The sequence below is a fragment of the Carassius carassius genome, chromosome 37 (genome assembly GCF_963082965.1).
Source record: "Carassius carassius chromosome 37, fCarCar2.1, whole genome shotgun sequence".
NCBI classification, from domain to species: Eukaryota; Metazoa; Chordata; class Actinopteri; order Cypriniformes; family Cyprinidae; genus Carassius; species Carassius carassius.
The window spans coordinates 8,897,383-9,041,561 of NC_081791.1; the positions used below are offsets into that span (position 1 = coordinate 8,897,383).

The following is a 144,179-nucleotide window of genomic DNA, read 5'->3' on the forward strand; positions in this document are numbered from 1 at the left end:
AGTGTTTAGAGATGCACAGAGGTACGTTAGCCTAATTCACACAAGCTCTCTCTCTCTTTCTAATAACTTCATTAATAACTGCATTAGAATGCTTTCAACGGCTCAAGCCTCCAATACCAGTTTTAAAATGACGTTTAGGAACTAGCAAAAGAGGCATTGGATGAGATGCGGAAGAAATAATCCTACTCACAATAGTGATTTAAGTACAAAAACCAGACGAATCCCTTTAAATATATCATCTGATCGATGTCTTAAGGCAGGGATCCCCAAATCTGGCCCTGTTTGATCAGGATTGGAGCTAAACTCAGCAGCGCACTGGCCCTCCAGGACAAGATTTGAGGAACCCTGTCTTAAGGTGTAGTAACCACAGTAAAAGCGGAATAATTGACTCCGGGCCGTTGAATCAGCGTAGCGCTATTTTGCCAAATCTGAGCTGTACACAGATGGCGTATGCTCTTCTGTATCAGCCGCAGTGAAGAATACGTTTTTTACGTGTATTTACGATTTGTGAACATGTCTACTAGTACTTACGCAAACGTTGATCACTCTACAAACAATTCAAAACTAATAATGCTTTAAGAAACAGAAAATATTAATTAATTGTTTACCTGGGTCTTCAGTCTATGATTAGCTCACCTCCTATCTCTTATCACCTCTTATAGACCGCAGGAACCAGTTGAGTCCTCTGCACAATCTGACTTTGCTGCAGCCTGGAACTGAACTTCTGGTTTTGTCTGGTCAGAGGAGAACTGGCCCCCCAACTGAGCCTGGTTTCTCCCTTTTTTTCTCCATTCTGTCACTGATGGAGTTTCGGTTCCTTGCCGCCGTCTCCTCTGGCTTGCTTTGTTTGGGACGCTTCATTTACAGCGATATCGTTGACTTGATTGCAAATGATATCACATGAGCAAGAGTACTGTTGATCTGAATATCAGCGTGGCCATGATTCGGCTGCAGACAGAATGTTGTTATTCAGATTAACAGCATTTTTGTGAGTGTAATCTTTTTAACTTCTTCTCATCTGTCAACTATGTTACTGTTTCTTCTTTACATTTTTGAAACATTTTTTCAAAACACTTTGTAAAGCCAACATTCTGTCTAGACAGATTTTCAATTTATTTTAAATTAAGTATTTAATAAAACTTCCTTTTTTTTGCAAATTCAATGTTTAACTGACAAATGATTAATTGTTATGTCTTCTGGTAGGTTTGGATCTTGCTAGATGCCCCAAATTTCGATGAGCCACATTGTAAACAATCAATCAAAATGTTGTGATGCTGCTTAGCAACAGTTTGCAGCCTTATTTTGATGCGCTTAATTATTAACTTGATTGTACATTGTACACTGATTTTAACAAACTACAGATTTTTGCTAGTGGTTTAAAACCACTGTAATTTGCAACCTCTTTTTTTCTTCATTTTGCAACGAACTGAATCCCAGCGTAGCAGTCGGACAACTAAATGTGTTTTAAGCCCTGTTTGCAAAGATGTTTTCAGGTTCTGCACTTTTGGCCACAAGCTCGGGACTTGGAGCGTCCCCGGAGTGTCATTGCATTTCAATGCCAGCCATTCAAAATGCCAACACCATGACACCATTATAGTATGAAAATCAAGAGCCCCAGTATATTCAACCCACAAACTTTACTCTTTTGTGAAACCCTGTTTCCCAGGCAACGCCTGGCCCTGACACCAACCCAGACCATATGAGAGAACATGGCAGAATACATCTTTAATTAGTCGACTGATATGGGCTACGATTGGCAGCTAGTCTGAACACATTCTGTTCTTCCATTAAATAGACAAGGAGCTCTGTGGTGCATCTGTCTGACCACCAGATCTGTGACGATCCTGTTTACCTGTCTGAGGCTAGGCATTGTCCGGAACCTTGCCTGCTGACAGCTTGCTTCGGAGAAACCGTTTGTTGTACAAGGGGGGCATTGGTCTACAGTCGTTTAATTACACCAGCACTGTCCATCACTGTTTGGACACAAAACCACCATCTGTAGGTCGTTCCATATGTGTCTAAACCCGGACTTTCAATCCGATCGGCAGGAACCAAAAACTTGTCTGTGCAGTAATGAAAGAACTAATGGCACACTGGAAACACAGCCTCTCTGCCAGGGGTCAGTGAACACTGCGATTGCTGTTTGAGTCTTGAGGCCATCAGTGTTGATGCTAAGCACATGAGAAAACGAAAAAGAGCAAACCATCTCTTCAGATATACAAGCCATGGGAAAAGGCATTTGATAGCTTGGTACAATAATATTGCGACATATATACATTTTTCTAGACATTGATTTTCATGTGCTGCTTGAAATGAGGTGCTACGGTGGTCTGTCAAGACATATTTAAACAGCCACAAAATGATAATTATTGAGTGAATTTCTTTAAAAATGTCAAAATTTGAGCAGGTTACTTCTCAGCTTTAGTCATTTTGTAAGAAATTCAAACAAATATTGTTTTAATGGTTCTTTGATGTGTCATGACAGATCGATGTAGTGTATCCTTTCAAGATTAGGTGTCATGATTGGTCAGATCGCCTGTCAATCAAGCTCCCTTCGAAAGATCAATTCGATACTATTACAGTTTTTCTCAGTCACTTTGGTGCATTTCTCAAATCAGAAATGAAATTCTCAAAACTACTAGTACAACCTCCACATCATCTAGTCATTTATACACATCATAAAACCAGTTTCTCATTCTTTTGAACAAGTTGTGATTGCTTTTGTACATTCATGCAATTGATTACACACATTTATCTGCGGTTTCCTACATTATCAGTTGCTAATATCATGTTGCTCAAAATGTATTATACAGTTTTCTGTGCAATAGTCTTACACCTCAAAACATCTAGTCTTTAGTTCATCGTATAAGTCATTAAATGCAAAATGGTTAATTTAGTTGTCACAACCTGCCAAGCACACTTTTTATTTTTATTTTTACACATTATTATTAGACTTTTTGTCAATCTGGCATGAATTGCGCAAGTGAATATTGACTAATGAAGAGAATGTAGATGATAAACCAATGATAAACCATTTCTCTGAAATAGCTCAAAGGTTCATCTCATGAATCTTCAGTTGCATAATACATAAGCATATGGCATACTGTTCAATACAGTAGTTCACATCAGAACATCCCTCCAGAGTACACTGTTATATTGACAACATGACTAAGCGATTTGACTGTCTTATCTGTAAACTATGACACAAGGACTTGTCATTCTGATGGCACTGACATGTTCATTGACACAGATATTTATTTTTGAGAGTTGAACTAAGGATTTTGAGCAAGAGATTGGCTTTTGCAGGTAATCCATTGTGTTTTGCTCTTTGTACTAGTTGTTTTGAGAAATGCACTTACTGTTTTGCAAATCTCAAGAGTGATTCGAGAAATGTACGAAAGCAACTGAGAAAAACTGTCATTTGACTTGAATTTTATATTTAAAAAAAAAAAATAAACTTAGTTGCAGTTAGTCTAGGCAAACTTTGATTTTCTAAATTACCATTTTTACTTACCTTACATTTCAATTTATTATTTAAAAAAAGAAATAAATAAAGGTCAAAACTTAGTTGCAGTTAGTCTTGGCAAACTTTGATTTTCTAAATTACCATTTTATTACTTACCTTACATTTCAATTTATTTTTAATCTTTCTTACATTTCAGGTCAAATTTTACTTCATTCTTAGCATTGTGTTTGTTACCTCAACTGAAGATAACTGACTGTAATTCAAAATGCATTCACAATTCAGTTAGACCTTAATCAGGTTAGATACAATATAGAGTTTAATCACCGGAACAACTGGTATGTTTATCAACAGTACAGTCAATAACTGCATGCGTTTCTATCCCTCACTGCCTCATTTTTATTCTTGTCAAAAATATGGAGCTACCCTGACCAAAGTCAACCCTGCTACTGTGCGGTATGTGGTTGCTAGGGTGCACAGAGTGGTTGCTAGGTGGTTACCTTCAGGCTCAAGTCACTAGGATATTCTGATCTGTTCAGTGCAAGTCTATTGAAGCCCACATTTTATGTAGTCACCTACAAAATAGTCATTAAGTCATGTGATGCTATGTTATTTACAGTATATTTAGAGCTGATTTCAGGCTATTGTTAAAGTATAAAGCAATAATTGTGATGTTTGCTGAACTCTACAGCAAAAGATTTCATAAACTTGGTTTTGCTCAAATTATAAAAGATGAGTAACATTTGACAAAATGCTTCAAACTTTCATGCTGATCTGTAAACCATCAATAACAGCAGTCTTGTGAAGATAACAGAAGCTGTGGCTGCACCAATGAGCTGCTGCTTTGTTATCGCTGCGCGTTTGCATGTTAACTCTACAGAGACTCTCTCCCACACCTCTTTAAACTTTACAAACCCTCTTTGCCAAACACCTTTCATCTCTTCTGGTGACTGCACATATTTTGAAGGCAATCATTGTTAATTATGACAGTAGCTGAATACAGCTCATTTAAGTAGACGTGTTCTCTGGCAATTGGTGCAATAGCATCTCTAGGGCACCGTTCTGTGGATCGTCAGAACAGGAGGGAAACGCAGGAAGTTTTCTTTGTCGAATGGGCCACTGAAGAGCTCTCTGATGCGCTGATGTTCTTCACTACACGCTCGACTCAGATACTCCCTCCTCCACTGCTTCACGACAAGCGAGTGTTGCCCTGAGGCATGACGGCAGCACTTAACAGGCTTTTTCTTCATTTTCTAAAGACCAGATATGGCACTTATTCTAGTGCAACTGCAAGAATGGGGGAGTCCAAGTGCACAAGAGTGTGTTGTGACCCATGAAGAAAGTCTTGTTGTGGACCAGTTGTAAAGCTTTAAGTGGAGTCAGCACTTCTCATTGTTTTAAACTTTTTAAAGAGTTTATCGGATGCAAAATTCACTTTTACATGTTGTTTGAACAAATGTGTGTTGGCAGTGTGAAAACAGTTTTTTGTTTTGTTTTTTTGAAAACCCGATAAATCCAAAACCCTTTCTCAGATCATGCTGATTACAGATTCTTGGCAGAATGACAAAGTTCTGCACAGGTCCCTCACAAGATTTGACAAGACAGTGGCGTCAATCATTAGTTTTATCACAGACCTGCCCTGAGTGAGCCGTCTGCCATTGTTTCACTGCCAGAGCAGTTGTAGACAAGAATGTCTCCTAAGCGATTGAGGTGTTCTGTTGTTGGATGTGATAATGAACATAGCAGTCGTCATTTACTCCTGACTTCTGAGCCACTGAAGACGTCGTGGATTATGTTTGTTTTGAAAGGAATGCACTCCCCGATCTACCTAAATGCATCTATGTGCATGCCAGTCATTCATGGTTTAGCTTTATATACAGAAGTTTTTTGAGCCTTTGCAAATAACCTGTCCTAATAATGTGCTAGTTAGCAAGTTTCATGATGAATGTTGCTGAAGTTAAGAGTCTCTCACAGAGTGGCTGGAAGAGAGGGGCGGGGTCAGCAGAGCTCATTAACATTTAAAGGAACATACAAGAAAACGGCTGGCTATAGACAGCTGTTTTTGACGGGGTAAAAAGGGTGTTGTTTTACACTACCATTAGGAAATTTTAACCAATGTAAGTTATAGACTAAATAATCATATCAACTTGTGGTAAATGGGCATCCGAAGACCATCTTAAAGGGACTTGTTTTGCTGTATTGTTTCAATTCAACGTGATGCATATATGTAACATTAAAAAAAATGAAAATTGATATAGTTTTTTTTTTTCAAATGAATGATAAAAAATAAATGTGTATTGTGAGCAGAGATTTAATTGAAAAAAAAAAATACAATTGGCTGTTACAAGAATGCTAAAGGGGACATGGATTTTTTCATTTATTATTTGTTCCTTGAGGTTTACTTATAATGTTAATAAAGCTTTTCACATAAAATAACAACAACAACAACAACAAATAACAAATATATATGAGAAAAAAATGATTAATTTCACCCATCATTGCAGGGGCATGTCCTTTACGGCAGCTCAGTAATCAACCACTGTTATGGGCTACTGTCATTGCATAGAAAGCATTATCAATGCCCCCTCACTACTGCATGTGTGTTTTCACATTATGATTAAAAAAAGAAAATCATAATCCAGACAAAGCATTATGGAATAATTTGCTTGCGGTTTGTGATGCAGCTGCAGTCAGATAGATCTAGTACCGATTCATATTTCAACAAATGTTTCTTTGTTGCCTCTCCTTGACACCGTGTCTCATTTAGAAAACAAAATGCTCTGATCAATCCTCAGACATGAAACGAGGTGCCATTAAAAATAAACTATCCACTTGTTCCCTATGCTGGGAAACTTCTGATATCTGTACAAAGACGCAAACAAGCTTTTAATCCAAACGCATCAAAGCGATCATTCTTTCAATCCACTTGTCCTTTTACTGTGTCCGGAAGTGAACGCACATACTGTATATTGTATCCAGTGCAGACAAGATGGCGGTAGTGATTGTAATTTCTATTTGTTTTTGACACATCGCGATTCAGTGTGATTAAGTTAGACGTTAAGCGACTGAACGGCAGTGGGGACGGCCTATGGTGAGAAGACTATTCGCTGATGTCTTGCTCTGGAGGCTTGTTTATGCAAATGTTTGTGCTCTGGTGATGTCATCTTACACCTCAGATCCAAAACAAGCAGTTTTTGGAGCTTGATTAAATAAATGTTGTGTTTATAATGAGCAGGATGTAGGATGCATACAAACACCTCTTATACACCAAAATATGAAGGCAAATTTGATTTATCATGACCCCTTTAAAGGTACAATTTGTAAGATATTTGCAGTAAAATATCCAAAAACCACTAGGCTAGTGTTATATATTTTGTCCAGCTGATTACTACAATATCTCTAATGTTTTCAACAACTTGTAAATTATGAGAAAATTCCCATTCTGAACAGTGACACGGGGCAGTGCAGTCGCCTGTCAATGACGTTAGTTACCCTTTGTTCCCGCCTTTACTGACGTAGAAACCACATGACAACAGTGTCCTGGACAAATGCGGAAGTAGCTTCGCGACAAACTTCAACTAGAAAGAGATGCCGATCTCGCTTGTGTTTTACTCGACAGGTGAGTTGTTTTGATTCGTATCTTCACAGAAAACGTATGCTATTATAACGATCAACAAGATTAGTATTATGGGGCATACAAGCCAAACGCGGGGCATCGCGTCTCTAGACCTGCGCGAGGACGCGTCTGATCCATAGTCTGATTGCATCTTTGCATTGACTTTGTATGTAATCTACTTGCGCAAATTGTTGAACTCGCGTTAAATCCATGATTTATCTTTCCGTCTTATTGATGGCCCTCAGCGGTTGGGTAGAAGACAACAAATCCCATCATTCCATGCTCCTTCTTAGCGTCATCAAACCACGCGATTGTTATTGTTTTGATAGTGCACCCTCTAGTGGCAGGTCCTACAACCTGTACCTTTATTTGAAGCATACAAGAAAATGTAAACACAAAAGAACCTTATTCTGCTGATATTTCTTTTGTTCTACAAAATAAATTCACACAGCATTAGAACAACTTGTAGGTGAGTAAATGGTGACAGAATTTGCATTTTTGAGTGATCTTATAAACATAATAATTTACAGATTATTTTGTCAAGTAGCCTATAATCGTTAGTTATGGTTAGTGTGAAAATACACTGGTTAAGTCATTGTCAGTTTTGTTAGTGGATCGCCAAACTATCCATTTTAGAGGATTGCGGTCTCATGTTAATTTGCTCTGTTTAATATGCTAAATCTGGCCCTAAAGCAGCACTTTGTAACTCTTGGCCTCTAGCGGTAAAAAAATAAAGCATGCATCTCGTGGAAGAAATTTGTTTTTGTAGTGTTTCGGCTCTGCTACTCTGTCTGAATAAAGGTTCTTCATCAATTTTTTTCTCGTTTGTAAACCAAGCTTAAAATGTAGATATTAGTTAGTGTATTTGGGTGAAGACATAGGATGATGGATTCATTTTATTTATTATTAATTTATTTTTGCACGCTCATTAACTGCTTTTATCCAAAGTTTCATAGTGTAGCTTTAAGTAATATTTGATAGTACAGTCGTGGCCAAAAGTTTTGAGAATTACATAAATATTTGTTTTCAAAAAGTTTGCTGCTAAACTGCTTTTAGATCTTTGTTTCAGTTGTTTCTGTGATGTACTGAAATATAATTACAAGCACTTCATACGTTTCAAAGGCTTTTCTCGACAATTAACATTACATTTATGCAAAGAGTCAGTATTTCCAGTGTTGGCCCTTCTTTTTCAGGACCTCTGCAATTCGACTGGGCATGCTCTCAATCAACTTCTGGGCCAAATCCTGACTGATAGCAACCCATTCTTTCATAATCACTTCTTGGAGTTTGTCAGAATTAGTGGGTTTTTGTTTGTCCACACGCCTCTTGAGGATTGACCACAAGTTCTCAATGGTATTAAGATCTGGGGAGTTTCCAGGCCATGGACCCAAATTTCAACATTCTGGTCCCCGAGCCACTTAGTTATCACTTTTGCCTTATGGCACGGTGCTCCATCGTGCTGGAAAATGCATTGTTCTTCACCAAACTGTTGTTGGATTGTTGGAAGAAGTTGCTGTTGGAGGGTGTTTTGGTACCATTCTTTATTCATGGCTGTGTTTTTGGGCAGAATTGTGAGTGAGCCCACTCCCTTGGATGAGAAGCAACCCCGAACATGAATGGTGTCAGGATGCTTTACTGTTGGCATGACACAGGACTGATGGTAGCGCTCACCTTTTCTTCTCCGGACAAGCCTTTTTCCAGATGCCCCAAACAATCGGAAAGGGGCTTCATCAGAGAATATGACTTTGCCCCAGTCCTCAGCAGTCCATTCACTATACTTTCTGCAGAAGATCAATCTGTCCCTGCTGTTCTTTTTTGGAGAGAAGTGGCTTCTTTGCTGCCCTTCTTGACACCAGGCCATCTTCCAAAAGTCTTTGCCTCACTGTGCGTGCAGATGCGCTCACACCTGCCTGCTGCCATTCCTGAGCAAGCTCTGCACTGGTGGCACTCCGATCCCGCAGCTGAATCCTCTTTAGGAGACGATCCTGGCGCTTGCTGGACTTTCTTGGACGCCCTGAAGCCTTCTTTACAAGAATTGAACCTCTTTCCTTGAAGTTCTTGATGATCCTATAAATTGTCGATTTAGGTACAATCTTAGTAGCCACAATATCCTTGCCTGTGAAGCCATTTTTATGCAACGCAATGATGGCAGCACGCGTTTCTTTGCAGGTCACCATGGTTAACAATGGAAGAACAATGATTTCAAGCATCACCCTCCTTTTAACATGTCAAGTCTGCCATTCTAACCTAATCAGCCTGACATAATGATCTCCAGCCTTGTGCTCGTCAACATTCTCACCTGAGTGAACAAGACGATTACTGAAATGATCTCAGCAGGTCCTTTAATGACAGCAATGAAATGCAGAGGAAAGGTTTTTTTGGGATTAAGTTAATTTTCATGGCAAAGAAGGACTATGCAATTCATCTGATCACTCTTCATAACATTCTGGAGTATATGCAAATTGCTATTATAAAAACTTAAGCAGCAACTTTTCCAATTTCCAATATTTATGTAATTCTCAAAACTTTTGGCCACGACTGTATAAGTTGTTATTAAGCTGTTATTTAATTACCCCATGACAAAAGCGGATAGTCCCGTAAAGGTGTTTTCCCTCAGTGTCAACAAACATTTATGCTGCCAGGCGCTCTCGCGCGTTTGCCCCATTTGTTCCGCTCTCTCTCGCACGCGCTTAGATGTAGTGCAAAAGGCGTGTTTTATTGCACTGGCTTCATACTGTCATTTATCTCCAGAGCCACTTGTGTAATCAGTGAATCGCGCGCTCTGTGTGTGTGTGTGTGTGTGTGTGTGTGTGTGTGAGGCCGTTCAACAGCACTAAGGTGAGAAAGCAGAGGGAGGAGTTTAAACTTGCCCGAGGCTTTGGCAGCCGAGTGACTGTCATCCCTCTCTCGGGTTTATATGTGGACTCGTGCGTTGATTTCTCCTGCTCCACAGCAGATCTGTGCGCTCGGAGGTATCGTTCAGGAGCACCGGCTCTCTCTTCTACCGGACCGGACACCCGTCACCATGGCAGACACTTACTAAAGCCATCACGGAGAGATACGCGTTTGTACCGACGATGGCTGTAGACGGTAAGCTCACGGTGTTAAACCAGTTTTTACTTGATTCATAGTACAATCACATGCGAACGATGTCCCGTTTAGTGACATGCATTGCAGTAGACAATACTTATGACTTCTGCTGTGTACTGTACTATACTGGACTGGACGGAAGACTAATATTTTTGTCTAATAATAACTTCTCTACTATAAATGACCCCTTTACACTGTTTACACAATATTTACAGTACTACTTACTAAGTTATTATGCTAATTCTTTACAGTATAAAATATAATGTTAACATCATATACATCCAATTACACTTTTTTTTTTAACTAAGAAAATTTTCTTCCATTTACAAGAATATTTAACTTAGGTTCCATCAAGAATTAAATTCAAATTGGTTAAAAACGTTTTGAATTTGGCTATTTTTTTACACAGTGTAGCTACTATTCTTTAGACTATTTGCTGCCTATATAATAGTGTACTACTGTAAGACCATTATTTTACCATTTAAATTTTTTTGCTGCATCTTGTGTTGCTATGTATATGCTTTGCTGAATGCCATGTGCATGTTTTGGTTAGAAAGTTGGTGATTGGTGAAGTCTCTTTCACACATTGTCACACATATTTTTGCCCATCATGTTGACATTGTGCTCAGCCCGTTGAAGGGAATGTCATCTAGAGTTCATAGTTTTGTAGCTGGACATAAACATATAGTTTACCTGACATCCTACATGATGAATGAAAACATTCATGCTTACACATACACATGCTTACAGTGATCTCAAGGGCTTTTATGTAATCATAAGAAAAATGTGTTTTCCCTTGGCCCCAGGCAATTATATGCAATCATAGTATATCTGCAGCGCTCAGCGTGGTGCTGAAATGGACAGCAAGACCTTGCCTCACTTTATCCTGGCTTCTTCTTATCATGTCCTTTTCCTAATTCTTTCCCATTTCACGTGAGTGGTAGTGTAGATTCAGTAACTTGAATAGTTCATCCGAAAATGATTTTCTTTTCTTAAACTGTGCTCACTCTCAAACCATCCAAGATCTCTACAGTCAGTATCTGGTATGAGCACCATTTGCCCCACAGAGTGCAACACATCTCCTTCTCATAGAGTTGATCAGCTGTTGTTGATTGTGGCCTGTGGGATGTTGGTCCACTCCTCTTCAATGGATGTGTGAAGTTGCTGGATATTGGCAGGAACTGGAACACGCTGTCATATACGCCGGTCCAGAGCATCCCAAACATGCTCAGCTTCCCTGAGACAGTCTCTGACAGTTTGTGCAGACATTCTTTGGTTATGTAAACTGATGGTTGCAGCAGCTGTCTGGATGGCTGGTGTCAGACAATCTTGGAGGTGAAGATGCTGGATGTGGAGGTCCTGGGCTGGTGTTGGTTACACGTGGTCTGCGGTTGTGAGGCCGGTTGGATGTACTGCCAAATTCTCTGAAACGCATTTGGAGACGGCTTATGGTAGAAAAATGAACATTCAATCCAAGGGCACCAGCTCTGGTGGACATTCCTGCAGTCAGCATCCCAACTGCACGCTCCCTCAAAACTTGGGACATCTGTGGCATTGTGCTGTGTGATAAAACTGCACATTTTAGAGTGGCCTTTTATTGTGGCCAGCTTAAGGCACTCCTGTGCAATAATCATGCTGTCTAATCAGTATCTTGATATGAGGTGAATGGATTATCTATATAAGGAGAAGTGCTCACACACAGATTTAGACAGATTTGTGAACAATATTTGAGAGAAATAGGCCTTTTGTGTACATAGAAAAAGATCTTTGAGCTCAGCTCATGAAAAATAAAACAAAAGTGTTGCATTTATAATTTTGTTCAGTGTATTTGTTAAGGACTGTTTTTGCTTATAAGTGATGATTTTGTGAGTATTTCTCTTCTGATTCAGATGATACTGGAGAAAGCCATATTAAGATTTAGGACTCATACTTTAGCTTAAGCAGCAGTTTGGAGTTAAATGCATATTAATAATGGATTTGTTACACAAGACAATAATTGATGGACTGGAGTGATGTGGATTATTGGGATGTTTTTATCAGATGTTCAGACTGTTGCATTTCTCCAAATCTGAAACAAACAAACTCATCTACAGTATATCCTGGATGGCCTGAGGGTATATTTTCAGCAAATTTATTCCTTTAAAATAACAGTTTGTACTCAGAATAGGACGTCCTTTATATAGAATTATGTTGTGTTCCCCTTGAGCAAAATCTTGCATTTGCAAACAAATTGCATAATCATCAAGTCTCCCTCAAGGAATGTTAGATAATTATGTTTATTCAAACATGTTGTTTTATACCCAATTAGGATGGCTTGTTTTAATTAATGTTATATTCTGTGAGCAAATTATTGTCAATGTTTAAGCATGTTTTCTCAGCCATCCTAAGAGAAAGCCTGATATGTGAGTACACAAGAGGTTTATTTCGAGGAACCTCATATTTGCTTTCAAGCCGTTTGATTAAACAACTCAATTACACTTCAGAGAACTGATTGTTTGCTTTAATATCTTCTAATGCACAGATACTGCCGTATCATTTTCTGGCTACAATACAGTTATTGCTTGGCAAGGTTTCATTTTATACGAGCTGTAATAAAAAAAATTCCAGAACAACACTGGTTTCTGATTCACATAAAGCATGTTTTTGTCACTGCTCATATAAAGCTTCATCAGATCTGGGGAGGCACAGATGTTTTGTTGACCCCCTCTCGCCCTGTTTCACACACCCGACAGCTCTGAACCAATCCCAGCATGCAGCACGAAGACTGGGCTATTTTCCTGCTACCTAAGGGACCACCAATGCATTAAGTGTATGGACACATGCATGTCACTCATTCATTTATGCATACAGATGGATTAGAAATGCTAACCACACGCACAATGTCTGATGTCTGAAAAAAAAAATAGAAAGAGAGAGTGAACAAGCAGTAGTGATAAAAAGAGAGTAATTTCTGGCCCGTTTCGCTCAGATTGACATGCAGTGGGTGGAGGGAGTGTATGTTTTGGCTCAATGTGTGTTTGCCTGTTATCAGCAGAAGCGACTCCATGCTTGACCAGTCTGTCAACACCACTGAATGTTTTTTTTTTCCTGTGACTGGTAGACATTTGCTTTTACTCTGTCTGTCATTTGAGAATGTTTCGTTTCAGTCACCTAGCAGATGTTTTTGCTACTTTTTTATTGTAAATAAATCTTGTGTGTCATATTTTCCGCTTCCCCAAAATAAAGAATTAAAAACCAAATAAATTCTCAAAGCAAGGATAAATTTCACATTTACATTTAGTCATGTTGTTCATTTATCCTTTCACCTCAACTCCTGAGAGAAGAACAGCTTTTCCATCATATTAAATAATTATTTTGACTTGGTCCATTGGTTTATAAAACACAAACACTGAATGCACTTATAATGGAAAGTCTATATGAAAGCAGTTGTTAAAAATCTGTCAAAGCAGAAATGTGTAGCTTGTGCTATATTTGTGTTACAATGCATATCTTAATTCTGTCATGTGTGTTATTTTAGCTATACGTTTGTTTAAATCATAATTTTAACAGTGGGATAGGATTATGAGTGTATTAATATAAGTTTATAAATTTTATAAGTAATATTATAAGTAACAGTGGTACTACTTTTATACATTTCATTGAAAGACTGGATACTAGTGATGCACCAAAATGATTTTTTACCGAAATAATACAAATGAAATGAAAATTTGCAGAATAACAAAATTCAACAGAAAGTTGAATTGCATTTGAGTAACTGAACGTCTTTCAGAGCTATGAGAAATAAAAAGTTTACATCACACGATTCTGTTTTAATTATGACTTTTTTTTTTTTAGAAAAAAACATATCTTTTAATATCTTAGAATTCAGACTTAATATTCTGAAATTCTGGGGAAAAAAAATTATTGTGTGAAAAGTTGCAGCTACCTTTTTTCTATTTACAAATTGAAATAGGCTTCCATTCAAAACAGATGCTGACACAGTCAAAACACGCCATTGCAAAGTGCTACTGTACAATAATTAATATTGGCAATATTTTATTGTCATCAATATTCAATACAAAATGTCGAAAAACAATTTCACCTCACTGGTCTTATTCGATCATTTATAACAGTAACATTCAAAACATTTTAAGTTTATCCAATATATATTATTGCCTTGTCCTATAGACTTGTAAGTGAAATACACAATTTTTTTGTTTTAAAAACTCTAAATTATGTCTGTGGTAATGGACAGTATGATGCTGATAATAGAGATTAACTATTATTGAACCCGGAACATTCCTTTAACAATGCTCCCAAATCTGTTTAGGCGCTTTTGTCCTAAAGCCTCTTGATGTTGTTTATACTCAGTGCATTGTAGGTCAGATTAAAAGAATCTCGCCCCAACCACATGACCGGAGTTACATCCCTGTGAACTGATTCTCACACGAGAGAATGCATAAAAGAAGAAAAGGAGGTGAAATGAAAGGAAGCTACTGTTTTCTTTAGCCACATAAGCATGGTGTTTATTAGCTTTCTCTCACATGTTTGTTAAGGAGGGGCTCTTAACAGCTATTTGGTGTCCTGCCAAAAAGTTGGCTCTGGAGAGCTTTTGAAATGTGATCCTGCCTCAAATGGCATTGAATGTATGTGTGTGTGTGTGTAGGCCAGCATCATTGTGTCCTCACAGGCATTGTATCCACCTTAAACCATCCATCTATCCATCCATCCGTCCCTTTATCCCTCATCCTTTTGTATCATATCTCTTAGAAGCAGACAAAGGATTTTGCTCAAATGGTTTCTGCGTGTGTTTGTATTTTTGTAGAATATAGCATGTTTGATCTGTCTGTGTGCATTTTCATTTTGTTTTTGTGCTGCTGTGTGTATGTTTGGGTTTTAATTCTCATTCTGTTGACCTGTTGGTCTTAATATCCTCTTACGGTGTCATCACAGTTCACACAGCATCTGTGCTGACATCAGGGGAAGCGAAAAAAAAAAAAGATTTGCCTACTTTTTTTCTTGCAGTGATCTATTTATATGAGAAAGATTTCAAATGCAAAGACGCCACTCTCCGTGCATCATAGATTTAATGTTTGTTGTATATATTTGCACAGCTAGCGTTGGTGGATATTTTTTTTTTGTCTGACTTTGATCTGGTTAGACAGTTTGCCGTCAGGTGCATTCACACCCATTGTAGACAAAAATAACAAAGGAATGTGTACAGGATTGACAGAATTTCCATCAGAATTTGAAACCAGTATCTTACAGATAAGAATCCTTTAAGAATGAATCTATTAAAAATGTAAATCTTGCTGGATAATTATAATTTGTTCCAAAATCAGACTTTCTATATTTCTATTTTTATAACCAATCCTTCAAACATTTCTTTAGGATTCTCTTCCTTTCTGGGACTTTGAGTCTTCTAGATGGTTGCCAAGAAGTTGATGGAAGTCGTGGCCTAATGGTTAGAGAGTCGGACTGGCAATCGAAAGGTTGTGAGTTCGAGTCCCGGGCTGGCAGGAATTGTGGGTGGGAGGAGTGCATGTACAGTTCTCTCTCCACCTTCAATACCACGACTTAGGTGTCCTTGAGCAAGGCACCGAACCCCCAACTGCTCCCCGGGCGCCGCAGCATAAATGGTTGCCCACTGCTCCGGGTGTGTGTTTACGGTGTGTGCGTGTTCACTGCTCTGTGTGTGTGCACTTTGGATGGGTTAGATGCAGAGCACGAATTCTGAATATGGGTCGCTTCACTCACTTATTGAACTAATGGGGTTCAGTCGACAGAGATGCGACTGTTTTTGGGTAACAGCCGTGACTAGCCAGTTTGTATCCACATCAATGCATCGTACAATGGTGGTTAATCAGCGAGTTACGTTGTTGTATGGGAAATGCACCCCTGGTCGAATGCGTCTTTGATTGCCTCCTGAAGTGGTCGAAAGTGGACAAGCTCAAAACTTTTCAGACCCCCTTTATTCCTGTATTTAGCATCGGTCACTTGTGATTGGATTAGCTTTACAAAGGGGCAGACAATTTCCAGACATTTACCAAAAGTTTCAGAATTTTTCCAAAACATCCTGGAAATTTTCCAAAAATATACTGGAATTATTCGATCCCTTTGCAACTCTAGATTGGATCAGCAAAAATGCATCTTAACACCAGGTGTAAACAGGGCCCAGGATGCCCTTGTTGTTTCTTTAACATTGTTATGTGGTTTCTAGGATGTTCTGGTTTGTTTCTACTAGGGTGTTGATAGATGTTTGCTTTGGTGTTTGCAATGTTTCTAGGGTGGTTGATGGGGTGTTCTGGGGGATTGTTTGAGAGTTGCCTTTTGGGGCTACTGTAGTTGATTGGTAGGGAATTTCAGCCAAGGAGTTAAAAGAGCCTTTCAAGTCTCTATTGCAGTACATTGTGTTCCTTCCTTCTTTGTAAATGTTTTTTTACCTTATTATCTCCTGCCTTTTTAATACTGTATGTCTGATTACTTGGAAAAGTAACCCCACACCCCAACAATGTTGGTAGCACAAACGTTTCAGTTCGAATTTAATATTTCAAGTTAGAAGTTTGCTCCAATGCCTAACTCTAAAAATAATCCTTAAAAGACACCAATTATAAATATGAATGAATTGTGCTGAAACCTCTTGTTTGATTTGTTTAAAAATGATACAGTTATGGCAGAACCTGGAGATCCGGTTTACAGTTTGCTGATGCCTTTCACATTCTAATCAATACGACTGTATAGATCACATGCCTCATCCATATGGTGCCTCATTACGGATCAGCTCTACACTTCTGAGATTCCCTATGAATAATAGAGCGATTGAGGGGGATGGGGAGGAAAAGCAAGGGGGAGGTGTCTAATAAACATTCACTCGTCAATCCCTGTGGACTTTAAACAGATTGATCGAGCGTTGAAACCCGGGAGGGATCAATTTGACTTAAATCAACAAGCATCTTTCTGAAAATGGACAGAGAGTAAGAAGGAGGCAGAGAGATGGCTGAAGAATGGAGAAGAAAGGTCCATTTAATTTGTTGGGAGGACTGATGGCTTGGTCGACCCGTGAGCTACGGATAATTGCTCTTGCGGAGGGCAAAGCTTTACACCCTCAACATCCCGAGCGTTCTCATCTTCGTTCTTCCCCCAGTGTTACCTAATATCTTCAGTAATGTGGTCACCCTTGATTTTTTTTTAAATGGCCGGTCTGTCACCGCCTCTCATCCAGTTGTATTAGCAAGCGCACGGGCTCGTGTCCAATATCTTGCCGTTAATTAGTGCACGAAGAAAAGAAATGCATGGTTGGGAAAGATAAAGGATTAAAGAGGAGGAGGATGTTGAAGAAAGAGACAGAGAGAGAAGTGAAGAAAAGATAATAGAAACTGCTGAGAGGTGAATTGCACTTGGTTTGAATTTGATGGAAATTGATGGTCTGGCGTAGGGTAGTTAGCAGTTGCTTTTGCAAAGCATCTTAAAGCAGTGATTCCCACCGCAGGATGACTTAAACCTATTTAAATTAATGAATTATATAACAATAATAAAATTTTAATAAAATAAAAAATTAATTAATAAGCACATAAAATCAATATGTAATTTGAAATTGTTTAACTTCTATTTTTAGGGGCCAAGCACCAAAGATATCCAATTGTTTTCTTCTTCTTTTTCTGCTATGTGTGTGTCTATAGAAGCACATAGAACCGCTTGCGGGAAAGTTCTGAAATTTGGCACCAAGATGGGGACAGTCTGAATATTAACCATAGTGAATTTGAAGTCTTTCTCTCAAACTCTCTTGCTCCACTAATGGGCCAATATTTCCATGAATAACTTTTGAACCTTAAGATCTAGAAGCAAAATTCTTTCTGAAAATTTTGAAAAATCAAGATGTTTTTGCACTTTTAAATTTAGCACAAAATCTTCTTTTTTCGAACTTGTCCTAGACAGTTTGTCTGAATAAAAAAAAAAATTCCGGATCATTTTCAGACATTGCTGGTAAAAAGTTCTCAAAAGATTTCTGATAGACCAAACTGTTCTCGTAAAGTGTTTTAACAAATTTGACAAAATTTGCACAAAAATAAACATGATGCTGTATTTTCACAATGATTTAGCAGATTCTGACCAAACTTGGTATGTGTTATAACAAGCATGACCTGAGGGAACATGTGTAGTTTCGGAACAGCATCATCTACTGGTCAAAAGATTAAAAAAAAAAGATTAATTGATTATAACTTCTGACCATTTTAGCCAAAAATCATAATATTGATCTCATTAGATTCTGAGTGGCACACCAAACTAAACGATATCCAATTATTCTTATGTCAGGCATTTTGTAGTAAAATGCTGTATCAACAAACGTCTTTAACAGGGGTCTCTAATCCTGCTCCTGGAGAGCCATACTGCAGAGTTCAGCTTCATCCCGAATAAAACAGAACTGAACCAGCTAATCAAAGACTGAGTCCCAATTCGCCTACTTATACTACGACCTAAAAGTATGTACTTTTTTTGTGAGGAAAAAGTACATACTTTTGAGTGTGTAGCAAAAGAGTATGCACGTTCTGGGACATACTTCGATGACGTCATGCAACGTGAATGACAACGTGGTTGCCTAGTTACGCACACCTAAACTGTTAAGGTTTCATTCATTCTTGTATGTCCAATAAAATTTTATTCACTATTTCCATCTTTTTTTCTCATCGTTTTTTTTCACAATAAATTTTACAATGTGTTCTTCTACCAAGTTGAGGAGTGAAGAAGCAGGGCGGCGTCGTCGTAGAACCAAACGCAGGTCATTTGTGAGGCAGCTGGTTCTGACGTTCATGTGCAATGTGTGTATCAAAGCCATCGCAAAGCTCCTCCCTCCCGCACGCAATGGGTTGTGGGCAATATTAGCCCTTAGAGTGTGCATTGATCTGCACTTCGAATTCTAACCGGAAATAGTAGACCATCCGGGTATCTTTGGAATACTCTTTTCAACATACTACGATTTGGGACGTACTAATTCTAGTTTCGCATACTATTTAGGATGGATAGTATGCGAATTGGGACTCAGCGATAGTGTTCAGGGCTACTTAATTACAGACAGGTGTGTTGAAGCAGGGTTGGAGATCTCTAGCCTTTACTGAGTAATTAAAAACAGCTCTTTAGTTCTTAATTTGACTTAATTATATTTATCAAAATTTTTATAGAAGTACATACAGTTCTGTAATAAAGAAAATACACTGTAATCACTGAAATCACAAAATGAATTGTGGTATATTTAATGAAATAACTATGCTTATTCAGTATATCAATGAAAAGTTTATCTAGTTTAGTGTTTATTAAAAAAAAATAAAAATTATATATATATATATATATATATCAAATGTATAATATTTTATGTATTATCATTAGTAACATTAATAATAATAATTATTATTATTATATTCATTTTATTATTTTATTATGAGTAGTAGTATTTTATCCAAAGCTATATGCAGATTTTCATTTCATTGTTTCTTTTTTCTGCAGACCCTTTTGCTTCATATACAGAAAATACTGTATCATGTAGAGACTATTATTAAACCAGTGCCCTATTCTTTAATTGTGAGTTGTTTGTGACTGTTCATAATGTGTGATGGAGGTTTCTGATTGGTCAGTGGCCTCAATGAAGGCACTAGGCAGAGACGATGCTGCTCCTGCCAGCAAAAAGCAATTACACAATTACACTGATTTTAACATCTGTATTATCAGTCTCACCCAGCTTTCCTCCAGCTAATGGATGCATTATGAACACGAGAACATGAGAGAGGGGCTCAGCGGACCACGTCGACGTTCTGTTATCATCTGTGTTTCTGTGCGTGATGAACAGCTCTACACATTTTACCCTGTCTCTCAAAATATCACCCATGGGCCATATTTCTGACTTGAACTCTGTCTCTGTCCCTTTCTCTCACATCAGCTTCCTCTTCTGACCTGCTTTGACCATCTGGTCATCCAGACAAACACAGACCTCAGCACGAAGGGGTGTAGATGTGGAGAAAAAAAAATGTCAATAAAATTAGGTGACTGTTAAGGTTTACCACACAGTTTATTCGATTTATCCTCTGATTTGTCATTACAGTTGGCGATAACACTGTGCAGTTATGATATTCAGATACCATACTTTAATATGTACTGCAGTACCTTCAATACCATGACTTAGGTGCCCTTGAGCAAGGCATCGAACCCCCAACTGCTCCCCGGGCGCCGCAGCATAAATGGCTGCCCACTGCTCCGGGTGTGTGCTCACAGTGTGTGTGTGTGTTCACTGCTCTGTGTGTGTGCATTTCGGATGGGTTAAATGCAGAGCACAAATTCTGAGTATGGGTCACCATACTTGGCTGAATGTCACTTCACTTTCACTTTCACTTTCACTAAAAACCTGGTCTTGTTGCCTCTCGAGGCAACTGATGCTTTCTTGAAAGGCATGTGAGAGAAGTGCACTTAAATGTATTTAATTGGCACTTGTACCGTACTTCAAATCATACAAGTGTTTTAATAAAAAGAAATACTTGCAGATAATATAATATTAAATAAAAATAAGCAGACTTAAATTGAGTTCACTCTTGTTACTTAGTACACTTTTAACAAGTGCACTTTGTAATAACGTCAAATGAAAAGTTAATCTTAAATCATTGTTTTAATAATCTTTATGTCACGCTACAGTGTGAAAATAAGCACACGAAGATGAATGAAGGCAAACAGTCTTTTAATAAGTATACAGAAAGCAGGCACACACACACACACACATATATATATATATATATATATATTCCACAAAAGACATCTACAAAACCAGACAAGGGAACACAGGACAGACTAGAACTTAAATAGGGAGGCAAATGAGGATAATTAGCGAGACACAGGTGAATCAAATGACCAAATAGGTCACACTGGGAACACGTGAGGGATGATAACGCAACAAAACAGTCCAAGGATGTGACACTTTGTTTGTGCATTAATGTACAACACTTATTTTGATGCGTTGACTAACATACTAAAAGCACATGTAAAGTACTGTACGTTATTATAAGTTCATATATTTGAAAATTACAAAACAGCAACTTCATAATCAATCATTAAAAATATATTTAAATACATGACATACAAGTGTCAACAGAAATGACATTAAAGTATATTTTAGTTTACCATTAATATTTGTCACTACATTCAGCAGTTCACCTCAACCAAATTTTAACCAAATAACAAAAAAACAAGTAATCATGAAATTACATAAATGTGTACTTAAGTTCTACTTCAGTGGGTCAACTTTAGGTAATTGCATTTAATATGAATTTAAACCAAATCCAATTGTCTGAAAACATTAGACTACATTATATCTTCACTTCAGTATATTCTTTTGAAGTATATTATGTTTGTAATAAGTGCTCTTATTTTAGAAGTATACTGTAAGTGTACTTCTTTTTTACAAGGGTAGAGCTGATACAGTATAAGCACACTAATGTGTCTTTAAGTATGTATTACATAAATCTAGATCTACAAACATAGATAGACATAGATCTACTGGAGTTTGCTAATGCCTTGAATATGATGTGAAGTGGATCAGACTTTATGTCCTTGAATAAGACGCTTAACTCCAGGTTGTTCCAGAGGGACTCTCCCTTATTAATTATACTGCAAGGTGATTTAGATAGAAGTGTCAGCTAATTTATATATTAATTAGTAGTTAATTAAAAAAGATTGCAATATCAACTGTGGAGCCTTCAACATTATCATTGTTGCTGTTGTTAGGGGTCAGATGTGTCACGCCTGGCTATGCAGTGCTGGGTGTGTCTCTCCCTGGCTTGGCCATGTGTGGGTAATCAAGCCTGAATTGCCTACTGCTGCTGTTCTGTGTCACTTTTAGGTGGAGCTGTTGCGATGGGCCGTGCCGTGCTCATTGGTGGACCGATGAGGGTGTCTTTAAAATCATTGCCTTTCAGTGGATTTGAGTCTCTCTTTCTGCTATTCCGGCCTGACGATGAGAGGCTGGCTGCAGCCGGCGCTTCTTGAACATTCTCCTTTTTGGCTTCCCATTTACTGACTTTTGTAAATCGATCTTTAATAAACCAGCATTATAATTAAATACTAAGTTCAGTGTGGTCTCCCCTATGTCAACTCTACATTGAGTCAAGTGGACTTGACATATGGGGGCTCGTCTGATAAGTTTTGATCCCGAATATTGGTACGTATAGTCTACTTTGATTCCCACTGTCGGCTATGGTAGCGTAGTGCGTTGTGTAGCAACGTCATCGGTGTGATTTTGTGAATGAAATCAGTGGGCGTAGTTTTAGGCATGCCGGTTTTTTTGCCGGATATTTTGTTTCGGGGAGATCTGCGCTGATCTTGTTGGTTTTGAATTTGGATTTGAGGTAAATTGGGTAGCATTATTTAGTAGATTAGAGTATTTAGTGCAGCCACTTTGTTTGTAATGTGTGATTGCTGTTTACGTAGTGGGGCGACTAAAATTTTGGAGCTATCGTTATCCCCGTGTTAGAGCGCTTTCGCGCTGGGATTTAGGTTGTTGTCACTGGAGTCTGGACCAGGGCACCGCCGTAGAGAACCGGCTGAATTGGCTTCGGTCGGGGCAGTACGTCTCTGTCGGTATTGGTGAGGAAATTATCCTGATTCTTGGACTCAGTGTGAAGATAGGGTTGTATAGTGGGGGGTAAATGTTTAGGGGGAGAGCTCCGTGAGTTGCTCTGCTGCTGGACCTGCTTTTTCACTTTGCAAAATTGTTTGTTTGTGGTTGTTTAAGAGGAATTGGAAAACGTACAGGTATATTTAATTAGTTTGGTTAATAGTGTATTGAAAATAGTCTGTACAATGAGTGTGTTGGAGGATTTTTTTGCTGCTCCTTCTGAGAGTTTGTTGGTGGAGCTAACAAAAGAGCAGTTGGTGAATGTTGCAGATTTTTATGGGATTGAACTGACACTGCCAAAAACAGCAAAGAAAGATAAATTGATAGATTTTATTCGTGATCGTTTGAAAGAAAATCAAGTGTTTCCTGACAACCCGCCTGTTTCAAGTCCCTCGGCTAAAAGTAACGAATTAACCTATGAGCAACAAAAAATATTATTGCAGATGCAATTGGATCAAAAGAGATGGGAATTTGAGCAAAAGAAATTGGAAATAGAACAAGATTTAGAACGCAAGAGAATGGAATCTATTGAAAGAGAAAAAGATCGTTTGTTTGAAAGGGAAAAACTGAAGCATTTGGAGTATGAACAGGAGCGGGCTCGTGAACTTGAACGCACCAGGCTTAAGCTGGTGGCTGAAGGTAGAGCCGGTGGAAATTCCACTCAGAAATCAGGTGTAGCAAATATGATAAAGTTTCTTCCAAAATTCAACGAACGAGATCCGGACATATTTTTCTCCTTGTTTGAAAATGTTGCTGCCGACCAGAATTGGAGTGACGAAGATAAGACGTTGCTTTTACAAACGGTATTAGTTTGGCGTGCACAAGAGGCATTTGTGGCACTGTCTTTTGTCGAAAGAAAGAGTTACCAATCAGTAAAATAGGCTGTGTTAAAAAGTTACGAATTGATTCCTGAGGCTTATAGACAACGTTTTCGCAATTGGAGAAAGTCGGAAAAACAAACTCACGCTGATGTGGCCAGAGAGCTTAGTAGTTTTTTTAATTGCTGGCGCACAGTGGAAGGGATTGATTCGTTTAATGATTTGTGCGATTTAGTTATTTTGGAACAGTTTAAGAACATTTTGCCCGAACAGATTGGTACATATTTAAACGAACATAAGGTGAAGACCGCTGCCGAGGCTGCTGTCCTCGCTGATGGATATGTGTTGACGCATAGAAATCATATGCGGGATTTTTCTCCGCGTTATGATAATCGCAAGGAAAATCGCCCCGTCCGCGTAAATGCAGGTTTTCCTGGGAGGTCTTATCCTGCGCCTCGTAATAGAACATGGGAACGTGATGCCGACAGTAAGTGCCTTTACTGTTTTGAATTAGGTCATTGGAAAAAGGAATGTCCAGTCTTGAGTGCCCGTAATAAGAGTAAAGTAAGCAATGTCAAAGATGTTGCCTGTGCCTCGTCGATTCCCGCTGCGCAGTTGAGGAATGTTAAGTTAAATAGAACTCAAACTGATCCTGAACATTCTAACATGTTGTGTGATGAACCTAAAATCAGTGTCTGATTACGCTCCTTTTATCACCGAAGGGTTTGATTCACTGGTGGGAGATGCTCATAGGGTACCAGTTAAAATATTGCGTGACACTGGGGCTTCAGAGAGTTTCATTTGCCAGTCGGTCCTGCCTTTCTCCTCTTTGTCTGATATTGGGAGTTTTGTGTTGATTCGAGGAATTGGGCTTCAACCGTTTCCAGTGCCATTGCATAGAATTCAGTTGCAGTCGGGGTTTGTGAATGGAGAGGTGACTATAGCTGTACGTCCGACTCTACCGGTAGAAAATATTGACCTGATTATCGGAAATAATTTGGCGGGGGGTTGTGTGTGGCCGGAGATGTCATGTCCGTCCCCTGTGGTTAAAACAGTGGCTATGCCATCAGTTGAGCCGGACAAATGTCTTAAAGATTTTCCAGAGGTGTTCACTGCTTGTGCGGTGACGCGAGCAATGGCTCGTGCTCAGACAGTGAAACCATCTGATGTATCTAAGGCTAGTGCAGTTAAAGTGTTTGTACCAGATTTACCAGCACCATTGTCTTCTAGTGAGGTAATTGAGGCGCAAAAGAATGATTGTACTCTTGAGAAGTATTTTGCTTTGGCCTCGGGTGATGATAATGTTGATCATGGTTATCTGATCCAAAATGGTTTGTTGCTGCGCAGGTGGTCGCCTCGGGCGGACAATGATGTGGCAGATCAGGTGTTGCAGGTGGTGATGCCTGTGAAATACCGGGAGTTGGTGTTAAAAGCAGCGCACGGAGAAGCGTCTGGCCATTTTGGGGTGAGGAGAACCTACAATCATGTATTGGGACATTTCTATTGGCCACGGATAAAAAGGGATATAGCGAGTTTCGTAAAAGGTTGCCATGCTTGTCAAATTGCAGGTAAACCAAATGTTTCAATTAAACCTGCGCCGCTACAACCCATTCAGTCCGTAGGCATTCCATTTGAACATCTAGTTATTGATTGTGTGGGCCCTTTGCCACAGTCAAAGTCTGGCAGTGTTTATCTTTTCACAGTGATGTGCCAAGCGACACGTTACCCTGCGGCATATGCTTTAAGGACTATAACCACAAGATCAATTGTGAAGGCTTTGTCTCAGTTTATATCCATTTTTGGTCTACCAAAAGTAATCCAAAGCGATCGTTGATCAAATTTTACGTCCAAGACATTTGCGGCGGCGTTAAAAGAACTGCGAGTAAAACATAATTTAAGTAGCGCATATCACGCCCAGAGCCAGGGGGTTCTGGAACGTTTTCATGCCACATTGAAATAATGACTTAGTTTTTGGGCACAAAGTGCGCACCTTTCTATCGGTGTTGAGTGGTGATTTAGATGGTGGCGTGGAGATACCTGGGAATTTGGCTGATTATGTGCATGGCTTTCGCCGAAGGTTGTTCTTGGCTGGGAAGTTGGCTAATGCAAATCTATGTGAAGCGCAAACTAAAATGAAGCGACGGTACGATCTTAAAGCAGAGGTAAGAATGTTTAGCCCTGGTGATCGAGTGGTTGCGTTGCTGCCAATTCCAGGTTCTGCATTAGAGGCCAAATATACTGGTCCATATACTGTTGTGCGGAAAATATCGGAGAACAACTATGTGGTGTCCACCCCTGAGCGGAGGAGGAAAACACAACGGATTCATGTTAATTTACTCAAACCATATTATTTCTCACCATTGAAGGTGGTGGGTGATAAGACTGCTTATAGACCTGTTGGACTGGCTATTGGGGAGGGCGCACCCAACGCTTCTGAGGTGGCAGCTGGGGATGGGGTGCGAGATCCGGATGATGCGGTCCTGCAGGCTAGGCTAAACAATTCAGACACGTTGGTTAGCTTGGATAGCCTCTTGGGGCATTTGGATGGGGAACAACGTAATCAGTTAAAATCTTTACTTTTTGAGTTTTCATCTATATTTTCCAACACACCAACCTGTACCAATCTTATTGAACATGACATTGACGTGGGGGATGTAAAACCCATTCGACAGAGATTTTACCGTGTTGCTCCGGACAAACGAAAAAGCTTGGATGCCAGTGTGCAATATCTGCTTGATAATGGTTTAGCAAAACCATCATATTCGAGCTGGGCATCACCATGCTTACTTGTAAAAAAAATCTGACAACACTTAGGTTTTGTACAGACTATAGAAAGGTGAATTCGGTAACAAAGGCTGATTCCTTTCCTTTACCACGTATCGAAGATTGTGTGGATCAGGTTGGTAGTGCTCGATATGTAAGTAAATTTGATTTATTAAAGGGCTATTATCAGGTACCGCTTACGCCTAGGGCGCAGGAAATTTCTGCATTTATTACACCTTCGGGGTTGTATTCTTACACCCGTATGAGTTTTGGACTGCGAAACGCCCCCTGCACATTCCAACGTCTCATGAATCGTGTCATTGCGGGGTTGGAAGGGTGTGCAGTTTATATAGACGACGTGGTGTGTTACGCAGACACCTGGGAAATGCATCTGACGCGCATACGTTCGCTCTTTGAGAGGTTGGTGGCAGCAGCGCTCACGGTGAATCTTGCGAAATGCGAGTTTGCCCAGGCCACTGTGGTGTTTTTAGGCAAGGTGGTGGGGCAGGGGCAAGTGCGGCCAATTAGGGCTAAAGTATTGGCCATTGACCAGTTTCCTTCGCCGACTACCAAAAAGGAAGTGATGCGTTTTCTTGGGATTGGGTTTTATCGAAATTTTTGTTTCAATTTTTCCACTGTTGTGGCCCCACTTACCAATTTGTTAAAACAAGCGGTTAAGTTTGTGTGGTCCGATGATTGTAAGCGTGCATTTGAAAATGCAAAGCTTTTGTTGAGTTCTGCGCCTGTCCTGGCTGCACCCAAGTTAGATGATCCTTTTCAACTTCAAGTGGATGCAAGTCAGGTGGGGACTGGCGCAGTGCTCATACAAAAAGATGAGCAAGAAATTGAGCGACCAGTAGGTTATTTTTCACGAAAATTTAATCGTCACCAGCTTAATTATTCGACGATCGAAAAGGAGGCTCCAGCGTTGATCTGGGCGCTTCAGCATTTCGAGGTATATGTGGGGGGTGGTTTACATCCCGTTGTGGTTTATTCAGACCACAATCCGCTCACATTCCTACAGTCTTTACAAAATGCTAATCAGCGTCTCATGCGGTGGGCGCTGTTTTTGCAGCCCTACCGACTGTCTATTAGACACATTCGTGGCGCTGACAATGTGTTAGCAGATGCGCTTTCTCGGGCCCCGGATGAGTCGATGTGATGTTGTCCTTTTTCTACCCTGTCTTTGTCTTGTCTCTGTCCTCCCTTAATTAGCTATCCAAGGTGCCAGGATTTTGCTGGGTGGTAAGATACAGTGGAGATCTGGGGTGAGAGTGGTCAGTGTTGGTTATGGGTTGTAACAGTTGTGATCACATGGATAAATGAGTGAATGTGCACGATTGAATGTGTGTATGGGTATTCCCGTGTGATTGAGTTTAGTTTAATATTTGCTTTGTAGTTATTTGTTACTTTGGATTCATAATTAAACATTCCAACGTGGGCCTCTGTTTTTTGGGGGGGAGTGATGTCACGCCTGGCTATGCAGTGCTGGGTGTGTCTCTCCCTGGCTTGGCCATGTGTGGGTAATCAAGCCTGAATTGCCTACTGCTGCTGTTCTGTGTCACTTTTAGGTGGAGCTGTTGCGATGGGCCGTGCCGTGCTAATTGGTGGACCGATGAGGGTGTCTTTAAAATCATTGCCTTTCAGTGGATTTGAGTCTCTCTTTCTGCTATTCCGGCCTGACGATGAGAGGCTGGCTGCGGCCGGCGCTTCTTGAACATTCTCCTTTTTGGCTTCCCATTTACTGACTTTTGTAAATCGATCTTTAATAAACCAGCATCATAATTAAATTCTAAGTTCAGTGTGGTCTCCCCTATGTCAACTCTACATTGAGCCAAGTGGACTTGACAGATGAGTGTTTTGATGAGGATCTGATAGTTGTTACAAAATAGTTGATAGTTGATAAGACTCTTGCACTTGAATGCTAGGTAAGGGTTGATTATAGTATGTTATATCTAAAAAAATTGGTTTTATATATATTTACCTCTTTGTCGCCATCTCTGTTTGAAACCTGCAATTGCAGTAATTTGTGGAATTATTTTCTTTACGTGGGTTGTGCATTAACATGGTTCTAGCACTGTTGAATCTGATGTTTTGATGTGTGGCTTTAAAGGCCCCAATATACTTCAAATGAAGTTCATTTTAGTTCTTCGTTTCGAGGAGAATGAAGTTTGAAAAGGGTGAGCGACGGAATACTGTTTTCGAACATTCCGACACACTGCCAGGGCTTGATCGGTTCACTCCGAGCAGAATCGATATTTTAACGTTTCTGTTCTGCGTTCCTCTGATATTATTACTGTTCCGAAACCGGTTCGGGTGGAAGAAAAACCGGTTAATAACGTTATTTTTTCAACAACAAAAAAAATATTATTTGCCTATAATTTGCCTAATAATAATAATGATAATACAATAATAATAAAGTAAAGTGTTTTTAGATCTAACGCTTAGTCACAGCCAATACAGCATCATCTTCTATTGATTTTGGCCAAATGTAAGATACTTTAAAAAAAAAAAAAAATCTACCAACATTTTAAAGACATCAAACTATTTTTAAGATATATATATAAATATAAACATACTTTTTTTTAGAGAGAAAAAAAAGATTATTTCATTCAGAAATAGACATTATATATATATATATATATATATATATATATATATATATATATATATATATACGCGTAGCGTATATTAACCATGCAGCAAACCTTTTAAATATTTTGATAATTTACTGAAAATAAATAAATGACTTTTTAAACCGTTTAACTGATTATTAATCGGTCAAAATTAGCTGATACAGTTTGCTGCATTCATGCACTCAGAAACCGGTGACTGTGAACAATCAGCAGAGCTTGTACAAGCTTCTGTCATCGTTAAATCTTTCTCGGACGTTTCGAAATGTCGAAATTGGGTTGCGCATCTATCTGTGCATGATGATGTCCAATGCCATCGGCGAGCGGAGCTTCTCAGAGTTGGGAATAATCAGAAGAGAGCTGCGGTCCTCAGTTGGGCACGAAAGGTTAAGCATGCTGGCGAGTGTCGAATGCACATGCACCAACGCCGAGAAAAAATAGGCCGTTTTGCGCTGCGTCATCAGGCCTAATTTGGTCTTAATGCGGCCCTGAAGGCGATGCATTGCCATTGCGATTTACCTATGATGAGTTCACAGCTGAGCGGACATTTCACTCGTTGGCTTCAGTACATTTGCATATGCCGTACTGCTGGAATTGGTGAACTGGTTGACAGCAAATTTTAAATATTAAATGGAACGATAAAACAACGTTATTAACCGTTTAATGGCCATTTCAATTTTTCGATTCTGTTCGGAACTATAACATTTTATTTAGTTTCTGGTTCTGGTTCTGTTCCTGTCAAAATTTCGTTCGTTTCCGGTTTTCATTTTCGTTCCTTGAACCGGTTCAGAGCCCTGCACACTGCGCTGCTCTTTCTTTTTACTTGACCTACATGTATGTGTATATTTGTATAGTTGTAGTTTATATTTTATTATCTGTATTTAATGTTCCATTCTTAGTGTCCACCAAGGGTCTGAGAGTAACACAATTTCAGTTCTCAGGAAGAATATTATAGACAAAAGAATAACGATTAGCAGCAGATCATAGTCAAGTATCATGTTTGCAATATAAAACAACCTTTCCATTTCCATAATGTCTTTAAGTGTGAATGGATCATAGTTTGAAAACTTTAGCACGATGTGGAAACATATTGGAGTTATATTTATTTTATTAATGTTAATTTATTTTATTAAACTGGATAAATTATTACACCTTTTTATATTTTATGTGGTGTCATAGCAGAAGTATGGTGTAACATTTATTTGAAACCCTTATATCTTTACTCTTCCATTTCATGGCTTTGGAAAACTTGTCTTGGGTGTTTCTCTACGTCACTACAGGTGCGGATATATCTGTGGCAGCTCAGAAAGTTCATTATGGTGAGCTGTTTTGAACTGCTGAAACAAACTCAAAACAAACTTCGTTTCGGCCTGATTTTGTTTGAAATGACGTCATATCAGTTCGTTCTTCGATTTAGTATATCGGGGCCACCGCACTGGTGTGGATACTGTAATTAGGAATCACAGATTCTAGCCTAAGTTTTGGAAGTATGACCAAAATAAGAATGTTCACCAAAAATTGTGATCTGAAGTAATAAGTCTGCCACTTTTGTTCTGACCAACCTGAGGAAAAAAGCATTACAATAAATTGCACTACCAGTGGTGATTTGATCTAACAATCAGCTAGCTCATATCACATAAAAGTGTGCAAATTATTATTATTGTTTTACTTTGTTCTCAAATTGTTAATGTTGACAACATCAGTTTTACATAACTATGTGTATGTAGTGTGTATTAGCGTTACATGTAGATTGTAATTTCTCCCAAAAGCAAATTATTCTTCCTTAGAACTGGTTTTCTTTAAAATACAAGACTTGTGTAATACCACATATAAATAAGAATACATTTCACACAAGTAACAATTAGTGGTTGACTAATTTTGGTTCTTAATGCCAAATTAAATAATTAATAATTCATTTGAATAATTCATTTATTGCCAAGAATTGTCCACCAATAGAAATATATAATTGAAAAATTAAAAAGCTTATTACATTTAAAATGTAATAAGAATAAAAAAAATAAACATTTCCCAAGTGAACATGTGAAAATGGTTATATTTTATGAAAGGTTAGCATTTCTCAAAATCTGAAGTAAATAATTGAGATCACAGCATTTTACATTTATGCACATGGAAATTATACTAAGAACTGGAGAAAGTATTTTAACTAGTGATCAACTAGCCAATGCCAGTGTCAATATCAATATCTGTAGAACATGGTGGCTGATGGAAGATATAATTTCCATATAAAAAGTTCAATTTATTTATAGCAATAAAGACATGCATAACATTCCAGTATTCATTTTAAAATATATTCAATATCACTAAAAGTATTTGAAAATAGAAAGTGAGAACCAACTATATGTTTTAGTTGAGGCCAAACTCAGAATGACCAAATGTTATCCAGTTAATCAGCGGGGGTAAAATATTGCTATTATCACTATCACTATCATTTTATTATTGGCAGAGTTTCAAAATGTCATGAATGTTTATTTCAAAAATAAGGTGGCATCTTTGCTCCTGTGTTTTACTTTCTCTCTTTTGCTCTGAGATTTATTTAAATAAAGTGGACTACCACTCTCATTTAATGTTTCCTTTACTTACACTCCCATGATCACTGTGCATCAGATATGTTTCCTAGAGGTCATGCATTATCTCTGTGACTCGAATCTCTATGCTGTGACAAAATGGTTCTCTCCACTGCTTAAGTGAGTGTGTGTTTGTGTTTGTGAGGTAATAGTGTATCACTGACCTTTTAACATGTCTGTTCTCATAATCCACTCTGAAAGAGTCCAGACCACCTTATCTGCGATTAGAAAAGATTTGATGTGTACTGGCATGTGTGTGAGAGAGAGCGAGTGAGGAAAGTGACAAATATACTCTGGCAGGCTATCTCAGAGTAAGCAGTCCTCTCTAAGTTTTTGAACTCAAGCTGAAGCTTCAAAGTCACCCTCAGGATTTGCCCTTGCTGACTCGAGGCTGTACTGAATTACATAATTCCCCTCTGCACCAAAAATAAAGACTGTTAAAAATTAATCACATTAGAGACATATCAACCAGTGCTCCTTCTGAGATGGCAAACCATGATAGCTTAAACCCTATGAACTATTACATCTTGAATTTCCAGTTAAAATCAGTCTATCATACATCAAACTAATCTTTCATGTGTGAAATATGATATGGAAATATGAACTGTGGGGAACCTCTGTGGCTTCCTTTGGAAATATGGGTGTTCTCTTACGAGAGCTCTCTCGTACTGCGTCTTAGCTAAGACGCTACGGGAAAAGTCTCTTTTCACGAAATACTGAAGCAAAAAATTATCCTTAATTTTGTATTTTTGTAAAGCGCATTTGCAGCAGTACACAGCCATAGGCGAGACGGCTCGTTCGCTCATTGGCTTGTTCTGCGGCAATTGCACAGCCTATCGAGCACGGGCTGATGCAACATCAGACCAATAAGGAGCTCGAAAAGGCTGACTCACCTGATTTTTTATCTCTTCAGCGAAGCTCACGCATCGCTGGATCACGGAGGGAGCAAGCGCCGTCTGAGAAAGCACATCAGCAGGACGAGCCATTCTGAAGCTGCTGGCATCGCCGCCTTCCACTGCCGTTCCTGCTGCGCTATCCGGCGCCTATATCCTTTCAATTCTGTTATATCCAAGCTGTTCTTTATGTGTGTGTGTGTTTTCGCCCTGCGACACACACTCTTAAAAGAGCTCGCGTCTTTTTTAAGATGCCTTCCTGCGGCTCGTCAGAGCCCCACTCAGCGAGGGAGACCGGTACGTCATCTGTGTCTCCTGCCTGGGTGAAGATCATGCAGCGCTCGCGCTCGCTGACGGCGGATGCCCCCACTGCGAGCTGTTGCCATGGTGACTCTGAGGACTCGCCTGGCCTTTTTCTCTGAGCCTGCATTCTCCACTGCGCTGAGGCGCCGTAAAAGCATCGCTTCCAGCGGATTCCGGAACCGTCTTCAGCTCAACCGAGCTCGCCGGTTCGCCCTGCTTCACCGCCCCCCCCTGCATCGCTTCCCGGTGGGCAGTGCCCGCTGTTTGCCGGCGCGTCGTCCGAGGAAGTCGATCTCAGGGCTGCGTCGGAGGAAGAGGACACACGCTCTCTGCTAGCTTCGGGCATTGAGGGCTGGGCGAGCTCCGAGGATCTCGCGCCTTCTGCTCAGAAGCCCAGCAGACGAGCTGACATCGAGAAGGAGCCGGGCGAATGCTCGTGTTGGCCGCGATGAGTCTCGGCCGCGAGTGGTTTGCACCAGCGCCCCCCCTCTCGTTCCCAGCTGGATGGTATTTCCCTTTCGGATGAGCGTACTTCTCAAAGCCCGCCTCATTTCTTCCTGAGCTTCACAAAGAGGTGGCGAAGGATTGGAACGCTCCATATCAGCGCGAACTCGTTCGTCTGTCTCACTAGCATTCTCCACACTGATGATGCTAAAAACAGGAACTACCACTCACTTCCGCCGGTGGAACAGGCGATAGCGACGCACCTTTGTCCGCCCTCTGCTGGACGGCGGCAAAAGCGGTGTTGCCATCTAAAGCCTGCTGTGTGACGCTGTGTCGACACTACTAACGATGGCTGCTTCATCGAAGCGCAGGTGTACGAGTTCCGCTGTGGCTGAGCTCTCACCCAAGCGCGCCGCTGTTTCAGTTCCAGGAATTGTGACTGTCTCAGCGTTTTCTGCAATGCGCAAGCCTGCACAGTTGCCCGCCTGCCTGCACACAAAAGCCGTTATCACAACAGCTTCAGCAACGCAGCTCGAGACCCCCGTTCTCGCTCTACTGGCCGTCGCCCCGCGCCGCGGGGACCGCGGCAGAGGATTACGGTGAGGCCGGGAGCCCCGAAGCCATCCTAGGAAAGCCATCTACGCATGCTGCATGACGCTGCGTCGGCACTACACACGATGGCTGCTTCATCGAAGCGCCGATGTACGAGTTCCGCTGTGGCCGGGCTCTCACCTAAGCGTGCCGCTGTTTCAGTTCCAGAGATTGTGACTGTTTCAGCGTTTTTTGCAATGCGCAAGCCTGTACGGTTGCCCGCTTGCCTGCACACGAAAACCGCTATCACGGCTACCCAGATATTTCCCAAAAAGGTGTAATTTCTGGTGTCCCGGCCACGGCCGATGGTGCTATAAATGTAGTGACGATGCCCACTGCTCAGTGCCCATCTCCTCATATAAGCACAGCCCTTCACACAGGGCTCGCGCCCATAAAAGCGACTCAAGTCGATCACGCGCACTACATAGTAGACGTGCCCACTCCTCAGTGCCCACAATCACTATGTCACACGCGTCATGTGGTTTCTGTAAAAACGAAACCCGTGCACGTTCGTCCGGCCACGGCCGATGGTGCTATAAATGTAGTGACGATGCCCACTCCTCAGTGCCCATCTCCACATGTAAGCACAGCCCTGCACACAGGGCCTGCGCCCATAAAAGCGACTCAAGTCGATCGCGCACACTGCATAGTAAGCGTGCCCACCCCTCAGTGCCCACAATTACTATGTCACACGCGTCATGTGGTTTCTGTAAAAAAAAAAAAATAAATAAAAACCCGTGCACACTCGTCCGGCCACGGCCGATGTTGCTATAAATGCAGTGACGATGCCCACTCCTCAGTGCCCATCTCCACATGTAAGCACAGCCCTGCACACAGGGCTCACGCACATAAGATCGACACAGATCGGTCGAGCGCGCCGCATAGTAAACGTGCCCACTCCCCAGTGCCCACATACACTATGTCACATACGGCGCGTGGCTTCTGTAAAAACGAGGCCCGTGCACGTACGCTCTGCACAGGCAGACAGCGAGTTGAAAGTGGCATATGCTGCCCACAGTCACTCGCAGACATATCGAGTCCCACGGGACCTGCTCAGCCTTCCCCCAGTCGGTTAAGCGCCGGGACGGGGTCGAGGAGGAGCGATCTGCCCGCTGTGATCAGCGCGCTCCCCGCCTCAGATGCGCAGCACACCCGAGCGCCGCCGTTGCCCGGTCAACAGAGCGCGCTTCGCATCCAGCCCTTAGCCATTCGTGCAGATGCATGGTCAGCGCTTCCAGGGGTATCGGATTGGGTGCTAGGCATTATAAAGAGAGGCTACTCGCTACAGTTTTTTTTTTCGACGCCCTCCACGCTTTTCAACGCGCGTCAAAACTACGGTCAAAACAGAAGTAGCACACATACTTCGGGCCGAAATATCAAAACTGTTGAGCAAAGGGGCTGTAGAGCCTGTGTCTCAAGCTCAAAGCGAGGGGGGGGCTGTACAGCAGATACTCTCTGGTGCCCAAGAGAGACGGGGGTCTCAGGCCCATACTGGATCTAAGACAGCTGAACAAGGCATTGATGAAATGCAGTTTCAAAATGCTTACGACCAGGAAACTCCTCGCGCAGATTCGCAGAGGGGACTGGTTCATGTCAATAGATCTGAGTGACGCGTATTTTCAAATACAGATAGCGTCAAACCACAGGCGATATTTGAGATTCGCCTTCGAGGGCCAGGCATACCAGTTTACAGTCCTCCGTGGCTCCTCGTACGTTTACGAGGTGCATGGATGCAGCGCTCGCTCCTCTCAGACTCCGAGGCATACGAGTGCTGAATTATTTGGACGACTGGCTGGTTCTGGCCCGATCACGAGCGTAGCTCGTGGACCACAGGGCCGTTTTACTCGATCACCTCGAGAAGCTCGGCCTCAGTGTCAATTGGGTGAGGAGTTCGCTGAACCCCAGTCAGATGATCCTGTTTCTGGGTATAGTTCTGAACTCGTGTTCCATGACGGCGCGGTTGTCACCACAGCGTACGATGGGCATTCAGCGCGCAGCGAGTTCTTTCCGCTGCGGCGCGACCGTGTCGCTCAAACACTGTCAAAAGATGCTGGGTCTCATGGCCTCAGCATCTCCGGTTCTGTGGCTGGGCCTGCTCTGCATGCTCCCCTGCAGTTCTGGCTGAAGGCTCGGGTGCCTCGCAGATCGTGGGCGTCTGGCCGGCTGCATTTCAAGGTCGATCAGAGCTGTGTTGCGGCTCTAGCACCTTGGACAGCGAACGGCTGGTACCGATCAGGTGTAAGCCTGGGGACTTCCCCGAGTGTGAAAATGGTGTCGACGGACGCCTCCACTTCGGGATGGGGAGCGCTGCTCGAAGGCAGACCGTCCTTTGGCCTATGGTCAGAACGGGAAAAGCTCCATCATATCAACTGCCTGGAAATGCTGGCAGTGGAGAACGCGCTGACGCGCTTTTGTCCCCATATCAAGGATCACCACGTCGTAGTCCGTGCGGACAACATGTCCGTGGTGTCCTACATAAATCGCCAGGGCGGTATCGGGTCCCGAAACCTGTGCAGGCTGACGGAACGCCTCCTGGTTTGGGCTCAGCGCAACGTGCGCTCGCTGAGAGCAGTGCATGTGCCTGGACTGCAGAATCTGGGTCCAGACAGGCTGTCCAGAGGCAATGTTCCTACGGGCGAATGGTCTCTACACCCGCAAACAGTCCGGCTGTTGTGGGAGAGATTTGGCATGGCGGAGGTGGACCTCTTTGCGTCCCACGAAAACGCTCACTGCCCCACGTTCTTTTCCAAGAACGAAAGCGCGCTGTCACGGAGATGGCCGTGCTGCCCGCTTTATGCGTTCCCTCCCGTCTCCCTCCGTCCGCAGGTGATAGAACGGGTGAGAGAAACGAGATGTTCAATACTGCTTGTAGCACCTCTTTGGAAGAACCAACCATGGTTCCCAGATTTGATGCAGTTAGCAGATGTCGCCCCGTGGCCGGTACCGTTGAGGAGGGACCTCCTCTCGCAGGCCAGGGGCCCGATTTGGCACCCTCAACCGGAGTTGTGGTCCCTCCATGTGTGGGCGCTCAACGGTTACCCGCTGATCTCGCAGTGGGAGTGCTAAATACCATCACTCAGGCTAGAGCTCCGTCGACACGACGTCTGTATGCCTCGAAGTGGTCGGTGTTCTCCAGCTGGTGCACAGCTCGAGGTTATTCACCCCTTAGTTGTGAGGTGACGGAGGTCCTCTCCTTCCTACAGGAGCCGTTGGATAAGGGCAGAGCCCCATCCACGCTCAAAGTTTATGTGGCGGCCATCGCGGCGTTTTCTGAAACTGCGTCCGGTCAGTCAATAGGAAGGAACGATTTAGTCATCCGGTTCCTCAGAGGAGCTAGGAGGCTGAATCCTCCCAGACCTCCGTCAGTCCCTATGTGGGACCTCGTGGCGGTTTTGGAGGCCTTGAAGGGTCCCCGTTTTGAGCCTATCCAATCGGTTAGCCTTCAGCATCTGTCGTTCAAGACAGTATTCTTGTTGGCTCTCGCTTCTGTGAAGCGTGTGGGTGATTTGCACGCGCTCGCGGTGAGCCAGTCGTGCTTGGAGTTTGGGCCCAATGACTCAAGGGTCATACTCAAACCTAGGCACGGTTATGTGCCGAAATCCCTCAACACACCGTTTCGGGCTCAGGTTATTGCCCTGTCTGCCCTGCCGGTGTCAGGGGAGGATGGAGACTCGAGTCTTCTTTGCCCTGTCAGGGTTTTAAGAGCTTATATGTCTCGCTCTGCTGCCTTTCGGCAGACGGAGCAGCTGTTTGTCTCGTTCGGTGGACGTTCCAAGGGAATGGCTGTTTCGAGACAGACTCTATCCAGATGGATAGTTGACGCCATAGCGTTAGCTTACGCTTCCAGGGGCCTTCAGTGCCCGTTGGGCGTCAGAGCACACTCCACAAGAGGCGTCGCCTTGTCGTGGGTGTGGTCTACTGGGATCTCCTTGCAGGATATATGTATGGCGGCAGGTTGGGCCTCGCCGTCTACATTTATCAGGTTCTATAACCTGGAGGTCCCCGCCTTGCAAGCAAGGCTGTTGTCGGTATAGTCGAATCAGGGCCCTGAGGGGAATTCTGAGTTCACGGGCGCTATGCGCTGCCGACTGTTATATGGGCAGTATTGCGTAAGACCCGCATTGCCACATTGGTCAGGCCTTGCCTCGGCTGTGTGATGTCATATTGCCGCATCTACGGATGCTGCTAGATATAGGACGGAGGGCTTTTTCCCTTTTCTGTCCTGGACTCTCTGTGAGTCCCTCAGGTGACTGTGCACTGTAATTCCTGGGCGTTGCTTCAGGTTTATTGGTGTGTGATCCCTGCGTGCACGGTGTTTTACATTGCGTTCCCGTAGCGTCTTAGCTAAGACGCAGTACGAGAGAGCTCTCGTAAGAGAACGTACTCGGTTACTAAACGTAACCTCGGTTCTCTCTAGAAGAGCGAACGAGTACTGCGTTCTCTGCCATGCGCACGATTCACTCTGGTTCGCTTCGGCGATGAAATAAATCAGGTGAGTCAGCCTTTTCGAGCTCCTTTTATAGGTTGGGCCACACCCGTTTCGGCGGGAAGTGGCAAGAAGGGCGCGAAGCGCCCTTATTGGTCTGATGTTGCATCAGCCCGCGCTCGATAGGCTGTGCAATTGCCGCAGAACAAGCCAATGAGCGAATGAGCCGTCTCGCCTATGGCTGTGTACTGCTGCAAATGCGCTTTACAAAAATACAAAATTAAGGATAATTTTTTGCTTCAGTATTTCGTTAAAAGAGACTTTTCCCGTAGCGTCTTAGCTAAGACGCAGTACGAGAGAGCTCTTCTAGAGAGAACCGAGGTTACGTTTAGTAACCGAGTACGTTTCTTGCCATTCGGGAGTTGTATGACATAGTGAGATATGTCTATGTACAATATAATTCAATTTGACAAACTGAAACTTACCTTAAAAATTAAAAATTGTGTGAGTATGTTTTAAAAGATTATTTAAAACTTTTTCAATATAATATGTTCCAGAAACTTCTCCAAGCAACACATAGTAGAGGTATTTGGTTCCTGAATTAATCAGTGTTTTTGAACAAATCAATTGAGTTAATGATTCAGTGACTCACTTATAAATACTTGCACTGAAAAAATATAAGGCTAAATCATGTGCACGATTTACTAATTCGTTCCCCTCAATGTAATAAAACGTGCACACAATTACTATAGCATTCCCTCGATTTACTATTTCATTCACTCGATTTATAAATTGTGCGCACCATTTACTAATTGGTTCCCTCGATTTGCTAAATCGTGGACACAAATCGAGTGAACGCAATAGTAAATCGAGGGAACGCTATAGTAATCATGTGCACGTTTTAGTACATTGAGGGAACGAATTAGTAAATCGTGCGCACAATTTTTATTTTCTTTGCATGTCGTGTGCGGGGCTCCGTATGAACGAATCGGTCAACTGAATGATTAAAATGACTCCCTCTTAAAGACTTAAAGACACTTATTTTGTTCCTAAATGAACCAGTGTTTTTGCCTAAATTGATTTATGTAAATGATTCAATGGGGCCTATAATACACCCGGCACAATGCGACTCAAGGCACTGCGCAAGTGTGTTTGCTAGTTTCAGTCCAGCACCGTTTGCATTTTCCTGTCCAGCGCCACGTTGTTTGATTAGCAAATGCATTTGCACCCATTTGTGCGTCCATGAGCGTGCTGGTCTAAAAAAGAGGTTTGTTCAGGCGCATTGCTGATGCATTGCTATTTTAAGGAGCTGAAAATAGACTGCGCCATAGACCATCTCAAACCTGGTCTAAAGTCTAAAGTCAATGGCGCAATATGCTTTTGTTATTTAAAGAGCGCGTTGGTAGAAAATGCGCCTCTGGGTGGGTCCACAGTGCGCGTTGACTTTGCTTATTACACACGCGCATCACACAAACATGTCAAATATTAAAAAACAAAAGGATTACAGTGTACAAGAATATTATTGTGTAGGCTACATAAATATAAAAATGTAATGATGGATAGTCATTGCGTGTATTACAATTAAGCTACCTATTTGCAATTCAGCCTATTACTACTTATAATGATGAATGAAATTGGCTAATTAATTGAACAATCGTGCCAATACACACACATATATATTAACTGACTCATCGCACGGAACTTTGGTGGATTCCTGCTTGTCCCGTAGATGATCTGCTCGCGTGATTTAACTTTGCGCACGAGCAGATCGGTTTCTTCGCTTGAGAAGCATTCAGCTTTTCCGCCAACAAATTCCGCCTGTAAATAGCGATCCGCCCTGGCACGAGCGCATCTCGCTCTTAAAGGGAATGGAAGATGACACTCTGATTGGTTTATTGAACGTTACGGCCATTACTTATTAAGAGAATAGGGACAACCCATTCCAAAATGCGCCCTGGCGCACTGACCGTTTTTCCGTTGTTAAAATAGCAAAAGTGGATTTGGACATGCCCTGAGTGCACCTACGCCGTGCGCTTTACACTTTGCGTTTAGATCATTAAAATAGGGCCCAATGACTCAACAGTAAAGACAGTCATTTATTTTGATTCTGCATTAATCTGTGTGTTTGATTGAATCAGTTGAGTAAAGTATTCAATGAATCATTCATAAAGACAGTTTCTTTCTACTTATATCACCAAAACAGTATGTAATTTCATGTATATGTAGATTTGAACATACAACTTTTTGGGACACAGATTTTAAATATTAATACTATTTAAGACATATAGTGGGGTGTAGCAAGTCACTTGTTTATTCCTGAATGAATCAGTGTGTTTAAAAAAATTGGTTGAGTGAATAATTCAAATGACTTACTAATAACTACACTCCTACTGGCGTAATAATGTAACCTGCAGAAAGAGTCACTGAAAAAACCCCACCACTAATTGGGAAGACTGACAGTCTGAACATATTTCAAAGATTTGGTGTGACTAACCTGGCAAATACAGCAATTATTTCATCCTCAAAAGCTCTTCTTGCATCGTTCCAGGTGGACTGGTGCATCCTGTATCCTTGAAGTTATTTTTTAAATTTTACATTAAAATAAAAAAAGATAAAAATTATCAACTTCAAAAAGACGCATTTGCATTTAAAACATTTAAACTGAATATTTACACAGAAAAAAATACATTTCAGCACTGTCCACTTTATACTCCCTGAGAGGTTTCTGGACCAGCTACACAAAGACACACAATGGAGGACATAAATTGGGTTGTGATGACATGAGATTCATTTCTATGTGCTTTTTTGAGAATGGAAGTCTGTTCTGATTAAAAAGAAAAAGGTCCAAAAGAGCAGAAGCTGTTGCGTCTCATTGAGTAAAGGAGAATAGGAAAGGACCACTAACCTGACATTAATGTTACTTACACTGATAACACATTAATGCTTATTTAGAGGAAATGTTCACCCAAATGGTGTAAATTCTGGCTGGCATTAAACCTGTGGAATACAAATGCAGACACTTAGCAGAATGTTCAAGCTTCTTTTTAATGATGAAAGCATCAAACTGAAGCCATCCAGCTGAACTGAACAATAACAAACATGTATTTTTAACAGTGTAAACTACTAGTCCAGTCTAATTGGCATTTTGTTAATTTTGGTACTTAACACTTAATGGTACTAAATGGTACTTAATGTTTGTTTATGTGTATTTAAGGCTTGCTAGCATAAATGACAGCAGGGCTGTAGAAGTAAAGTAGATTAAAAAGCAAACTTAAAAGGCAAACCTGCATACTTAATGGCACATATTGATAACAGGATCTGGTATTAATAGCTAATAGTCAATGTAAGTATTGACCTGTCTGTACTGTGGAATTATTTTTATTACTTATAGTATTTATTTATAACATTTTCCAGTAGTAGCTTTAATTTAATAGCCTGTCTTGAAAAATGCCAATGGCAGACAGATGGAGAGATTGCTCATTCAGTACATGAGTCTATTTAGAGACTGAATGCATAAAGAGTGGCAGCTTTTATTCTCTTCTCTGTTCTGTCTAAATGGTCAGTGTTGGTTCTTTTGGCTACCCGGAGCCTCCCTGCCCAGACAGCACACAATACAGATGGGTAATTGGCTTAGCTGTCAGGCAGAGAGAGGGGGAGCTGGGGAGAGTCTGATAACATGGTAATTAAAGCAAGAGAATTCAGTGATTGGAGAATAAAGCAACAATCAGACAGAGAGAGAGAGATTACATTTGGGTCCTTTGAGGACTTGAGTGAGTTCATACCTTATGAACACATAACCTTTTACACTCTGTGAGACTGTCTGAGCGAATGAGACAAGAAAGAGATGTTCTCTGAATACCTGTGCGCAGAGGAATTGCTAAGGCATTGATTCCTGGATTTGAACAAACCCCTAAGTCAAAAAAATTAAACTTGCATAATTCGTCCCGCACCATTTGTGTGGAAATGATTGAAATTGTTGATTAGATTGTAGTTAGAGGTACAGCCCACCCAAAAAAAAATCAAAATAATTCTGGGTAACACTTTAGTATAGAGACCAATTCTTACAGTTAACTACTTACTTATTAGCATGCCTATTATTAACACATTGTCTGTTTATTACTATTTACAAATATTCGACATCGCTAATCCTACTGTTACAGTTGGGTGTACTCTAGTGTAGGAATAAAGTGCTCGAGGAGGGTCTTGATCAAATGAGGAGTTTACTGAACATCGAAGGAGATAACAGACAATATACCACACATTAGCATCATTAACTTACAATATCAGGATACAACATCATTACATCACAATAATCACGGACGAGGAAGAACTGAACAGACAGGGTATTTGAGCACACAGGAGGTAATGAGGCAACTGGAGACAGGTGGGGATCAATCAATTAACTAAACAAGAACAGGAAAAAGACCAAATAAGGAAACAGACAGTCCATAAACGTAACACCTACCCAATACCTAAACTTAACAACTACCTTACTAACTATTAATAAGCAGCAAATTAGGAGTTTACTGAGGCAAAGGTCATAGTTGGTGAGAATTGGATATTAAAATAAAGTCAAAATCAAATTCGGTCATCATTTACTCATCCTCATGTTGTTCCAAACCTGTATGGTGTTCCTTCTTCTATGAAACATGAAGAAGATACATTATTTTGAAGAACGTTGGAAACCAAACATTATATTCCAAGATTTCAGAAGTAGAAAAGTAAAAATCTCATAATATAATAATGTAACTTAAATTATTGTAATTTACTTTCCTCCTGCATTTCTATAGTTGTTGAGAAGTTAGAAGTTAGTGATGTTAGAGGCAAAAAATGTATATATATATATATATATATATAGAGAGAGAGAGAGAGAGAGAGAGAGAGAGAGAAGAAGAAGAGAGAAAATAAGAGAGTATTAGGAAGGATTCTTATGTTTCTTAATTTGTACATGTACAATCTAGATAGTATATTTTAGCACACAAAATGTTAGAGTGAACATTATGAATACTAAAAAGATTAGGCTACAGTTTTGATTTGACCACTCTGCAACCACCCAAGTACTCTTAGCAATGCACTAATAACCAATTAGTTCTACTTCTTTTATTTATAAAGCACATTTAAAACAGTCTCCAGACTGACCAGAGTGCTCTACAACATAATGATCAAAGGTAAACACATTCAAACAACATGGACTTGCAAAAGCTAAATTAAACAAGTGTGTTTTCAAAAGAGATTTAAAAACCAAAAAAGAGTGAGCAGCTCTGAGGTGTGCTGGCAGGCTGTTCCACAATCTTAGGCCCATCACCGAAGAAGCTCTATCTCCTCTGCGTTTCAACCTGGTGGAAGGAACTATGAGTTGGTTTTGCAATTAGCAACTATATCGTGGATAAAGAGGAGAAGCTAAAGGAGGAACAGAAAAAGAATGAAAGAGAACTGTGGCTTGTTGTCTGTAATGGATTTGTTTGAGATTAACTGTTTATTTGGGTCGGGACTGACCTCATGTTACAACAATAACTACAGACTGATCGATGAAAAGATGGGGGAATACGTTTCTCCCACTGTATAGAAAAAAAAGGATTTTGCAAGTTTTTGAAGTGTGACTATATGTGTGTGTGTGTGTGTGTGTGTGTATATAAACGGACACTGATTTTTGTAGCTGCACCTCCTGTGAGTATCTCGTCTGATCAGTAAGTGCAGTTCAGTAAACAAACACACACACACACGCACACACACACACACACAGCCGTGACTTGAGCTGGAGACACACTGCGACACCCCACTGTCTGTGTGAGAGTGTGTGTGATCCGTTGCTCTCTGCTGTTCATTACTCTCACTCTCTGTCCTCTCTTCTGTTTGTCCATCATTATTCTCTCCATCTCAGAGGTGAATCTCTCCTCTTCTCATTTGTTTGTTGGTTTGTTTCATCGTTGGTTTGCTCATCCATCCTACCTTTCTTTCTTCTTTCAGCTTCTTTCAGTTTTTGTTTCCTCTTTCCTTCAATTGCTTATTCGCATAGTCCTTTCTTTTGCTTTCCTTCCTTTACTTATCTGGTTCATCTATTTCTTTCTTTCTTCGATCATTTTGTTCCCTTTTTTCCCTTCTTTTATTTGTTTGTTCCTCCTGTCCTTTTACTTGTTCATTTGTTAACCATTATTCATCCATCATCAAAAAACTAAGAGACCTGATGGTCACTCTGAATGACCTGATCAGTTTTAGAAATTAGTTACAATGGCACATCAGATAAATACGTTATCATGAAAGATAAATAACAGAATGAAACAGATTTAAATGATCACATGCATAATATTAACTCTGACAGCTCTAATCCATATAATTCACAAATGGATGAATATGTTACCCTGTAACACTGTTAATTTAAAAAAAAAAAGTGTATGTTATTTGTTACATTATAGTTGCCATTTATGGATTGTTTCATCCACAGACACACATTGCCATAGTCAATACAGTTGAAACAGTAGTGAATGGGGCCGGAGTTGAGTACATTGGACAGCAGAGGTTGGCTCCATTGATTTGTTAGGAGCATCTGATGGGCTTGTATGTTTGAGTGCATATGCAGCTGGATGTTAGTTCACCGAAAACTCTTCTCTCCTATTCCAACAATCTTGAATTGCACAGTAACATGTTTTGTGCTCTGGACAGTAGCTGTTCTTGCCCTTTCTGGTCCCAGCAGTGCCCAGGTTTGGCCGGTTGACTCCTGCAGCTGAATTGGGGTGAAGGTAGGCTGGCTGTAGCCGGCGGGACAGGCCCATGAAGAGGCACAGGGTAGTGGTGGTTCAGTCTGGCACTGCTCCGGCTTACAGAACTGCCATACAGAGTTTCATCGAAGGTACATTTGTTATTCATTACTGTGCTTTTTTCGAATATGAGGGTAGGTCTGCTTTCTCTTAATTACTATTGGTTAAATGGTCTAAAACTATGAATTCTGTATAGTGTTTGTCCCAGAGGAATGTTTTATTTCTCTCAATGCTCAAGAGACCTAATTTAGGTCAGTTATGTTTCATATTCATTTAATTTGTGTCATTTATATCAGATGTTTCTCCTAAAATTCCTTTAGGGAGAAATAAAAATAGATATAAATGAGAGTAAGACAGTTATAAAAAGAACGTGGGTATAGCTCACAATACATGTTTTTTGAAAGAATTTGATGGTTAATGTTTGAATTGAAATCTTTGATTTTGGATTAAAGACTTTTATGGCAGATCTAAGAACAGTGTGTGATATTGTTGGGATCTTGTGCCTGTGTGTCCAACCAAACACTGATGTTTTGAAGCAAATGCATCTGTTATTTAGTTACTGTGTACAGATAATATTAAAGGAAAATTGGCAGAAAACGTACTCACCCTCAGCTGGCCATCCAAGATATAGATGACAGATTTGGAGAAATGTGGCATTACATCACTTGCTCACCAGTGGATGCTCTGCAGTGAATGGGTGCCATCAGAATGAGAGTCCAAACAGCTGATAAAACACATCACAATAATCCACACGTAAATGTCAAAGCATTTTTTTCCAGCTAAAATGAAGTCCTCTATCCAGAATATCGCTTCCTCTACTGAAAAAGTTGTCTTGTCTGAATCAGGAGAGAAATATGCACAGATTAAGGATACTAATGGGATGGATACGATTTATTTAATACAGTGGCTCATGAAGACAGCACATTCACAAAATAGAGATCAGGACATTATGTCATTATAATGAAAAGTGGAAGGACTGCTGGAGCTTATAAGTGAATATTTAGTATTAGATACCTGATATTTAAATATTCTGATTATGCAGAAGATGCTGACTATGTTAATGAAGTCTGTATAAAAAGTTTTCCTTCAAGGTCAAAGTTTCCCTCCAAACTCAGCAGATGTTCATTTGTTTTTGCATTCACAATTAAGTCCTTATCTCTTTTATGGATATCATTTACTATATCACAGCTACAGGGTTTCAGAAGATGAAATCAGTGTGCATGAATAATTCACACACTTAATATTCAGGCAAGAAGCAGTTGCCCACTATGTGTAGCTAGTTAATAGTGAGAACTGGTCCATATATACTAATAGCCAATATTGCAATTAAGACTGATTAGCTACCTTACCTTATCCTTATCCTTACCTTAACAACTAGCTCAATAAATATCTGTTTCTCAGCATGGGAGATTTATTTTCCTTGCTATTAACCAGCTTCCGTAGGAATGCTGTTTTTGGTCAGAAAATCAATGTGGTAGTGAATAATCCTTTCCTGTGTTGTTTGTTTTCCCCATTTAATGATGTTTCTTTCTGTTGACGGAGGCCGTCTCAGGCGGGAGATCTCCTGTTATTCTTAATGCCTCTGCCATGTCAATCTTCCTCCATTCTCGGTTGATTTGCTGGCTGTCGAATTGATCTGATCTCCAGCAGACTGACTGTTTTGCAGTATGCAGAGATTCATAGATCTAAATAGACATCCGTGGCTTTTTTTTTTAGCCATGCAGGTCACTGGATGTGACAAACTGAACAACCCTCAAGTGGACTGTATGTGTCAGGTGATACCTGTGTGTGGTTTGAGTTGAACTTTAATGTCTAAATTCTTCTAGAAAATTCTTCTAGAAAGTTTTAAGCTGTTTTGGCTCATGTCAGTATTTGAGATTCACTGGATCTTCCAAGGTTGAACCATGTTATGTCGACTTTGTATCGGATAAATGAAAACTCTAGTCTTTTATTCCTGGACCGAATTGGATGTGTGCTGAAGATCACAATTTACATAAGCTGATGGACCTGAAATTGTCTCTGCTTGCCTTTGTTGGGTAGAAGAGTTGCCTTTAGAGGTCTTGAAGTAAAAAATAAAAGTGAGAGATGGTACTCTTCACTCAGCCAGCCAGTACTAAAGCTAGTTTGTATGGATGAAGCCTGACAACACATTCTTTGAGAACAACTTTATATTTTTACGGTATTTTTCTCGACATGATTGAACTGCTCTCTAGAGCTGGGTCAAGATGGAATAATTTCATGCTTCATTTCTGGGGTTCAAGATAGTGTCCGCAGGACTTCCCCTTGGCAAATACTCCATAACCATGGATTGAACACCCACTAGCTGGAAGACATGCTGATATGGAAAAGACTTATATATTAAAAAGGTAATCTAAGGACTTTTTTGTAGTAGCTTGTGGTATATTTAATTTCATGTTAAATGTGGTTTAAGTAGCAAAAGTTAAAAAGACACTTTAACGTTTTTGCCAATACTATGTTATGTTGACATACACTGCCATCCAGAAGTTTTTTTACATAGAAATTAGTAGTTTTATTCAAAAAGCATGCATTAAATAAATCAAATGTTGCAGCAATGAAATAAAAGTTTTATAATGTTACAAAAGTTAAAAAAAATGCTGTTGTTTTAAATCGAATAATACAATTTTTTTTTTTACCATATATTATTCAAATAGAACACTGATATTTTAAATTGGAATAATATTTATTGATATTGCTATTTTACTGTATTTTTATTAAATAAATGCAACCTTGCTGATCAAAAGTGACGTCTGACATAAAACATAAAAAAACGTACAGTACAGTAGTATAAATGTGTTATGTAGCCTATTTATAAAATAACAATCAGCACTGAAAAAGAAGCATTTTATTATTTTATTTTTAGTCACCACATAATGCCTAATTCTATAATTCCTATGCTTTTTGTATATTTTTTGTATATTTGATCGTTTTAATGACTTTGCTATTATTCTAAAATGTAAATGAGTACAAATAAAGCATTAATTTATACTGAAATGGTCATGTAAAATTTAAATCGAAAGAGCAGATGTGGCTAAACTTTTACTGGTAGTGTTTATGCAGAAAATATGCATATGTGTATATATAGTTTTTTTCACACATGCATTTTTTTTTTCTGGTACTTCAGGAAGTGCCATTTTCAAGGGTGAAGGAGCATATGGGAAAGTTTAGTAGTGTAGTACTTTCTTTAGGAAGGAATAAGTTTTTCTGAAAGTGCTGCGGTAATCTACCATGGGCTTTGACTCGGTATGACCTTCCCACAAGCCACACCAAACCGCAGGGTAATTGCTTGCTAATGACTGTTAAAAAAAAAAAAAGCAAGGAAATGTCAAATGAAGTTTGGAAACTTTCATGATTAATCTTTTTCTGTGGTGGCAGGAGAAGATCTAAGCCATTCCATCAATCACATCAGGCAGGAGAGTGACTCTTTCTTCAGGGTTGAAAGCATTTGCCATTGGATCTCTCTCTTTGCATTAACATTAGCTGTCCTTGCCCCGTTTCAATCTCTCTTTCTGTCTTTGTCTTCTATTACATGTATCTAAGCAGTTTAGTGCCTTGCATCAGCACTCAAAAAGCTTTGTACATCTCTCCCCCAGAATATTTAATGGAAATATTCAGACTTTTGTCCACTTTTGACCTCTGCTGTCTGTCTCCCACCCTCTCCTGATGGTGGTGTTGAGACCCCCTTTGTCTTCACACTGAGGGAGTTGAACGATTAACTGAAGATCGGTTCTGGCCAAGGTCACATTCTGAAGCCCGATGAGAAGCCTGAGTGAGGGTCAGAATTCATCTTGCTTCCCAAGTTTACACCCTACTGTCTCCACCAGCATGCCATTATCTACACTACCTTATTAAATACAAAGGTCACAGCGTCATGGTATTAAAGCCAACAGCTGCCCAGAAAGTGCCTCTTCTGACATATATCTACTAATTCTGGTCATTGAAAGTGAATGTCCAAGATTGTATTAGTGATGGGGATTTTTCCTTAAAGGGTTAGTTCACCCGAAAAAATGAAATTGAGAAATGAAATGTACTCACCCTTAAAGCATCCTTGGTGTATATGACTTTCTCCTTTCAGACGAATCCAGTGGGAGTTATCCTGGCTATTCCAAGGATAACAACAATCGTTGTAGTCAGCAGGTGTTGCAGTTGAACAGTCCACAAATCATAAAATAAAGCTTGTGCATTCATAATAAAACGTGCCTCACATGGACCCAGGGGGTGAATAAAGCCCATCTGTAGCAAATCCATGTGTGTTTGTAAGAAAATTATCCATTTTTCAAAATTAATAAAAACTTTTCTCTCACTTTCCTTTATCTGTCATACGCGGAAGCTGTTCTGGGGGATGACGCAGCATGTAATATGCACAGCGCGTGTGCCTCTGAGATATGCTAGTCTCACGAGTTTGTTTATAGGAGCAAAAGAAGCAAAGTTTCTTTACTTTATCAAAGGAAAACCAGTCTCCTATTCATTTTTCTAAAAAAAAATCCTTGTTTTGTACATCTAATTCGTGAATGCAATTTTGTTTTTATTCTCTCTCCACATTCGTCGCTAATCACGCAACACTGACGTCTTACGTCAACATCTGGAAGTGCTTTAGTGTATGACATCAGCAGAAGTGAGAGAAAAGTGTTTAAGTTAGAAAATGAATATATTTCTTACAAAATATTTTCTTACACATGGATTCGCTACAGGGGGCCTCTATCTATCCCCCGGAGCCATCTGCGGCACTATTTATGAATGCACAAGCTTTATTTGACGACTTGTGGACTGTTCGACTGCAACACCCGCTGACTACAATGATATAGCTTAGAATAGCCAGGATCATTTTTAATATAACTCTGATTGGATTAGTCTGAAAGAAGAAAGTCATATTCAAGCTAATTTTCATTTTTGGGTGGCGTAACCCTTCAACTTTTACTGCAAATGACATCATTATGCCAGTAGGTGGAGACTACTGTTTCGTTCAACAACACTAATTCATTTGGAGTTAAAACAAGTTAATTTTGCTGAACTATTTCTGTCATAGAAAGATATAGTAAAGAAAAATATATAATATTTAAAAAAAATTATGCTAGTACGTGGTTCTGAATTTGACACTTGTGTCTAAAATTCACCCTATATAATGTTGAATAGTGCACTATTTGAGTCAAGAGCTATTTGTAGCAGTGTCTTAAACCATAGAGTTAAACTGTACTGTATACTGAACAATGAAAATACATACACTATGAACAGTGAAACAAATTAATATCAACATATCAATAGAGGATGGTGTCCATAACATTTTCACTGAATCATTCTTTTAACCAATTAATTCCTTAGAGGGGTCATTGGATGCCAATTTTCAACAAGTTGATATGATTCTTTAGGGTCTTAATGAAAAATCAATAACATACGTTGGTTAAAACTTCTCAATGGTAGTGTAAAAAACACAGTTTTTATCCTGTCTAAATCAGCTCTGTTTTCAGCACTCTCTAGTCCGTGTTGCTTTAAATGCTAATGAGCTCTGCTGACCCCGCCCCTCTCTTCCGTGGGGTGACGAGCAAACTGTAAACTTCAGCCGTGAAACTGGCTAACTACCACATATTAGGAATGGCGATTCGCAAAGATTCATAAAAAACCCTCACACTCACTTCTTCTGTAGATGAAACTGGATCATGAATGATTCGCGTGAACTTAAACGCATTTAGGCAGATTGGGATTGGTGTATTCTTTTTCAAAAACAAAAGTAATGTTAATCATCTGCGTCTTCAGTGGCTCAGATGTTGGGAGTAAATGACGACTGCTATGTTCATTTTTACATCCAACAACAAAATACTTAAGTCACTTAATCGGAGACATTCTTGTCTTCCTCTGCACCATAGTCGACACAATGGTGGACAGATGACAGCTCACTCAGGGCGTGTCTAAGGTAAGACGGCCTTGTCAATCAACTATTGTGGGATGTGCCTATGCAGAACTAGATAATTGCGACAGGAATCTCAGAACAGCCTGATTAGAAAAAGGGGATTTTAAAATAACCACTGGGTGGATTTTTATCAAGGTGTATGTTTACAAACTTCCAACACACAATTATGTTCAAACAACAACAAAAATGAATTTAGCATCCGATGACACTTTTAACATCACTGTGTTGCTTGGAGATGAACAGGGGTTTATTCTGCTGTGGCTTTATTCAGATATGTTCAATAATGGATTAGAAATAGACAAAATAGCTCTAAATATTGTGTCTACACAATCTAAGTTAGTCAATATCAACTTGTTTATTGAACTATTAAATAAAAACAATATTACACTCAAAATTGGGCTCAATGTCAACATGAGAATCACTCTTGCTTGTGTGATATTACTTAAAGGTGCAATAGGAGATCTTGGAAAATGCTAACATTAGCCTAATAGCACTGAAAGCGAATGTCCCACCCTCCCTGCAATCGCTGTCCAAAGCCACGACCCCTGAACGCATTTATGCTCACAAACCAGAATACCAGAGACAACATTACTACAATACGCTACACCAGCGGTTCCCAATTCCAGTCCATGTTCCGAAGTGAAGTAAACCCCTGCTCAGGGAGTAGGGAGCAATGAACACAGTGTAGGGATCATATTGATTGGAACACAGTTCATTCACGTAGCTCGAGTTGGTCATCTGAATCGGGTGTGTTAACTATGCAAGACCTGTAAAATATGTGTGCGAGCACTTGTTTTTGTGAACCGCTGGGCTATGTGTCATTAATCAGCAAGAAAACTATAAAAGTACTACAATACCAGGAAGGAAGACCGGGTTGTTGATGTTTGTCTGTCATTCTAGCTCTGTCTGCACAGCGTGCGTGAATGCACCAATGACATATTATCTCTGCGCGACCAGGGTGCACAGAGCTATGCAGATACATACTTTGACAGGCAGGTAGGAAAGCTATTTAAAATGCTCGGACCGAGTATAACAAAAAATGTTTCAGAAGACAATCACCTATTGCACCTTTAACCTCAACCTAGTGAGCTGTTTTTTTAATACTAAAAATATTGATGTGAAGAAGTAAAAGTAATTCAGGGTTCTGTTAATGATTGTGTTGTGTTTATCAGTAAGACATTGTTAGCTTAGTAACATGCTAACATCAAGCTCTTTTAGGATCAAGGGCTCTTTATTTGTGTGTCACAGAAAGTTGCATACTACAATTGTTGGTCTACTACATAAAAGGGAAATAGGCATATTCAGACGCACACAACTAGTCTTCTTCTGGGATGTCAAATGGAAATTTTTATTATTTTAATCTGACTGAAATGCTGACACATAGTAATTTGGACAGAATGGTAGATCCAGCAGGATATCCATAGAAAATATCATTCTTAGCCACAGCCCCCTGTGGATGAGTGATAGATGATGTTTGGTTTTTAACCACACCCCTTTCTTTGGTGATGGGATGTGTTTCTTACCCATCTCAGCGTGTCAGGAGCTCTAATTTTTGCCTCCCGTGGACTGGATTGGCAGTAATAAGCCTGCGGCTTTCGTTTCCTGTCCGCCCAGGAGACAGAGAACAGTGAGGACAGCAGACACAGGAAACGCATCACTGAACTCTGACAAACTTCTCCATGATCCACTCTTTTCCCAATACTCCATGATTACACTCTGAACTTGACCTGCCCTTTGGGATGGTTTTGATAGGTGAAAACACTTTTGTTTTAGCTGTCAGCATCTCCAGGCCGGTTTTCCCAGAGTTTCCATTTTCCCACAGTCGCTTTTATAATACTTCAGTTAACACAGAGCTAGCGGCGACTGCAGCACAGTTTGAAACACAATGGACTCAAGCTCTTCACGGAATGAGACTCTATGCAAAGAGCTTTGAGACCAGCTTAACCAGACAAACAAAACTTTTTCTAAGCTGTGTAGGGCTACCTCAGTCCTTTGTTAGTTTTTTTTTTTTTCTTTCTTCGTGAATGGCCATTAATGTATTTTTTTCAGACTTTACCCACTTTCTCTTGCTCCCTCTCTCTTTCTCACTGACTTGCACTCATGTTTTTTAATCTTTTACGTGCTGATATGCGCTGGTATCATCTTTTACCCTTCATTAAATATTTTGTACTTGCCAAGTGCTCGCCGTAACACTAATCACATTAGCTATGCTGGAAAAAGGGCTTACATAAGAAAGCCAACTGGGAGAGGTAGATACACAGAAAGAGAGAGATAGCCAGGGTAGGAGAAGGTCAGGGAAAGGAAAAGAAAGACCAGTGACCTTTATAAGCACATGTAGTTTTTTTTATTTGCAGTTGGGTGTTTGGTTAAAGCATTTTAGGATTGTGAACGGTGGAAATGGAAAAGTGAGAGATTACGATTATGGTTGAAATAGCATACTAGCATACTACTTTTGTACTATTTCTGCAGGATGAAGCTTTATTTAAATAGAATAAAAATGACATTAAATGAAGTTTTTTTAAGACCATTAAAGTCAACGTGAAATGATAATTTACCCTATTTATTTTGTAAATACATGTAATAGATCTCATTGTGAAAGACTGATGTACTGTATATGTGTTAATCTTTTTTTAACCTCATAATTTTTCATCAAAATGGATGCATGTCACATCATGAAAAAAAAAAAAAATCGCTACTACTGTTTCATGAAAAAAAAAAAAATCGCTACTTCTGTTTCATGAAAAAAAAAATCGCTACTTCTGTTTCATTGCAACCTCATTTTATTTTGGATTGTCACGTTATTTTGATGACAAGTTAACATTTTCACCTGATTTTCATTACCATAATGCATTTTTACATTTTACATGACATTTAATTGACCTGACCAACCTGAAAATAAAATAAAATTTAATTAAAAATAAATGGGTGTAGGATTGTCTTTAAATTATTGTTTTACTCAGAAATTGCTAGTAAATTCACACATTAAATTAAACACAAAATTTTTAAGTAGAAAGACTGATGTAATAATTTCTCGAAAAATAAAAATGCTCCAAAAATCAGTTTTATTTAGTGAAAGTGACGTGACATTCAGCCAAGTATGGTGACCCCATACTCAGATCTGTGCTCTGCATTTAACCCATCCCAAGTGCACACACATAGAGCAGTGTACACACACACTGTGAACACACACCCAGAGCAGTGCCCTTGCTCAAGGGCACCTAAGTCGTGGTATTGAAGGTGGAGAGAGAACTTCACATGCACTCCCCCCACCCACAATTCCTGCCGGCCCCAGACTAGAACTCACAACCTTTCAATTGCAAGTCCGACTCTCTAACCATTAGGCCACGACTTCCCTATGCTTTGCTTTACATTGCTACTTGCTGCTTGCCAAAATAAGCAATACATGTGACCTATTTCCAGTGAGTTCTATTATTTGATAGTAAGCTTTTTATTCTTAAAATGTAATTATGCAATGCAAAATATCCATTTTTATTTCAAAGATAAACTTTTTCTTAATTAAATGAAATTTAATGAGTTTGCAATGACAGCAGTGAAGCATATGACTGTTTGAAATCTCGCACTGCATAGTGCACACTTTTTTAATATACTGTTTATAAAAATAGTAAGTAGTCTGTACACAGTAGGTTTTGTCTTCTACAGATACTTTGCATTCATGAAAGAGCTTGTGTATGATAATTATGTCGTGGCATCGCACACAGACACTGACATACTGATGTGCCACATTTACATTTTCATGCAAACACACTCGAAGAGCTTCTGCACTGCTCAGCAGGTCCATGACCTGACACATCTTACCTGTCTCCTGTATCTGCTGGGGTTAAAGACTGCCCTCACCGGCCACTTAGAGGAAGAATTGATGTCTATCCTTCTCTTTTTTTTAGACTACAAGCACCAGATTGCTGAGTAGACTTGTTGGGTTGTTGTTTGACTAATTTACTAGTAAAATGTGACAGTTTGTGTTTGTCCCCATACATATTATTTGTCTTTATTGTGATTCTGAATTTCCATATTGATCAAGTTTAAAGATTAATTTTTAGCATCAGTCTACAGTGTCACAATGACCTGTGACTGACATTCTATTGACAGTGTTCAGAATTCATGGAGCTTTGACAGTGATCCTGGGTAATATGTCGTGATGTGGACACTATAATAGTCTTCATCGTCCGTCTTCATCTGTCCTCCACAGCTGCGTCCAGCTTCAGCTTCTGTCGGGCTGCGCTGGAGCACACAGTCTCAGCAGATGAGCTCAACTATCAGCTGCCACGCAAGCCCGGGGGCAACCTGACCTGGCATGAAGGACGCGGTCAGAGGATGACGAGGAGGACCGTCAAACTGCTGCAGCAGCCCGGCACAGAAGGAATACAGGTACACAATCACAGTCACGCTACCCACAGGAGAGAACGCACAAATCAGCTCCCTCTAACATCTTAACGGTTTCCTCTGGAGTTTGAACTGAAATGACAACCACTTAAAAAATTAGTCATATTTCCCGGAGGACTCTTGTTGGCAAAAGTCAGATTATTATTTTCTTATTTGAATAACAGTACATTAAAATAACAGTATTTATAAAACTAAAATGTCAGCTATTCAGAAAATGACTAATATTTGCATGTTAATGTTTGTGATGAAGTGTTAAAAGTTGCTTTGCAAAAACATGTTTGCAATTGGACTGATGTCAATAGACCTTGGCTTTCATATTTTAATATATGTTTAATATTATCCAGGATTTCTTTTTCATCCATCATGAAATATTTATGCCCTTCCTTCCCAGCTCTGAAGGTCGTGTAGAGGTTTACTCGTTACAGGATTGGCTCTGTGATATTTCATGTGTTCAGCAGCACTTGGTAAACTTCTCCTCTGAGCTATTTGTCAGTGCTAGCGCTCGCTAGCTACCTTTGTCCTTCTTTATCACTGCACACTCAAGCCATCATAACAGGCTCATAATCCGCCTGTCGTGATGAGGAAAGAGCACCTCTGATGTCTGGATATTATAGCGTCCCATTATTTGAACCATTACCCAAGAATCAGCCTAAGCTCAAGCTGAAGTCTCTCATATTATGCATGTTTTTTTTGTTTTTTTTTGTAGTAGAAGACAAATGAGAGGCGTACATGAAATTAATTATTCCCTCTTTGTATGCATCAGCCTTGAGGGCCATAATTATTTCATAATAAAATGTTTTCACCCTGAATTTAACTACCAGATTTGATTAGCATGTTCTTTACACTCTAACTGTTTTGTTCTGAATAATTGATTTGAATGGTGTGAATCGAAAAAATATCCTTTTGTAATGTGTCACCTTAAAACAAAGGCTTAGCGGAGTGGCTGACAGCAGCGTGTGATTTATTTATTTTTATATGTTTAACATCTTTGTTCTGCTTGACAGTGAACTGTGAGGAGATTCATATGTAAATGGAGCTGCTCTGGTGTTGTGAGCATCACTTTAAATAGAACAGATTTTATGCCTTTCTCCTGGTTTCAGGATTGGCTCAGATGAGCTCAGTATTGCATGAGGGCTGGATGTGTGTGTGTGTGTGTGTGTGTGTGTGTGTGTGTGTGTGTGTGTGTGTGTGTGTGTGTGTGTGTGTGTGTGAATGGGAGAAGGTCACTGGCGCGTGTTCAAACACACGCTCATAGCCAACTGTTGAAATTCAAGGTTATGGCAAGTCGAATAAAGAGCAAACTTTAAACCATGTTCTTAACGCTTGAATTTCAAATTGTGGTAGTGTTTTATATTCGGTCTTTGGTTAACAAATGCTAGCTTTGTTAAGATTCTATCGCACCTTCGTTTTGCAGTGTGTGATTCCCTATGCCGTTAGCATCCCGTATGCACAATTACAAAACACTGATGGGTTTTCAAATAGTTTTCCTGAACAGTTCTTTACACCATTGGTTAGAAAATCACGTAGCCCCGCCCCCAAACTCACCCCACTGGTTGAGCCATTGTTGCTGGGCGGAATGTTTAAACAAACAGCAGTGTTTTGCTAGCTTCACCAAAGTCCCTTTAAGGCAATAATGTCACTCGGACGGCCATCTTTAAAACGCCTGTCGGGTATGCAAGTGCCACTCCACTCTTTTGCTCAGATGGCGGCGCTTCGTTTGATAGAGCGACCATTTTTCCAAATTCAAAGCTATACGAGTGACAAGTCTTGGGTATTCTAGAGTCTTTGGCTCCACAGAGCCATTGTTTACACATCTAAGGGAAATCACCTTATGGAAGTTTTGCTTATCGTTCTCTTTGCATTTTACATTAGAATAAGAGACAGCATTTTAACATTACACAGCTCACTGCTTAACCCTGATTGACCAATCGCAACATTCAGCAATATGATATTTTCTGATATGATATTGTTGATGATGTTCCCGGTTCATTCATGGCAACGCTTCAGGAATCAGACCTCTCATCCAGGTAACTGAAATCTGTACTATTTTATTATTTTTCATATCACACCACAGGTTATCATTTATTAACCGCAGTATAAATGACCTCAGAAAACATCAGTTTTAAAATCACTGTAATACTGTTGGCTGATAGTGTTTGGATCATTGTAATAGACATTTTTAAGATAAATAACTAATAATTTCAGCTAAAATCAATATTATATGCCCACATATTTATTGATTTATTTTGTCAGGTGCATGTCTGATAAGTGGGAAAACATGATACATGAACATCATTATTTTGTGAAAATGAACTGTAATAATACAATTATACTGATCTTGTATATTAAAGGTGCATTTGGTAGTTCAGGTCTGATTTTTTAAGTTTTAAACATAATATATATAAAATATTCTATTATATATATATATATATATATATATATATATATATATATATATATATATATATATATATAGCAATACAGTATATATATAAAGTCTGTCAACATAATATTTTTCTATAACAAGTGTTTTAATTAGGTCACCTCTCCAATGTATTTTACCATGTTAAAATAATGTGATGCTTCTGTTGAAACACTAGTAGTGTAGTGATGTGTTTTGGTGATGTGAAGAAAGCGAAACACCAATATTATGGTGCTTTACCAGCGGAGACAATGAGAGAATCAGCACTTGTCATGACTGAAGAATCAGAAAGTCTGAAGCCAGAAAGGCAAAAATATTGTGCAAACCTTGCAGTTTGTGTTGTATAGGTAAGTGAATTATTATATAGACTACTCTCTAAAACTGTATCATTGTAGTTTACACAAAACTAAGAAAAAGTCATGCTGATCCACATCGATAGATGGCAGCATCTAATAACATTATGCTAAACGTTATGCTAAAATATATTAACACTAAAAAAATTTCACACGTAATTTTTTATTCACAGGCATGCAGTGTAAATTGTATCAGATCCAAACATAATAGGTAAATTGACTCATAAAATATTTCCCCTACTTCCCATATGCAATTATGGTTGCAATTGAAGACAATTAGTACTCAGTTTTAATGAGTTTTTTGTCAAAATATTACCTCTGTGATGTTCCTCAATGAATATATTCCACAAGCATCCTGGACACTACAGTTCATATCATATGAATGTAGTATTATATCATATCACCTACGGTCATGTGAGACGCAACCTGGTATTATGAAGAATGTTGTGTAATCATATAGCAGAAGTCAAGCGAGCCTCCTGGCAGCCAGTCCTGTTGTTTAATTGGCCATCCCACAAACCCAGTCTCCAATGAAATCACAATACTGTCATAGAAATGACTTGGTGGTCATGAATCCATCATTACCAGATCATATTCTGAGATTAAACTTCCATTACACATGATTGCACTTGGCAGAGATTGTGGGTAAAGTCTAGTTAGTGTGACAAAATGATGTCCTTTGCAAGATGTTATGTTGTGGCTTATTCTAACAAGGCTTATCTCATGGGGCCAGTCCTGGCATGAAAATGAGTTTTGCCGATGGGATTTGTGTTAAAGATAACATTCATTTACTGCATTTGGCTAGAGACTGGGTTGGGAATGATTAGGGATAAACCTTTGTTATTTCAAGGTGAGCAAAAGTGTCAGATTGCTGTTGGCAAGATTGTCAAGGATAGAAATAATTAGGACGTCCATGACCATGACTAATGAACTATGTATGAGAATGGTTTCACAAGCGGTTTATTTAATTACCCACAAGATGTTCTTGTTTTTTCATTTAGCAATTAATTAAGGTGTAAAATATTTTTCAGACGTTATCTTGTCAGAAGAAAAGGAAGTGAGGATTTTGGAAAAAGTAATAAGTATTTACTTTATATATATATAGTACCAAAGTACTTTATAAGTACTGTGTTTTAGGACCAGTATTGCCTCCTATGAACAGTCCAAGCACAAAGTGCTGGAACCCTACTGTGTTTGTGAGGAATTTTTCTTAATAATATTTAATTTTTCTGGGGGTCAGAGACCTTAAGTCATAAAGACACCAAACTTGGTGGGATCACAGACGCTAGGTGGCACTATAATAAGGAAATTAGCATTTTTTTGTTATATCTTCAGAACCCTAAAGGCCTATAATCAAATTTACTTTTTTCCCAATTAATCGATGATTTCACTTTTGTAATTTCTCCACCATTTAGTATTTTTGAAAAATCTGTTTTTCATACTCCTCCTAGGTCGTTGGTCCAATGCGTATGAAACTTCACATATCACCTCCAGACACTCATGACAAAAGAATCACGATCAAAAGTTTTGCTTTGATGAATCAAAAGAATTTTGGTCGTCAAAGCATTAAAATTATGTAAGTTAATTATTAGATTGGGCAACAGTCTTAATGTATCCTCTAACATGACACAGATATTTCAAAAACTTCGCTGCCAGCAGCCAATCAAACTTCAGTGGCTAATAACTTGGGATGCACCGGGCACGATACTGTGCTCCTATACTCGTACTCATAAAAATAACCCGATACCAAAAGCAGAGATTACACAGAGTGTGAACAGAGCTGTATCCAGAAAAAGAAACACTGACAACAGAACAACAGAAAGTAGAATGGAGTTATTATAGATTAAGGATGTCTATGAAGTACTTGTAAGTAATTAATATAATGTTAAACATTCAATATTCACGCCTGTATAGCGGATGTCTGCGAGCTGATAAACAGATCACTCTGAGAGGATTGAGCGCACGGCTGCACAGATGCACGAGCTTTTTGAGTGAGTAGCTCACAGACATCACTGGAAAGTTTGTAGTTCTGTCGGATATTTCAAAAGCAAGCAAGCAAAACAGTGCACAAATTACAAAAGTTATTTGACGGTACGGAGAGAGAGAGAGAGAGAGAGAGAGAGAGAGAGAGAGAGAGAGAGAGAGAGAGAGAGAGAGAGAGAGAGAGAGAGAGAGAAAGAGAGAGAGACAGAGAGAGAGAGAGAGAGAGAGAGAGAAAGAGAGAGAGAAAGAGAGAGTCAGAGAGCGTGCACTTCTGTTGCATGATCTTGATTACTGTTCGCTCCATTAACACATGCATTTGGATTAAAACTATATCATAAATATAAAACATACAAAAATTATAGGGGCATTTATGTTAAAAGTCAAGCATGCAAAATTAAATCAAAAGTGAAACTAGCAGACTGTGAAATGCGCTAGGCCAGGCAGGGGTAGGCAAGTTTGGTCCTAGAGAGCCGCAGTCCTGCAGAGTTCAGTTTCAACCCTAATCAAACACACCCGAACAAGATCATCGTCTTCAGGATTACTAACGCTACAGGCAGGTAAGGTTTTTTTTTCAGGGTTGGAGCTGAACTCTGCAGGACTGCGGGTCTCTAGGACCGAACTTGCCTACCCCTGCGCTAGGCTTTAAGTGTCTCTCTCATTCTGCACCAATACAAACATATATTGTTTATGTTTAGCTTGCTTTAGAATAATGTTTTTTTCTCATACAGGAGGGTCTGCGTACAGTGTGCGTAACACAAATTGCATCACCAAAATACTATGCCAGTACTCGTATATTGTATAACGAGTGGTTCACTGGATTATTTTACAAAAATTTTTTATGATAAGAGTATTGAGCTACTGCAATGGAAATTAAAATGAACAGTGAAAATAACCAAAGCTTATACAGTACAACACATTTTAACAGGTATAATTAAATGTGGAAATAACTGAAGGAAATATCTGTTGGCTAAATTAAGCCAACTAACATTCTTCTTCTTCTTCTTCTTCTTCTTATTATTATTATTATTATTATTTATATTATTATTATTATTTTGTCTCTGTGTCCAATATTTGTAAAAAATGACAAATGCTGTGAAAATATAGGTATCGGTATTGGTATCAGCCAGTACCAAAAATTAAAGTATCGTCATCAAGGGAAGTCGTGGCCTAATGGTTAGAGAGTCGGACTCCCAATCGAAAGGTTGTGAGTTCGAGTCTCGGACCGGCAAGAATTGTGGGTGGGGGGAGTGCATGTGAAGTTCTCTCTCCACCTTCAATACGACTTAGGTGCCCTTGAGCAAGGCATCGAACCCCCAACTGCCCCCTGGGCGCCGCAGCATAAATGGCTGCCCACTGCTCCGGGTGTGTGTTCACAGTGTGTGTGTGTGTTCACTGCTCTGTGTGTGTGCAGTTGGGATGGGTTAAATGCAGAGCACAAATTCTGAGTATGGGTCACCATACTTGGCTGAATGTCACGTCACTCACTCACTCAAACTTGTTCTGAAAAAGTGGTATTGGTGCTAATAATAACTTCATATCTTAATGACAAACTTGATCTAGGCTGTTTATCTGTTTATCTGATTTGCACAATACTTGGCATGTATCATCCCCATATCTGTTGGGGAGATCCAAAAATATAAGTTAATTTGTCTGCCGATGCCCATTTGCACAAATTGATCTACATGGTGAATGTAATGTCCCAATTTCACAGAACTTCATACAAATGGACAACAAGAGTAAACAAGACAAGTATCATTAACTTCCACATATAACTAATCTTAACAATGTCTGCAACTTTGAGTTACGAGCACTTCCTGTGTTTATTTGCCTCTTTATGATGAATCGCTTGTTGTATCCCTCAGTTTTTAAGTAGCTTTGGATAAAAGAATCTGCTAAATGAATAAATGTAAATGTAATGCAAATGTAGTTTCAGCAGCAGTGACGTGGTGCTAAAACTACTCAAACGTATACATATTAATGATGGCTTCAGTGAGGGCAGTTAAATCTTAGGTGTTAAATCTTGAGGTGTTCACACATCACCAGGTGGCTGTATATTTGGTTTCAGTAGGGGTTCTTGCTGCTGCCCTGACATTTCTGTCTGCACCACTGGCCACAGCTTCTGAAAATGTGATTGCAAATGGAATATATTATTGGTAAAATAAGATATTTTTAGTAAGCACTTCCAGCTTAAAATAAATCCTGTATTGCACAGCGCTGTAATATAAATTGTAGCAGCACATAATGGATCATAGTGTAAGATAAACTGTTATCATTGCATGAATCAACATCTCACAAAAATGCTTTTACTAATAAAGCACAACAAAATAAAACTTTGGCGCATTGCTGGTAATCCATAGCACTTCAGCAGTGGTTGCCATTGCCATTTTTCAAATGAAAATGAATGACTTCTGGCTGCTTTTGCTTTGTGAATACCTGACTTTGCAGCACAGTTGATTTTCTATTAGTGTAAAGTCTTATATGCACATAATAGTACTGATGTAAGGGACAAGTTAATGAGGAAGACACAGGGTTAATGGAAAAAGGAAACCAAGTAAACTGTCTGATTCCTTCATGGGAACAGTGCCATACAAATGTTGTTTAGCATGCAGCGGGTTTAGTCCATTAAAGCAGAGCTGTGATGAGGCTACCTGAGGTTGACAGCCAGAGGAGATTGGCCTCCAGATTTGTTTAGTTTCCTCATTACTGCGAAGGTTACCGACCCCATCAGCGGCACAAAACAATTTAGAAAAGCACACAGATTACCAAAAGTCAGCAAACTTAGCCAGCCTATCTTAATTAGGCTGAATGGCTCAATCTTTTTTATATCAGCATACAGTTCTCAGTTCATCTTGGATAAATGGTTGGATTCCAGTGAAAATAGAAAAGATGATTCTGAGTTGTGAGTTGCTTTTTTGCCCTGTGTGTCTGAACAGATGTCTGAAATCTCATATCAGTCAGTTGTCACCAGGCTGAGAGGGATCATTGAGTTCTTATGCATGTAAGCTGTCCTGGTGCAAAGGATTGTGGGATTTGAGGCAGTCTGAAGACGAAAAGAGAGATGGAGAGACAAGCGGGAGTGGAGGTGTGTGTGTGTTAGGGGGGGGGGGGGGGGTTGTACCTATTCGCTGTATGAAAGATTATGCTTGTGTTGAAGTGTGACATGACCAGACAGAAGGATGAACGGAAGAGCAACACTGATTGATTGATAGGATGTAAGCAAGAAAAAAAGATTATGGCTAGAGGTACTTGCTGAAAACTTACAGCACTGTCGGACATTATCCAGGGCTTGAGGGAATGCTCAATCTTTTTTATATATGGACATGATTAAATGTTTAGATGTGTACAATGTATTGAATTTGTCTATTGTCTATATCTGTTCTCCTTAATGTATATTTCTTAATATAATTCTAATTATGTTTACTGTATATTCTACAGTATACATGGGTTCAGTGTGTCTTAATGTGTTTTATTTATTTATATTTTAATTTATTGTTGGTAGACTAATTATCAGCTGATTAATAACCATCATTTTCCAAAGTCAAAATGCATATTATGTAATTCATTATTTGGAGAATTTAATGTAAGCTATTGTTTTTATGGTTTGAAAGAATACCAAAGGTAAAAAAATAAAATCTAAATCTACTACTTTATTAACTATTAAACTGAATTGATTTGACTGAACTGATCAATGTAATTCAGAACACATCTGACTTGATCAGATTTAGAAAGAAGTGATTTGAAGTTGGTTCAATTAATTGAGCTAAACAAAATTATTCTAAATTGTATTGAAATGGCCTGACCCCAAAGAACAAAATGTTTTAAACTGAATTTAATTATGCTGAACTAAAATAAAATTAACTAAACTGAACAGAACTAACTGAACTGAACTGCATTATACTGAACTGAATTGAATTGAACTGAACAGTTATTCAGAATTCAGCTGAATATAAATTAATTTAAATGCATGGAACTACTACATTCAACTAAATTATACTGAACTAAATTGTTTTTATGGTTGAAATGAGCTATAAAGAGGGAAAAACAGGTCTAAACCTACTACTGTATTAACTATTCAACTTAATTGACTTGAACTGAACTGATTACTTCCATGAAGTCAAACATACTGAACTGACCAGAACTGAATAGAAATAAACTGAATTGAGCTGAACTACATTATTCTAACCTCAGCTGAATATAAATGAATTAAACTGCACTGAACTAAAGTAAACTACATTGAGTTGAACTACAATGAACTGATCTGACCTGTATCTAAATGAATAGAGATGAACTGAACTAAACTGATTTATGTTAAATTATGCTGAACTAATTTAAAAAGAAACTAACTGAATTTCAGTAAACTAAATTGAACTATAAACCTACAAAGAACTGAATTAAATTGAAATGAACTGGAGACAAGCAGTAAAAAGCATTAGGCAGAAATCATTGGATTTACTAGGAAACACAAGCAGAATCCCGTGTTTAAGTCAATAGAGTGAGAAACAAGCAGCACAACAAGGTCTGTGTTACATCAGCTATTTACACTCGCTGTGTGCTTCAGACTGAGTCCACTAACTCATTCTGAGCTCTGATTGTATCTGAGGTTATAAGAGCAAAACGCTCTCTAAGACAGAGGGAGCAGGCAGAATACTAAAGAGATGCATGTCACCCACCTGTGCCTTAAAGTTTAATCCCTGATTCAGCTCCAGCGGGTGAAATCAGAGATACACCACCAGGACAGGAGGAGAGAGGATCAGAAAAATAAAAGGACATTGAGACAGACACAAACAGACATGCAGAAAGAGTTAGAAAAAATCGAGGAGAGAAGATTTCGGAGGTTGGAAAGAGGGTGGATGGAAAGAAGAACATCGTGGTCAACTGGGATGTTTTGAGGAAAAACTGAAAAGAGACTCTTGAATAATCTATACATATTAATCACACTTATTAAGAATTGATAGCAGAGGTTCAGAAGATGAGCCCTCAAGGAAATATGAAGTAAAAAGACATGAAATAATTTGCCAGCAGATCTTGATGCACTCAGTAGTGCTCATGTACAAATTATACCTCATACTGTAAATTTACTCACTTAAACTTGATACCATTTATCTTAAGGGGATAGTTCACCCAAAAAACGTAAACTATGCCATTAATTACTCACCCTCATATCGTTTCAAATCCGTAAGACCTTTGTTCATCTTCAGAACACAAATTAAGATATTTTTGATGAAATCTGAGAGCTCTCTGATCCTCCATAGACAGCAACACAACTGAATATAACGTTTTTACATTTTGATGACTGTATGTTTTATATTTAAACCCAATATTTTAACATCAATAGTATATATTTTATTTATGCACATAATTTTTCATTAAGCATATACAGACTACCATTCAAGGTTTGGGGTTGATACATTTTTAATTTTAATTGTCTCTTATGGTCAAAAAGACTGCATTTATTTGTAAAATACAGTAAGTATTTTATTGCTGTGATCAAAGCTGTATTTTCAGTATCATTCCTCCAGTCTTCAGCGTCACATGATCCTTCAGAATATAATAAAATATACTGATTTGCTGCTCAAGTAACATTTCCTATTATTATTATTGTTATTATTATTAACTATAATTATTAATGAATTATGAAATAGTAATATTTTGTAAAATTAGAAACATCTTTATTGTTACTTTCATATTATTTTATCAATTTAATGCATCCATGGTAAAGAAAAGCATTATTATTTATTTTTTTTTTAAATCATGCCGACACCAAGCTATTGAATGGTAGTGTATATAAATAGCTGAGGAGGACATGGCTGTTCCTCTAATCATGCATCAGCTTGATGTATTCAGACTCATCTCACAAGACAGCCGCCCAGATCGGGCCGCCCCTCTCCGTACAGGTTCAGTCCCCTGTGTATTATTAATGACTGTATGTTTCAGGCTGGACAGAATCAGGTCTCATGGGTTCAGGGGTGGCTGTGTAATGCCCAGACGAAGGCTTTGGAGAGATAGAGGGTGATGGATGGCTGGGAAAGAGTGAGCAGAGGATGGAGGAGAGGGAGGAGGAGGAGCTAATGGTGACGATGAGGGCGACTAGCAGCACTCACCAGATCCTCTTTGCTTTCTGTCTCGTCCTCCTTCTCATCTCCACACTTTCCATGAATAGGTTACACTGTGGTGTGCCACTACAGTTTCTTTAGAATAAAACCCATATCTGAGAACTTTATGTTAGATACATATTGTCAACAGTGCAAGCTGAGCATTATCTCTATTTGTGTCTCACATTTTGCAAGCAACACTGTTACTTTTTGCCTTTTACAAAAAAACAGATTTTTTTTAGAATAATGCCATACAGGAAGTAACATCATTTGTGTACTTCTACGGGGGAAATTAGTAGATGAGTAAATTTCAGTTTTATACAGATTTTGATGAATGCATTCCTCAGGTTCAACCATTCAACTCTGTTTCCCAGGTTATTGTGGCTACTGACTGACAGTTTAATTAATACTTTAAATACAATTGCAGGCCTTTAACTTGTGTTCTGCAGCAGTTTATTGTTATATTAATATATTTTTAGTATATTGTTTTAAAATGTATATAAATGTATTATTTTTATGTTGATGTTCCAAACAACATTGGACCCCATTGACTTGCACTTGTTTGGACAAAAAAATAATAATAATAATACACATCTTTAGTTTGGAACAGCATGAGGGTATTAATGATGACATTATTTAATTTATTTTATTTTAATACATTATTTTGAGTGAACTATCCCTTTAAGAGATCCAGCCGATATATGACTCCCATTACACACAGAGAAAAAATATGCAGAGGATTAAGTGACTTCTTTTTTTCTATTTTCTATTATATTCTGTCAGTTGAATGCTTCTGGCCTGTGCTGTGCTTTCCCTTGTTTCATTTCTGTGTTTGCCATTCTCTCTTTTTCCACACAGAATCATGTTTTTTTGTCTTTTACAAGTCCAGTCCTGTACGTTGAGCCATCTACTTCAATCCTGTCTGGTGACGGCTTTCACTTCCTCTTCATGAAAATAAAATGTTCCATGTTTGAATCTGTATCTTTCTCACTCTCGTTCTGTCGGTTGTGTTTTGTCTGCTACCTAACTCAATTTCCATCTGTTTTCCTGAGTGCAAATGAGCTTCTGTCTTCAGGTGTTGATTAATGTGTGACCTGCAGCTCCTCACAACAAATCCTCCCTCTGTGTCAAGAACTGCCATCCTTCTGACTGACCATAGTCCTTTCATTTCAAATACATATTCACTTCATTGAGTTCAAATATAGCGACAGAGAGAAGTGGAAAGTTTGGGGTCAGGGAATGTGTAGTGAAGGGTTAGTTGGGGTGTATAATACATGTAATACATGTATTGTAGGGGTGTAACGGTACGCAAAAATCACGGTTTGGTACGTACCTCGGTTTTAAAGTCACGGTTCGGTTCATTTTCGGTACAGTAAGGGAAAGAAATGCAAACATTAAACTGCAGGTTGTTTATTACTATAAACTTTTTTTTACAATTTGTTTACACTTTTTAAAATACTTTTTAATAAAATATATATAAAATAAAGAATAAGAAATAAAATACTGCTGCAAAGTTCTCCACTAGGGGTGTAACGGTACGTGTATTCGTACCGGACCGTTTCGGTACAGGGCTTTCAGTACGGTGCACGTGTGTACCGAATGACCAAATGCAATATTTTGATTGTGGAACATAGGTACATTTTCATGTTTCCAAACGAACATATTAAGTGGCAGAAGTCTCCACATTCAGCGCAAATCCCGCCCTGCAGGTAATTCTAAGGCCGGTGACACACTGGCTGCGTGGCGTGAGCGTGGCGTTTCTGCTGCGTGTCAGTAGCGTGACGGCTGCTTCGCATTTTCTGTATCTTTACACACCAGAATCGTGCCTGACGCGGCGCTGGCGCGCTGCTGCTGCTGTAGGTGACATAGAGGGAGGCCGCCGACAGACCAGGATCTTGTCTTCACGACAACAATATATATACTTCATGTTGAGCATAAATATAAAGCCTACTGATAAAGGACACCGTCAACAGTATTGACGGCAAAGTAGACTATGTTTGACAGGTGCAATATGGCAGTGTGTCACCGACCTAAGGTTTTCAAAAGGCATCACGCGAGTGTGAACATCACTACAACTAGGAAAAAAATGATTGCAATTCAAACGCAGCTCCCGTCGGCATTTAAACAGACCTTTGCTCTTAATTCTGATCGGTCCAACGCAATATCGAAATCTGAGCAGGTCTAAAAACTGAAACTGTTTATTATTACACTTTGGAAAAGTTATATATATTTTTTAAATATGAGCAGGCCTACAAGCTGGGATTGGTAATGCTGCACTGTAATCATAGTTATTTATTTATATCTTTCATTATATTTTATTTATGTGATATTGGTTTGAGATAGAGAGTATTTTATTTATTCAATGTATTGCATTATCTATTTTGATTCATTGTCCATTGTCAATAGTGTAGAGACAGATGAAGCACAGTTCACACAGATGCCACTTTCAACCAAGCAGCTTTACTGAGTGGTTATCCTTGTGTGGGGTTTTATCAGGGATATTATCATTAATTAAACTAAAATTAAAACTAAAATCATTAAAAACACATTTACATTACTTAAATTAAGTTTGAAAAATGAACTGAATTATTATTATTATTATTATTATTATTATTTAATAAACATTTAATTTCTGCTTGTTGTCAAGGTTCAAAGTTCAAAATAACTAAAGCTAAAACTGATAAGTAAAAAAGTAAAACAAATCTATAAGCACATTTAAAAAAAAAATAATGAAAAAGACAAAAATGCACAACAAAATTAAACAGAATAAAAATTAAAACAGAACGTATAAAAATGAGCAAAAACTATGATAGTTTATCAGTGTTATTAATTTCTATTAAAATTGCTCAATTTTACCAACAAATTTTCGCCGAACAACTGTAAATGTGAGCACACCTTAATTCAGTGCATTCAGTTTAATGTAGCCTAATACATGTTCCTGATTTTGTCTTGTGTTTAGATGTTTATGCTGTAATTCTGATCTCCTGAGTTTCCTGTTTCAATATGCAGTCATTCTGTAATTTAATTAGTTGATTGTGTCTCCCGGTGTTCCTCATTTCCTTGTTCCTTAACTTTAATTCCAGTCCATAAAAGTTCGCCTTCGCCAGGTGATTTTCGATCGTCCATGTTTTCGTTAGCCTGGTGCAGGCTGCCAGAGCATCGTGTATTGAGTAGCTGATGGTCAGGAAGGCATGAGACATGTCCAGCAAAATGAAAATGGCATTCATGCGTCGGCACAACGGTATACTTCCACATTCGAAACGTGGTCCCTGTAAGTGATCTGGAAGATCAAAAACATACAAATTTTGAGTGACGGTTTCCATATATTCAGTTTCTTAAATATTAAATAATGTTGTGTTATGTGGTCTAAATGTCTTCTGGTGGTTTTTTTTGGTTGTAAATAGTGTTATGCTCATACTAGTCAAACACCCACGATTTTCCATAATTTGAATATTCACTTTAAGAAATAAGACATTATAAAGATGTTTGCACATGCATACCCAGATTTGTCTCACAGTGTAAGGTCTCTGGTAGTCACGATTAAACAAATCAGGCCTGTGAGTGTTTACTCTCATAGTTTACACAAGCTAGCGTTGCATTTCATCATGCTCTCACACAAGCGTAATATACCCCAGTAAAGGGTTTTATTACACTTCTCTGCAGCAGAGAGCCATAAAAGTGTGTTTTGATGAATCTTTCTTCTCATTCCGGCAGTCAGAACAAAGTGTGCATGTAATTAGAAGAGCATTGTTTACACAGAAGCATGCAGTGCTAGTTGTTTTAATTAGCGCGTTCACAGAAAGAAAGTACACTGTTAGAGCACCCTGAAAATATGAAAGCACGCCATTTTTCCATATTCATCCTGCCTACTAATCCATCTGTTGTTTTTTAGTATGATAGATTGACATTTTTTCAGTTTCAAACCTGGTGGTAATGTTGTCTGGTGAACATATGGGCTACATATAGTTTTCTCTGTCGAGATGGTAACAATAAAGATGTTTTTGCTCCGCAGATCCAGCCAGGAGAGGCCTTCACTGTGTACCACACTAGCCCAACGCTGTCCAGCTTATGTAAACCAGTGGTGCTGTGGACCCAGCAGGACGTGTGTAAGTGGCTGAAGAAACACTGTCCACACAATTACCTGACCTATGTGGAGGCCTTCTCTCACCACGCCATCACAGGTACGGCACAGCTCTCTCTGTCACACAGCACACTGGAAATAAAGTGTCAGGGTCTTTCAGAATTGTGTTTTGCAGGCTTTGAAATGTCATTAAAACCGGTCTAGATTTGACATTGTTCTTGTGGTGAGTAAAACTTCAAAGTCATACCTTATTTGTGAAGGAATCATTTTTTCTTTCATTCAAATGGTCTTTTTACAAATCTGCTTGAAGATCTATTGGTAAATTAATATATCAGTGTTATTTTAGTATCATTGATCTACTATTTTAAGCAGTGTTGGGGGTAACGCATTACAAGTAACGCAAGTTACGTAATCAGATTACTTTTTTCAATAACTAGTAAAGTAACGCATTACTTTTTCCCCATTTATTGATTGAAAGCTCTCCTGTCCCCATGTTGAGAGAAATCGGGAGTAAGATGTTACTTTAGTTCTAGTAATTAATCTAAAAAATAAAAATAAAAACCTGATTATGATGACTCAAAGCTTTATGTTTTTAATCCCATTTTATTAACCAATTTGCTGCTGACCTTTGATGATCCAATTAAACCAAATTAATAAGCAAAAATTAAGATAAACATTTCTTCTTTTCTATTGCTGAAGAGTGTTGAACATTCTTCTTCTGCATTCACTGTACGTGAATTCACATTTTCTTCAGCCTTTGGCTTTTGGTGTGAAAGGGATTTTACATTTGCCAAAAATATAACTTTTTATATTATAAGCAAACAAGCAAGCCCATCCGAGATTTAAAATGTAACGCAGAAATAACGTAATGCATTATTTTCAATAAAAAGTAACTAAATAACGTAATTAGTTACTTTTTTAGGAAGTTACGCAATATTGTAATGCATTACTATTAAAAGTAACTTTCCCCAACACTGATTATACCTTTTTATTTTTATATTTTAATGTCCATTTTAAATTTAGTTTAAAGTTTTAGTAGTTTCAATGTTTTTGTGATCTTTACACTTTATATATATATATATATATATATATATATATATATATATATATATAGATATATAGATATATAGATATTTCTCACTTTTTAGTTATTTTAGTTCTTTAAATTAAACCAAAATTAAATTCGGAATGATGCTTTGGAAACAAGCTAAAATAAAATTTTAGCATTTAATATATTTTATTTTATTATTTCAGCTGTTATAGTTAACTTAAGAGTTGTTATAGTTGACTTAAACTAAAACTATAAAAATACTTGTTTTACTTGAAATAAAGCACGTTAACTGGAAAAAAAAGTTTTATATGAAGCAAATTGATTTTTAAATGTGATTATGCAGTAGTTCTTTTATAAAGCTTTAGGATAATCATAGATCAGCCAAGCCTTACTGTGGTCTGACAGAGGAACAGCTTTGGCAGATCACATCCACTAACTAACACACTCTCATTCAACTCCCAGAGCTGTGTGCACTGTGTTCTCTCACTAATGGACAATTATACACCCTAATGTTGAGCCATTTGTCACATCACAGTCATTTCCATGAGGCCTCACCATCTAGAGGTCACCAGAGTGGCGAATCCAAGTAATAAAATCATTTTACAATGCCATTCATGCGTTTTTTCCTGGAGATTTAGCAGTGGAGAGTAGTTGAGACTAAAAGGATTAACTAAAGGTGGACATTCAGCTTTTGTTATTTGTGGTATTTGTAATATTTGGCAGGCAGAGGATATGATGTTATGAGAAGAGCCTTTGAATCACAGATACCCCATTCAATGTCATATGAGTGTCAAGCCATGTGAGTCATGTGACGTCTTCTAGCCAATCAGGGAAGAGTTGTGCCTTAGGAGAATTGATGGCTGGATGGTTTGTATTGGGGCCAGTGACATGTCCACGATAAAAACTAAATCTAGTTTAAAATGCATGTGGTACATTATGTGAGTTCATGTTGGGTTTATATGATCTTTAAATTCTTTAATACCTTTTTTTAAGAAAAGCTGAGTTTAGTGTAACTGAAAATTTAAAAGCAACAGGATATTTTAAATTTTTTTATTTTTATTTTATTGAACCATTCTGTACAAGGCTTTCTTTATTTAAGATTATTTCTTTAATTATTGCCAATATTAGGATATTTGGCATTTCCAATTATGCCTGTTACATTCTTATTTTTATTAGGCCTATTATTATAAAGTTACATTTATTAATACATTTTATTATTCAATTAAAATTACTATTTATCTGCCCCGCAAAACCTCATAAGTGATGTGCTGCGAGGATAACAAAAGATAAGGCTATTTACTCCTAAAACAAGATAAATATTAAGGGAATAAATGAAAACAGTTAGCTATAGTACCGTTATCAGCATACGTTGAAGTAGATTCGTCTCGTAGTTTGATATGCAGCGTCAGATGCAGAAAGGTCTGTCATTCCGTTTTTTACTTTCACTTTCTGCTTACAGAGAACTGACTGAGAATAAGATGCTCACCGGCATAACTCTTGTGCAAAGTTTGCACATTACTCATGTGATATCCATTGGCTTGCCTTGGTTTAAAACCAAAATATTTCTAACATTGTAACGAAAGCAATTACCCCCGTACCAAACGTATCGAACCGATTTATAATTTTTATTTTTTTATATAGTTCTTCATATTGGTTGCACATGTTTGTTGCTTAGAACTAAAGATTTAGAAGAATGCTCGTTTTTCAATTATTAATAATATTTTAAATTTGGACAGCCGGATCACCCTTACATTTTTAAGTTTTTTTTTTCAATTAAGAATTGTTTTTAAATTAAACTAGAAATTTGCATGTATAAATTTAATTTAAATTCATTTTTGATAAAAGTAATAGATCCTGACCACCAAAAAATAAATAAATAAATAAATGAAAAAAAATAAATACAATAAGAACAAGATTGTCATTTTATAATTTTAAGCATTCAAAATGCAAGGATACTCTGTATATGTGTATATGTCTATTGAGCAGTGGCATGAACATATAATAAGTTATGCTCCTTTTCTATTCTAACAACAGAAATCAATTGTGATGTGTGTTTGTGCAGTTCTGGTTACTTCATATGTTTTAGGGTTATGTATATTCATGCCATGGATCTTTCTGTCCTTCAGTGATGTTGAACACAAGCACTCATTTTAGCAGCATTACATTTAGTTAGGTGGAGAGACAAATGTCTGCCCCCTCTAAATGCCTCTTTAAGTAATTAATCTGTGTGCCGACACCGGCTAGAGGCTTTATTCTATTATCTGCACTATTATTTATTGCTTCATTTATCAAGCCTCATTCTCAGATGGTGTGTGTCTGTAAGTGGCTGTTTGCGTGTGTCATTTTTCCTGGGTCATTGGCTCTGTAGCTTGAAGCACTGTTACACACACTGCTGTAAAACACTATAAGACACATTTCAGACAAGATCTTAAAAATCTGAGAATTTTATATTTTTTCTGACAATGCAATGTTATTTCAGTTTGTAAAAAAAATACCGTGAAAATGTATTTTAAAATGTTTTTTAAAAAAAATGTCTAAGGTTACATATGTAACCCTGGTTCATCGAAGGAACGAGACGCTGCGTCGATGACGCCTCCAGCATGACGTCTCTGAATAACGTGTGTAATCAGTCTAATGGATGGGCGAGGCGTCATAGGTGGGTGACGTCAGAGACCAGGAAGCATAAAAGCATGAGCGGCGAAGCCGGTAACCAGCCTCAAAGAATGAAGCAAGCACCGGCCAGAGATGCCGGAAGTGTGGCCCTGCGACGCAACGTCTCATTCCTTCGAGGAACCAGGGTTACATACGTAACCTCTTCAGGAACTCGAGCTGCGTCGATGACGCTTTGGGGAATGAGAATGCCCACGCCGCCAGACTTTCAAATCTCTGCCTAGTGTGTAAGAGCACAGCTAAAGCAAGAGAAGGAGACAGGAGCCTGACAGTAATCGGGGACAACCGTCGAATGGCCAACTTCAGAAGGAGTCCATTTCAAGGCATACATTTTCCTCATTGAGGGAGCTCTGGATTGGAGAACGATCTCAACAACCTCGTTTGAGAGACCGGAAGCTAAGAGTTGTGCCTCCTCAGAGACCACACTTGCAGCCTCTAAGCTCCATGTGGGGGCGCACCCTCCGCCTGCGAGAGGAGCTCTCTCCTGATAGGAACCTCCCATATAGTGCCGTCAAAAAGAGAAATCAGGCCCAGGAACTATAGCCTGCCCAGCCAGAACAGGGCTACTAACAGCAGCCGGACTCCCGGGAGCAAAGCAATCAGGGGAAAAACGTACAGATGAAGCCTCGGCCACGTCTGTACCATGGCGTCCAGTGGGGCTGGATGAGTCAGAGGAAGCCAGAAGGGACAATGCGATGTCTCTCGAGTCGCAAACAGATCCATCCGAGTCTGGACAACCTCTCCAACTCTGCTTCATCATCTCGGTGTGAAGCCGCCATTCCCCGGGCCTCGGCCCCTGCCTCAACAGGATGTCTGCTCCCATATTAAGATGCCCAGGAATGTGGACTGCTCTCAGCGAGAGGAGTTCACCCTGGGACCACACAAGGATCTGGTACGCTAGTTTGTATAAATGGCGTGAGTGCAGAACTACTTGTTGGTTGATGTAAGAGACCACTGCTGTGTTGTCGGTGCGCAGAAACACATGGTGACCTCTTAGGTCTGGGAGAAAGTAAATTAGTGCTCGAAGCACGGCCAGCATCCTCGGGCAGATGATATGCCATGTCGGATGGCGGCCACTCCACAGACCGCGGGCAAGGTGGCCACTCATGACCGCACCCAGCCGTTGCTAGCATTACGCGTTGACAAGGAGCTCCCAGCACCGGGCCCTGAGACAAGGCACATAGGCACCGCCGCGTGACCTTTAGCATGCAAAGTTTCCCCTCGGGGAGAACCCCTTGGTCTTGAGCCACCACTGTAGGGGTCTCATGTACAGCAGGCCAATAGCATTCACATTGGACGCAGCTGCCATTAGACCCAGCAATCTCCGAGACTGCTTGACAGTGAGTGACCGGCCTTCTCTCACTCTCGCGACTGCAGTGAGGATCGACTCGATCTGAGCAGGTGACATATGTGCCTGCATCATGGTTGAATCCCACACCATGCCCAGATAAGTGGTTCTCTGTACTGGAGAAAGCAAACTTTACTTGGCGTTAAGTCTAAACCCCAGCTCTTTCATGTGAGCGAGAATGACACCTCGATGCCAAACCATCATCTGCTCTGATTGAGCTAATATCAACCAATCGTTAATGTGGTTGAGTCGTGAAAGTGTGGGGTGAGAGTGCAAGGCCAGAGGGAGATCCGTATTGGTAGGCTTTTGCCCCCAAAAGCAAACCTCAGGAACTTCCGATGAAGAAGGATGGAGATAAGTGCATCTTTTTGATAGATCGTGACACACCAGTCCTCGGACTTGGCCTGTGCAAGCATGCTGAACTTTGGTCCCCTGACTGAGTGGTTCAAAAAGCGCAGATCTAAAAAGTAGTTTTCACACTGCCAAATAGTCTACTAAGGGAATCAGCCTCTCAAGACTGATCTCTGGTGTCATCAGAGCAGTTAGCTCGGTGCCCTGAAGCAGTGCACCGGTAGGAGATGGCCGAACTAGCTGCTCTGGAAACCTCCCAGGAAGTTGCGAGCCATTTAGCACTGCTACGTTTCCAGGTGGTAACTGAGAGAAGCGCTCGCAGGAGACCGCTGTGCCCTGGAACACCAGCAGGGTTGGCAGATCGATCTCCTGAGGGCACTGAGGAGAGACAGGCACCGTGTAATGCGGTGTACACCGCTCTTCCCCAGAGGGACCTGCCCTCTGAGGTCCTGAGTTGCAGCATCAGGACTCTCGTAGCTGAAGTCTCCTAAAACGACGGTCCTCAGACCCACGTCGTCTGCTAAGAAGACTAAACCAGAGCCTGTTCGGGGCAGGTCCCCATGAAGCACACTTGGCAGGAGCTCCCACACCGCCATGTGACCTCCTAAGTGAAAGTGAAAGTGACGTGACATTCAGTCAAGTATGGTGACCCATACTCAGAATTCGTGCTCTGCATTTAACCCATCCAAAGTGCACACACACAGAGCATTGAACACACACACACACACACTGTGAACACACACCCGGAGCAGTGGGCAGCCATTTATGCTGCGGCACCCGGGGAGCAGTTGGGGGTTCAGTGCCTTGCTTAAGGGCACCTCAGTCGTGGTACTGCTGGCCCGAGATTCAAACCCACAACCCTAGGGTTAGGAGTCAAACTCTCTAACCACTAGGCCACGACTTCCCCAACAAGGGGAAGCAGTCTTGCGAGACTGGCCTCTGGTGCGCCTAGAGCTACTAGCTCGGTGCCCTGAAGCGGCGGACCAGCAGGGGACGACCGTACTAGCTGCTCTAGAGACCTCCGTAGAGGTAGCGAGCCTCTTAGCACAGCTACGTTTCCGGGCGGTAACTGAGAGAAGCACTCGCCGGAGATCGCTGCGCCCTGGAACACCGGCAGGGTTGACAGAACGATCTCCTGAGGGCACTGAGCAGAGACGGGCACCATGTAATGCGGTGTACACCGCTCTTCCCCAGAGGGAGCTGGCCCTCAAAACGTCCTAGGCCTTAGGCGTCAGGACGTTATGACGAAGGCTATCCAGCGAAAAAGACGGTCCGCAGAACCACTTTCCACTAGAGGTGAACACGTGTTCTCACAAAAGAAATTACATCCCAAGAGCCAATGTACATCTAACTTCACATAGTAAGATAAATATGCCATTTTATTCCTCAGAATTAAATTTAGTCAACAACCAGATGAGTCAACACGGTCTGGTGTAGAAAAACTCACATAAAAATGAAACAATGTACTTTTGATATGGCATATGCTTTTAAAAGTAGATTTTAAAAATATTTTTATTTTCTGACCTTAGCAGATCACAATTTTGCCTGGTTATTTTGCCAATTCATGATATATTTATGTCATGAAGTATAACTAAATGTCTTTTCAGTCCACTTTCAGTCTTTTATTCAGTCTTTTTTTGGTCATAAGAGTAAAATAAATCAAAATAACCAACTGTACTTTTTAAGACCCACTGATTGAAACCATTTTTCTTTCTCGTCTTTACTCCAGCTCATCTTGTTTTTGACAGCACCTCTATCACCTATATCTTGAGGGTGTTATTTGGGAGCACATTAAACCCGTCTGTAGGGAATTCATTTCTGCTCTGTTCACCTGTGCTGTCTGTGATACACAAAAGCATCAGACAAAAAAGCAATCCTGGATAAAGTGCTTCTGGAGGGCTGAATTCAAAAGCACTGAATTAGTGTGTGTGTGTATACTAAAGAGCTTTACAAAACATCTCAATGTTGTGCACAATGGAAGCACCATATCAAGATGAAAAATCCAATGCATCTTACGAAAAACCCCACAATAGTTCAAATATCAACCTCAAGAAGCACCTCTGGCTAGTTATGGACATTTCCATTATCAGCGTTATTAGCATCACCCATGCTCTAATTGTTCCTCCCAGCCTGCTGTGAGTGACTGGGAAGCGAATGCAATTCCCCCAGCCATGTGTGAATTCCTGGAGCTGGAAACTGGGTCAGTGTTGGCCCATGACTGTCCTCTAAAGCCCCAGGGGCAACTGGAGGTTACTCCATCACAGCACTATGGGTCACTGGAGCATCTCAGTCCAATAATCCCCCATGAGCCTCTAGTAGTTAAATACACTAGCAATTTGTTTAACAGCCTATACATCAGGCTTAACAGGATATACTTCAGTGACTAATGCTTTTTAGCATGAAGATGGATGAATGAAGAGTGCAGTTTGGAAAGATTGCTACATTAGCTTGAAGAATATGAATTTGTCCTGAATTTATTCTGGATTCAATGGTTTGATTTTAGCAAACGATAACAACAGCAATCATATAATGAATATGAAAATGCACAGAAATTTTGTTTAGCCTTCCTGGTATGGACATGGCATTTTGCCAGTAGTTTATACAGAGATTTATACTGTATATGCATTTGAATTACTCCAAAAAATACACTATTAAATATACATTAAAAAGAAACAGCCATTGTAATTGCCAGAAATTTGGTGTAAAAAATATGGTCAAAATGTTTCGGGTGTTATAGGTGATGTGCTTGTACATTTTACTGATTATAACAGTATATTTAATGAATTGTTATAATGTTAATATACCAAACTACCAAAACCTAATTTGTATGTTAAAATGTACTGATAACCACCATAATGATACAGGTGGTAAAATAGACAGCTACTTGACTGATGCATTAGAGTTTATAGTAAGGGTTTCTCCACAAAACGTGCAATATTTGTATACGATTTAGGGCTGGGATAAACGATTATTTTTTAAACGATTAATCTAGCGATTATTTTTTCGATGCATCGATTAATCAATTCCTTAACATTGCAATATATGTTTATTGCTCTTAAAATCACAAAATAAAAGACTGACTAAGAATGCATTACTTTGCACTTGTATAGAGATAGCATTCAATAAAACCTTGAAACCTTGAAAACACATAGCTTACTGAAACAAGCTTACTGAACACATAGGGCCTAGTTTACTGAAAAAAAGTTCTTCTTTCAGATGAAAATAACAACAACTTGATGTCTAGCATTCAATAAAAAAGGTCACCCAAAATACTTGTTTAGAGCAATTGAAAGAATACAGTAACCAATGTAAACTTGAGGGCTTTAAGCTAATACAGAGAGTGCTTTTACAAAAAAAAAAAATAATTAACAGTGGGAGCCAGCAGCCTGTCATGGAGAAAAAAAATCTCCGAATGCTCCACGTGAAACTTTGGCGTTCCGCCCTTTTTCTATCGTGTCTAATGATTTTGGTTAATATGCACAAGGGAGGGAGAGAGCAAGAAGCGCTCGTGTTGTTTGAAGACTGTGAGTGCGCAGCGCGCGTGAAACTTTGGTGTTTCGCCCTTTTTCTATCGTGTTTAATGATTTTGATTAATATGCACAAGGGAGGGAGAGAGCAAGAAGCGCTCGTGTTGTTTGAAGACTGTGAGTGCGCGCGCACAGCCGGGGCTTTCTCTCTCGTACGCGCCCTGTCAGGCGCCGCAGTCATTCTATTCTACATCACTCACCGATCAAATAAGGCTTTGACAGCCGCCAAAAAAAAAGATCAATGCAGAAAAACCCCTGGATTGGTTATATAACGTTGGACAGAATATTGATCTGGCCATCGTGTATATTCAGTGCACATAAGGTAAACGTTTTGCAAACGTTTTTTAGAGAAATAAAAACAGGTCGACGAATCAATGCGCATATTTTGCGTCGAAGTATTTTTTGCGTCGACGTCATCGATGACCTCGACGCGTTGTCCCAGCCCTAATACGATTCATATGGTAACACAATACAAAATATTGAAAAAACAATAATGTAACACGAAAATAATAAGAAACAAAACTTATAAAATATAATCATGTTATGTGACATGCTTTTACTTTTTCGACCATGAAGTATACTGTTATTATGTAATATACTGTCTTTTCTTTTTACTTTCAAAATCGTGGACAGTATTTTACAGTAAAATTACATATGATGCAATGTTAAACAATGCCTATTTACTATGAATAAATAGATAAACTTTAAGATATAGTTATATTAATTATTTGTAAAATATTTCTTAAAACTTTGCTATGATAAACTATGTATTAGTGGTCCCATTGACACTAGAGCAATCACATTTATGAAAACTGTTCGATGCCCTCCAAAAGTCCTGATATCAACTTTTGAGCAAATTAGACCAAAGCTTCTCTCGTTTAGCGTTTATAATTTATTTATTTGTTTGTTATATGATTCGTCAAGCGTGACACACACACACACACACACACACACACATATATATATATATATATATATATATATATATATATAATCACATAAAGCAGCATGATAATAGAGAGAGCTGCAGTCTCAAATTGAGGATATCCCAGCACATTCATTTAGTTTGACCCAATGCAATTTAACATCATGCAAATATGTTCAGCAATCTTACAGAGATGTACTTTAAAAATCCAAAATGAAAAGGCACTTCCCATTTCCTCTTGAAGCTCTCTGATTTCTATTGTATATTATAGATATAGAGGCAAGGGACACAGCTTAATAAAGTGGTGTCTGGTGAATTACTGTTATTTACTGTAATATGCTGAGGATGGGCCATTTCAGTGTGGTGCTTCCAGGCCTCTTTTTGTTCTCGCTCTTTCTATCTCTGTTTGGGATTCACCTTGCGATTCCATTTAAGGGCTTTGTTTTTATTGTTCAAACACACACACACAAACACAGATGTCCTCTCATACCAACTGCCCCTTTATCACTTTAACCGTAGATATTTCTGTAAAATAGCTTTGGTTTTGCAGCTGATCTCTTCCACTGTACAGTAAAGCATATTAAAGACCCCATAAAATTTCAATTGCTTTTCATGAAGAAAGCTTTTAGTCAGTGTCTGATAACTTTGAGGTCATTTGTATGTTAGTGAACACATAAAAGTTAGGAGTCAAGTAAAGTTCTGGGAAAACAGACCAAAAATATTAATGAATGATCTCACACTCATGGGTGTATCCAATATATATATATATATATTTATTTTGTCCAGTAAAATGCTGTCTAAAATGATTAAATTATTAATACAACCTGCCTTTAATAGAGTAGCAAGTCATGGTTTGTCAGTGTGTGCAAACACTCAGACTTCATCAGCTATGCATTTTTTAAAGCGTCTTGTGTAACTGTGACATAAAATAGACCAGCCATTCTGGACCTGGGCACCTGGACACAGATGTCTCACTCCATCTGTACACTGAAAGCGTGTTGTGTGGTGTGACGCACATCACAACCCCCCCGCTGGTCTGGAGCCCGGCAGGCCTCAAGAAAACTCAGACTCATAGGACAAACATGTCTGGGATGAAATTTATGCAAAATAATATTATGTGGCTTCTTGGACACTTTTGCGACACTATCAAAATGAAGTGTCCAGAGAATGGCACTAAAAGCTCATTCAGTTTTATTCAAAAGAGATTAACCAGAATCTGGCAACGATTTATGCTTGTTACATGCATCTCAGCAGTTCAGAAGTTAAATGTGTAGTATTTGAAAATGCATTTGAAAATAACGTAGCATCTACGTGTAACAGGGGTGTTTAGCCCATCGTTTAGGGGAAATGGATTATGGCTGCCCTGGAAGTTTGGACAATGAAAGGATCTTGGTCCCCACTCCCCAAACGTTTTAGTCTCATTACAGACTAATATGTGTATTTGGTTTCTTAGCTTTTTGGGTTGGAACACTACTGATTGACAAGTTTAGGCTTCAGGTATGGTAATGTTACACGGTGGCTTCCTGAAGTGAAATTGCTTATGTGAGAGTACAGTCTGATATGCTCCTCCCTCCCCAGATCTAATAAAGTGAGACTCCCCTACTCCCTGACAACTCAACAACAACAACAACAACAAATTTACACTATAGATAGGTGCAAAAGGAATTAAACAGAATTTATTATTTTAAATTCTTTTTTTTCTTATGATTAATTATTTCTTCTGTTTGAGTAATCAAATAAATAAAATAAAATAGAAGAATTAAGTCTTTCTGTTGTGTTTTGAATTCACACAAACTCCCTCAACTCAGCTGAAAAACCTTTCAATATAACAAATCCCTTATGTGCCAAAAAAAACTGACAAACTGTACCAAAAAGGATCAAACTAAGATGTCACTTGGATGGCAGGGCAGCAACACAATCTTCAAACTTGAAACTGTGGAAAAAAAGTTGTAATACTCTGTATTAAAGGTGGGGTTAGTGATTTCTGGTAGCCAATGTTGATATTTAAAATCATCAAAACAAACACGCCCCTACCCCAAAAGGGTCTCAGCCCTATTTTGATAGCTCCACCCCACACATATGTATGCAGCCCAGGCAACAATTATGGCGGAATCTACTGTGTTATTATCTGCTGTTTAAACATATAATATTACTTTTCGGACGCGCTTTGGGAGCCGACAATTGAAACAGACAGCGGATCATTTAGATGCTTCAGACTTATAGGATGTGGAAATGAATGTGTCTTTATCATATCTGAAGGGAACCAAAATACTATTGCAGATGAACAAACAAGCAAACATGACACAGAAGAATATTCAAGCAAAAGCCAGCATATATTAGTTCTATAAAATCTGTAAACTCCTTATCAGTGATACACAAGTTGCAATGATGATTTAAGTGTTGCATTTTAATGTTTTTGTTAGCCTATACTGTTGAACCCACTAGATGTGGCGCTGCTGCATTGTTCATACAGAATACTAGCTGATATGTTATGCAGACTTCAAAATGTTTGAGTTTACAAATCATGCACTATGGTAAAACATATTTTGAGGTCATAACATAGTACTGTGCAAGGAACTGCTTGTAAATAGCTATTTATTTATCAATGATGTGGCCTGTAATCATAATTTGTAAGAAAAGGAATAAAAGTTGATGTTTTACTGCCACTAGTGTTCATTGCAGATGTAGCGAATGTATGGATTGGTAAATATTTTTGCAAGTACTGTACTTAGGTATGCACCTTATCACCTATAAAAATGTACACAGGGTTAACGTTATATTATCAGCTTGGAAATATATATTTATTTGACTAGAAATGCCAGAGACTGGAAATGAAAACTTTTTTTTAGCTGACTTGAAAAATAGTCAGCCTTGCTGCATCTAACCACTGACTAACCAAGAGGAGTCATTTTGCTCACCATGTCTGAACTTATAGATGTTTCTGTTACTCAATCTCACTTATGAGAAAGTAATTAAACGGCAGGTAGTGGTTTCTCTCAAGGGACAGCTCATGAAGTTCTGTAAACGAACTGTAAAACTGTAATCATCGCCATCCAATCCCTGAACCCCCAAACCACACTGCACTCATCTCTCCAGTTCCACTACATCATCAGAGAAATAGCCACAGCCAGCTGTTATTAAGGTCATTATGTTTCATTTACAGCGAGGAATAGCTGTCCAGTGACGATGTTCCTGGACACACACCACACGAATCGATACACTCATCCAAGGTCATACAATGGGCCTTATGTAACACGACTTCATTAGTAATCCTTACACAAAGCAATATGTGCGGAAATTGAACGCATTCATTAATGTGGCCTAAAATAGACTTTGGTTACGTAAACTTGTATGCGTGGCATTCTTCTGAGGGAGTGTCTGTGTACTTGCCAGGTGAGAATGAGTATGGATGATTATATTTTAAGAGAGTATGAAATGATTTATTCGCCTAATTAGAGCGAGCGCATTCGGGGCAAATGACAATAAATTCCTCTGCTTTGTGATGTTTTGTGAAGGACAGGACTCTAACACTGAGGTACATGCAGGCTTTATGCTGGTCTGTTTGACTGCTGAGGTAAATAAACTGCTTTGCTGTCTACTGCCTACATAGGATGCTGCCTTCTGAGTTAGCATTCTGAAATGGATCCGCATAAGAGATTTGTACAGCTCTACATTGGCTCCATGAGCCACAGAAATGTCACTTCTCAAGGGATGTGAAATGAGAGATGCTAATCACAATTGATTTCAGTAACGTTTTAGCATGTTGCAACTTAGCTACCAATAATGTAGCCAAATAAGCAAAATATACATTGTATATATTGCACAAACACTATGTAAAATGTAAAAATAGATTTCACTCAAACACACACACAAAGCTTATATCAATCTATTTGGGAAATGTCACATCCAGTTTTCTTTTTTCTTTTTTTACATAACCTATGACAATGTATTGCCTTATCCAAAATGGATTTATTGGCCAACATGAGGTGTTTTGGAAAGCAGCAAATCTAAAATTGCACAGAACACAAGGGGAAAGTCTTATTGAATCTCTAGTTACTGGTTTCATATTCAGAAAGCAGCAGGACATCTGCAAGGCTTTTCTTGGGTTGTCTTGTTCTGTCGGCAAGACATTAATTTGATGGCTTCTTTGGGGATTTAAACAAATGTAAACCAATTCCACACTACTGATCACATTTCCTCTGGATATAATCCTTTGCTGTTACGTCTTGCTATTTTACAAAGCTGGCATTGACTTTTTATTCATCCTGCATCTCACACGATTTTTTCAGGTCGTGCCCTGTTGCGGTTGAATGGAGAGAAGCTGGAGAGGATGGGTATAATCCAAGAGACACTGAGACAGGAAGTCCTGCAGCAGGTCCTACAGCTACAGGTCAGAGAGGAAGTGCGTAACCTACAGCTGCTCAGCAGAGGTGAGAGGTCAACACCTGAAACACACACACACTCATCTGCTATTAAGTTTACTGTTATTGCTGCAGTTGACTAGAAACTCAGAGATTCATTCAGATTGTATGTGATAATATATTTTATATATATGTGCTTTTTTTATGTGTTTTATTTTCTTCTGACAAATAAGTGGAAAACAGTACAAACAAGTTTAATGAATGTATATTATATTATATTATATTATATTATATTATATTATATTATATTATATTATATTATATTATATTATATTATATTATATTATATTATATTATATTATATTATATTATATTATATTATATTATATTATATTATATGTATTTTACAATAGCATGCTGCAGCTCAACAATATTGTAGCCTAATAAGCACAAAACATATTGGGTCTTTTTTCCAAGTAGACCATTTTAACTGGACTGAACAATTATTTTATTTTAAATGTAATATGTTTTTTTTTTTTTTTTTTTTGTATTTGTATTTTTATTTGTAATATAATATAATATAATATAATATAATCTTCAATTTAAGGACCAGAAATAACTGTTGTAAATAATAAAACACACACACACACACACACATAATTTTCTGCAAACATCTCTATGTTATTAAGTATTCTGTCTTTTAGGATAAAAGTCTTTTTGGGATATATGTTTCTCATTTTTTGAAGCTCACTTAAACACAACTTTCAAAGTTTCAGAGGACAACCCATAGTTGAAGACACAAAGTGTGAGTGTCCCTTTGGAGCAGACGCATCCTCAGAACTCCCGTCTCAGCAAGTGTCAAAGCCCAGTGTACCCCACATTAACAAGGAAAGGGAATTAGAGACCACTTAAATGCTGTGTCAGGGACTTCTAACAACAGCTTAGGGGGCAAATTTAATTTAACACTTCACCAAGTCCCGGTCTCCGCGCTTTGATAAAGGAATCTAATTGAGCCACCCAGTGGAAAAATCCTCACCTGAGGTTCAGAGGGCCTGGATGAGGGTTCAAACAGGTGAAGGGTGTTCGAGAGAAGAGGACAGTCAAATAAAAGTGCCGTCAATGCTGATTAGTTTGTTTCTGATAGTTGCCGTCACCTGTCAGAGCGTGTTAAGTTTGGCTCCTGGAGACTATTGGGCACGACTGGAGGACACAGCTTATCTGAGTGTATTCTTAGATGTATCTCTCAGCCAGCAGGGTTTCCGCTGGATGTCTAAACAGAGGCCGTCAATAGCAGCCTGTCATATTTGATTCAGTTGAATGAAAATAACGAGTGAAAAAATTTTATTGGTGAAAAACGAGAAAGCCAGTTTGACCATAGAAGGGACTGAAGGCAAGTTTTACTAACAGTGAGTTTTACTAACCGTCTTTTGCCGTTAAAATTCGCAGTGACGAATTAGCGCTGAAAAGGCTTGGACACAGTTATTTTTAGCATGACCTTATTGAATATGCATTTGTAGGAGTTTCCCTTTCAGACACAAAATTTCTAAGAGGAAAGTGTTATTAATTAATGCCCCAAAAAATGCATGTCTTAAACTATTTTGAGCTTGCAATGGCTATTTATTGTTGCTAGAAGGAGGCACTGCAGAGAACAGAGAATGCGTGGTAGAAGGGAGAGGATTTCCACATGTTTTAATTTATTTGGAATGCCAGAAGAACACATTATACAAACATATCGTTTTCCAAGCCATGCTATTTTTAATTTGCTCTAGGAAATAAAAGACGACTTGGAACCCTCGGCTAGGAGTCACGCAATACCAGCTTTATCTAAACTACATGCAGTCCTTAACTTTTTGGCCTATAGTTCTTTTCAACGTAGCCTACTGTGGCTTCTTTATTTCTAAAGTCTATGCTAATTTGTGCTGCGATTGGTATATTGCGTTGGTCGATATGTAAATGATATGTTGCATCTGTGTTCTTTAATTTGCAATAGTTGTGCTATTTATTACTGTTGTGGAAACTGGGATACTTTTTAAAACTTGTTACTACACTGAACAAAATTCTAAGCGCAACACTTTTGTTTTTGCTCCCATTTTTCATGAGCTGAACTCAAAGATCTAAGACTTTTTCTATGTACACAAAAGGCCTATTTCTCTCAAATATTGTTCACAAATCTGTCTAAAGCTGTGTTAGTGAGCACTTCTCCTTTGCCGAGATAATCCATCCACCTCACAGGTGTGTCATATCAAGATGCTGATTAGACAGTGTGATTATTGCACAGGTGTGCCTACCATAAGCCGTCTCCAAAGGCGTTTCAGAGAATTTGGCAGTACATCCAACCGGCCTCACAACCGCAGACCACGTGTAACCACACCAGCCCAGGACCTCCACATCCAGCATCTTCACTTCCAAGATCGTCTGACACCAGCCATCCAGACAGCTGCTGCAACCATCAGTTTACATAACCAAAGAATTTCTGCTCAAACTGTCAGAAACTCTCAGGGAAGCTCATCTGATGCTCGTCGTCCTCATCGGGGGTCTCTACCTGACTGCAGTTTGTGATCGTAACTGATTTGAGTGGGCAAGTGCTCACATTCAATGGTGTCTGGCTCTTTGGAGAGGTGTTCTCTTCACGTATGAATCCCGGTTTTCACTGCACAGGGCAGATGGCATCGTGTGGGCACAGGTGTCAAGTAACGAAGTACAAATACTTTGTTACCTTACTTAAGTAGAAATTTGGGTATCTATACTTTACTTGAGTAATTATTTTTCAGCCGACTTATTTACTTCTACTCCTTACATTTTCACGCAAGTATCTGTACTTTCTACTCCTTAAATTTTAAAAATAGCTTCGTTACTGCTATTTCATTTCGGCTTGTCATCATTCAAAAAAAAAAAAACCTATTGGTTTGTACGCGATCCATCGCACTGCACATGACACAAATCACATCACACTCCAGCAAGGACATAGACAGTTTTGGGTTCGTTTATCAAAAAATATATTTCTTAAAAGTAGGGTTGGGTATGGAACAGGTATCCAATCGCCTCAGAGTCAGTCCCCTTAAATTTCATATCAAACCGGCGTCAGACCGGTCTCCTCTCCGTCTTTCAGTGCGCTCTTCAATCCGCAGACCGTGGCGGAGCAGCGCATGCGCACTTAAACACAAACAGAGGACACAAGATATGTGTTTATCGATAGATTGTTAGAATATGAGTATCTGTGCAGTTCTTTGTCATAAATACAGTTTACAAAAGGTCACGAGGCAGCAGTCGGTTTCTCATCTACTGTAAAGTTTTCGCTGTTCAATCAATCGAGCCCTTAACACATATGAACTGTGCAAAAGCCTTAGGCACGTTAGTATTTTCACTTAAAAGAATGGTGTTTGGCCAGTTATTTATATATTTTGCTGTAGTGTGTCAGTATAAAATATCAGTTTACATTTCCAAACATTCATTTTGCCGTTGTCAGACTGCTTGTGCATTCAAAATCGCACTAGATTATTATTAAAATTAATGGCAAACTGATATTTCCTTCTGACACACTACAGCAAAATATATAAATAACTGGCTTAAAACTCTTTTTTGGGGTGAAAATACTAATGTGCCTAAAACTTTTGTGCAGTACTGTATTTTAAAAACGACTGTTGCTACTTTATAAAGAATGAGCATACAGTAATTCACAGAACTGATTAAAGACAGTGACAGACAGCACTCATCTTAACTAAATATCAGAGTAAGTGACAGAGATACAGTAGAAACATTATGTGTGGTTTTGTATTAAATAATGACCCAGATTGTGAAATACATTTATTAACCTTAGATTAAGGGAAGCACAACTTGGGAAATGAGAGCATCCAAGGAGCGGGGGAAAGCTATGGATTTATCTTAAATATTTGTAATGTTTTTTAATGTTATCCATAGTTTTTTTTTGTGGTCCTTTTTTTTTTATAGTATCGGTTCAGGCACCGTTTAGGCACTGGTACTGTTTTAAAAGTATCGAAAAGGCACTGGACCCTAAAAGTTATTATTTCTCACTGGCTCATTTACCAAATGGGTGCTTTCTCTTCCTCCTCCACAAATTAAGCTACTGTAGGTAGTTCGGTAACGAGACGTTTTAATAAATTATCGTTTGCGATTGATGACGCGATTGACAATGTTGTGATAAGTAGGCTATACCAACTTTGTAACTCGTTAAGCCCCCCCCCCACACACACACACACTGGACATAGCAGACGTATGTAACAAATACAGTAAGGTATCAGTCAAGAAGTTATCAGGATTATGAGTTATTTTTCATTTTTAGTTTTTGATTAATCACTTGGATTAATCATTCATTTTGACAGCACTATAATGTTAATTGTAAATAGACAACCATACAAGAGTAATTGTTACTAAGCCTGCACCAATGTTCTTGTCCATTGCCCTCGTAGATTCCTGCAGCTAAGCTTGGATGTACATTTACATTCCATTAAAGGTTATTGATGACATGCCTCTGAAGTTTGACTTTTTGCACCATAACAATACTTATAGGCAACTAGTCATCATATCTCTAGTTCTTTAATGTATTTGCATTGTACTAAAGTGTGTTCATTTTCAATGGGAATATAGGCGGCTGAAACATGTAGCCTAGTGCATCCCAAATTTTTCAACATGAACATTTTAATATAACATTATAGTCATTATGGCCTATGGCCTTTAGAAAAAATGTTTTTTTTTGAGAAGGTGGGGTAGTGCACAATAGGCCCCTGTGGCACGGCCTAAGCCTTTGTTCTTAATGGCATTTTTTTCCTTACATTACTTTTACTTTTATACTTTAAGTAGTATTTTAAACCAGTACTTTTACACTTTTACTTGAGTAAAAAGCTTGAGTTGATACTTCAACTTCTACAAAATTCTTTTTAAACCCTAGTATCTATACTTCTACTTGAGTAATGAATGCCAATACTTTTGACACCACTGCGTGTGGATGAGCGGTTTGCTGATGTCAACGTTGTGGATCTAGTGGCCCAAGGTGGTGGTGGGGTTATGGTATGGTCAGGCGTATGTTATGGACAATGAACACAGATGCATTTTATTGATGGCATTTTGAATGCACAGAGATACCGTGACGAGATCCTGAGGCCCATTGTGTCATTCATCCACACCATCAAATCATGTTACAGCATGATAATGCACAGCCCCATGTTGCAAGGATCTGTACACAATTCCTGGAAGCTGAAAACTTCCCAGTTCTTGCATACACACCGGACATGTCACCCATTGAGCATGTTTGGGATGCTCTGGACCGGCGTTTACGAGTTCGTGTTCCAGTTCCTGCCAATATCCAGCAACTTCACTCAGCCATTGAAGAGCAGTGGACCAACATCCCACAGGCCACAATCAACAACCTGATCAACTCTATGAGAAGGAGATGTGTTTCACTGCGTGAGGAAAATGGTGCTCACACCAGATACTTACTGGTTTTCAGACCCCCCGGACCCCACAAAACAGTACTGGGTGCACATTTTAGAGTTGCCTTTTACTGTGGCCAGCCTATGGCACACCTGTGCAATAATCATGCTGTCTAATCAACATCTTGATATGCCAAACCTGTGAGATGGATGGATTATCTCGGCAAAGGAGAAGTGCTCGCTAACACAGATTTAGACAGATTTGTGAACAATATTTGGGAGAAACAGGCCTTTCGTGTACTTAGAAAAAGTCTTAGGTCTTCGAGTTTAGCTCATGGGGCAAAAACAAAAGTGTTGCATTTGGAATTTTGTTCAGTATATTCTTACTTTTATCAATTTAATGCATCCTTGCTGAATAAAAGTATACATTTATTACAAAAAATAATACTGATCTTAAAACTTGAACCATAGATAACATCATATACTTTTAAAATTGTACTTAAATCTCTTAAATTATGTATTATATATATCATTGAGGGTAATAGCGTTCTGCCTTCTGCCCAATAATTTAATGTCTATTAGCAATCAGCTTGATACCCTTCAGAGGATTTCTGGACTGGACTTCACCTGCTCATTTACCGGTCTCTGATAAAGCTCATAACACTCACATGAGTGATTCGGAGGTGTAGATTGACCTTTCAGTCCAGCTGCTATAGCTGCTATCTGGTATTTATCCTCTGCATTGTTGCCTCTGTACTCTTCTAAATTGCTTTGTTCTTTTGGATCCCAGTAAGGCTAAGTAATTCTGCCCTCTTCATCCCTAACCGAACCCTCCTCCTTCCTCTCACCGAAGCAATTTACCCAGGAGCAAGGCAGATTCTCCCAACACTATAATTGCTGTTTCTACTGAAACACCAAACCTTATTACCCTCTTCTCCAAATTACCACCCAATCGTCCAACTGTATTAGTTTTAAACATCTCACATAAATAGAAGAGAAAAACCTGTGATCCACTGCTTCATCATAGCAAACAATACAACCATTTGTTCCAGTTAAGAAAACGAGTCAGTAGCATGGAAACATCCTTTTTTTAGTTTCATTCTCATGTTTTGGACATCACTTGCTCATTGCTCGAGCTCCACGTGTATTGAAACAATAATCTTGCGTAGATGTGTTTCCTGAAATGGATTCATACAAATAAATGCATGATGTTTCAATTAATTTTTTACGTGCTTTGTAATGCACTTTGCTTGTGTGCTATGTAGGAGGGTTGTAAAATTTAAATACCACAAAATAAAGATTTGAGAAAAGCCAAAAGACATATCAAACCGAATATCAAATGTGCAATGATTTTTTTGTTAAACGAGACAGATTTGTGATTCTCAGAGAAATGATAAGTCTTCAACAAACCAATTAAATGTTGATGTAGCTAACGCTGTGAACCCGACGGGAAGTCTCTGAGACTCAGCTTCATTTAGAGCAGAGCGACCCACACAAACTCCCTGAGACATCCGCCAGCGTAATCAGCTTGTCTCCTCCATATGCCTGTTTCCATCAGGAGAGCATCCTGAGGCTCTTCCAAACATCTGCCACAACAAGCTACTCAACGCACATTTTTCATCATGTTTCTTTCTCTTTTTTAGCTTTAAAGGAAATGTTCACCCAAAAATAAAACTCCTGTGTCGTTTCAGAATGCTGTGCTGGTAAATTTAACATTCCTTAAAAATGTTTTTGCTTGCTGAACAGCATAAAGATATGTTTTCCACAGGCTGTAATGCATTTGTCAAACTCCGTGCTACAAAAGATATGATATAAGAGATGATATCATAAAGATATATATATATTAAAAAAGTAATTTAAATGTAATATTTTGTAATATATACATATATATATATATATATATATATATATATATATATATTACACACACATATTTTGTTCATTTTGTAAAAATGCACAAAGTTTCCTGTGATGCTTAGGTGTAGGGTTGGTGTAGGGCCATCGAATATACAGTTTGTACAGTATAAAAACCATTACGCCTATGGGATGTCCCCACTTTTCAAAAAAACAAATGGTGTGTGTGTGTGTTTTGTTACAATCATTTTAACCCAGAGAAAATTTTATTTCCCCCAAAATTATAGTTAATGTTATTGCATCATTGCTTATAAATTTCTCTTTTACACTTAATTTTAAAGTGTCCTTGTTACAGTGTAAATTATACATTTCAGTACTGAGTAATATTAATGAACTACATGTACTTACTATATTGTTAGGGTTTGGCTTATGGTAACTTGCATGTAATTATGCATAATTAATAGTAATTATAATACTCAGTACATGTAACGTGTAACAAGGACACCTTAAAATAAAGGGTTACCAATTTCTCAATATACTGTTATTACCAAATATTGAATTCAATCTTTTCTTTTTTTTCTTTTCTTTTCTTTCAAATAGCACAGGTTTTGTATTTCTTTTTGGAGCTTAGTGATTCTAGGCTTCATTGATCTTAGCTTATGAACCATAGTTTTTGAGTGAACTTTGTCAAAATTACTCACCTCATAAGCTCAGATCAATGAAGCCTACAATCAATCCGATCCAAAAAGAAATACAAAGCCTGTGCTAATAAAAAAAAAGACTGAATTCAAGATTTGATGATAATATAGCATAATGACATATATACAAGATATTTTTTATTTAAAAGGCCAGTCATTTTTAATTGGGAACACCAAATTAGGTAAAGGATCTTCAGTGCAGCACAAGGGTTAAACACTTTTCAATACCGGGCCTTAATGGAAGCTTTGGTATAATTTGAACTCTGTTCTCTTGTGAAATTGAGTTGTCTTAACTCTTCCCCTCCTCCCTCTCTCTGGTCTCACTCTTTCCATTCTGAATGTTTTTCATAGACGGATGTCTTCACCAGTAATCAGGTGTCTTCATCACAGACTGTGCAGCAGACAAAACATTCACCATTCATTCTGACTTCCACCAACTTTGGCGTGGTGGTATTTGATGTCACGACAGCACAAAGCACGCCACCTGTTCCTTTCCTCAAATGCGTTTATCACTGATTGTCCATTGTCCAGTGATTTAAATTGTTCCTTCCATTGTACTCTTAGCTTTTCTCACTTTCATTCTTATACTTTCTTTCTGGTCAGATTGAACTAGACTATCATTGATTGCCCGGGCTGAAAGAAACACGTCTTTAAATTGCAATCAGTGTTTTTTTAAAATCCCTTGCATAACAAAAAAATATAAATAAATAAAATAAATCATGTAGTGTTTCTGGCTGCTACAGTTATAATATATTCTGATATGATCTAATTTTGTCTAGTCCTTTTTGTTTCTACCCTTGATGAAAAGATCCTTCCTGCATTTTTCTCAGATAACACTCTCTGCTGGTGACAGATAAGAAATATAGCACACCATGATGTTCTTGAGAGTTATGTTAATTGCTACCACAAGACAAGCTCTACTCAAACTCTCAAACAACATCTGGGCGGTCTGTTTCCACAGCACTTCGCCTATGAATGATGGTTGCTTCACATTTTAAGAATTACTTGTTTCTAAAGCATTTTTCTAAGTACACCCTAGTCCAATTAAATTAGAACAATATCCAAACCAGTTTTGACTATTTTCCAAAAACTGCTGAGATTAATGCCTAACATGGGTCGGATGCATCTTCTAATGTATCCTCCTAACTGACTGACTGTGTTGTTAATCTCTTGTCTGCCTGCGGGCATAACTAAGAACTTACTTACCTTGTAGATATACTTTGAATAGCTTAAAATATTGGGCAAAATAGTTTCTTTTAATTAGAGCTCATACTTTAACTGTACTTGTGTAAATGAAATAGAGTTTGATGGTGAATTAGAATTGTGTACAAAAGAAGGCATCTATAAAAAAAATTCAGGTCTGAAGTGTGCACATGATGCACATTTCTGAGTGTTTTTAAAGCTCTGACTTTCTCCCTTATAAGACAAGAATTAGAAGGAAGAACATGAAGGTACAGAGGGATCTAATAGATCAGGAGCTAAATCCATGGATAGTGAGTAAATGTCTAACAAGAGAGGTTCTGTGATGCGCATCCCTTCTCCACATGTATTTCCTGCAATCACATGAATAATTTATGCTCTTTTTCATTCTCTTGTCTTTTCAGCTTCCTTCGGCAACATTTCATAGCTCGTCTATCCTTTTGGCAGCTCTTTTGACGTCCCGGCAGATACGGGAGGACTTGTTCCAATCGGCTACAGACAGAGAGAGCGAATCTGCCAGGAGGTGAAGCTGTGGACTGTTTACTCAACACCAATTTAACAGACAGGACCATTTTTTTTATGCAGATCTGAATAGGACTCAAAAGGACATAGTCGGACTCTAAAACTGTAATATAGTGCTAAGATTCAAGTCTCACCTTATCTCTACAAAACCTAGAGCACCAACCAATAGTTGGTGTTCGACAATAGTAAGCATACGGATTGGATCAAGATGTTCACTTTTAAGAAGTTTACCCAAATCAAAAGATGAACATTGATCTCAGATCATGTTAAGGATCGATTCATCTCATCTAGTGTTGGGATGTCTGACAAACCTGCTTTTTTAACCCAGCATCATTCGCTCAACATGGACGTAGATGCAATGCTGAAGAAATCCTGTTTCTACAAGTGTGGGAACAGACCATTCCTTTTCCTACCTCTCAAGATAGATTGTAGCATTTCATTTGCAGAGAATTAGATATAGATTAAGGCATGAAGTTTGATTACCCAATATCTTCGCATTCAAACTAAAGGGATGTTCACACCGACAAAAACAACGACTATATGATCTGAAACTGGATATTATGTACAATTTGTTTAAAAATGAACATTGAATGTTAATAGCATCAGATGTACACACCTAAAAACCAACCATTGTTTTGCTTTTCTTCTCAGGACGTTCAAGAGCTTCGTACATTGTTCGTGCTTGTTAAGTTATATTCTCGATTTCAGTGTCCTTTTAAAAATCTTGCACACAGTGTAGCAGGTTTTCTCCTTATATACAAAGAATATATCAGAGTATAAATATACCTTTACTCTAGGAGTTATAGAGTACATGTAGAACTCGTCGTAGAAGTCCCAGTTGTCCAAGCAATAATGTAAAGAGGTGCCACATGTCTGCATGGTTAGACCTGTTAGAGACCTGTTTTAAATCACAAAATGTAGGTCTGCAACATAACAAATCCAAAAGCTAAATTTAAATATTTGAAATGTTGCTGGTTGCGTGAACTAGGCTTTTGAGTAATGAGGTTTGTTATCTCCAAGAATGCAAGAAGGCATGTTAAGTATGTGCTGTAGAGACAGTTTGTTTCCTCTAGTGTAATAAAGGAGCTTTTGCAGAGAGAATGTAATTCTTTCCATATTGTGATTTTGACTTTATTAGTGCTGATTAATCCTGTACGCTTCAACACTCAACTACACTGTGATGCAGTGGCATGTTTAGGGAAAGCTTGAATGTTAGTCTGAGTTACTGTAAAATCTCATTTTTACAAAGCAGCTGGAGTCTCAGTGTGACGCCAGTTATTGTTCAAGGCTTTTACACAATGTACTCAAAGCAAACCAGTTCAGTCCATCCTGGTTGTAAATGTTTATATGAAACTGACAGGCCGGAATTCTCTCTGAAATTCATGTGACGTAATGATAGATGGGTTTCCAGGGCATTTCACTGATTCTTGCATTACGACACACTAGCATTTTTTTTTCTCTCTCCAGACATGCAATGGGTTTTTTCTTTAAAATCTTGTTATGCAAAAATGTGAGGGAAATGAACATTGGTTATGTAATGGCTTGCTACCAACATGATTATACAAGACATGGTGTGGTAAAGACAGCTGTTTTGGAATAAAGTTTTCAAAATACAGATCATTCTCATATGGGAAGTTTGTCTTTCACTATTATTTGAAACAACTGTGGTACAGTGGGATAAAAGCAAAGTAAAGGACATGAAGTTCCTGTGGCACAGTGGTAGAGCATTGCGTTAGCAGTGTAAAAGGTTGTGGGTTTAATTCCCTGGGAACACACATACTGGTAAAAAATGTATAGCCTGAATGCAATGTAACTCGCTTTGGATAAAATGCATGAATGTATTAAAAATGCCCAAACCACCCAATTTTGTCAGATTTATCTACAGTAAATAATCCTTTTACTCCAGAAAAAAAGACTGTGAAAATGCTACAGTAAAAACTTATTAATTGGTTAACAGTAAGTTCCCCTACTACATATTATGAAAATCTCTGTTGGAAATTACATGTAATTTTACAGTAATGTACAGTTTTTGGAAGTGAAAAAGACTGTATAATTTACAGTGAAAAAACGTAAATTGACACCCATTGCATTACATTTCACATTTGAAGGTTTTTTGTTTCTTTTTTTTTTTGTTGAATTAACTAGTTTCTTAGTTTTTTCTTACCAGTTTTTAAAATAGCATTGTATGTTACTGTACATGTAATGTTGTTAAATTAATGTTAATTGCATTATTTCAGTATCGTGTGTTGGTATATTAACATATCAGTTAATGAAATATGGTTAAATCCGTAAAACCCAAAATTTTGCTACCTTACTTTTTACAGTAAAATTCTGGCAACCACAGCTGCCAGCTTTTTACTGTACATTTTTATAGATTTCTTTTACGGTATACCTTTCTGGGTCAAGGAACATTTTAGTTGCAATGCTGTCTATGCAGGTTCAGAAAGCTCTTATATTTCATCAAAAATATCTTAATTTTTGTTTGGAAGATGAACAAAGGACTTAGGGGTTTGGAATGACATGAGAGTGAGTAATCAGTGACCACAATCTTTAGGTGAACTATTGCTTTAATTCAGCCTATTATCATACAACGTGATGTACCAAAACAGAAAAAGTTCATTAAGTTGCTTCCACCATCAGAGAATCTATCCGTCTGTCTTTCTCTCACATCCACAGGTGCTCTGTCCGCTCCTGCTGAGCTGGATCTCCCCACACAGGTGCAGTGCAGACTGAGATGGAGGAGAGGTAGTCACTGTGCTATTTAATTCATGAAGAACCCCTGTGAGCCGTGTGTCTGAATACCTCAAGCTTCTCCTGGTCACACAACAGAGATCTGATTCACTTCAGCAGACCCACGGTCAAATACCATGAGTTAGCTTAACTCTACCCATTTTAAACATGTTTTTATATTGTTCCTTCCTTTGTTTTTAGTTAGAAAGTCTCCTAGCTTAGCATTTTCAGACATGATTGATGCATTGAGACTTGTTTATGATGTCAAAAACACTGTTTAGTTTGGCAGCCCACTAGGTTTTAAACGAAAGGCATTTTTTATGATTTCCTCAAACTCCTCCACATTCCTTTAATCACCAGTTTATTTCCTGCTGCGTGCATCTGGCCCACATCCATTATTTCTCTCCTTCTCATTTTCAGGATTTGAAACCGCTTCTGAAGCCTCTCAAAAGCATTCAAGACTCAATAGGGTTGTTTGGTTTGTATCCTAAAACCCGTTACAGAATTAGCATTTTCGAGCCATGGATTCCCTTCTGAGTTTCCAGTGGGTTTTAGAATAAATTACACATATTCATACCTCAAATGTGAGTTTCGAACAGTTGTGTGCTTAACATCAGTTGCTGACATAAGGACAGGAGTTTGTGTGCTTGATGAATTGGACAGTCGTTGTAATACTTTAAAGAAATAGCCTTCTGTGTTGTAGCTATAGAAGACCATTTCCATGAACAAATTTAAAGAGCTGTTCAGAGAGTTTATATCTTGCAATTTTGAGTTTTATATTTCCTCCCCAAATTTACAGCTCATAATTTAGACTTTCTTAAAATTTATAGTTTATAAAAAACAATTTGGACTTATTTTCTCTAAACTCTGAATTAAAGGTACAGGTTGTAGGACCTGCCACTAGAGGGCTCACTACCAAAACAATAACAATCGCGTGGTTTGATGACGCTAAAAAGGAGTGTGGAATGATGGGATTTGTTGTCTTCTACCCAACCGCTGACGGCCATCAATCAGATGGAAAGATAAATCATGGATTTAACGCGAGTTCAACGATTTGCATGACTAGATTACATACAAAGTCAATGCAAAGACTCGTCCTCACGCGGGTCTAGAGACGCGATGCCCCGCATTTGGCGTGTATGCCCCATAATACTAATCTTGTTGATCGTTGTAATAGCATACGTTTTCTGTAAAGATACGAATCAAAACAACTCACCTGTCGAGTAAAACACAAGCGAGATCGGCATCTCTTTCTAGTTGAAGTTTGTCGCGAAGCTCTCTCCATCTAGAAAATGCAACACTGATATTGATCCTTGCTCTTTCTCTCCTCTTGTCCCAAACTCTTCTCGGGTTGTTCTGTTGGCCCATACGCTTACGTTTACGGGAGCTGTCCTTGTCGACAGAACCAGCAGCAGACGGTAAACAGTAATTATCTTCCAAAAATAAGTAACACAATCCACCATAAAACGTGCGAGAAGTAGTAAATAAGGAACTGCTTGACATAAGCTAGTGGTTTGCTGGACGCTAGACACTACTTCCACATTTGTCCACGACACTGTTGTCATGTGGTTTCTACGTCAGTAAAGGCAGTAACAAAGGCTAACTAACGTCATTGACAGGCGACTGCACTGCCCCGTGTCACTGTTCAGAATGGGAATTTTCTCATGATTTACAAGTAGTTGAAAACATTGGCGCAGTAATCAGTATTGTTAGTAATCAGCTGGACAAAATATATAACACTAGCCTAGTGGTTTTTGGACATTTTACTGCAAATATCTTACAAATTGTACCTTTAACATCTCATAATTCGGACATTTTCTAAAACTTGCAAATTCAAAATCTAGCATCTAGCAAATTTTCTTGAAATCGTATATATCTTGCCATTCTGAGTTAATATTTCGCAATTTCAACTTTTTCCCAGAATTCACACTTTTTCTTTTTGAAATTGTGAGTTTATATATTGCAATTCAGATTTATATATTTTTAAATTGTGAGTTCTGAGTTTATATCTCACAATTTTTTTTTTCCTCAGAATTACTTTTTTTTTCTAAATTGTGAGTTCGTACTTCACAATTATGACTTTTTTTATTTAAAATATTGAGTTGCAACTTCTTGAAAAGAGCCTACAAACAGGCTCTTTAACTCTCTTTCACCACCTGTTCCTTTGTTTCCTGCAGGGAAGACTGTCCTGAGTGACTGTGCAGTTCTGCCACAGAGATCAGAGCCATGCGTCTGGTGCACTCCACACCGTTGTGTCTCTGAGTGTCACTTGTGGAAGCAGCTGTCACACAAACAGATGATTAAAGAGCGCTCGATCTCCACCACCACCTTGAGAGGCAATTACCACACGACACAGAGGATTGCAGCCGCATAATGATCTGTGCATTTGGAACACAGACACACACAAATGCAAGCATTATAAGCAGCCCGTGACATTCTGTGACAGTATCTGACAGCGCTGGAGCTCAGGGGTTATGCCTCATTGGCTGCCACATGGCTTAACCAATCAAAAGTTGACAGTGCGGAGGGCAGTTAGAGCAGTGGGACACTGTCCAGAGCGCAGTTTGTCTTATTCCCAGAACTAGCAGTGAATCTGCCGTCTGTAAATATCCTGCCTCTGAAATGCAGTAACAGAGTCTGTGCAGCCTTCGATTCATGTCTGAATGATTATGAGCGCACATGAATGCCACCACATGCAGTGTTGTGATTACATTAGTCAATGAGAGTGAAAAGAACAAATCTTATGGATGTTGGCTGAAACACATCTACCATTTAGGGCACTCTTTGTTTTCATGCTGGTTTGGTTTTATACCATTTTCAAGAAAAGTCTAAATCTAATCTAATCTAAAATCTAGAGGATCACTTCGTCATTATTATTTTTATGTCATAACACCTATGTCAAACTCTTGTGCTATGGTAAAGCACCAAAGCCTGATTGAAAAAGTTGCTTTGAAATTATGCAAAGAAAGATTGTATTTTTAACTATAAAACTATCCAATCCAGTGCAATGCAAAAAACAAATGAACAAAAAAAAAGAAAGACGACACTGAAAAACCTGGTTAAAGCTATCCCTTGCTGTGAAAAACTGTAATAGATGTAATTAGACATTTCATGTAATTTAACAGTAAAATGCTGTTAAAAGTACAGTTTGGAAGTGAAAAAGAACAAATCATCTTTTAATTTACAGTGACAATCCATAAACCTACTTTCCCAGAATTCCCTGTGTATATATATATATATATATATATATATATATATATATATATATATATATATATATATTGTAAATTAGATTTAACTGTAAAAATTACAGGTTGTTTTGTAAATATTTATTTATTTATTTATTTTTGCCATAAATAATAATTATTAATGGCTTTCATTTATTTTATTTATTTCATATTCTTTCTATTTTGATTTCAGGTCAGTATCCACTAAATGAATAGCATTGTCAGTCAATTTTTTACATGAAATAATAGTTTGAGACAAAAGTTAGTGTCATGCCATTGACCAAGCTTTTATTTTCTGAGAATCGTGGTAAAAGCTACTAGTTTTTGATCACTTGTTACTACTGTACTTTCACAGGCATTCTTTGTGCAAACACAAAATAAAATAATAAAGAAAATTTGAATAAAATAAAGCAACAGCTTCCGATCTAAAGCACATCCTTTGCTCCCTAAGTAAAACATCTTCCTGTTTTTTATTTATTTTTTAATCAGGAAGTAAAAAGAAAGAAAGAAATAATAAATCACAGGAAGACTTGAAGGCAGCACGACTTTGAAGTACTAACAATTAAGGAGACTGAAAAAGGCTTGTAAAATGATCTCCTGCTGTGGGGGAAAATGTTTGAACCAACTTTTAGCAAGTTTAAACTGGTCTAGCTGGTCTCCCAGACTGGCCCATTCAGATGAAGCTTAGCTTTATTTCCCAGCATGGTCTATGTACAAAGGTTCTGCGCTATTTTAGCAAGGCTTCCCTGGTATGTTCTCTTTCATTATTCACAAAACTGTCTGTGACGGGACAGATACAGGACTAGTCAGGCACAGCGTGGATGCATATGTATCTCTGTCAGTGAGCTGGTGACAGCAGCATTCACTTGAGATCCCTCAACTGCTCTGCTATTGTGATATATGACTGCACTTTCCCTCTGGGTTCTGTTCATGTTGTGCTCCACAAAACACATGTTACACACTCCATCTATTTAAGATGAAGATCTGCGCGATCGATCACCACTGTAACAGATACACCCACACAAACCCTTGTATCACCTATATCTCTCATGTCATCCGATTTATCATTTAACTCTTGTCGTGGCCCCGTTCTCTCTCCGCTGCAGGCACTGGGCCGTGACTCAAGGTAAGTGAACACCTGATGGTAAACTGACCAGCAAGTGCTGAGAAATCTCCTTAATGGTGTTCAGGATCTATGACACTGTTCTGCTCTATCAGCAACACACGCAAATCTATATATCAGCACCACTGGAGGTAGATTTATGCTCTGTCGATCCCTGTTCAACCATAACCATTCATTTCAGATGCATTCTATGATGGGAAAAGGGAAATAAAGAAAAAGAGAGAGGGGGAGGTAATGGGATTGCTTGGGGAATTAACTATTTTCTATTTTATAACACATTTTCTATTCTGTATTTTATATCCCTTTATAAAACAATTCATACTCTGGATATTATTATAAAATTATAGAAATGGAAACAAATTGAAATCAAATAAATAATTGAAATGAAATATAATATATTTATATCAAGTCAAGTTAAAATAAACTAAAAATGAACAAAAACTATATAGTAACAGAGACTTTAACAGTATTTCAGTCGTATTAAAATATCACTGTTTCATATCAAATAAAGAGAACCGAAAATGTATTAATATAAAATTAATATAAAAATTATTTTATAATTATCATTTATGATTAATAAAGTAAATTTTTTGAATTGTTACATTTAAAATAATAAATGAACACATGAGATAATATTAAACTTAAATAAATATTTATACATAATAAAATTTAATATTACATGAAATATTATATAATTTCCATATACGAAAACAATAATTCTATGAAATAAAAATAAGGTAAATAACTAAATAGATCTAATCGATTACTATGGTTAATAACATTGCACTGAGTGCTGTATTATCTTGCATAAAAACTTTTTTTTTTATTGTTTTACTTGTTGTTTTGACTGCATTTCTTTCCATATTTTTGGCTTGTTGTATTATTTTATACAGTGTATTGTTTTATTTGTTTTTGTTCAGCGCTTTGAGATCTAGATTTAAAGGCGCTATAGAAAATAAAGTTTATTTATTATTATTATTTTAAGTTTGACCTACTCATGCATGGAGAACAATATTATTGCATTTTCATAGTAATGCTTACATTTAACAGCCATTAAAACATTACTAGTGTAAAGAGTCATATTTTACACTTTTATTTTTTTTTTTAAATAATTGTATATTTTAGTATAGTATACTATAGTACGCTAGGCTATATTTTCAAAAGTTAAAATATTAGTTGCTGAACATGAATGTTTTAAGACATAGATGTGGGTAACGCAGGAGGGACACATTCAAGAGAACTTCTATTTCTAAATTTATGGCCTTGATCAAATTTAATGATCTAAATACTGTATCTTTGTTTACTGCATATTCACATCTCTTTTCAGCATGTAGCTTGTTGTGACTGAGCCACAAATGGTGGACCGCCTAGAGAAACCAGTCGAAGACCCCCAGAAAGTGCATCAATAGATGAATCACAGTCTCTCTATGCAAAATGGATCGTCAAGGGAGCCCAAAGGAAACGGCTCTTCTCTTGAACTAGCAGCTCTCGATCAAACAAACAAAAACACACACACACATTGCCAATCTCAGCAGCAAAAATACATTTCTCTCCAAGTCTTCAGTTATTCTTGGATTTCAACAGCGAGGAGTTACTCAGAGCTGAAGCGGTCCTTCACACACAGCTTGCTTTACTTCATTTCATGGCCTAAAATACAGCTGGAGCGCTCACATTCAGTATTACCACAGGGTTTTGGGAACGTGTCCAGATGACACGAACTACCCATTATATAAGAGTACTTTGTAACTCTGAGAGTAGCTTGGCCTTCACCAGTCACTAACACAGAGGCTGGAGTGCTGTTTATGGCCTCTGGTAGACATACGAGTTTCTGTAGCCGACTATAGACTGCTGTGGAGAATGACTGATATATTAATAACATACAAAACTTGTCATCTTCCAAGAAAAAGATTTATATTTCATGTGCACTATTAAAGTCATGAGATTGATAGTTTGAGGGACAGGCCTGCGTGTTAAGTGCTCGTCACCTGTTATCATCCGTCATAAACTCATCCTGCTGTCACATAATCCTGCACTATACTGCGGACTAGTGCACACTTTTATCAGAATGACTCGTATATGAGAGAAGAAAGAGTAAGGATGTGAAACGCTTTTGGAAAATAAGATAATGCTCATAAATAACTAATGCTCTAAAATAGATAGGATATGTAAACAAGTCCGAGAGCTTTTCTGCTAAATTAGGGTTTCATTCGTTGAGTGTTGATTTATTTTTACTTTCTGAGGCTACTTTTGGGCAAATACGGCATTTACAGACAATATAAAACGGGATTTGGTTTTGGGCTACCACTTTTTCCACATTTGGAGTCTCAGTAACATCCTGAGAAACGCAGTCATTTGCCTCCCCCTCCTGGTGAACGCAGTAATGGTGTGAAGAGACACAAAACAATGGGTTAAAGTCTCTATTAAGCCCTGTGACGTAGGTGTGGAAAGCGAGACCTCAGTTTTTAGAAAACATCAAAATCATTAATTTGCATTGCAAATGCCATTTTGACGGAGTTTTGAGAGACACTCTGAGAAAAGTCGTGAACTGCTCCAGTTGTTAAATGGCATTATAATTTTTAAAACGTTTAAAATTTCACAAACTAATTGTGAACAGAAATAAAATATATGCATAGCAAGTACAGAAACAAATAAAAACAAAACTTAATAGCTATTTACAGGGATATGACATCATGTTCACTTCTGTCTTCCGGAAAGCAAAATTAAGATAATAACTAGTTAAAATCCACATGATATATATATATATATATATATATATATATATATATATATATATATATATATATATATATATATATATATATATATATATCTCGAAAAGAAGACGACGTCATAATGAATAGCCTCAGATTATTAACTTGCCCCAAAAACTAAGCAATCTTTTCTTCCAACCTAAGAGTCACATATGTCATTATAATGTTGGGAAGCTTCTCATATGATGCGTCCGCTAAAGCTACATCGTTTTCGTCATAAGCGAGCGGCATGACGTCAAGCCGCATCAAACGCTTACATTCAGACAGGGGCTTTATTATGCAGGAATTCCAAAATGATTGGCCTGATATCAAAATGAGTGATCATAAATAATAACGCGAGAGTTTGCAAGTTGCCTGCCGACTGTAGTCACAACTGTCAAAGGCAGCGGCGGATATACGCGCGCGACCCAGCACCCATACTGTTACTGTACACGCTCGTGGAGATAATATCCCTATCAAACAAATACACCGCATTATCCCGAGGTAAGAACCGGAATCGCGCGATGCTGTGCCTTCCCCTCCGCTCTCCGTCGCGTTTACTTCTTCCAGCCTCGATTACTGCACTAAACATATCCCCGTGCCTCCTTTAGCAACAGCGAGAAGGGTTTTTTTTTTTTTTTACTCCTCCTTCGTATTAAAGTCGCCATTTTGCTTCACTGCCTATGAAAGCTTCTTGTATTTTCATATTTTTTGGCGGCGTTTCTACGTTTTTGTGCGCGTGCTTTTGAGTTGGATTTTAATGCAAGAGCTCGTGGATTACATATTAATGAAGAGGTGCTCCGGGTGCAGTCTGGAAACACGGTGAAAGTGTTCGGCTTGAGGGCATTTGCATCAGCTTGCCCTTTTTTCTTCCTTTCTCCTTCTTCTTCTTCATCCTCCTCCTCCGCGGACACGCGCAGCGGGGGCCCTGAGTGTGGCTACCGGCCGTGACGCCCGTCTGTCCGCGACCCCCCGCGCGTCAGGTGCGTTTGCCATGTAAAGTCAAGCGGCGCGACGCGAGAGAAAAGGCTACAGCCTGACCCCACGTGGGTGACCCGCTCACCCGCTCACCCGTCAGTGTTGGGTGGCTTTCCAGGTAGGTGTGGCCTTCGAGAAATCGATTATCTGTCAATACTGCCAATAAAGACACAAGCTCGCCGGACTTTGCGAAGCGGCGTGGTTTAACGCGTTACGAGGTGTTAAGGCTTTTTGGGGGAATGAAATATAGAAGAAGAATATTATATATAAAATATTATATATATAATATTATGTTACATGATACAAACACTCACTCACTGTTTGAGCACTTAAAAAGACTTATGTGGGTCATTCTCACTGTACAGTAGCAGGCCTACATTTCCATATGTATGTTCTACCATATTGGGTTATTAAAAGTTTGTTGAAATGTTGAATATGACAATCAGATATTAGTTTACTGTGGGGTGAAAATTATGTAAGACATTCATTTTGCGTTGTTGCAATTTTGGGAATAGTGTTTTAATGAAGAATCAATATATATATTTACTGTTCCCTCAATATCACTTCCCCTCATGTTAGTCTGTGGTGAAATCTTTAACCTGAAAATGACTTTCAAAACGAGTTCCCTATGACATCATCTGCCAGGAATTGTCATCATTGTGGTATTGCTATGTTCCACTCAAAAAAATGCCATCCTGTTTGATAAAATTAATATTAAAAAAAGTTGTAAAAATATCAGCGCGAACTTCAAAGTGACTTAATAAATGTAAGCTAATTCAGTTCCTCATTGAGAAATGATTAACTAAAGCTCTTGATTTCCATTGTTGTAAGTAACAATTCTATTTCATTTTCTTGTTATTTTGTAAATAATGACATTAGGATTAATATTGCTGAAGTCAAGTGTTTGATTCTGATCAGAGCATTTTAGATAGTTTGTTATAATATAATAATAACAAAAAAATAGGAGTACTTGCCTAAATTACAAATTAAGCATATTTATTCTCCAGAAGTTATAGTTTTGATACAGTAGGTGCTGCATAGCAGGAATGAGCCTTGTGTGTTTCTCTGATTGTGTAGGCACACTTCCATCCACAGCCTTTCTGAAGTGTGTGACACATTTCCCAAATACCATAGCACTTAGTCCTACCAGGTGCTTTTCCTATTACCTTATTGCTCTTTTCTTTTTTGGAATAAACTTCTTGCTCACAAATGGGCTTCAGTCTCTGGGCCATAAATAATTTGGTGTAATGATCTTCAGCACTTGATGAGCTATCTATATCTATTCTTTGTGTTTTAGGTGATGGGAGTGGGCTCTGTGATCTGCTGATGCACAATGCGGGCCTGTTTTGTGGTTTAATAGCACAGCTGTGAGCAGTTGTTTTGGTTGGCATTTTAAAAGGGAATGGTTGTCACATACAGTATGCTGTGATGATCAGAGGGGTTACAGCTTGATTTCACATCTCTTTCAGACGTGCTGTATATGTGTGTGTCAGTACATGTACAGTAGCTTTTTTAACTTTTAATCTTATGAAAGTTTTCATGATCTAAACTTGCCCTAAGTATTGCGTAAAGTAAACCCTTTCAATTAGCACTCACTGGAAATGTACTTGCGCCAGTGAGACATTCCCACTGTGTTCATTAGATGAAACGTTTATCTGTGGTGTTCATAAAATCTTCTTTGACATGATGTGATAAATCATACAGCCATATGCCCGGCCACTGTTCAGCAAATAATAGAACAGTGAATTAATGTCGGTTTTTAAAAGACACAAATTAGTGACCCATTAGGCCAAACCTAATTAAGAAGTGAACTGACATTGATTTGAGTTAATAAGAAAGTATGATCACATTGTAATCAGTGCTGTTTATTTTAATTAGTCAGTCATTGTCAGGCTTCATTCATTGCAGTAAACTGCCCATTTCCCTTCTGGATTGATGACTGTGAGAAAAAAAAGAAAAGAAAAAAACATTCAGCCAGAGTTTTAAATTGATTAATTAATTTATTATTATTATTGTTATTATTATGTGCATTAAGTTAAAATTAAAATGATCAGATGTGTAGTAAATAAAAAAATACACACAAGTAATCATAAGGAATGACTATATGGACAGACGGACGGAGGGATGGACAGACAGATAGATACTGTAGATAGATAGACAGATGGACAGACAGATGTATAGACAGATAGACGGATGGATGGATGGATGGATGGACGGACAGATAGATAGACAGACAGACAGACAGATACACAGATAGATGAATAGATAGATAGATAGATAGATAGATAGATAGATAGATAGATAGATAGATAGACAGACAGACAGATACACAGATAGATAAATAGATAGATAGATAGATAGATAGATAGATAGATAGATAGATAGATAGATAGATAGATAGATAGATAGATAGACGGACGGACGGACGGACAGACAGACAGACAGACAGACAGATAGATAGATAGATAAATACAGTAGATAGATAGATAGATAGATAGATAGATAGATAGATAGATAGATAGATAGATAGATAGATAGATAGATAGATAGATAGATAGATAGATAGATAGACGGACGGACGGACGGACAGACAGATAGATAGACAGATAGATAGATAGATAAATACAGTAGATAGATAGATAGATAGATAGATAGATAAATACAGTAGATAGATAGATAGATAGATAGATAGATAGACAGATAGATAGATAGATAAATACAGTAGATAGATAGATAGATAGATAGATAGATAAATACAGTAGATAGATAGATAGATAGATAGATAGATAGATAGATAGATAGATAGATAGATAGATAGATAGATAGATAGATAGATAGATAGATAGATAGATAGATAGATAGATAGATAGATAGATAGATAGATAGATAGATAGACAGACAGACAGACAGACAGACAGACGGACGGACAGACAGACAGATAGACAGGTGTCTGTAATCCCGATTCAGTAACATTCTGATACAGTCAAAGCATCTTTGGATTTAAGTTGTTTCCGTGCAGATAATGCATTTTCCTTTGGCCTGATCTATTTGTGTCCTAAACAGGCATGGACACCTCCAGCGGTGCCCGGGTGGTGAAGCCTTCCTCGGGCTTGTCAAAGGGGCGCACTGCCAAACAGGCCCACCCCGCAGAGATGGCCCGAATGGGCAGCACTGAAAACGACAATCACAGTAAGAACGCAAGCTGCTTGCTTGGGTTTAAAAATACATTAAAGATTTTCAACTAACACATACAGGGCATGTAAAATGTTAACAGATAATTGGTTTATGTTGGTGGCATTTACCAAAAATTGTTGTTTACATGGTAGGCATATTAAAAATGAATAAAGAACTTTGTAGAATTGTTGACATCATTTCAGACTTTTGTTTACACAGTCTGTGGAGTACATTTGTACATTAAAATAGCTGAGCTGCAACTGTACACTTGCTTCAACCTGTTTGACGTCTCCGAGGTTTTGACAAGCGATTTCACACTTGTGTGCTTAAGAGAGGAAATAACGGCTGCCTTATTATGGTGAAAGGTGTTTTTACAGATGAAGTCCTTCGACTGGTAGTGTGGTTGTTTTTAATGTCAGTGAAATACATACAATATGCCTGCATGGCTGAACTTTAGTCCTGTACACATGTTCAGTGCTGGAGTAAGACTGAATATTGTGTCATTTCCTCTGCAAGAAACGGATTGAACAAAACCATTTAAATGGACAAGTGGATTGGAAAGAAATTGTTAAAGGGAGAAATTATGCAGTATAGCACTGATAACAGTTGCTATAATCTCATTGTCATTGATAAGATAGACATTACTCTGGGTCAGTGTTAGTAGGGCAGCAATGAACAGTGACTAAATCAACAATTATTTCAATGATTATTACTCGCCTTTAGAGTTAGAAAAGTCTCTCTTTTTTAACTGCTAGATGTTCAATGGCAGTACTGGCAGTATTTTTTTTTTATCAATTATTTCTGAAAAATAAATAAAATAAATAAATAAAATATACAATTAAGTTAATTGCAACCAAACCTACATTTAGGAAACCAAAGTACCACTACCTTTTATTATCCGAGTTTCTGTCCACATATTTTTTAGTAAATTTGGGGATATTGGATGAAAAATTGGGGATGCTGGATAGATTTCAAAATGTCCAAATATGCATAAAAAACTACATGGAAACTCTTAAACTTCCCAAGCTATGAACACATTTACTGAATAAATACGTGCTTCAAAGAATGTCTGACTGAAAGCAAATTACTCTGTTCATTCTGAAAGGCCAGAATTTCTTGAGACAGTACTTTGGCCATTTTTAACAAAGAAATTGTGTAACACTTCAGTATAGATTCTCACTATTAACTACTTGCATATTAGCTTGCCTATTATTGACATATTGGCTTTTTATTATTACTTATAAAGCACATATTCTGCATGACCATATTCTACATTGCTAATACTACAGAACCCAATACTTAAACTGAACAACCATCTTATTAACTATTAATAAGCAGCAAATTAGGAGTTTATTGAGGTAAAAGTCATAAATGGTTTGTTAATAGTGATAATAGGACCTTAAAATAAAGTGTTACTAGCAGTGTTTTTTTATTGTTAATGTTGCCATCCTCAGTATTACTTTTTTTTATTTAGCCATAATTTATGTGTGGTAAAGTTATCTTTCAATTTCACATAATACATTGCATGAAAGAATTTATGTAAGATCATTGCATTACATGACCATACAAAGATGAATAATTTAAAACTGACATTTCCCACAAAATCTGATCCATCAGCTCAAATTATAAATACTGTAGTTATTATAAGCTTTCCATTGTGAATCGGGGTAAGGCAAGGACACAGTTTTGAATTTACAGTTTTTATGTACTCAGTAATTGTTTCTTGTTATTTTTTAACTGTTCAGCTGTTCATTAAAAAAACCTTCTGTAGTGCAAGAAAAGGCTCACTATGCAAAGCAAGTATCATAAAAAAGTATGCAAATACATTGACAGGACACATCATGCCACACATATTGTACTGTACAATGCAACATTATTGGCTCTAACATGTTCTTAAGAGTGTGTCTGGAGCTTCATCTGCAGTGTTATAACATTGAGATATCTATAACTCACATCCGGACCACCAATCTGATGCACAATTAGTGAAATGTCATAATTGAGTATGTGTACTGTATGTATTGCTGTTTAACGAGCGCTAGTGAGAAAACCAGCAATATTTCAGCATTCTGGTCCATTCACTCCACTACCGTCGCTCATTTCTGTTTTTTTTGGCAATTAAGTGCTTTGAAAGGGAATGAGAGGAAGTTCCATATTCATGTTTTTTTTCCGTCAGTATTAGGCCTGCATGGGCATTATTAATCACAAATTGAGGCTCTCTCTGGTACCCATAATTTGATAGGCTTTAATGAGAGACTTATGGTACTACAATTATGTAATTCAGAGGTTTAATTTAGTAAATGTAACATGTGCCAACTGTTGCACAGTTTTAGTAAGAAAGCTAAATTTGAACGAGAGCTTGTGTAGCTACTGCTTTGAACTTTAAAAAATCCCATAATTCTTTGCTCAGAGTTGAAGCGAAAGCAACCTGGCAGAGGTCTGGTGGAAAACAAACTTGGCGCTGATTCACAAATGAGCTGGGAGAAGGATATTTGTGCCGGGCCATGCTGTTTGAATTTTACTGCGGATTGTGAAGAGCATTTTATTGCTTTCACAGCGTCAGACCCGACTGTCTCTGCTGGAGAATATTTATCGCTGAGTTTGCAGCCCACTATATGCTGATGTCTCTCCTCGACTCAGACTGCATGTTCAAAAGCAGGTTCCTATGCATTCATTTAACACTTACTGGAATGGATGTCGGCTTTGTAGAACAAAAACCTGCCGTTAGTATTTCCACCAAGCGCTTGGGCATAACTGAATGCTGTCTATACACTATTAAGTGACACAGGGAATTGATGAAGTGGCTTAGGGAGTTAATTGATTAATTGACACACATTATATTCTTATAAAGGTTTTTATTGATGGCTCTTTCAAGGGAAGAGCATTAAGAGTGTGTTTTTCCTTGAGAATGATTTACATTATGGAAAAAGGAGATTTTCTGTTTATTTTCATATTCTTCTTGGCTTCCTATTTGTGGTATGTGGTTGTGGCTATTGCTTTTAACTTGTAAACAATGTGTATGGAAGGAATTCAGACATAAACAATAGCTTTCCTAGCTGCGGTTTTGATGTCCCAATGCCACCGATTAGTCAGTCGAACCCGAAACATTCAGTCCAGCCTCCCTGGGATGTGGGTTAACCCAAAGTGTCACTTGTGTGTGAAAGTGTGTACGTGTTTGTGCATGGCTTCTTCTGCCAAGGGTGCGAGACACTTGTCTGGTCTTAGATGTCTTGTCTGGCTGTTAGATGTCAGCAGCTGAATAGCACAGTTGCAGCTGTTTAGTTTTTTATGTCTGGAATGGGTTTATCTTACTTTCAAAGGGCTTTGTTTAACTCGTTTGTAGCATTACATTTTATTTTAGTCCATTTTGTAATTACAGAAGAACCAATATAAGGTTAGGCTTTAGGAGCCTAATTTTGCTTTGAATATTAATAGAAAGACCACATTAATAAAAAGTCACATTAGCTGTGACACTAAGGCTGCACGAGGCTGCTTGTCGATTATTCCCTTGAATTTATAATTGCGATTATTAATTACGTTTATCACAATTTACATTGAATGATTTTTTTATATCATTATCTGATGCAACTGCATGCCATATTTTTTTATATGAAAACAAGCTGAAAACATTAACTGAAAAACTTTGTGCTTTTCTATAGTATTAAGCCTCAACTGTCAAATATACACCGGATTGGTTTCTTCTTTAAATTATTAAAAAGTAAAAGTATTAATGGTATTACAATGTTATACCAAAATTAAAATAATGGGAAAAACCCTTAAGATAACAAGTAGAAAGAAAAAAACGCATTTAAGCACGCAGAAAAACATAAGTGGACTTTAAACGATTAATTGCCACTTTGAATGATTTGTAATTGTGGCATCTGTAATTGTAATTGCGATTTGAAATTTGATTAATTGTGCAGCCCTATGTGACACTGGTGAAATTGCAGTGGAGTAATAGTGTTGCTGGATGCACTGTATTTAGAGACCAACCAGATGGAGCCATTTATCTGTGAACATGATATATAATAACTGATAATCAATGGAAAAGTTTAAATACCTTAAAGCAATATTGGTTATAACAATTTTCACTCTCTCATAATACTTGATTCTAAATGGTCAGTCGTGATTTTCTGAAGTGTTGTTGCCCAGTAATCACATCAGTAGCAATGCCAAATAACATAGCATTCATCTGGGAACACATCTTTCCCATCTCTCATATCACACTGCCACACTCTCTCTAATTAAATTCAAACAGTTATTTGCCACATACACAATGTGTGGTGTCATGAGTCACAACCGCATTTAAATACAGGAGTGAATCCACTAAATTTTAATGTCGTGTTTGTAAGGAAGGCATTTTTAGTCTAGTCAAGTTTCATTCAACTAAAAGTCTGAGCATTTTAGTCTTAGTATTTTTGCCTAGTTTTGGTCTATGAAAACTGATGACTTTTAGTCTAGTTTTATTCAATGAAAATTGTATTTTAGTCTCTTTTTAGTAATGCAATTCTATTTAACCCAGTCAATATAGTACAAGTATCAAGCAGTATAGACGAAACCAAAATCTTCTTTTAGCCAAACCCATTTTTAACAAGGTTATTTTATTTTATTGTTATTACCTTATAGACTCAAGAATACATCCATTCCAGACACGGAAGACACACTGATTTGAATTTACAACATTTATTTTACCAACCAAACATGTAAGAAGTACACACATCGGTCCCTTTCTCTGTATCAGACTTAACTTTGTTTTGAGTGGGGCTTGAGGAAGTGACGTGGGTTGTGTCTGCGCAGTGCGACCTGATGCAGCCCCTGAACTGAGACATAGGAAACAGAAATACTGCAAAATAATAATAATAACATGCATGACTAAAAGAGACAAAATAACCTTATAACTTTTTGTTTCGTCTCACTTTGGTCAACGAAAATGAAGAGACATTTTAGCATAGTTTTTATTTTCTAAACCACATTTAGTCTCGTTTTATTCGTCAACGATATTGGATTTTGTTGACAAATGCAACACTACTTATGATAAAGTTACTAGAAAAGATTAGCTCCCATACTTTTTCTTTGCATTATATTTACAATAACTTTTTTCCTAGCATAAAGGCATAAAGATGATTAAATTTGAGCTTAAAACAAGAAAAAACTATTTGACGGGGTAAAAAAAATTATGAAATTATTATTTACAGTGTGTTCACTTTTTACAGTATGCATGAACTGTGCTGCCCATTAATAAATCCCTGTCATAGTTTCCCTCCCTTTCTTCTTCTCTATCTCTGAAACGATTTATCTCTGTCTCTCTCTTCTGTGGAAAGCTGAATGATCGCAGTGCTTGCTGAGGCTTTGGAAAGCTTTTGGCAACAGCTGTGTGCAGTTGGCCAGTGCAGCTGAAAGAGGTAGTAGGAACAAATAAGGTCATTCTTACTGACTGCTGTAATTGTAGTGAGCGCGGAGCAGACACGCTATTTGACGGTGTGTCTTAAGACCTTTTTGTGCAAGTGTAACATATGCCTCTGTATAATTGGCCTCTTTCCTGTCAGAGAGACTGGAAAAAACTATTACATACAGCATACAAAAGAATAGTTAAATTTTTTGGCTCAAGGTGACTGCAAATGACTGCGTTCGTTTAGCAAAAACATGCAAATTGAAAACATATCAGTCTGAAAGTTATTTTGTAACACTAGAATAACTTTATATTCAGTAATGCTTAACAGATCATTAGTTTGCTTGCATACAAGTAGTTACAAAAGTCTTGAAACTTTGAAAAAAAAAGTTTTGTCATAATGTTGTCATATCAGTACAGTTAGGCCTACTTAAAGCAAACTTTTCAAGAATTTAATATAGAAGTTTAGCATATATACTGTACTGTACACTACCATACAAAAGTTTCATTCATCAGCAACCAACAACGAACTGATCGGTTGAAAGAAACAACAGCCAAATCAAGCTGTGAAAATGAACCCTAATATACATGTCTGTAAAATCACCAACAACCTCCAGAAAGCTGTGCACAGAAGACTTTCACACAGAATTACAGAGGCTATACAGCAAGATGCAAACCTCTGATCAGCAAGTTTGCAAAAAAGCACAACTCTGAGCCAGTTTTGGAACAGAGTTTTATAGTCAGGTCATTGTAGACTTTAATGATGACTTGATGTATAATGGCAGTAGCAGAATGATTGCAGAAGTATACATAAACATCTTGGCTACCAATGTTCAAGAAAATGCCACCAGATTAACTGGGATTCTCTTCATATGGCATCAGGACTATGACCCAAAACACCCTGCCAGTCCAGTCAAGGAGTTTATCAGGGCAAATAAATGTAAAGTCTTTGATTGCCCAAATCAATATCCAGATTTAAATCTGATTGAACATTAATTTTACCATCTGAAGAGGAGACTAAAGGCAGAAACTCCCCAAAACAAGCAACAGTTGGAATTGGCTGCATTAAAGGCTGGGAAAAAGCTTTTCAATGGATGGGACCAAGAGTCTGGTGATGTCTATGGGTTGTAGACTCACTGCTCTGATTGCATGCAAGAGATCTGCAACTAAATAATAGCTTTTAATATTTTACACTTACGTTAAATTTAACTGTTCCAATACTTATGCTCACATCAAATAGTGGGATGAACTCTAAAAGTGCTGTCCTTTTTATTTGAGAAAACATGTATGTGTCGAATAATAAAATGAGACATTCTGTAGTTTTATCTCATGTTCATCTTTGTGTCTTGACTACACAGCAAACAAAGCAGTTTTGTCATTACTGTCCCAATACTTAAGGAAGGCACTGTGTACACAACAAACACACACACACACACACACACACACACACACACACACACACTTTTTACTGTTCTTAAGTAAAGAATTTGGGCACTTTCTGGTTGTTATACGCCCACTGGATCACATCCATATATTTTGTACATTAGACTCTAGTCGCCTAGTTCACAAATTTACAGGCTGCTCTTTTATTGGATGACGGTGTTGCTGGGGTGCTGATGCTGTCATGTGGCAGGTCACCGGAGACGCAGCTCATTTCTGACCCAATGCATCTCGTCCATCTGTTCAAAGCCTGAGCGCCGCCCATTCCACACCGTTACTGAAGTGAGCTGCTAGGTGTGAAAACAAACTGCATCACATGCAGAAAAAAACTTTTGAGTGTGTCTTTTTCAGCCTGGAATCTTTCCATTACTCTCTCTTATTAAAGCTTAACATGTAGGCTTAATATCACAGTACACCATGGAGTTGCATTTAAGGGTTAACAGTCCAGAATTGGTGCTTGCACCCTTTCAAAAGTGCTAGTGTCAAGTGTAGCTTTGCTGAGTGTTAAAATGGCTCAAACCTGGGGTTTAAAAGAGTGTGGATAATGATTTCTGTGCTTTTCTTTTGTGCCATAAAATGAATAGTCCCTTTATCCTGTCTTTATATAGTGTCAGACTGTTGGGGTTATGTCTTGATGACAGATGTGATAGTCCATCAAATACACATGATGATTTCCTTCTTTATCTGATAACCCATTATCCCTGAGCAACAGCGTATGATGAAAGAAATGTTTGGCAGATGAAGCCACTGGCCTAATTAGATATGGCATCATTTTATTTAAAGAGGAACCTACAATTTTATATTATCAGCAGAAAAAGGATGTTCTGAAATTGTTTTAGCAGCTTCTGAGGCTTATGATTCAGTCTGCTCCTAGATTAGTGTACAAGGGCAACATTTTCCTGGATCATTATCAGCAGCAGTGAATTATGGGATGCTGGGACTGCTGCAGACATTTGGCCCGGTGTCAGCAGATGATAGCAGGAGATTAGGCCTAGAACAAGCTCTGCAAGGCCAATGATGTGCCCTAGCTTTATGGAGAGTAGTTTAAATATCGATTCAACCCTTAAGAGTCAGTGCAGGGACCTTGAGTCAAGGGAAATGGATCCTACCATTTTTCTTTCCTTTTTGGTGACCCCCAAGCATTCGCGCGCACACACACACACACACACACACACACACACACACCACTCATCTCCACTCAGCCAGTCTCACTATCACTGCAGAAATCTGAATCCATTCAGAAATTCAGTTTACTCTGTTCTTTTACACTGGCTCAATATGATGTGAGTCATTTGGGGTTGGCTTGCAGCTTTGTAAAATACAGTACCACCTGCTGGGCTCTATTTATAATTTATAATTCATTTAACAGCAATTTTATACTTAATAAATGATATAACAGACGTTTACGTACATGGAATATTTGTTTAAACAAATATCAAATGAAATAGTTGTGAAGCAATACAAACTTCCCACATGGAGCTCAATGTGGTTAAATAACTTTTGATTTTGTTTGCCCAGAATTAAAGACCACTTGCAATCAAAATTGGAGTTTAATGTTTATCAAATGTAGTTAATACTTCAGGAAAAGGGAATATTAATGCAGCATTCACACTTTTATTTACAACCAAAAATAGAGATCAAACAATGAAGGATATATTCACACAGCTGGAAGAGAAACTAACAAGGGGCAGCCAAACACAATTAGTAAACCAATGAGTAACTATGGAAATAAAGTAGTGAATAGAATATATGGAAACACAATAAACTGAAACTAAGTCTAGACATTAAATAATTACTGTATGCCATAATTAATAATGTGTGTGTGTGTCAGTTTTACTATAATATTGCATATAATTTTTGTTAAATCTGGTCCCTCATCTGTGGTTGAGAGTAAAATTTTGTCTGAGCGACTGCTTCTGAGTGCTGTCAGAGGGGGTGTGCACGTGAAGACAGTGCTCAAATAGCACAGGAGTATTGAACTGAGTTATTTGAGCCGCTTTATAGGCCTTGAACAGTTAAATACACACCTTCGGTCCTCATAAACACAGTAGGTCTTAAGTGCAAGCAAACAGCTGAGTAAGAAAACACGTGTAACAGTATATTGGATCCAGGCAGCCCTTAAAGTGACAGTCTAATATCGCTGATGTCTGTCATACATGTTAATAAAACAACAAAAGACACAAAAATTATAATTTAGGCTAGTGTTATTTTTTTCTGATATTGACACAAGTGACAAGAATTATGACATTTTTATGGTATCAAAATTGATATCATAAAGACCTTATTAAAAGCAAGCTATGCTATAACTGTAAATACCATATATCTATATTGTGACATATATCGATACCATCTAATAAAATTACTCATGTCGTGATTTTGGTCATATTGCACACCTCTAATCCGAGCAAGCATGTATCATACCGCACTGCATATGACATGCAGACAAAAATATATTTATGTTGACCAAGAATTAATTTCCCCAAATTAAGAATACATTCCAACATTCATTATCTCATTTTAGTTAAATCATCGCTACAAATCAAGAATCTTCCCATGACTTAATTCATTAGTAAATTGTACTAATTTGTTCCTTTGTTTTATTTTAATTATAATGAGGCCACAAACAAGTGAATGAATACAACATAGCCATGATTTACTAAATCAAGGGAACAAATTCTTAGTTTATGATTGAACTAAAACGAGGGATTGAATTAATCTTGTTTGAATGAATTTGTAATTCGTGGCAATGATATATATACATATATTTTTCTCACATCACGTGCGGGGCTCCACAATATCGTATCTGCAGCTATGGTTTGAATTTGGTTTTGGCTCTCTCTTTCCATTACTGACTCTTTGTTTTTGACAATGGATGGAAAGTGGCCGAGGGTTGCTGTTTAGAAGTCACACAAAGTAGCTGGCCCTTGTTTTTATATTTACGGATATCACATAAATACACAGAAAAGAGTAACATAACCCTGCTATTCCAAGAATTCCGACCAGACAGACTAAACCATAAACCATATGGTAGACATACCATAGTGAATCAGAATAAGACAAGTATATATATTAAGAAAATCAATGACGCAATTTTCTGTAGTGCAGATTTAACATAATTACATATTAGTTCATGATAATGTACATTCATTCATTTTATTTAAATAATTCGAAAACCTTTGATCTCTTTGGTTGCTCACATCATTGAGATTTGAACTCTTGTTAAAGTTCAGTTTAGTTCAAACCATGTTGCAGTTTAAAAACTCGGTATTTGGCACTTAATTTAATTTTAATTTTAGGAATGGGTTCATTTTTGGCCTTGAGGATTGTAAATAAGGATGAATTGTACAAGTTTAATGTTTGAACAGACATTATCTATCCATCAGGTGTAAACCAGTGTCTTCTAGATGAAGGCTCTTCTCTATTTCGGATTTGTCTCAAATTAGCTGTGAGCTGTGATGGGAGTAAAAGAAGGGACGAAGAACTGACAGTAAACCCAAGTTTACATTAGTTATCATATAAGAATAGTTCAGTATCTCTTAGAACAGAGTGAAATATCTCTTGAAGTATAAGTTATTTTCAGAGTGTGTCAGTAAAGTTAATGTTACTGTAGCCATCTATAATGTCATTTCACAATGCAATAGCAGTTCTACATTTAAACATTATAAGCCTGTCATGAAATATATTTAGTTTTGCTAATTACAGTTATAGTCATAAAATATTATAATTGAGCAAAGACATGCTAGTACTTGAGGTTTTTTTTTTTTTTAGGCAAAATTCAATAGTCCTGTTGACACTAATGAGCTGCATTTCACATTAAAGGTGAGCAACGTTTTATGTTTTGTTACTTTATTAGTCTCATTTTCTCTTTGCTCTAAATTATATGCTTAGTACATTTGTCTTTTCCCACCACATAAATTCACCAGAAGAAAAATTATTTCTCCTTCATTTGTATAAGACGTGCAATGCATAAAAGAGCAATACAAAACCATTTTCAATTGAATCTATCATCAATAACTCTTAAAGTGTATTACAAGGTTCATGGGTTGTAACATCTAAGTGGAGCTTTCCAATATAAAAAGCACTCTGAGAGAGCACGCTTGACAAAAATCTGCTTAGAAGTTCACAAATCGTTATGTAACTGTAAACAATGTCCTTCTGAGAAGTTTATGCTGTCTTCTCATTGGTTTGAGTTCACTTTAGACATTTGGACATGAGCCACCAAGAGTAGAATCACTGGCTTTCTCCAATCATGTCGATTCATACAGCATTGCTTTTACCCTGTGTTTTCAAAGTATTTCTTTTACATAAAAAAACACTGTAACCTTTTCCACCTCAAGACCGCATTCTGTATATGTATGGAGAAATTACTGATGAGTACCGTAATTATTATATTTACCCACCTCTTGATGAAAAACTAATTTTGAGAAACTTTTTTTTTCATCTCTCTTATGTTTTTTTGTGCTGCCCTGACCCCTGTTCTCATCTGGGAATAGACCAAAGTATGAGGAAATGAACAATGAGTCTTGAACATTTAGAGAAAGTGGGAAATGAAGGGGGGGTCAGTGGGTCCATCTGTTGGTTTTGATACTGTACACCCTTAATGGCTTCAGCAGACCCTCTAGAGATTTTTGCTCAAACACTGTGCTGCATTAGTGTGTGTTTCCAGTTTTTAAGTTCACACGACGTCTAGTGTGGGCTTAAAACAAAGGACTTGGTGTCCTCAGTGATTTTCTGTGCCGCGGCTCTGCTGTCTGGAACGGGGTTCTCAGTCACATGATTTATTTGGTCCATCACACACTTCAGACTGTTGCTGTGTCTAAACAAATCCAAAGAACTTCAGAGCAACACAACCTTGTTTCTGCAAAGACATTCCACATGCTTTCTACAAACAGCGTCTGGTCTGATGTGTTTACGTTTAACGTGGCGTGAGAAAGTGACACAGAATCCCATCTGAGTGATCAAACTGAAAGAGATTTCCAGAAACGTGATTTGAATAGGATTTCAAACCACATATGAATGAAATGTAGTTTAAAACGGATTTCTAAAAATCATATGAGTTTTTTTTGCCGTTCACACTTGCTAAATATGTTTGGATTCCAATCAGGGGTCAGTTGCATAAACAGTGTAGACTAGTCTTAAAAAGTTAGTCATATAATTTAATTATTTTTCTCCAAGACTGGTCAAACCTTTTTTAATTCAGTTATGAAAAGGTAGATTGGTCTTATTTGTATTGGCAAAGTAAGACTGATTCCCTTTGGCAGCTGCTAGTTGGTAAGACTAGTTCTTAAGACACAGTCTTAACATGATGGCTTTATGCAGCTTAAGCAGCTGGCCCCAGATATGCACAAAATTTAGATTTGGACTGATTTTAAGGCTTAAACTTCTCAGGACAGTGGCCCTCCAGGAGCAGGATTGGACACTCCTAATTTATTTGATCAAACTAAAGAAAAAACAATAATATTGTAAAATATTATAACAGTTTAAAATAACTTTTCTATTTTCATTAATCATTCTAAAATGCTGATTTGCTACTCAAAAGCATTCCTATCAGTTTTAAAAACAGTCAATATTTTATTTTAAATAATAATCAAATTATGAAAAAAAATCCTTTCACTTGGTCAACGTAATGTGTCATTGCTGAATAAAAATATTTATTTATAAAAAAAAAAAAAAAACGTAACTATCTGAAATTTTTTAACTGTTTTGTATGTGCATTTTGTGCCATTCTGCCATTATTTATTTATGGCATTCTTTACTTAAAACTTATGAAATGTTTGAAAATATTGAATTATTATTGACACCACTTTAACATTACCATGTTATTTAATGAAAAATAACAAAAATTACTAAAGAGGCATTAGAATGGGTATTTAAAGATAGGCCTATTTTCAGAGATGTATGAAAAAACTGCTGATTGATTCTGATGGAACAGAACCACTTGAGAAGGTGGCGGAAAACTGTTAAGCCAGAAGATCAGAGGAGCTCTCTTGGAGAAAATACAAGTAGTTCACAGAGTTCAGGATTTGTGTGTTTGAATGTGGTGAAGGAGAATGGAGAAGGGATGAGAATGTGGAAAACAGTTTCTGTGGGTTTTAAGTGTTGATTCTGGAGTGGAAATACAATGTCTTGGCTGAGTAGCTGTCAGAGTAACATTCACAGAGAAGGGTGTGTTTTGTCTTCAGTTCTTCTGGGAAATTGATTTTCTTCCATCTTCTCTATGAAACACGTGTTTGCTGTGCTACTGCCAAAGTGTTGGATAGCCACAGGCTGGACAAAGGGTGTCAGGACAGCTTTGAGCTAATTGCTAATTAGAGCCACATGCAGTAAAATGAAGCCGTACTGAACACAAAAAAGCGTGTTAGTCAAACCCATTTAAAATATTTCAGAAATATAGAAGCTCATATTCAGCTCATTTGTTTAGGCAGACAATTACTGCTGCCCTAAGCGTCGCACACAAGAAATCTGTAGGAAGCCATGCAAAGTTAAAAGAGTTTAAACTTTTAGAAAACACATCGCAAATTTGTGGAGATTTATTCAACTTCACTGTGTCTCATATGTTTCTAAATGCAATCTTTGTGATTGGTGCTTCAACTTCACAGTTCACAAATAGCCTACATGATGCTGTTTTGTTCATGATTGTTTAAGCAATTTATGAAATGTTATTTGATTTATATATTTAATTTAGACGTTGTGCATGTTTTTTTTTTAATAATTTATCATTTATAATTTTATAATAATTATATGTTTTTTTGCTCATTGCATCCTCCTGTGATCTTGGGAGACTAGCCAAAGTTTCCTTAAGACTCATTTAATCTGCATATAAAGCGGAGATATTTGTTTAAATTTAATACGTTTTTTGACTGTTTAAACTAATAATTATTTATTGTCTTCATAAAATGGGTAAAAAATACAGTGATTACATTTAAAAATTTCTTTCTATTGCTCTTTGTTTTAAAAAGGTTATAAAAAATGTCAATAACTATCGATACCATACGATATGAAAAATTATATCGCTGATACATTTTTTAGCTATATTGCTTAACCCTACCAATACCTTATAAACACTTAAAGGAAAAGAGAACACATGATATACATTGAAGAATTGAAGAAGAAGAAGAAATGCTTGAAGAATTAACAGATAGGCGAGAGTTCATGAATAACTAATAAACAATTAATAAGTGCAGAAAGTGTGTTTAGACTTTGTCTGAAGAACAATGTTTACTTTAGGCTGTACAAATCTATAGCCTTTTACAGCATTCATCCCACTGTAATCATATCAGTTATGTTTTTAATACCTGATATCTTGCAACCAGCTCCTGTTGTTACTTTCATATGTAATTATAAATGCAGTTTGTATGCCTTATAGATTAATTATTTTACATATAAAGACCCATGAGAGGAGACCTACAAAGTGAGGAAGAGGGTGTAGGAGTGTGTGAGTGTGTGTGTGTGTGTGTGTGTGTGTGTGTGTGTGTGTGTGTGTGTGTGTGTGTGTGTGTGTGTGTGTGTGATGAAGTTGTTGCAGGCAAAGCACAGAGGAGAGTGGCCGGGTTATTTGAGATCATTATGCAGTTGGCAGCACTCGTTCTGACTCTACCCTCGCTCTCTCCCTCCCTCTGTTTCTCTCTCTCTCCCACTCCAATGAGGATGAAAATGAGCAGCGTGCAGCTGCAGCCAAAGACAGCTGGGAGGGTCTCACAAAAATTACAGCATACCCATCTGTGTGTATATGTGTGTGTGTGGTGTATGCGGTCATGAGCAGATTTTACCATTTTATAATTATGTACAATGTCTTTCCACAATAGTTGTTCTTGTGTCTTTGGGAATGTGTGTGTCACAGTGTCACACACACCTTTTGTTAGGCTTTTTAAGGGGTTGTTACTGGAGAACAGAGAGTGGTTTATTTGAGCAAAACAATGAGTGTTTGTGTGTGTGTTTAAAGAACTTGGACAGTTGGTATCTTTTTCTAAGAGGCATGTGGTAAGGCCTGTTTACACCAAGAATGAAAACTATAACAGTAACTGTATTAGCATCCATAAACGATAATGTTCTGTTTGTAATAAGTGTGTGCTGCAGTTCTGTCACCTGTCGATTTAACTGCTTGAGCTCTTAAAAGTCAGGTGGATTCTGATCTGCTGTCAAATGTTTTTATTGTTACCGTTTATCATTATTTCTGTGATGTGGACTGTAGCAAGTTCGTTTGGAGGAAAGGAAGAGGACAAAGGGGTCGGCTGGACTGCTGACGTATTTATTTAACAAATAAAATTAAAGTTCACAAACACCAACTGGTGAGCAGTCAGCAGTCCGTCTCTCTGTCCCTTGCTTCCGACTCTCCTGGCGTTTTATACTCTCTCCACGCCAATTACTAGAACAAGAAACAGGTGATGATAATTCTCGCCCAAACCACTCACTTACCGCTCGTCTCCTGATTCTCTCTCCCGCTGCAGACTTCGCTAAACCACGCCCCCCCTGCCACATACCCCCACCGCCCGACTCAGGCCGGGGCGCCATCCGGCCTGCAGCGCCCCCCCCCATTTCTGGAGAGGAAGTCGGCCACCGCCATCTGAACACCCGGCCTGTGGATCACCTTGAACTTAAAAGGCTGAAGAGCTAGATACCAACGAGTGATCCGCGCGTTGGTATCCTTCATGCGGTGGAGCCACTGCAGCGGAGCGTGGTCCAAACAGAGGGTGAACTCCCGTCCCAGGAGATAATAGCGGAGGGTGAGGACGGCCCATCTGATGGCAAGGCACTCTTTTTCGATGGTGCTGTACTTAGCCTCTCTCTTCGAGAGCTTCCGGCTAATGTACAGCACCGGCCGTTCCTCCCCCTCTATCTCCTGGGACAGGACTGCCCCCAGCCCCCTGTCCGACGCGTCTGTCTGCAACAGAAAAGGGAGAGAAAAATCAGGAGAGTGTAACAACGGCCCGCCACACAGAGCAGCCTTGACCTGAGTAAAGGCCTGCTGACACGGCTCCGTCCACTGGACCGTATCTGGCACCTCCTTTTTAGTGAGGTCAGTCAAAGGGCTGGTGAGGTCCGAATAATTAGGAATAAACCGTCTATAATATCCCGCCAGCCCCAAGAACTGCCTCACCTCCTTTTTGGTCTTGGGACGTGGGCAGGTCGCAATAGCGGCTGTCTTATCAATTTGGGGACGCACCTGCCCATGCCCCAAGTGGAAGCCCAGATACCTTACTTCCACCCGCCCAATCGCACACTTCTTTGGGTTGGCCGTGAGCCCCGCTCCCCTCAGCGACCTCAGGACAGCCCTCAGATGCTGCATATGCCGCTGTCAATCATTACTAAATATAATGATATCATCTAGGTAGGCAGCTGCATACGCAGCATGGGGCCGTAGGATCCTGTCCATGAAGCGCTGAAAGGTAGCTGGGGCCCCGAACAAGCCAAACGGAAGGGTAACAAATTGGTGTAATCCAAACGGCGTTGTGAAAGCTGTCTTTTCTCTGGACAATGGAGACAAGGGGATCTGCCAATAGCCCTTTGTTAAGTCCAATGTCGAATAAAAGCGAGCCGTGCCTAGCCGATCAAGCAACTCGTCAACCCGCGGCATTGGATACGCGTCGAATTTCGACACAGCATTCACCTTGCGGTAATCTACACAGAAACGGACTAAGCCGTCCGTTTTCGGAACTAAAACTATCGGGCTCGCCCAGTTACTATTAGATTCCTCTATTACCCCCATGTCAAGCATAGCGCCTAATTCAGCCTTAACTACTTTTTTCTTGTGCTCAGGTAAACGATACGGCCGGCTGCGAACTACCACGCCCGGCTCGGTCTCGATATGGTGCTGAATCAGGTTAGTACGGCCTGGTAGGGGCGAGAAGACGTCGGCAAACTCTGCCTGCAATTTTGTTAAATCAGTGAGTTGGGACGGCGAGAGGTGATCTCCACCTGGAGCCAGGGCGAGGGATTGTGGTTTGATATTCGCCTCTGGCCCGAGATCATCCTCTCCGCCAATCACCGTTGCCAACATCACTGATTCCGCCTCATTCCATTTTTTAAGGAGATTGAGGTGGTAGATCTGACGGGACCCGTTCCTATTGGACCGTATTACCTCATAATCGAGATCTCCGACCTGTCGTGCGTTCGACCAGGCCGTCGGTTTGTGGGTGATAGACGCTAGTTCGAATCGACTTAATGCCCAATAATCCATACAGTTCGCGTAGCGTACGTGACATAAACGCCGTGCCCTGATCGGTGAGGATTCTTTTTGGAATCCCCACCCGGGAGATAAGACGAAACAGGGCATCCGCAACACTTTTAGCAGAAATGTTGCGGAGGGCCACCGCTTCAGGATATCGTGTTGCATAATCAACTATGACTAGTTCAAAGCGATGTCCTTGTGCCGATCGCTCTAATGGCCCGATGAGGTCCATACCAATTCTCTCGAAGGGGACCTGCATTAAGGGAAGAATGACAAAAAAATGGCAAAATATGGATAGGAGAGCTGGAGGGCAGGTTGGAGAGACTAGCCATCGATAGCGCGGACCTGTTGAAACGCATGTTTTAGGACATAACGACCCCAATAAAACCGTAAACGTGGGCCAATTCGTTCCCAAGATTATCGGATGCCGGAGGTGGGGACTAACCGCCACCTCCACACTATGCTTTTGTCCCCGGAATTGAATTATAACTGGGACAACCGGATACTCCAACACATCCCCGTGTACGCACCGCACCTTAACCACGCGGCTTGTATCCAATGCCCCCGGTTGAATCAGGCTTTGATGGATTGAGGTTTGGTTACATCCTGAATCCACCAAGGCCGGATATGTACCCCGCTTGATACTCACTGGTATTTGGTACTCGCCAGCCTGACCGGGGGTGACCTGCGGGACGTCCCGGACCCGGATCATCGTCCCCACCTCCATCACTGGACACCTGTCCACAAAATGCTCCGGGTCCCCGCAACGCCAACAGGCCAGCCCAGACCTACCCGGCGCCCCAGTGGCAGGGAGTGAATTGGAGAATTGGCGCAGAGAGAGCGGAGAAATGGAAGCACTGTCCCTTCCGGCAGCGACAAGCCCCGCCCCCCTGGGCGGGACACGAGGAGGGCCGGGTGGACGGGACCTAGGGAGAGGGACAGGGCTAGTAGCCACTTGCGGCAGGAGTCCCGGAGCTGTTAGGCCATCGCGAAGGGCCGACCGGCTTCGCCCAAGTCCAGGGACCGGAACCGCTGGCGGTGTTGTTCGGGCGACCGGCCGACCCGCTGGATGACGGCCCTCTTTAGGTCGTCGAAGACCAGGAGGTTTGCCACCGGAAGTTGTTGGGCGGCCACCTGGGCCTCTCCAGAGAGCAGGGGAATGAGGCGCACCGGCCACTGCTCTCGGGGTCACCCGCAGGCCTCCGCCGACTTTTCAAAAAGCTCCAGGAAGGCCTCCGGATCGTCCTGGGGCCCCATCTTGTGCAGCGGTAGGTGCATGGGTGCGGCGGGCGGCCCGGCGGCCTCGGCGCGAACCTCCCGATCGATCCAGCTCCGGAACCTCTCGCGGTCCTCCTGCTGGGCCTGGACAATGGCCTGGAAACGCCTCTCCTGATCTGTCCTTAGGTCCAGCAGGGCCTGGTATTGTTCGCGGTGCAGGACTGCGAGGGAGGCGATGATGTCCGCAAGTGGCGTGGAGGACGGGCTTTGCATGTCGGCGGCGGCGGTCCTGCTTCCTTCCCCGGTTTCGGCACCAGTGTAGCAAGTTCGTTTGGAGGAAAGGAAGAGGACAAAGGGGTCGGCTGGACTGCTGACGTATTTATTTAACAAATAAAATTAAAGTTCACAAACACCAACTGGTGACTTTTATTCTGATACGTCGGCACAACACTCTCGGTTTGCTCTTTCCGGTTTCGGTTTCCGGTTTGCGTCAGCAGTCCGTCTCTCTCTCCCTTGCTTCCGACTCTCCTGGCGTTTTATACTCCACGCCAATTACTAGAACAAGAAACAGGTGATGATAATTTTCGCCCAAACCACTCACTTACCGCTCGTCTCCTGATTCTCTCTCCCGCTGCAGACTTCGCTAAACCACGCACCCCCTGCCACATGGACTTTTCCTATTCTCATAGAATTAGAACGATTATTCAAATTTCATCATATAGTGACAGACTTTGGTGTGAAAGGCCCATAGAAGTAATAGACACTCGTGATAACAACCATTTTTAAGAGTTCTTTAAGTAAATTTGAATGGTGGCCATTTGTAACCATAGTTAAAGGGTTAGTTCTCCCAAAAATTTATTGTAATTAATTGATTACAATTAATTAATTAGAATTGTTGAATAAAGTCCTTATTTTTATTTCCTTTGCACAAAAAAAAAATTAAAAGCGGTTTAAGCACTGATGTCACATGGACAATTTTAACGATGTAATTTTGTGTTTCTGGGCCTTGAATGTGTCAGTTGTATTACTGTCTATAGGGTCAGAGAGCTCTCGTATTTCATCAAAAATATCTTAATTTGTGTTCTGAAGATGAATGCAGTGAAGCTGCTGACGTGTTATCTTTGTCATTGGGTGCACCAGAAGACACGTCAGCAGCGTCTTACATCAGCAGTGTCGTGAACGAACTCACAACAGACCCGGAAGAGAAGACAATGCTGAATAGTCGTAATTTTTGTTATTTTTGGACCAAAATGTATTTTCGATGCTTCAAAAAATTCTAACTGACCCTGACCCTCTGATGTCACATGGACTACTCTGATGATGTTTTTATTATCTTTCTGGACATGGACAGTATACCATACATACATTTTCAATGGAGGGACAGAAAGCTCTCGGACTAAATCTAAAATATCTTAAACTGTGTTCTTAAGATGAACGGAGGTCTTTCGGGTTTGGAACGACATGAGGGTGAGTCATTAATAACATAATTATGATTTTTGGGTGAAGTAACCCTTTAATGACAGAATCTAGAGTTTTCCACTGTAAAAGTTTATCCCATTTCGTCAGGAACTTCTTGGTGGTTTTTACAACCAGAGACTGTGTAATGTTTTGGCATCCTGAAAAATTCATTGATTTTTACTGTGACTCATTGACCGTTCCAAGATGGAGGATGTGTCTACATGTCTGGAGTAGACATGTGCTGGTATTTGGTAATGCGATTATATCACGGTATATCAGCAGAAAATATAGCCCTTACCCTGGAAACCCCATAAATAAAACATAAATAGTTTTAAATAGCCATTCAGATTTTGTGGATTCGCTATGATGTTCATCACGTTCATCATCATGTTTTTTTTTTTCATTTTAATCTGGACGACATCTCCTAGATATTGTTTGAAAGTGTTTGATTCTTTATTGTTCATTCACACTTTACATTAGGGATTCATTACTTAACATTAGTTAATTCATTAGTTAACATAAACTGCCAATGGAAAAATCTTCTTAACATTCATTTATCTAAGGTATTCCAATATTTAACCTGTTAACTGGCTGGATTCAAAATAGCCCACCTGAAGGTCTTTGATATGTAGTGCTGCAGTAATGAGTCCTAAAGCAGTTTTGCACTTCTGCTTCCAGTGTCTCAAACTGTTTAGTTTTTAGTAGTTGCCTAAGATAAGGTCAGTGGTTAAAAGCAGCTCAAGATATTTTCATGTTGTCCAGACATAAAACACATCAGTAAAAACCCCACTCATGATTTTTAAAGCTCTTCCATTTCTTGAAAAAGAAATTAATTGCTTAATAGACCTATAAATGTTCATCACACCGAGCAGATTAACTCATCTACTCACTAGTCTGCTTTCACAGCCTCTATGTGTTTGTAATTGCGCTCTTGCAAACTATTCTAACTCAAACTTTCCACCTTGTAGTAGATTATAAGAAAATAATTGTCTAATGCTTCGTGGTGGTGGCTTAGAAGTCGTGTGACCATATAACCTACTTTTAGCTTTTTATTTTTTTTTACATGTATTTAGGCTTTAAAATTCATAAAAGTTATGTTCATTTGTGAAGTTAATCATGATGAATAGAACATAAGAATCAGAAACGTATTATTGTCTGCAGTAATTCAAAAGCCAATGGAAAAATCCTTTTGGCTTTTTCTCGAGGGAATCGGAATAATGCAAACTTATGGGTTGGCCTACAAAAATATGTATGTGTGCTTTAGAATAATGAGCTGGTCTTTCTAATTCTTGTTATCATAAACAGTGTGCCTTCAAATCCCTCCACAATATCCTCTAGCCCAAGGGTAGCTCGTCCTTTAAGCTTTCCAAACATTCTTTTAAACATCATATAATTTAGTCATTGACTTTTCCTTTGCTGAGGTAAAAGATTAAGTTTGATCCCTTATTCAACAGGACTAAAACCACAAAACTAAGAGGGATACCTCCACAAAGAAGTCCCGGGAATGCTTGTGATATGACAACAAGATCCCTCCACAAACTTAAGCTTTCTGGAAAAAAAATAACAACAAATTTAATAACACCTAACCCTAACTAAAGTAAGAGGAGATTAATTCACTAAACAGTTTAACACTTTAACAGTATTTCTTAATTTAACTCTTTAAGAGTTTTCAAGCTTTTGGTTACACTTTATTTTAAAGGTGCCCTTGTTATAGTGTAATTATACACAGGGGTGCACATAATTTTTTCAGCCTGGTTCTCATAAGAGAACCTGGAGATTTGGTTTGGTCCTCACACTGCATATAGCGTGACCCATTAAATATAACTATAAAATAATAATTAATAATAGTTATAATATTATTGCACTTTATTTATTGATTTTTTTAAAATAAAATAATAGTTAACAAACTAAATAATAGTGTGTGATAATATTATTGAAAATATAAGGCAGTCCTAGTATTAAATACAAATACATTTATTTTATAGTAAACTTAAAAATAACATGCAAATATTTACTACTACTTTCTTTGTTTGCCTCTTTAAGAAGGATCACTTTATGTATTCCCCCAATTTTAAGTCGCTTTGGATATTTTCATCATATTTAAACTTAAAATCAGCAGGCTTTTATTTTGGCGGGTTGCCGCAAGTAAGTATACGCGCTTCCGGATTTAGCGCTGCTGATTAAAGAGCGTCAGTGGATGAATGTCACAGTTTTGCATTGTGCTTTGAAAACGGCATGGCATAGCCTAGATTTATGCTTTCAGGTTAAATATAAAACTTATTTAGTAAAGTTGAGTTTGTGATCTAAAATGCTAATTGTGTATTAACAGCTGTCAACCATGTCGGTACGCAAATGCGCTGTCAGAACATATTTATATAACGCATTTTTCATTTTTGTCGCGCATGCGGACCACTTATGTGCACCCCTGATTATACATTTTAAGAACTAACTAATGTTAAATCGAGCATTGCGTTAGTTCAGTCAGGCCACGTTAGTCACGCTTGCATCAGCTGACAGTCTGCTGTTCCTGACGTGTACCAATCCAGTCTTAACACCTATCACCTGCGGTCTATTTAAATTCCCATTCTTCAGTGTCTCTTCCATCGCATTGCTGCTTGCAATTAACTCCCTCCTCCAACCCCAACTCCACTAACTGAACCTGTAATCCGATCTAACTTTGTTTTTTTCTTTACAGTCTCTTCATTTGAAGCAGTCTCTCACATTTTGTTTACAACTCACGTAATTGTGAATTGTAATTATATATGCTTATAATGGTTCTGTTCTGTACCCCAGGGGGGGTTGTCTTGCTGCTCTCCCCGCTCTGTCCAAGCATGACTGCATGGACAGGCGTGTGGAGTGTTGCCCAAAACATAACCATACCACCAACACTAACTGTATGCAATTATAATTGTCATAAATATACTTGACGGAAGTGGTCCTGACTGAATTAACTACATGTGGTTAGGGTTAGAATTAGGGTTTGGTTTAGGGTAAGTTGCAGAGTTATTTCTATAGTAAGTATATGTAATGTGTAACAATGACACCATGAAATAGCTTTACCTGGCTTTTTAATAAGATAATACACAGTATGGGTTTGAAATGTAAAATTAAATATTATAAAAATATTTGTGGTCAACCGATATACCGGCATTTTTTCAAATAACGACATCGGCTGATAAGTTTTTCTGCTTGACCGATGTGTTTGAGGTGAAGACTTTTATTTAGACGGCACATCAGACTCACATCAGACACAGTGCTCACACGCTCTCTCTTGTTCATCGTTGTCGTTAACAGTTCTGTCTAATACGGATAGAAGTCTGTCTAATAATCAGATAGAACGGTTAAACAAAAGAATTAATGTATACAGAAAGTATTATAAGGATTGCTTTTATATTAGGCCTATTAGTAATATAAAGGCAAACATTATAATACTTTCTTTTTTGCCGTCAGCATTAAGCAATACGCATTTATATAATTTAAACAAAGCTTTGAATGACTAATATGCATTTAATTTCACAAACCTATGGGATTGACCGACTGCTCCGCCAATGACAAAAGCGCACAGGATACGCAAACAGAAGATGCACAGATTTCTGGCCGCAAGGCGGTCCCGTCTAGGATGGCGTGCGGTCCGGTTCTAAAATAAGGTTACCGATTTTTTTTTTTTTTTAATAAGGTTACCGACTTGTCGCTGGAATTCACCATACAATTGCCAGTAGCCACTGAGTTTACAACTGATAGACCGGCGGTGCATCAGTATACACACTCTACTCACTTTCCTCAGCTGGCGACTCACTTTCCTCACGCAGTGGACCACTGACTCTCTCTTCATGTAGAAACCGAATATTACAATTAAAGTGACTTCTATAGTGCATCCAAAAGAATATTTAGATATTATATTTAAATATTCAGAAAGGTGTACAGTGTATTTTTTACTTTCATTAAAATATTTCAGTAAAATTATAAATAATTGCCTATTACAAATTTATGAATGCATGGTTAACCTTTTTCTGCAATCACTAGAGACTATATGTATTGAGACATTTTAAAATCTATATTTTGTAAAAAAAAATAATAAAAAAATAAACCTGAATTATAATCTAAACATCTGTATTTTCATATATTATATAAGTAGTATATATATAAAATATAAGTATATATATATAACATAAATAAGTAGGCTAATAAATATATAATGTTTAAAACATATGATAAACTATTTGTTCTCCACCACATCACTAAAATTGATACTGTGTGTGTGTGTGTGTGTGTGTGTGTGTGTGTGTGTGTGTGTGTGTGTGTGTGTGTGAAAGAGAGTGCTTTCTGCATTGAGGATATTCTGTAGTCTTAGACCTTCGTTTGGGTAAATCTTTACTGGATTGTCTGTACTCAATCCTTATCCATCTTCAAGAATCAGATTAAAACACATCTCTTCCAAATTTATTTGACCCACTAACTTTAGTGACAGTGAAAAAAAGTGAGTGAGTGATGTGACATTCGGCCAAGTATGGTGACCCATACTCAGAATTTGTGCTCTGCATTTAACCCATCCGAAGTGCACACACACAGAGCAGTGAACACACACACACACACTGTGAACACACACCCAGAGCAGTGGGTGGCCATTTATGCTGCAGCACCCGGGGAGCAGTTGGGGGTTCAGTGCCTTGCTCAAGGGCACCTAAGTCGTAGGTATTGAACTGTACATGCACTCCCCCCACCCACAATTCCTGCCGGCCCGAGACTCGAACCCACAACCCTTCGATTGTGAGTCCGATTCTCTAACCACCAGGCCACGACTTCCTTTTAACACTATTTTTAAAAAAAAAAAGAATAATAATAAGCTTTCTAATCTTTTGTATTCTATCGGTTATCTTTTATTATACAATTAACAAAGGTGAAAAAAGACCTCTAACACTAGCTTGCTCTATTCTTTTTCTATTCTTTCTGTTTTCTTTATTATATTATTTAAAAGCCTTTGTTACGTGTAAGCTAACTGAGACTTGTTATAGCACTTGTATATCATTGCTCTTTAGTTGTTTTTTATTGTTTCCATTGTCTGTTTGTGACGGATTGAGAGAGGATAGAGCTGACATTTTGAGTCACCGACTTTGCAAAAACCCAACAAAAACACGTCCTAAGAGTCCAAAAGCATTCACTGCGCAATGAAGCCTGTTAGAATTAATAAATACAGTTAGAATGTCCTTATAATTTAAGCCATGACAAAAAAAAAATGTTTTATGTTTTTATATTCATTGAACATTAAGCAAATCTTGAGTATCAGCACATGTGCGCGAGCACAAATGCGCTATTAATTTTGTAGCTACAACAGTGCATAGTAAGGGGCCGTTTACATATCGCGTCTTTTGCGCGCTCAAGTTTGTTATTTCCAATGTAGACGCGCGATATGCGGCTTCATAATAGAAGCAACTCGTTTTTTCCAGGCGCGTCCGCAACGCATCAATTTAAAAACATTAAACATAAAACCGTTGAAAGCTCAGCCAAGGAATTTTGAAATAAATTTAGTAGCAGAGCTACTGCAAGCGATTTTTAGTGCTGCAAATTCATTTATCCTTTGCTGAAATTTCCGCGTCTTCATGGAGAGAGCAGGTCATGGTTGCTTAGCAACAGCAGACGCCTTAGGAGCGCAACTGCCCGAGCGCTTTGGAAAGAAGGAGAACGCGGTGCGTTTTCCACGCGTTTTTAGGCGCGACATGTGAACGGCCCCTTAACACGGTGTTTTGTTCCTTGAATTCAGCAGATTTTCAACGAATCAAGTGAGCCAGTGATTCAACAGTCCATTCGTAACGAAGTACAAATACTTCGTTACCTTACTTAAGTAGAAATTTTGGGTATCTATACTTTACTTGATTAATTATTTTTCAGCCTACTTTTTACTTCTACTCTTTACATTTTCACGCAAGTATCTGTACTTTCTACTCCTTACATTTTAAAAACAGCTTCAATACTGCTATTTCATTCCGGCTTGTCGTCATTCAAAAAAAAAAAAAAAAAAACCTATCCAGATAAATCGCGCCATTCGGATGGAGTGAATTTGATTGTGGTTGGATGAGAAGTATAAACATATACCATTCCGACACCCTATTGGTTTGTACGCGATCCATCGCACCTGCACATGACACAAATCACATCACACTCCAGCCAGGACATAGCCAGTGTTGGGTTCGTTTATCAAAAAATATATTTCTTAAAAGTAGGGTTGGGTATGGAACAGGTATCCAATCGCCTCAGAGTCAGTCCCCTTAAATTTCAAATTAAACCGGCGTCAGACCGGTCTCCTCTCCGTCTTTCAGCGCGCTCTTCAAACCGCAGACAGCGAGCGGACTCATACCGAGACAGAGGACACAAGGTGTGTGTTTATCGATAGATTGTTAGAATATGAGTATCTGTGCAGTTCTTTGTCATAAATACAGTTTACAAAAGGTCACGAGGGAGCAGTCGGTTTCTCATAGCTACTGTAAAGTTTTCGCTTGTCACACCACAGCTGTTTCCTCCAGCGAAAATCTAGCCCTTAACACATATGAACGAACACATACTTTAATTACACTTATTTAAATATACTTAATCATACGTACTTCATACATACACTACTGTGCAAAAGCCTTAGGCACGTTAGTATTTTCACCCAAAAGAATGGCGTTCGGCCAGTTATTTATTTATTTTGCTGTAGTGTGTCAGTATAAAATATCAGTTTACATTTCCAAACATTCATTTTGCCGTTGTCAGACTGCTTGTGCATTCAAAATCGCACTAGATTATTATTAAAATTAATGGCAAACTGATATTTCCTTCTGACACACTACAGCAAAATATATAAATAACTGGCTTAAAACCTTTTTTTGGGGTGAAAATACTAATGTGCCTAAGACTTTTGCACAGTACTGTACTTTACAAACGATATTGTTGCTACTTTATAAAGAATGAGCATACAGTAATTCACAGAACTGATTAAAGACAGTGACAGACAGCACTCATCTTAACTAAATATCAGAGTAAGTGACAGAGATACAGTAGAAACATTATGTGTGGTTTTGTATTAAATAATGACCCAGATTGTGAAATACATTCATTAGCCTTAGATTAAGGGAAGCATAACTTGAGAAATGAGAGCATCCAAGGTGAAAGCTATGGATTTATTTTAAATATTTGTAATGTTCTTTAATGTTATCCATAGTTTTTTTTTGTTGCTCTTTTTTTTTTAAAGTATCGGTTCAGGCACCGTTTAGGCGCCGATACCATTTTAAAAGTATTGAAAAGGCACTGGACCCTACTTAAAAGTTATTATTTCTCATTACTGGCTCAATTACCAAAATGGTGCTTTCTCTTCGTCCTCCACAAATTAAGCAACTGTAGGTAGTTTGGTAGCGAGACGTTTTAATAAATTATCGTTTGCGATTGTTGTGATAACTAGGCTTTACCAACTTTGTAACTTGTTACCCCCCCCCCCCCCCACACACACACACACCGGACATAGCAGACGTATGTAGTGAATACAGGAAGCTATCAATCAAGAAGGTATCAGGATTATGAGTTATTTTTCATTTTTAGTTTTTGATTAATCACTTGGATTAATCATTCATTTTGACAGCACTATAATGTTTATTGTAAATAGACAACCATACAAGAGTAATTGTTACTAAGCCTGCACCAATGTTCTTGTCCATTGCCCTCGTAGATTCCTGCAGCTAAGCTTGGATGTACATTTACATTCCATTAAAGGTTATTGATGACATGCCTCTGAAGTTTGACTTTTTGCACCATTACAATACTTATAGGAAACTAGTCATCATATCTCTAGTCCTTTAATGTATTTGCATTGTACTAAAGTGCGTTCATTTTCAATGGGCATATATGCGGCTGAAACATGTAGCCTAGTGCAAATTTTTCAACATGAACATTTTAATATAACATTATAGTCATTATGGCCGATGGCCTTTAGAAAAATGTTTTTTTGAGAAGGTGGGGTAGTGCACAATAGGCCCCTGTGGTGCGGCCTAAGCTTTTGTTCTTAATGGCATTTTTTTCCCTTGCATTACTTTTACTTTTATACTTTAAGTAGTTTTTTAAACCAGTACTTTTACACTTTTACTTGAGTAAAAAGCTTGAGTTGATACTTCAACTTCTACAAAAGTCTTTTTAAACCCTAGTATCTATACTTCTACTTGAGTAATGAATGCCAATACTTTTGACACCACTGCAAATAGACTCTTTTGTTTCCTTTCTAATAGAATCAGCCGTTTTGAACGAAAAGTTTGATTTTAACAATTCAATAAATACTTAAACCATGGTTTTGCTGTCACCTACTGGCGGTTTTATTGTCATCATTATTTATCCATGACAGGCCTAAACCAGTCAAGGTGCCAGCACTAGCCTACTACCAGCACAAAAAAAAACACATTTAGCTAAATATTTACCAAAATTCATCAATTTCAGGCCCCAGAAGGAAAAAAAAGCTTATATATAACAGTTCATTTAATAAGGCAAATTTTTCAATAAAACCTTTTTAAAAATTATGATTTTGTAATTTGTAATCATTATGTGAAATTAGCTACAGGACCAACCCCCCGCCCCCCGAAAAAGAAACTGAGTTGAGGAAAGTGAGTCGTTCGCTGCGTGAGGTGAGTGTGTATACTGATGCACCGCCGGCCCATCAGTGGTAAACTCAGTGGCTACTGGCAATTGTATGGTGAATTCCGGCAGCAAGTCGGTAACCTTTTTTAAATTTTAGGACCGTTTATTTTGCGTTTCCTGTGCGCTTTTGTCATTGGCGGAGCAGTCTGTCAATCCCACCTTTCCAGTAAATACGACTTGTGATTGGACTGTACGTCAGCAGACAGCAGAGCATTGAAGGCAGAAGCAGAGCAGAAGCAGAAGGCCCTCCCTCCAGGCCTTTTTTTAGTTGTGAGGTTGCGAAGCTTCATTTTCGCTCAGTCTGAGTTTCAGAGCAGAGCTGCGTGACAACGCTGCCACAAATCACGTGAGACGCAAGCTCGCAACTGTGTGGGCGTATCTCCGCAAAGCGGGTGTTGTAAACTCGGCTCTGAAAAAATTGTCTGCAATAGGAGTGCAAATGTAATGTAATAAGTTTCGCCCTTTCGAACCTCAGTTTTCAGAGTTTCAAAACTTTTTTTCACACATTCGCACACCAGTTTTCAAACCTGGAAAACAATCTAATACACTGGGAGAACACTGACAAATTTGAAACTCTGAAAAATATTTTTGCGCAACATCGTAAAAAAAATGTTGCAGTTCTGAAGAAGGAAATCTCAAAAACAATGTTTGCAGAGTTTTTTTTTGCAAGCTTGCAAATCTTATTTTTCGATCTTGCAAAATTTTTTTTGTAAGATTTTGAATTTTCGAACACTTAGTTTCAACCTTTCAGAACTTTATTTTCAGTTTTGAATCATGGCAGGATTTAAATCCCATAATTGCCCCATTGGTAACAGTGTTTACTTCCTTTTTATTATATTTTTATAAAATATTTATTTATTTGTGAAAAATACCTTGCCATCTAAAGTATAAGTATGTTCAGTTTACACTTTATTTTTCTTAATCCATTGTCAAATGATTTCAAATTTCTTAAATATCAATAAAAAAAATTATATTGGCTTTATATCAGCCCACCTGCTTTCCAAGACATGGGCATCGGCTGTCAAAAAACACATATCGGTCGACCACCAATTAATATATAGTCTATGGTCAGTAAGATGTTTTAGAAAGAACATTTATTTGACTAAAAATACAGTAAAAACTGTATTACTGTAAAATATTATTACAATTTAAAATAAGTGAAATTTGCCAAGTATGGTAACCCATACTCAGAATTGGTGCTCTGCATTTAACCCATCCAAGTGCACACACACAGCAGTGAGAAGTGAACACACACCTGGAGCAGTGGGCAGCTATAGATCCAGCACCCAGGGATCAACTGGGGGTTCAGTGTCTCGCTCAAGGGCACTTCAGCCATGGGTATTGAGCGCTGTTCAATCACTCCCTCCCACCAACAACTCCTGCCAGATCCAAGACTCGAACCAGCAACCTTTGGGTAACTAGTCCAAGTCACTAACCATTAGGCCACAGCTGCCCTGTTTTCTAACTGTTTTCTAGGTGAATATATTTTAAAATGTAATTTATTCCTGTGATCAAAGCTGAATTTTTTTAGTCTTCAGTGTCACATGATCCTTCAGAAATCATTCTAATATACTGATTTGCTGATCAAGAAACATGATTAGTATTATCAATGTTGAAAATGGTTGTGCTGTGTAATATTTTTATGTGGAAAAAAAACTTGAAACAATACAGTACATTTATTTGTAAGATTCACTGTGTCTTTGCTGTCACTTTTGAGCAGTTTTATTAACAGTAAATGGGTCATTTTTGATTTCATTTAGTTCTTAACGCACAAAAGCATCTTGCCTCGGTCACCATCCTCCCTGTAGCCGCTCTGGTTAACAGGGTCATCGGTGGGGAGAAGAGAAAAGAGCAAAGCCAGCCACTGCTGTAGCATGACTCGGTGAGGTGATTAGCAAGTTGTTTGTTCTCAGATCTGCCCTTCCTCCCCCTCCTCTTCACTCTCCAGTGTCCTGTACCCCTCCCACACACTTCTGTGGAGAGCCGCTGTGATGGAGGACACAGCTAATTGTGAACGAGGGGAGTGTGCTAGTGAAGGAGTCTGCCCTCCATACCCAGAGAGAGAGGATTGAGCACAAATACGAATACAGAGTGTTTATGTGATTTTTTAAAGTGACAGTTGACCCAAACTTCAAAACTCTGTCATCATTTACTTACCTTCATGTCGTTCCAAACCTGTATGGCTTTCTTTCATCAAACATGGAAAAAAATGTTTTATAGAATTGTTACACAGCTCTCTGGATACTCAGTTCTGATTTGAAAGCTGCAACATTTTAAATCAGTCACGCCGGGTTCTGATCACCATTCAGATTAATTCTGCAAAAACAACCAACTGGATGTACAATATCCCTTACTTACAATGCAGATCTTACGTATAATATGGGTTGTGTTCCTAAATTTGAATTGTGTTGGCTAACAAGATGTAGAATTCTCATTCATGTTTCAGTTCAACAAAGTGGAATTAATATTGGAATGAAATTCAAAGCAGTTCATACCATTTCTGTATATACATGAATATACATTCTGGCTATATACATGGAAATGTAAAACATTACATAGAAACATTATGTATCTGTAACTTGGAAAGTACCATTAATTTCCAAAAACAAAACAAAAGGTGTGTAGAGTAAAAGTATATTTGTAAAAAAAAAAAAAGAGTAATTTAAAGTACTCATGAGTAGTAAGATGAGAGTTCTGATCTGCGATTATACACACTGCACACTCCAATTTAAAGAGTAACTAAACCCTAAACCAACTTTTTTTAGTTAATGATATATAAGAATGGGGCTTTATTAGTGCTGTTCATTGATTCGAGTAACTTTTTTGACATTTGAGTATAAAGTGTTTTAATTATACAATATATGGGGTAAAAACATCTGAGTGCTGCCCTCTTCAGGTTGAACGGTGGCTACTGCAGTTGATTTTTCCTATTGTATGTTGTGGTGGCAAGTGACGTAAGCGGTGGCAGGTGACGTAAGCAGTTTCCAGCTCACCACGCCCCTTGGTACGAGCTACCACGCCCTTGGCAGTATAAAACCATCTTGTTCCGTCAAAATCACTGTAGTGAGTCGGGAGTTGGAATTGCGATTATTGAAAACGACCAGGATAGACTATTATAGCATCTATTTAGCATAGCAATTATATATTTATTTAGATTATTTTGTGTAGCCTATGTAGTAAATTAGCATAGTTTTTAGTGTAATGTTAGTATTGTTAGAAGCACAGTTAGTTAGTAGCATAGTATTGCATCAGTTAGGATAGCTTCAATTGGCGTAGATTCATCTGTATTTAGTACAGTGGTCAGGATGGTACGTAGGTGTAGTGTTGCTGGTTGCATGCACTTGGCCTGGAAGACCGCGAGTTCCCGCCTAGAGCTGGAGTGTGCAAACTGCATTTTACGCGGGATTGCTTCTCCAATGCAATGGAGGTGGAAATGGGCTTCTCCACACAGCTCTCGCTGAAAAGCGACGCGGTGCGGGAGTTAAGACCGCATTTTGAGCCAGCGGCTCGAATTGATATGAACAGACACCTTGACATCCTCCACTTAACCCTTTCATGCATGAATTATGATAACCTCAGTCAGGATTTTTTTCCTATGTGTTTTTATTGCTCTTAGGGCATGAAAAACAAGAATTGATTTTTTTATTTTATTTTTTTACAAATTTTTCAAAGAGATCTTCAGATGTCCACTTGAGTGGACAGCATGCGTTTGGTTTAAACTGAAGATATACTGTATTAAATATAAGACAATAATCAAACAGATAAAGTATGTGAATTTAACAAACTAATCTAAATATCAAATAATGTGAAAACTATAAAATATATGCAAAAAAAAATAAATGCAAAATATTGCAATGGCTTCATACAACTTCATACAAGTTGCACTTCGCGTATCTATGATATCAGAACATGAGGACGTGATTTCATCAGAATTTTCTACAGCCTGTCAAGGTACAACTGTGGAAACCACTCAGATGCTCCCTCCAGTGCACCAGAGTATGGAGATTTACCCTTATTAGCTGATAATTATGATTATGTTCAAGATGGACATGCACATTTCTATCATAGCCCTCCTCTGAGAAAACCTAGCAATACGTTTTTTCAATCTCATCTGAAATGATCAGTGTTGGGGGAAACACATTACAAGTAACATGCATAACCCATTCAGATTACTTTTTTGATGTTACAAGTAAAGTAATGTGTTACAAGTAACATGCATTACCTAATCAGATTACTTTTTGATCTAACAAGTAATTAACTACAAGTAATGTGCATTACCTAATCAGATTACTTTTTGATGTAACGAGTAAAGAAACGCATTACAATAACGCACATTACATAATCAGATTACTTTTTGATGTTATTAGAAAGGAAACGCATTACAAGTAACATGCATTACGTTATCAGATTACTTTTTGATGTTATGAGAAAGGAAACGCATTACAAGTAACATGCATTATGTAATCAGATTACTTTTTGATGTTATGAGTAAAGAAACGCATTAAAAGTAACATGCATTACGTAATCAGATTACTTTTTGATGTTATTAGTAAAAAAACGCATTACAATAACATGCATTATAAAATCAGATTACTTTTTGATCTAACAAGTAAAGTAATGCATTACAAGTGTCATACATTATGTAATCACATGACTTTTTTCGATGTCAATGAAAATTACATTCTAATAATACAAATACATTTATTTACAGTAGAAAAAGTCAATGCATATTAAGTTTTTAAGTTTTAAATTTCAAAAACAATATTCACATTATAATTATGAATTGTAGCTGAAATATAGCCATTGCATGCATGACGTCCACTACAGTGGACATGTGATTAATCAGAGTTTTCTCTCAATCTAAAATCAAAACTTGGAAAATTTTACTGTGATATGACTCATTAGATATTGCTTTATGCTGCACTATTTTTTTTTACCTACAAGAGTCTCCTAGGATAGAAGGAATAGGTGGATATTCTGGAGCAACTTGGCATGTCTGACTGACCCTTGGACATCTTGGTTTGGAGGGGGAAAAAATCGAAACACAAAGGCTTGCCACTTGGTTGCAATTTATAGGATGATGCACCAGGGTCCAATGAAGAGATTGATGTGCAGCTTTGCCATAAAAACCCGTGCAAATTCAAGAAAATGCTTTTTTAATAGCTGTCCACTGTAGTGACCACTATGCGTGAAAGGGTTAAGGTGAAGGTGGAGGAGAAAAGTCCTCTACTTCAAATGATCACTCTGTTGCAAAGCTACTTGCGTCATAACAGTCACTCTCCATTTTAGCGTCTCTGACAGCAGCTGTCAATCAATCCGTCACTGCAAGTCTCAGGTTCACGCCGCACTCGCTCAGCCCCGCCCTAGGTTCGTCCCCTCTATCTCCGCTGTGATCTGCCCACTTTTCAGCATTTTTCAAATATTGCCAGTGGGTGGAGTCAGGCCTTGACCAGGGGTTTAGTTACCCTTTAAAAATGTAGAAACACTGTACATACTGTAATTCACATGTTTGTCAGAAAATAGTTTAAATGAATTTAAAATAGTACAATATCTGAGAAAAATTACTTGAGTAACATTCTGTTTGTAATTAGTTACTTCACTTCTAGATACACAAAATATATGGTATAATATATAGTATATCATGTGATAAACAACATTGTTTACTGAAAAATTTATGAATTATTATTTTAAATCAGTTTTAAGCCTAGTTTTGAGAAATGACTCATGAAAAAATGTGTTCTATCCATCAGCAGAAAAAGTTATTCTTAGTCTAAATTAATGATGGGTTCTGTAATGTCTGTGTATGACTTTATTTTATTTTTTTATTCAGTAAATTTGTCTTTCTGTCTTTCCAAATTAAATTCCAGTGCAACATCTTGTGGGGTGTAAGTAATTCAATTAAAACAGCAATGTATTTGATTTAAGATGATTATCAAATCTCAGTATATTCCTCACACAAGCCTATCGTATGACTTCAGAACACATGAAATATGGAGTCTTGACTCATAGGGACTATATACTTTATTGGTGTTTTGATAGTGTTTTTTGGTGTTTGATGAACATACAGTCTATCATTGTATAGAATCTTAAAAAATGTGTTTGTGTTGATATCTGCATATGTGTTTGGAATGATATGAGGTTGAGTACATGAGAGAATGTTCATTTTTCAGTGACATATTCCTTTAACTCAAGGAGTGTGTCCTCTGTGTCAAAGACATGCTGATTAATGGTTCATTTACTCTAGTCTGTGAAAGGCCTTTATCACTCTCATTTACACACACACACACACACACACACACACACACACTGCAGACAATTTGTCTGAAGCCACTTTGTAAGTGTCCTTATTATGTAGTTGCTTAGCAGCCATAAGCCAGCGAGCCTCAATGGAGTATTAGTGTGTAATTATCTGCCGTTTGCTCAATGTTTTGACCTTGCCAGCGTTCATATAGATTTGCAGCAACCTTCCATGTCCTCCGCTAACCAGAAAACCAACACATGCTATCATCTTTCATTCTCCTGGGACTTGCATGAAATAAGCAATGCCACTAATTTGTACGCAGAATGCATTTGCAATTGACTGTCTCTCTAAATGTTCGTTCAGCTTCACTAAAGTCCCCGTGGGGACGTCTGGAACATATGGAGAGCCTCAGTTTTGAGTTGTTGAGGGGAGTTTCTTAACCAAACATTAATCTGAAGTAAGGTTAATGGTTCTTCTTTGATAGAATCAAGGTGTTTTAAGGAGGATAGGATAAGATTGGAATTCCACAGAAGGCACCAAGTCAAAATGGACGCTATTTGCTTTCTAATTCACTTTCCTGGACTAATTCATCAGTGCATGTTGTTCCAAAGAACAACAGGTTTATCATTTTCAAAACGTAAAAACTCTTACACCCTATGGGTGGCGGTTAAGGTAATGTTAGTGGTGATGTTTGACAGCCACAAAGTGTCCAAACACTTATTTTTGTGAAATGCTTTGCCTTTGAAATAAGTACCTCTGTTTCATTCACATAAATGTCAATTGCTTTTCCCTTTTTGTTATGAACTGCCAAGACATTCATACATTTTAAGTGTCCAAATGTCATAGTTAATGCAGTGTTTCAAAAATCCAATAATGGCAGTGTTAATGTAATTAAGTCAACTGCAAATAATAATTGCTTCACTGCAATACAGTATATCTTTCAAAATAGTAATGTACAATATGTCATGAAATGTTCATGTTCATCAGGTTCCTCCTATAATGAGAAATCAGAGGGTAAGAAGAAAGGACGCCCTCGCGTGGAGGTGCAGGAGCTGCGCATTATTCCCGTGAGTAAAGCAATAAATATCAGTTTTGGCCAGTGATGAAGGAATGAGGCTAAGCCAAATTGGGATTTTTGGTGATTATTTGCGAAAGGAGTAAAGGGACTTTCCAAAACTATTTCCAACTGTTGTATTCGGAGAAGAAACATCTCTCAGAGGGCCGTGTGGAAGTGAATTGATTGCTAATAGATTCTAATGCCTCTCTTGTGTGTGTGTGTGTGTGTGTGTGTGTGTGTGTGTGTGTGTGTGTGTGTGTGATGTTTTTCCTCGCCATAGGCCCATATGATGGTTCAGTGGAAAGAGGAGTTTAAGAGTCGTTCCAGGGTGAAATGTCCATGCTCAGGCTGCTGGTTGGAATTCCCCAGTATTTACGGACTTAAATATCACTATCAGCGATGCCAAGGGGTAAAAACTCA

At 38.5% G+C, this 144,179-nt stretch overlaps 2 protein-coding genes across 4 annotated transcripts in view; both read left to right on the top strand.

The window, feature by feature from the left end:
- The first annotated feature begins 9,897 nt into the window (after positions 1-9,897).
- Positions 9,898-96,017, top strand: LOC132117947 (sterile alpha motif domain-containing protein 10-like). 3 transcript variants are annotated; one of them, XM_059527336.1, is made up of 6 exons: positions 44,695-44,808; positions 44,914-45,100; positions 55,139-55,317; positions 70,195-70,288; positions 84,425-84,565; positions 94,040-96,017. In XM_059527336.1, exons 2-6 carry the CDS (start codon positions 45,022-45,024, stop codon positions 94,060-94,062), a joined length of 516 nt encoding a protein of 171 aa, XP_059383319.1. In that variant the 5' UTR covers positions 44,695-44,808; positions 44,914-45,021; the 3' UTR covers positions 94,063-96,017. The 3 variants fall into 3 exon arrangements, with proteins under 3 accessions (XP_059383318.1, XP_059383319.1, XP_059383317.1); XM_059527334.1 differs by having other exon boundaries at positions 44,713-44,808; positions 70,195-70,363; XM_059527335.1 differs by lacking the exons at positions 44,695-44,808; positions 44,914-45,100 and adding an exon at positions 9,898-10,169 and having other exon boundaries at positions 70,195-70,363.
- Positions 96,018-104,125: 8,108 nt separating this feature from the next.
- Positions 104,126-144,179, top strand: part of LOC132117948 (zinc finger protein 512B-like) — a 75,362-nt gene continuing 35,308 nt past the window's right edge. Inside the window, exons 1-4 of the mRNA XM_059527337.1 lie at positions 104,126-105,083; positions 108,029-108,154; positions 143,690-143,769; positions 144,040-144,168. Of these exons, the coding sequence (XP_059383320.1) occupies positions 108,031-108,154; positions 143,690-143,769; positions 144,040-144,168 (333 nt within the window). The 5' untranslated portion in view covers positions 104,126-105,083; positions 108,029-108,030. The remainder of the gene's footprint in view (positions 105,084-108,028; positions 108,155-143,689; positions 143,770-144,039; positions 144,169-144,179) is intronic.

Excerpts from the sequence above, each read along its gene's own strand:
- LOC132117947 (XM_059527334.1), top strand. The coding sequence starts at position 45,022 with ATGAAGAGGCACAGGGTAGTGGTGGTTCAGTCTGGCACTGCTCCGGCT. Across the intron at positions 45,101-55,138 it reads CATACAGAGTTTCATCGAAG|CTGCGTCCAGCTTCAGCTTC; the intron begins GTACATTTGTTA and ends TGTCCTCCACAG. Across the intron at positions 84,566-94,039 it reads CCTACAGCTGCTCAGCAGAG|CTTCCTTCGGCAACATTTCA; the intron begins GTGAGAGGTCAA and ends TTGTCTTTTCAG.